A 109477-nucleotide genomic window follows, 5' to 3' on the forward strand; every position below is an offset into this window, starting at 1 on the left:
CCAATGATCATAAGATACTGTGTTCAAGTGACCTAAAAATGCAAATCACAGACCTGTTCTTAATGCACTTCTTAATAAATAATCTTTGAATCTTACTGAAATAGCACTTAAAGGAAGAGTTAAACACACATGATTCTATCATTCAGCTACAGTAAAACACCGCTCGCTCGAGGTTGCAAGGGGATGAGCAAAATGCTCGAGTTATCCGTGGTTTCAAGGGACCCAAACATTGACCAACATACGAAGAAAATTGAAGTTTGTTTTACCAATTGTCATCGGGACATACTTGTGACTTTTTTCAAAAAGTATTACAAACGTTTTAATATGTTATTTGTAAATGGCACATGTGAAGAAACAACTAAGACTTTTTTATTTTTATTTATCAACAAGTGCATATCAAAATTATCGTCTCAGTTTTATGAAAAGGCTATATTATTTCCTTCATTTGCATGCAAATAACTGCTGATTAAAATACTAAGATCTCATAACTATTGTGAGGCATGATGCCTCACGACCTTGTTTTGATGCAATTGTTTTGCATTGTTTTTACGGCCTATCAGTAGTTTTCATTTTTGATGTTAAAATTGTCAGGCTATCTGTCAGCTACTTTTTAATCATAGTTCATTGTTCTGTAACATTTCCAGACATTGACTGATAACCAGTCGCATTGTTAAATTGTTGTTTACTAAATTACATTTCAAAATGTTAGAACTCTACTTATGTCATGCTTGTGTCAGTTAGTGAAACTGTAATTCTAGCTTTCACAGGGATTTTCTATAAAAGTACGCAATGTCAGCCTGAGTTATTCAACAGTTCAATCAACAATCACCTGCTGTATTAAATCAAATCGATGTTTTCATGTTATGTCCATTGTTGACTTTGTAAAACTTCATAAAAGTTTTTGTCAGTTGAAATTTTGACAGTTGTCAACCATATTGGATTTTTGTATGTATGCACCGGGTGACTAAATCTCGTACAAGCGGACCGAAATCGCTTCATATTTTGCAGAAATAGTTAACTTTTATTGTCAAGTATTTGATATTTAATACTTGGCATGTAGTGTTGATTCGTAGCGTTCTATATTGTTTTATTATTTATTTCTGTCCGACTTTGTTTGTTTACACTAGTTTAGAGGTTAAGCTCCGCCTTATTTGCATATAAGGAAATGTTCGTATCCGGAATGACGTCATGGTCGGCCGAAGTAAGTTCGTAGCATCAACTCGGTTACGGACCTGTCCGGGTATTTCCGACTTTGACCTTATTCAGACTAATTTAGATTCTGGTATTCATCCTCATTTGCATACCATGCATACCACAAAGGTTAATTATTAGAATGCTAGAATCATCGCTTTGCCTCCGTCTCTCGTATAGAAAGGCTGTTTGTCAGTTTGTTCTTAGACATTTTTTTATTTACGCTTCTAAAACCTATACGAATTATTCAAACTTTGAAACTGCACGGTACTTATTATCATTAAATTATACAGATATATTTATTAGCAGTATTTGGCTGTTTTTCTCTTAGAAAACTCTGTAATTTTAGGGTTGGTTCTCGGTCCGCCTGCTACACGACTTTTGCCTGATATTTTCATTACTGATTATTTCATTCAGTTATAATTAATTGTTATTGTTAAGGCTTCTCATAAATAAAAAGTTCTTTGAAGCCGAAAGGAACATTGTCAGTATTTTATTTTAAACTTTGAAATAAATTTGAACTCGGGCGCTACCAGCCTTGTCTTGGGCGCTACCAGCCTATAGGGTCGCGACCAGACCCTAGTTTAGTCAAAATATTGCTTATCCCTGAACAATGAATAACCTTGTAGTATTTTAATTGGTGGACTCAGTCCCCTGACTGTAGTCCCCTTGCCCTTGGTCTGTTTACATTTAACATTCTTTTTACCCTAACCCAAGTAAAGTAAAAGTGACCCAGGGCGGGGGCACTACAGAATTTGGTAAGCAGCGGTGGGATCCGTTCTTCGTTTCGGATCCAGTGATACGAACTCTACACTCCATAAATTTGTTGAAAACGCTACCATGAACAAATGATTATTTAGAAGTTGTTGACAGCGAGCACATAATATTTTCTCAGTCAGAAAGATGCAGCTTAGCAGGATACAGAACCACACATCATCATAACCAATGACCTTATTTAATGCCAGTATCGATCGATAAACGAGTGTGACACTTTGTAAACATTTGTGAACTTGACCTAGATATTTACTACAGTGTATCAATTGTTAAGCCACCCCAGTATACAGAGGAGTCAAGGACTTGATTTAACCGAAGTAGCAGTGCTGATTTAATTGTGGAGACTGCAGCCTTATTATTTTTTTTTTAAATAAAATATTATACATGTTTAATCTAATATAAAAAAAATTAGATTTCAGTCCAGGTTTAATGTAATAGATAGCAACTTAAGGCTGTTTCCAAGCCTTGGTGAGTAAAAAAAAAAAAAAAAAAAAAAAAAAAAAAAAAAAGAAAGTCAGTAGATCAGGAGTAGTTTAGACTTTGTTAAGAAAACATTTAGTACAAATCAAGTATAACCACCACTGACCAGTGACTTGTTTTGTTGTGAAAGTCGCCTCCAGACTAAATTTGTAAGGGTCATTACCAGACCTTGCCTTTGGTAAAGTCGTTACCAGACTTTGGTAAGAATTTTTTTTTGTGTATCTAAAAGTTGTTTTGTTGGCGCGTTGAGCTTGGTGTACGTTGTTCTTGGTACATTTCATAGAGCCGTGCCCTGCCGCTTATTAACTATCTAGACAACCATTCTATTGAATATTGTAGCCGTCTCCAGGCTAGTATTGTAACCGATACCAGGTCAGTGTATAGCGTTAAAGCCGCTTCCAGGCTTAGGTAACAAATATATTTCATTGAATACTAGTAACTGTACCATTCCTGACCTAGATGTGAAACAGCTGTTTCCAGGATGTGGAAAACAGTCCCTTAGAGCCGCCAGTTAAATTGCTGACTGTTACCAAGTTAGCTTTAAAGAACAGTGTTAAACTTGATTAATTCATACAAAACATTTTGTACATATTAATTTTGATATAACCAAGTGCCAAAACCTTGAATATTTAAATTCTGTAAATATTTCCTTTTTACTGGACTAGTAAAAGTAAGAGTGAATACATTTTTTTTGTGTTGTTTAAATAAAACACATTTAGTTACAGTCCATGATGGAGACCATTAGGGAAGTTACCATGGACCCAGGTGATATACCATCCACTGAAGCACAGCATGACATAGACCATGATTACCAACCAAGTACCTACGTTTAAAACCTAAGCAGATACACCTTATCTACCCAGATTTCTACCACCACCAGTACACTGTCAATCGCCGTGAGACGGAGGCAACGTCAAGGTCGAAGTTACAATCAATGGACGGTGGTGATTTGTATGAAAACAACTTGGTACCAGCTGGCAGTCAGCCGGTAGTATTTGGCACGCCTTCCGGTGAGGTGACCTGGCGCAGGCGCTCAGGGGAGGACCGAGTTTCAGAAGACCAGGGTTTTATCCATCCTGGCAAGTACTGCATCATATCCAGTGGAGAAGCCAGGGCCCCGGGGGTCAGGAACAAAGCCTTGCAAGGTGGAACTGATATGGTATTGGGGGGATGGGGGGAAAACAGGGATTTTTGTACTTATGCTTATTATTGTGGATCAGTTCCTTTATACGCGGACAGGACCTTGGCCGACGGTATTATAGACCAGTGTCAGGTACCTGGGGGATATACTGGTAGGGGATTGGAACAAGGGATTTTTTTTTTTCACTCTGATGAGCAGTCAGAGGCTGGCCTGCTGGATGAACCTTTGACGGGATATCAGGGTGTGAGATGTCGAGTTGCTGTAGGGGCCAGTACAGAACGGCTCCTTGGTCCCCGTGATACTCGTGTTGATGCAGACTTCAATGCTTTTTTACCTAGGAAGAGAGATGTTGGAAGGGAATTGTCAGCATACATAGCACCTATACCTAGACCACAGAACTAAGGATCAAGTGATAAGACCAAGGGAGATAATTCCATCGACCTTAAACCCTACAAATTTTATAAATGGACTAAGGGAGGCAAATCCTACAATCTTAAACACTTTAATTGCAAGTCAAAGATGATAATGATAGAGACAGAACTAGAATCAAATGAATGCATTGGATTGTCGGTCAACCTTACCTTAAATGTATTCAGAGTTTGCATGAGAGAGAACGGAATGGTTATACAGGAAAGAATAAGAGTGAAGTTACAGATGACCAACCAAGAGCTCTGGAAGGTGATCTGTTGATAATTGTTACCGAGATGCTTTTTCTAAGGTTCCAATAAGAATTCTGACCCCCTGAGGAATACTGAAAGACCGCTTGAGGATACACCAGAGGTGGATTGGCCGTCAACACCGCAGGAAGATCCAAACACAGGCCCCCTTTTCATGAGGAAATTTCACATTTTATAATGATTTAATAATACTGTCTGTTAGAAAATTTTAAGTGTATTTTTTTAGTCTGGGCTACTTTGTGACATTTTAATAGGGTTTTAAGCTTTAAATAGTAAACTAGTCGTTTTCGTAAAATGCTATTATTACCACACTTTCTTTTCTTGTAATATTTTTGGTATCCGTACAGTAACAGTTGATTAAAGGTAGAGTGTTTTGTAATGTTTACCTCTGATATAATAAGTCATAAGTATATCTTTGGTATTTTAACTTTTATAAGTGAAAGTAGATTTTCAACTTTGTCAAGCTTTTAGCACTGTTGCCAGTCAGTGGTTATAAGTAATCATTTGATAAATTTTCAACATTCTGTTTAAAGTATTTGGTACATTTCAAGTTTAACTATTGAATATTACTGAGCCCTGGAATAAACAACTGTTACAATTGTTATTTATTGTTAAGAAGGTCATTATTAATATTGTTATACATTGTATTACTTAAAGGACACAATTGCTTAATTGTTGCTCAGGCAAACTCTTATGTACTTGTCCGAAATGTTGTTTTTATTAAGTATAGTATTGCCTAAAATCCGGATGCAGTGTTGGTTATAGGTCCGAATTCAGGTGTCTGTATAAATTATTTCAGTATTTATAAATGTTGTTCATGGTACATGTGAAATTTTTTAAATGCATAGCATAAATGTTGCATCTATGAAATTTATTAAATTGATGACATATTTGAGAATTAATTATTTGGAAATATGTAAATGCAATCTGTGCATGTGTGTTCTACCTTCTGTCTAAAAGTAATTATAGTGCAAATGTATTAAAGTTATTGAAACAGTACTTTGTAATGGCAGTACAAAGATTAGAACCATATTGTTCAATGTAAATGATTATATTGCTATGTCTGTAGATTACCGGGTGCATACACATGTTAACTGTATTTAATGCATGTTGTTAACTATTATGATTCTCATCATTGTTGTTGTAAAGTAATTATTATTGTTGTATTTTGTGTAACAGGCTGTATTATTTTTTTTTCAATTTCGAGGACGAAATTTTGTCAGTAGGGAGGGTAATGTGAGGCATGATGCCTCACGACCTTGTTTTGATGCAATTGTTTTGCATTGTTTTTACGGCCTATCAGTAGTTTTCATTTTTGATGTTAAAATTGTCAGGCTATCTGTCAGCTACTTTTTAATCATAGTTCATTGTTCTGTAACATTTCCAGACATTGACTGATAACCAGTCGCATTGTTAAATTGTTGTTTACTAAATTACATTTCAAAATGTTAGAACTCTACTTATGTCATGCTTGTGTCAGTTAGTGAAACTGTAATTCTAGCTTTCACAGGGATTTTCTATAAAAGTACGCAATGTCAGCCTGAGTTATTCAACAGTTCAATCAACAATCACCTGCTGTATTACATCAAATCGATATTTTCATGTTATGTCCATTGTTGACTTTGTAAAACTTCATAAAAGTTTTTGTCAGTTGAAATTTTGACAGTTGTCAACCATATTGGATTTTTGTATGTATGCACCGGGTGACTAAATCTCGTACAAGCGGACCGAAATCGCTTCATATTTTGCAGAAATAGTTAACTTTTATTGTCAAGTATTTGATATTTAATACTTGACATGTAGTGTTGATTCGTAGCGTTCTATATTGTTTTATTATTTATTTCTGTTCGACTTTGTTTGTTTACACTAGTTTAGAGGTTAAGCTCCGCCTTATTTGCATATAAGGAAATGTTCGTATCCGGAATGACGTCATGGTCGGCCGAAGTAAGTTCGTAGCATCAACTCGGTTACGGACCTGTCCGGGTATTTCCGACTTGACCTTATTCAGACTAATTTAGATTCTGGTATTCATCCTCATTTGCATACCATGCATACCACAAAGGTTAATTATTAGAACGCTAGAATCATCACTTTGCCTCCGTCTCTCGTATAGAAGGCTGTTTGTCAGTTTGTTCTTAGACATTTTTTTATTTACGCTTCTAAAAACCTATACGAATTATTCAAACTTTGAAACTGCACGGTACTTATTATCATTAAATTATACAGATATATTTATTAGCAGTATTTGGCTGTTTTTCTCTTAGAAAACTCTGTAATTTTAGGGTTGGTTCTCGGTCCGCCTGCTACACGACTTTTGCCTGATATTTTCATTACTGATTATTTCATTCAGTTATAATTAATTGTTATTGTTAAGGCTTCTCATAAATAAAAAGTTCTTTGAAGCCGAAAGGAACATTGTCAGTATTTTATTTTAAACTTTGAAATAAATTTGAACTCGGGCGCTACCAGCCTTTTAACTTGGGCGCTACCAGCCTTGTCTTGGGCGCTACCAGCCTATAGGGTCGCGACCAGACCCTAGTTTAGTCAAAATATTGCTTATCCCTGAACAATGAATAACCTTGTAGTATTTTAATTGGTGGACTCAGTCCCCTGACTGTAGTCCCCTTGCCCTTGGTCTGTTTACATTTAACATTCTTTTTACCCTAACCCAAGTAAAGTACAGTGACCAGGGTGGGGGCACTACACTATCTTCTCGATCCCGTAGAAAAGATGTTTTAAGTAATCAGTAATTGATCAATATTTGATCAATAAAACTTTCCTTCAACCTTTTATCAATAATTAATCACATTATCAGATCAAATATACCGACAAACAAACACTTAAGATAGTCGGGGCAATATACTACGCAATTCTCACGGTTTGTGAAATTTTTAATTTACTGATACGTTCTGACCGCCGAAGGAGTGAAAAATTTTAACACCTCGAGTTTGCAAGAAGAAACAAAGAAAAAACTAGAGTTGCTTTTGAGAAAAGCGCATGTCTCCCACAACTGCCTAATCATCTAAATAGCGAGTCAGTCCTTATATACTGTTTACTCACTACAAATATACCTTTGAAGAGTAAAAAGGGCGATTTGGGTAATTCAAGGGCCATAATTCTGGAGTGCCTCAGGCGATTTGGCTAGTTGATGAACCTGGCCAAGGAGTTATGGTCAAAAACATTTGGTTCAAGTTTGGTGATGATTGGATGAGAAATGTTCGACTTAGAGCACGAATAAGAGTAAAAAGGCCGATTTTCGGTAATTCAAGGGCAATAACTTCGAAGTGCCTGGACCGATTTGGCTCATTATCGAACTTGCCCTACTAGAGCGCATGCACATTCATCAAGCCAAAAGGACTCCTATACTACTCAGATTGCATGCACATTCCTGGAGCCAAAATAGGGGTCCTTTTGGCTCCAGGAATGCGCCTAAAATCTGAGTGTTTTTCGGTAATTCAAGGGCCATAATTATGAAGTGCCTGGGCCGATTTGGCTAGTTATCAAACTTGGCCGAGGACTTGCTGGCACACACATTTTGTTCAAGTTTGGTGAAGACTGGATGAGAAATGTTCGACTTAAAGGTCCATTACTAAAATCCGAACGGGTATTATATGAAAACCAGTTTGTAGCTGAGACTTCCTATTTACTGAAAATATGGCCCACTGCATCAGATCTGACCAAATAGTCATGAATATGTTCAAGAATAACTAACAAATAAACAAAAAATGTTGCCTATGTCAAACCGAAAGTATGTTTTCCGACTGCTTACGAACCCGTCGAACATCTTCGGATTTTTTCGGAAGAATCCTCCGAAACGAGGCTATAATTATTTATGAATTGATGCAAAATATATTATATACCCAAACGATAACGTGATTTTTACAAACTTAGCACATGGAATTCAACAATTTTGTAACTCACAAAACCTTCATGAAAATCATTCTTATAATACAGGTAATAAACAGCTATACTACAAGTTTGCGGGAGGACAATTCAGGCCCTTCCCGAATAAAAGTGTTTTTACAACTTCGTCTGCAAACTTTTTCAGTTAATCTCTTTTCAGTATAGTTTTAAGAATATAAATGAATAACTGTCTTACACTGCCGAAACAAAATGTGATTGAAATTTACCTAAATACACTGATTTATGTACATATGGCTACATTAATTTAATAAGAATTTAGACATTAAACACATTGTCTAGGTCTAATATATGTCACTGTCAATTTTAAACATAAATGTTGCACATTTCATATTTTTCGTGCAAGTCGTGTATAATTACCATCATGGAAATACAGGTATTTTGTCGCGCGTCTTAAACGGATATTCGTTTGAAACAATTTTAAAATCACGTGATCCCGAAGAATGTCCGACCGATTACGGAAAAACGATAAACATGAAAGTAGGACAAAATGACCCCCATGTCAGTCTAAGAAAATACAGAAACAATCATTTGTTTCTCTGTTCTTGTGTTGATTTAGCGGACACGAAATGAAAGGCTCAAACCTTTGACCTTCAGTTGTGACCTTGACCTTGAGCCGACATGACTGACTCATAAGTTCTGCACATCGCCTTGATCAGGTGATCGTTTGACCCAAGTTTGATGAAAATCCTTCAAGGGGTTTAGGAGATATAGAGCGGACACAAAATGGAAGGCTCAAATCTTTGACCCTAAGTTGTGACCTTGACCTTGAGCCGGCATGACTGACTCATGGGTTCTGCACATCGTCTTGATGAGGTGATCATTTGACCAAAGTTTTATAAAATTCCTTCAAGGGGTTTAAGAGATAAAGCACGGACACAAAATGGAAGGCTCAAACCTTTGACCCAGAGTTGTGACCTTGACCTTGACCTGGCATGGCTGACTCATGGCTTCTGCACATCGTCTTGATGAGGTGATCATTTGACCCAAGTTTTATAAAATTCCTTCAAGGGGTTTACGAGATATAGAGCGGACAGAAAATGGCAGGCTCAAACCTTTGACCTCGAGTTGTGACCTTGACCTTGAACCGACAAGGCTGACTCATGGGTTCTGCACATCGTCTTGATGAGGTGATCATTTGACCCAAGTTTGATGAAAATCCTTCAAGGAGTTTAGGAGATATGGAGCGGACACAAAAGTGTTACGGAAGGACGGACGCAGACCATTCCTATAATCCCTCCGCCATGGCGGGGGATTAAAAATAGGAAATCGGCCAGGACAACATGAATTGCTCGAGCAAGTCCGGGTGCTCGAGTCATCGATGCTCGAGCAAGCAATGCTTCACTGTACTGACAATTAAGCTGTATCATTTTGAAAAAGACAAGACAGGAGACAGTTGAATATTTTATTATCAATTTCATCTTTATGAAAAATACATATTATCTAATAAATCATTATTGATATGTAAATAGGAAACAAGTTGACAATAGTCAACTTTTACATTTAAATAATCTGTACAAGTTAGACATGTTTTCTTTTAAAAACTTGCATGCCAGAAAATCACACACAATTTTTTAAGTAGGAACTCAAACATCTAAGTATAAAAGCTAACATCACCAAATTGTTTAAAATCATCAACCATAACAGAAAACCTGAATCATCTAAAGAACAGGTAATATACTGGCCAAAAAGTCAATAGCATGATCATGGTTCTAAAGGCATCTTTGGTCAGATATAATTTCTCGTAAAATAGATCCTGAAGACACTGACATTAATTTGAGCTACTTTCAACTACGTAGAATACTGGTTTTAATTGGATTTCCTAACAGCAACTGGCTTGATACCTACACCTAAGTTCATGTAGAAAATGGAATCAAATTGCAAATTCTAGCCAGCTGGTTATAAAACCGAGTTTGGAGACCTGTTTTCAAAACACAACTTTGCCACTGGTCAACTGAAAAATGTGCACAGAAACTAGTTTGAAAGACTGTGTCTCCAAACTCACTTCCATATAACCTTGGTTCCCTGTTATTACAATGTACACACATACTGACAAGATACAATATTTATCATACAGTATGATACTTTCCATCAAATATCACCACAGACTAGTTAGCTTATTCATTTGACAATACAAGTTGGATATATATGATAGCTTTCTGTAACAGTTATGGTTTTTATGAACGGTCAACACTGAAGTGAAAATGAGACAGCTGATAGGTTTAAACAACCTAAGTAAAACAGCCTGAATTATTGATATGTTTTGAATGTATCTAGTTCACTCACCTGAATAACCAGATCACTTGAACAATTTGGGTAGGTTATGTAAGAAAAATGTCTGAAATAATTTTGAAATAGAGCCCGTATTTTCAAACTTTTCTATAATATAATGAAAACTAGCCCTGCCCCCTTGCTTTGCCAGTTATTGAATGAATTTGGTAAAGGGCTACCTAAGGAACATTGCTGTCATTCTTTTGAAATTAAGCCAGCAGGTTCACAGAAGAGGGCATATTATTTAATGAAACATAATGTCACACAAGGAACCTTTCTGTGAAATTATTTCTTAATCGGGCCAACAGTTTCTGAGAAAAAGAGTTTTAAAGCTTTTCCTTTTGGTTGCCATGGCAACCAGAATCTTGCATGAATAACACAGACTTGAAGAGGTCTGAAAGGGGATCATCCAAGGAACATTCCTGTGAAGTTTGGATGAAATCAGCATAGACATTTCTGAGGAAATTCTATCTGAAGAAACTGTGGATGACAGACGGATGACATACGGACATCCAATATTCCTTAAAGCTCACCATGGGCACTTTGTGCTCCAGACAGATAAAAATACTATCAGAACCTTGATTCAAAAGTTAATCCACAACATGAGACTTCACATATTAATTTGTTATTATCAGATCTGTTTCCTGTCACAGTGTAGCCAATTTTAAAGATTCATAGCAGCAGTGTTAAAGGTCAAATAAACAGAGATGACAATTTTAGATAATTTAAGAGTTAAAGCTATTTAACAAAATGTAGAGACAGTTCTTATGCATATGGGATCAGTAGTTTGTACATCAAAGCATTAAACTGATTAATTATAATGGACATACTACATGTATTTAATGTGTTATTAATTCAAGTGCAAATAGCTAGACAGTGAAATCTGTGTAGCTTACAGAACTATCATGTGAGGTTCAATAACTTATGAACATTTATTGTGAAGTGGGTGACTAAAGAATTTACAAATGTTTATCACTTACTTTCAATTTTATGAGGTATTTCAAAGAGTTTATAAAATCTACTTAATTTATGACATTTTCTCATTTTTTTTAACAAAATGTATATAAAAAGTTGATTGTTCTGATACAGTAAATACACATCTTTCTTCTGTTAAAATACCTGTAAGAAGCAAATAACTCCTTACAAAGGCATCTTTTCTTTCCTATCAGGTAACTAGGTAGAATTCTAACCTCTGCAGTGATGCAATTGCTGTAAAACATTACAATTTTATTTCCAGAAGATGCAGTGAAAGTGTAGACTTAACTGTAGGCCGAGGATTATCACTTCAACATCTTACAACATTTTATGTATATGCATGTATAGCTGAAACTAGATATATCAAACTCCCTTATCTCAGAATTCTGGTTATCTTGAAACATTTCAAGTCCCTTCCAAGAAAACACATGCACAAAATATCATTTTAAGTCAAATTTTGGATATCTCAAAGTAAAATGCTCAATCCCTTGGAGTTTGAGATACCGAGTCTCAAATGGAATGCATCAAAATCAACTTGAGAAAAAAACTGTCTGTTTAATATTCAGGATATAAATCCAAGAAATATTTTCAGAAAATGACTGAATCCTTAAAACACTCAAAAATTGCATAAATCTTAACAGAATGAAAATATGAAAATTAAAAAAAAGAATATATATAAAATGTAGCACTGATGGTTTAAATTACTAAACTGTAAATTACAGAACATTTTACCAATTAAGTAAACTGATCATCAGTGACATTTCACATGTAAAACCAATTAAACTAGCCTAGAAAATACATAAAATCTACAAAATATCTGCATAACCAAACAATTATTTACAAATATATATAAAAATATTTTATCACCATTGTTTATCAATATTTGGTATACAGATTTCATTACAATTATGCATAATTTGTTCCCTTGGCAACACAGTGGGATACTCCTTAACACTTTGTGCAAAACACTACATCAGAAATCTCATAGCACAGACAGAAATTTATGTAAATAAGGTGACATCAATTCATTTCAATGGCATAAAATTTCATGGTTTCAGACAATAAGGCAATGCATGAGGGCATGAATTAGTGAATTTCATATTTGAAAGATGAAATTAAATGAAATTTTGTTTGTTCATTTGTTCATAAACATAACTTCCAAGTTATTGAAAATTTGTCAATAACAATGATTTTGCAGTGTTCTCTACGTAAAAGCCAACTTGTGTTTTAATTTCAATTGATTACAATATCCTGTTTAACACTGCACTGAAATTTATAAAAATCTGTTTAAACATCACAATGTCATGGGAGATGTGTTGTAGTACAGGTTAAGTAGCCTACTGTATTCAATCAATGCAAAGAAATTTTAACCACTGTGACAAACTTTTAAGATAGTTCCAAAACAGACCATTTTCAGTACTTAAATATTTCCTGATTTTTTTCAACGTAAAATTTGTTAATATACCAGCTGAATCCTATGGAAACATTGTACAGAACCCACAAAAAATTCAATTTTGTGTTAGATGTCTAGCCACAACTTTTTGTTATGAGATTGCTGATACAGTTTCACAACTTCACAACCATCAACAGTATAAATTACAGTCATTTACTGTTTCCATAAATAAGAGATCTACTGTAATCACAAATAACTTAATTCTAGACAAGGTTAATCCTCAACCTTTAGGAAACAATAAAATGCTGTACTGGTACTTCTGTAATAATCAATAATGCATGTTAATTATAATCCAAAATATATCTATTCCATATTTACAAGATTTTTTGGGGGTGGCTTGGAATTCATTGCTCCAATGTTTAATTTTCTTATTCCTTTTGCAAACTGTTTCAATATGAGAAACTTCATCTATGTCAATTATTTAATTAGTGCCAATTTAGCTGGCTGTTTAATTTAAAGATATAGGGCAATGCTATGTCTTTTATTGGCAAAGCATGAATTATCAAAAACTTCAAAAACTAGATATTTTTCTCCCAAGCACTGAATAAGAGTTAACTTTTAATAAAGTTTATTTCTACAAATAATCACTTTCTTCCATAAGGCCTAAATCTATTAGTGCTTCTTTCAGCATCAGACTTCATCTGTAAAAAAACAGTAAGGAATGTTGATTCTTATCACTCTTATTGAATGCCCTGTCTAACAGGCCTCAGACACACTGGTCCCAAGAACCAAACACTGATCGTTCCGACTCCATTCTCTATTTCTTTCCAGTAAGAATTTTAAGGCTCAATACAACCATCAGGTCAATGTATAAAATGTTTGTGAGGCACAGTTTTATGGATACACATATTAATTAAGGCCCCTGAACAAGATCAAGGCAAAAATTGGATGAGGGAAGTCCAGAAAGATTTGAGACTGTTTTTTATTGTCAGATTGGTGAATTATATTCAAAAAGAAATTAATTTTTGTGTAGCAATAATAAGTATCAGACTAATTAATGCATTACCAAATTTCAATATTCCTATATGAAGATGGTCTTCTATAAAACGCTAAATAGTAATCCATTTAAGACTCTATGGAGCAGTTTAAAAATTAGACAATTTATAACAGTCCAATTTAATTTAACTAAACATTCTTTTTGTAAACAGCTAGTATATGTTGTGCTATTTTCTATACAGACCTGCCATATAGTTCTGGTATCATCTTTTGATAATACAAGACTGAAATGTAATGGTGAAAAACCAAAGGGTCTTGAACACACATTAAGCACTGTTTTGTTTCCAAAAATAGCATGATAGACTTACTTTGCTTCATTCTGAATGTATGTCTGAATACAGGCTTAATAGATCATACATATCAAATGGTAAAATAACTTTCAGACAACGAAGTTTGCACACATATTAAAAGTTGGAGTGAAAGTCAATAGGCTGAACTAGGAAATGTCATTGTGGCTAATGAAAAGATGGAAACTAAACTTATGTCAGAACACAAAGAAAATTTGTTAATTTTTCAGTTACCTTTGTGCATGAAATAGTCTGTAAGCACCATAAAAATGAATAAAGCTGGTGCAATGGATGCAAGTGGAAAAAGCTAGATCACACTACTAACTGAGCCTATGAGGTCATATCAAGTCACCCTAAAATACCTGTATAATGTGGGAATGTGTATAATTAAACCCCATGAAACTTCATTGTACATTCTTGCATTCTAAAAATTCCATGTATGGTACAAAATGATTTTACATAAAGTACACTTTTAACTGTATCACAGTTGGTACACAATGTATATATAATGTAAAAGGCCTCAAAACTTTCTGGACGGCCATTGTAAATTCACAAATGATATGTATTGCAGAGTACATGGATGGCCTCACAATAAGTCCACCATCACGGAAGAACACAGCTCCCTGTTGTTTCACAACCCTGAGTTCATATTCCTCCTAGATATTATGTTTATTGTATAAACTATCACAATGAACACTTTCAGAACGTATCTGTCAAAACTTCTACAAGGCTCCTGTTCAAGTCCAGCTTCAGAAAAAATCTGCATGGAAATAATCCAAGTCACAAAACAGAAGTATTTTATACCGATATAAAATGCTGAAAAATGCATGACAATGTCATCTCTGTTCTCCATGGCATAACAAAGTTTTCAAAAGTTTGAGCCTCCACTTTCATGAAAACATCTTATGAACATCCTTCATCAAACAAATGATGAAAATCCTGGCAGGGGCGCCCGCGACCCAGCTGTATTATTTAGCATAATTTGTCCTCCGTTCAAACTGAATGCATAGTGACTGCTTTCAGCCTCACTGTCTGTATACTGATAGGCATTAAATGAAGAGTTATTTTGGTTTTGCCAGGAGCTATTATTAGGAACTCCACGATCTGGTAGATCAGGCGCTCCTCGACTTGTGTAGGAATGACTTGGAATAGGTGGTGGAGCTGCTGTGGCACCGCCGGAGGGGTATGGATTTCTGACGGCATGTGAGAATGGAGGGGGAGGTGGGGAGGCAGGAGGAGGGGGTGGTGGAAGATCTAGGCTGTCATCATCACTGGCCTCATCACTTGCCTGAAACAAAGGAAAAGGTATAAATAGGTAAATAGAAACAGGTATTTGAGTACCAGAAGCTTTAATACAAACTATATACATTTGTTCTTTCATACATTTAAAAGAGAAAGTATTCAAGTTTATGAACTTTTTTAGGGAACAACAAACATTTAATCTGATGTCACAAATGATACAAGATTTACACTTATGTATACAAAAATACTAACATTTAACATTCTATTGTATTTTTACAGAATATAAAAATAGGTATGAAACAAGATTGGCAAACTGCTGCAATAAACGCCCATCACAGCAAATTACTGTTGACTTTTAAAATACTTTTACTGAGCATATTACTTGTATTTCTACCATTTTGACTAATTCAAGGGCCATAGCTATAAAGCAACAAAGACTAACCACCTGGTTATCAGCCTCGGCAACATAATATGCCCTTAAACAATCTGACTAAGTTTGGTGCACATTGTCTAAGAATTGCTTAATCTAATAAGTCAACACTGTCAATTTTTGCAATTTCAAGAGCCATAATTCTTGAGTGTCTAGGCGGATCCAGCAAATTTATCACCCTTCTGCAAGATATGAACTATTGAAATTAGCAGACACTATTCATTTGGGCAACTTTTAGCAATTCAAGGGCAATAACTCCAGAGCTTCTGGGGAAATCCAGCTAGTTATCAAATTTGGCTGAGATTTTATGCAGACACTGACAGTTTTAAAATTATTAGTAATTTAACAGCCACAACTCCATAGTCTATAAGACAATCCAGCTGGATATCAAACCTGGCTGAGATATTATGCCCATGAATATTATGACCAAGTCTGGTGTATATTCAAGAAGAACTGCCCAAGCTAGGGAGTGGGCAACATTCGTGGACACCATCACCCGCAGGTGAACACATAATACATTACTTTTCGGATGGCATATAAGGAAAACATTATAGCAGAGTAAATGAAATGTTACCTCAGATGAATCTCCTATATCTGATGGTTTCTCTGTACAACTGCTGACTGTATCATCATCATCAGGTAGTGGTGGTTTTGCTGCTGATGCTGAGTCATCATCACTATAAGCCACACTGGCTGGGCTAGGTCTCGGAGGTGACCTACACACAACAGATTCAACAGTAAATTATTTTAGACTGTGTGTTACTTTCCGAACTTAAAAAGACGTACAAATATGTTCAAATCTACAATAATGTTAACTGGTGGACACCCTGTTTCCTTGTGGCTATGTTATTTCAAGTTAATGTACTCCGAACAAATATCTTCAAAATAGTTTGTTAGACTTAAGACACATCCACATCATTAAGGTCATATCATGACTTTTCAAGCTCTTCATGGTGGAACAAGATCTCAGTTACCTCTCCAGGCATTATTTCTGGTACCTGGTTAGAACCATTCTGCAAGCCAGCTGGATGGCTTCCTCACATTATAACACAAGTAGTGTCAAACTTTTTGGGGCAAGTGAATTTGGGTTAGCAACTCAAACCTTTCGGCCCCCATATATTTACCTTTTATAAACTAAAACCCAGCAGAATTCCAGAAAAATATGTTTATTTCCTACCTTGCATAAATATTATTGGCAGCTCCATTTCTGATTCCAGCAAACTTGTGCCTTCTACTATGAGTGGACTGTCTCCCTTGAGTCATCTCGAAATTACTGAACCCTCCATCCTCTGGTTCCATCACTGACGGTGTTAGATTAGATGTAGAGGATAGAACAGTACCTTTCCTTTGTTCTATAAATAGAAAAATTGTATCAAAGTATGGTCATAGGAAGTCTGTCTTTTAAGGGGGCATATAACACTACTGACTTTTTTCATAAAAATCTTTAAAGGTTTATATCTATCTTCATCATATTCAGAGAGTATATAATTTAAATCCAGTATGTTTTTGGCAAGAACATCTAAACCTCTAAACAGATGAAAATGCAACTCACAATAGAGCTTATGCTACAAAAAGATTCTCGCCACTAAACTAGATAAAATATCTTTAAGTGACTAATAGTATCAAATTTTTTACCACACTTACAGCTGGGTTAACCCTATTTACAAGAAAGTCTTACTACATTTTATACAATATACCCTGCTTGACAGAACCATGAAACAGATTTCTAGTATCTGTCCTCAAATAAATGTTATGATCTTTCTTGTCTTATTAAATGGGTATACCCTGTTACTGCACATATATTGGACTATACACAACTCTTCAGTATCATGATGAAATTACCACAACCAGGTTCCATATATCTTGACTCGCATATTATAAAATCATCCTCCTTTTTAACAAAACTATTCATAAGTAGAAAATTAGGTCAAGCATGTATTGCATGCTGTGGGATGTGGAAATATTTTCAACTAGTTGCAGGAGTTGTCATTAACCTTTAGCGTGCTGGCAGCAAGTGATTCTGCCTTAGTTTGCAACCAGTACAAACCAAGATCAGCCTGCACATCCGTACAAGCTGATCTTGGTCTGCACTGTTCGCTTTTCTGTCAGAAAATTTTCAGCAAACACCCCTTTGAGTAATAAGTGGCACTGCTCAAACTGAATGATGGACCAATCAATTTTAGAAATTTAGCAGGTAAAGGTTAAACAGCTCTTGTTAGCCATATGACTGGACGAATTAAAAATGCCCAATAATTAATTTCTGTGTTCTGAAACTCAGTTTTTTAACAATACTTACTACTTTTGTTTCTTCGACTGACAAGACATAACAAAGAGATAACCACCAGAATAACAATAACTCCTGTAAGAGCGACTATCACCAGGAACCATGCCTGGTAATGGAAAGCCTTTTCTTTGGTAATATCTACAATGAAACAAATTAATAATATCTGTCATGTGTTTACGAATCAGATAGAAATATTCGTCCTCTGGGCAGGTAGTAGGCTTGCCGAGGTACCGCCCATGCACAGGTGGCTGAGGAGAGGGTTTTTTTTCTTCAAATTTACCTTTTTATGCAATATTGTCTATTGTTTACATTTGTTTTGTTTTCTTGTTTATATTTTCATTGTTGTTGTTGTTGTTTACATTTTAACGCTGCCAGAAATAACAATTCATTGGATTTTTTAAAGATATGAACTTGATTCATTTAGCTAAAACACTATACAAAATATTTTATTACAAAAATTAAGAACAATGTAACACTCTCTATTTTATTAAATGATTCAGAAGCAAGCAGGAAACAATGGTATTTCTGGTAATAGTGAAAGTAGTCCCGAAAGAAGCTAGATGTTAGAGGACGTTAATGAAGCGCATGCTCCTCTGGCATGGTCTGGTGCCAGATGGGTTTTGCTGGCATGGGTAAAATCGGTAGGAACGCCAGTCTGATATGCAAGAAAAAATCTTCAATTCATTCTACGACTTGGTAAAATTACATAATGGGACAAAACTGTATCAAACTTTCAATGAAACATTTTATCATTTGCACTTTACTTATAGCTTTTGTTTATACTTTAAAGAGCAGAATAAACTTTAACGTGAAACAGAAAATTACCAGTTCTCAAACTGACAAAAATCATTCACTCCATAAAATTTGTTTGAGACATCATTGTGTATTAAATAATCAAAAATAATATCATGTGTACTTTAAAATGTCTCCGATGAAACATATTCTTAATACAACTATTATAGCCAGGACATCTCGAGGGCTGAGCGCGAAACTATTGTATCTTGTTCTTTATTTATATACAGTTACAATAGTTTCGCGCTCAGCCCAAGATCTGTATTAAAACCAGCTGATGAATATGGAACACATATTCTTTAAATTTTAAGATAAGACACATTTAAACTTACCAGGAGAAGCTGTAGCCGGTGTCCTGAAAGCCTGTGATGGGACACTGTAAGGGCTCATACCATATGGGTTCAATGCAATCACTCGTAACATGTACTCAGTATTTGGGTTAAACTGTAACAAGTTGATTTCTGCCCTCGTTTCATAACCCATCTGTTTTACAGGTGTCCACTGACTGGAATCTATAAAATAAAGTTTCATAAAAACAGTGATTTTAAAGTGCAACATTATCAAAATAATATGGCGTAAACTCTAATCAACTTAAGTTAATGGCTCCAGAAATGTTCATATAATTACCATCACTATAATGAATCAGCATTTCTTAGAAATGTTACAACTGAATATTTTCAGTTATTTCTTCGAAACAAAAAATTTAAATCTGTTAAAAAAATGTGGTACACTTAAAGTCAAGAAATTCTATTTAAATTACTTTAAAATGATGTCTTGCCAAAATTTTGAAACTAAATAATTATAGTAGTAAGTCCTGAAGAGGTGCTTTATATTTCGAGGAACTAGAATAGAACGGTTGTGTCTGTTTTTTCTACAAAAACAGAGTTTTAACTATTTAATGAAAACCCTTATTTACATCTTCAAATTTCATTACCCTTGCAATTATACTATAATAAATCATTAACTCTTACGGCCTTTATTCTGCAATGCTTTAACAAACCCTGAAAATATGTCATACATATCTACCCTTCGTGGCAGTCAGGCGTATGAAGTTTCATCATAATCTATTCTCAAGTTGCAAAAAGTTTGTGTCAAAACTTATTTGCAACAGACTGGCCATAATAATTATAATTCATTTGAGGGGGTAAATGAATGTGCTACCTGACATATAAAAGTTATGAGATTTGAGCCGGGCCATGAGAAAACCAACATAGTGTGTTTGTGACCAGCATGGATCCAGACCGCATCCACACAGTCTGGTCAGGATCCATGCTGTTCGCTAACGGTTTCTCTAATTGCAACAGGCTTTGAAAGTGAACAGCATGGATTCTGACCAGACTGCGTGAATGCTGGATCCATGCTGGTCAGAAAGCCACTATGTTGGTTTTCTCATGGCGTGGCTCATTTCATATTAGTAGAGAGTAATATTTTCTACTCTGTACTTTGATGTGCAGGTTATAGCATGAAAATATGTCTGTATAATCAAGCATAACTGAAGCTCTCTGATAATGAAAATCAATTAATCTCTGAAATATATAGAATTCATAGAAAATATGATGATAATATACAGCAACAGAACAAAAAAGCAAAGTGTTGACCAATTTTTCCTTTAATAGACAAAGAACAGGGCTTATGAAATTTCTAGTTTCTCTGTTTTAGACCATTTTTTATTTTTTCATACCACAGCTGTAGGTAAAACATGAATGTCCCCCAAAATGGTCCGTCTCATTTTCTGTATCTAACTCACTGTGACCATTATCTTTGACCTACTAATCTCTAAAACATTGACCTACTAATCTCCAAAACAATAGGGGTCATCTACTGATCATTGGCAGTAGCTTGAAGGCAGTAGGCCAAAGTGTTCTAGACTTACTGGGCAGAAACCATTTTCTGACTTGAGGCCACTGTGACCTTGACCTTTGACCTATAAGACTCAAAAACAACAGGTGTAATCTAGTGGCCAAAGGCAATCATCTTATGAAGTTTGACAAATGTTGACCAAATCATTCTTTAGTTACTTAGTAGACCTGTATAGAGGTCAGTGTGACCTCAACATTAGACCTAATAACCCGATAAAACAATAGGGATCATCTGCTGGCATCAGACAATTATTCTATGAAGTTTGACAAATGTCTGAGAGTGGCAGGTCAGCTGTTAGTTTTACAAGATTATTCCTTATACAATAAACTACAAGATGCTTTATACAGAATGGAAAGTATTTGAGGGGAAAAGCAAATAAATACATGACAATGAAATGAAATACAACTGTCTATTATGGTCATGAATAGTGACAGATGCTCCAGACAGTGAATGTTTCTTCTGATCTATGTGTGTATGACAATGTCTTTAAAGCAAAACATGTAGTATATACATGCATGTGTGGCTGATTAATGATCTACAACTAGATGTGTATCCATAAGACACTGGTGCCCCCACTCCTGTCACTGTATGCATATTCTTGACTAATAAAAAGCCATAACTGTGATCTGGCTGCGTAAAACCCCAAGGTGAACAACTTCACATGCTGAATAACAATCATGTAAAATTTGATGACTCTTGGTCAAATACTTTTTGACATATGCACGACACAAATTCGGACGGACAGACAAAGGGCAAATCTATGTGACCAAAAGCCAAATATAGCTACATGATCTGTCAAATGCACTATGACGATCTATGACTGCAACTATGTGACCAAAAAACAAAATGCTAAACAAGCTGAATATGGCAGACTTCAGAATCATCTGGGCTACTTACACCTGAAACCATTACGAGTGTATCCATCTAGAAATAATTAGTACTTCTAAAATATGCAATTCCTTTCATCAACAAGAGGGCCATGATGGCCCTATATCACTCACCTGTTATCATTGCACTTGAGGACAAGAAGGTCCTCAGAAAAAATATCTAAATCCAAAGGACAGGAACAACAAAGGGAAGACTTTAAACAAAAAGAAAAAAAATTCTTACAAGGTATAGATGTGTCAAAATACACCTAAAAATTGGTGGTACCATCCATGTTGTACCACAGAAAAGTGGTGTCGGTTTTTCCCTACGGTCGATAATAAAAAAGTTACTAAAAATAAGCTATTTATAGTAACGAAAAAGGGAAGTAATTAAAAAAAAATATTGTAAGTGAACAAAAGACAGACCTGCCAAATAAATCTGTTGACATAAATGAAATTTCAGATCAGTATCTTCATCAGTTACGGAGATATACCCATTTTAATTTGAAATAAAGGGAGGTAATATGACATAAAATCAGTCCATAGTTATCTACCCTGATTGTCTCACTCCAACTAATAACAATAATGAAATTTCAAATACGTCCTATAAGTACTTACTGATATAAATCCATTTTGATTACAATCATGGGAGTTAATCAGATATGAAATAACTCTGGAACCTACGATTGGATCTGATTTGTAATGGAATCCAAGATTTATTGTTGTTGAAGACATTTTGGACGTTTGTATCAAATAAAACCATAAAAGAAGTCTCTATATGGCTGCAAAAGCCAAAACAGCCAATTTTGGACCTTTAAGGGGCCATAACTCCGGAACCCATGATGGAATCTGGCCAGTTGAAGAAAGGAAGCAAGTTCTTGTGGTGATACAAGTTGTGTGCAAGTTTGGTTAAAAACAAATCATAAATGAAGCTGCTATTGTGCAGACAAGGTCAAGATAGCTAATTTTGGTCCTTTCAGGGGCCATAACTCTGGAACCCATTACAGGATCTGGACAGTTCAAGAAAGGAATCGAGATCTTATGGTGACACAAGTTTTGTGCAAGTTTGATTAAATTCAGATCATAAATGAAGCTGCTATTGTGCAGACAAGGTCAATATAGCTAATTCTGGCCCTTTCAGGGGCCATAACTCTGGAACCCATGATGGAATCTCGCCAGTTCAAGAAAGGAACCAAGATCTTATGGTGATACAAGTTGTGTGCCAGTTTGGTAAAAATCAAATCATAAATAAAGCTGCTATTGTGCAGACAAGGTCAAAATAGCTAATTTTGGCCTTTTCAGGGGCCATAACTCTGGAAACCATAATGGGATCTGGCCAGTTCAAGAAAGGAACCGTGATCTTATGGTGATACAAGTTGTGTGCAAGTTTGGTTAAAATAATATCATAAATGAAACCACTATTGTGCAGACAAGAAATTGTTGACGCATGGACGAAGGGTGATCACTAAAGCTCACCTTGTCACTATGAGACAGGTGAGCTAATAAAAATGCAATTCAATCATTTAAGTACTTTTATGGTTGATATTTTCATTGAAATCAACTCTATGTGCCTGAATTTACAACAGCTTCTCAGTAATCTTGTTACTTTCAACCTAACATAACAAGCAGTGTGACTACCAAATATCACTAATTATTGTAGAACCCTCCTTTACTGAAAAACAGCCATACTTTAAGCTGTTTTTAGTCTTGCCACAACCTCTACTATGTCTGACAGTAGTACTCTTAACATCTGCTCTAACCTATTTGTTGTGAAATCATCAACATTCGTGAGAGACTAACTTATGTCAATTTCTTGGTTATGTCAATCTATAAAATTCCCTCCTAACATAGAAATAAAAATTCCAGTTGTTTTATATCCAAAAGTGGAAATCCATGAAATCATACCCCTGCAAAATAGTCACTAAAGCCCAAAACCATGAAATTTCATGCCCTAAAAGTTAAAATGATTCCACAGTTATTTAGATACATAGAATTCTATTAATATGTGTCAGCCTGCATGAAGTCATTGAAATGTCCAACAAGAAACACGGACAAACAATTGTCTTCAGTTTATGGAAGAAACCACAATATCATATAATGCACTTACCAGCTTGTTTAGCTTGAATAAGATGACCATATATGGGCATTAGTCCTTGTTTACCAGAAACCCATTCAAGCATAAGCTTTTGTCCATTTGATTCCATACTGATTCTTAGTTGGTAAGGCGCCTCTGGGGAACCTAAATGAACAAATCACAACATAGTTAAACCTGTTTAAGCAGTCACTTCTAATTAGTATCTGTCTCTACTTGACTTAAAAGTAACTTTTTGAATATGAAATACCACCTCTTTAGAAAACCTGACCATTAACAAGCAACTACCTTGCTTAAAAGGCAAATATTTGTCAATCATTCTAGAAGCTGCTTAATGTACTTCTACATGTTTAATTCAAATTTTTCTACCAGATAGAATTTGATTAAACCATGATTTGCAAAAAACATCACGATATACTAAGTAAATTCTACAAATAAAATGTGCTAATTTTTTTTTCTCTAGACTGATTATGGACCTTAACATTTTAATTTTTCACAATGAAAGTTTGATGGAAATCAGTTTTTCATGACAATTTTGTACAAAGAAAATTTCTACACTGTAGATTTAAATGAAACTCCCAGCTGTAAATGTACATATTGTTGTTTATTTGTGTGTTGTGTGCTTTGGCCAATGATAAAGGAGATCTGCAAATTTCAAGTTGATTTAAGAAATAATTTGGATTTGACAAAAATGGAACTACCAGAGTAAATACATTTTAACAATTTTCTGAAGTAAATGACCAAGGTGCTCCTGACAGATGTACAAATAAATTTAAACCCCCCCTGCCCCATACACACACACCAACAAGTGATAATTCTGTCACAATACATTGTAGCTATATTGTGCAGCATTATTCTAATCAGATGCACTGTGGGCCTTTAAGGAAGTTAATGTTTACCTGGTTGAGGACCAACTTTTACACTCTGATCTGTTCTCTCTCCCTGTCCTATAGCTGTACGTGCTGATACACTAAATAAGTAGGTCACATTCTCTTGCAAGTCCTTGATATTGAGCTGATGCAAGTTGCCCGAAACATTGAACTTTACCAACTTACTGCCACCTATTGTTGAATAAATTGCATATTATTAATATGTATAATTTTAGATGAGAACAAGCAACATAACATTAAACAAGAGCTGTCTGTAAGACAGCGCACTCGACTTTTCTCAGTGCTTGACTCTGAATTAGAGCTTTGGCAGTAAAAAAAAAACCAAGTTAAAAAGGGACATAAAAGGGACAGAGTTATGGGAATTGTGTCTCTTGGTATAGACTTTGATAGTAAATAACTATTTTGAGTTTCAAGTCAAAAGCTTTAATAGTAACAGAGATATTTGACTTTATCAAAAATTTTAACATAAAATTCTAAGTTAAAAAGGGGCATAATCCTGTTAAAATTCAAATAAGAGTTATGGGGATTGTTTCTCCTGGTGTAGACTTTGATGGTAAATAACCATTTCAAGTTTCAAGTCAATAGCTTTTTATCAAAAACTTTAACTAACGGCGACAGCAACGCCGACACCGGGGCGAGTGCAATAGCTCTACTTTTTCTTTGAAAAGTCAAGCTAAAAAAACAGGCTTGCAATGAATTTTGACTGAATGTCAACAAATTAAATCATTCTTCAACGTAACCCAGACAGTCAATAGCTACACTGAATTACAGTTGCATTTTCTACAAAGTCTATTTCGATTTCTTCTGCTGCTGTGTTACATTTTTTGTTGTTGTTTTTTTTTTTTGATTGTTTTGGGTTTGGTAACTTTGGTGCCACTTTTCAGCATTATTTCAGTTATGCAACAGCGGGAAATTAACATAACCCATGTTCCTGGATCATCTACCTTTTCTCCACAAGCATCTGCCAACTTTTCTACATGCATCAGATGTGGAAACTGAATTCAGGCCCAAATGTCTATAATCAAATCATCACAGAGAACTAGATCTCAACATTTCTACACATGAATCAGATATGGAAGACAAAATGCCTTCAACACAATGTCTTCTATCAAAGTGTAACATAGAACATATGCCTCACCTGGAGCTCGAACACACAAACCCATAGTCTACAGATCTGCACTTTCCCTAAGGAGATGAGCAGGTGAGCTGTTTTATAGTTAAGTTCCCTAATACCAATTTTACATGTAGGCTATTTAATTTTGACTAAAATTAAGGTAGGTTTATCAAATGATATATTTGCAATAACTCTATTTCACTAGCTAGTTAAGTTGTTAAAGATATTTCAAAGATACAACCATATAACATCAACATATGTACATACTGGCAGAATTTTGTTCCAGATAGGAGAGTTCATAGTTGACAATTTTTCCATTAGGTTTGACAGGCGCCTCCCAGTGGACATCAAGTGAAATATACGTCACATTCCAAAATTTGAGAGAGGCAGGTTTTCCTGGTACTGAAATAAAGAGGCAAATTGTGACATTGTTTCACTACACGATAGCACCTCCGAGTTTCTTAAATACAGTATGCAACAGGCACAAATAATTATCACATTTCTGCCATTTTTACCTTTTTCTACTCTATGTCAATATTCAGTTTTGTTACAAGCAAACTGTATAATATACTCAGAACATAAAATATCAGGTAAGAATTGGCAACATCATTTAAATACATGTATAAGCTTCATAAAAATGCTTCCTAATTACTGAAGAACACTAAATTTTTACATGTTATCTGATATATAACTTGATTTTGAACCAATACAAAAATGTAGTCCTGTCTCGTCCAGATTCCTACATACAGCTAGCATCAGGAAAAAAGTAAACCATGTATATATAATGTAAATTTTAGAATATTAAAATTAAGACTTAACAGAATAATACATTTAATTAAAAGCATAAATAGAGGAGTTAAAGTGATAGAAACCTTCCTTAGATAACTTACATCCTTCCAAAGTTTTCTCATATTTGACAGCACTCTTGGGTCCCTCCCCAGCCAAGTTTATAGCCTGTACACTGATGGCATACTCTGTATAGATATCAAGGCCGACAAGGATCACGGACTGTTCACGCTTTGTGACCTGTTTTGCAGTGCTCTCTGGGTCTGTTCTACGCCAGTAAGATATCTGAAATTTAAAGCAGAAACCGTTCACTATATGGATATAATACTGACAGCTAAATCTTTTACTTTTGCCAAGGGTCCAAGGTGATAAAATTTGAGTTTGTAGACCAGTCCCTGAATCAAGCCTTGTCATTGGTCAATTCCATATCTGTGATATAAAACAACCAATCACATTCTGGACAAGTGAGACTGGTTTCCAGTATCATTTTTATCACTTTGAATCCCCTACATGTACTGGTTTTCTTAGGATTTGGAGGCATCACATCATTAGCATAAACCTACTTATGTTAAGGATATACACTGTAATTGCAGTCAAGGAAATTAGTTGTCCATGTTTTCCTGTACATTCAGTGTAACAGCAAATACTGTTATAACCTGACTAAAATACAAACTGAGTTGCACAATAGAAAAAAAACAAACATGCAAAAAAATATGTTCACCCTCTTGACAACTTCAAAAAGTTTCACCTTATACCAAATATTTAACACAAGCTCAAAGTAACAGTCTGAAAATGCTGAAAGAGAATAAAAACAAGACAGTTATGCAATCAACATATGTAAACATGTAAACAACCCACCCTGTAACCAGATAGGTCTCCATTCTGTGTTTCTGGTGGTGGTGGCAGCCAGGTGACTTGTATTTCTGTGGAATTCAAGGCTACTGGTGTAACATTCACTGGAGCAGCAGTTGGTGCTAAAACAGTACAGAAATATAAGGGTCAGCTACTGCTACATGATATATTTCAAACAAAAAGTTACAACATGAATTCATAATTTATTCCAGCCCCACCCCCTACCCATGTAGAAATATAAATTCTAGCACAGAAATGTTGTTTTTACACTAACTAAACCTCCTAAACTAAATCATGAAGAAGAACATACCTGCTTCCCCTACAAACACAGTAACTGGGGTACTAGCAGGACCTTTCCCTATTGCGTTAAAAGCTTTCACAAGGAACTCATAGTTCACAAACTTGACCAGGTTGGGCAGTACTTTCTCTGTGCTTATTACTGGAATCTCCACCTCCATATAGTTGGTGTTCTCTGCCTGTCTATACATCAACACGTAACCCAGCAAATCTCCATTCCATGTGTTTGGCAAAGGTTGCTAGAACAGATATATAGCAGGAGATATTACAATGAAAATTTCAATGACTCAAAATTTTCTTACCTTAAAATGCAAGCCCAGAAATATTTCACTTCTACTCAATGTTGAGTTTAAGTGAAATTGCATTCCACACATTCTTTAACAATTGTGTTAAAATTCATTACTCTGAACTTAAGACTTTATCAAAATTACTGACTGCTATGTCCTGTTTATCATTTGTGTATTATTATCACCATCATGGTAACTGTACTTGCAAATATCTACCTCCCAAGTGACCTTGACTGATGTTGTTGTGAGGCGTTCCACTTTAACGTGTCTGGGAGCTCCTTCGGGATCTATAAAGCACAATTACAAAAATTCACTACAGTTCATTTTAGAAAGAAATGGCTAAAAAAAACTCAGACAAGAGAAAAAGGCATTATAAACTTACAAAACAATGCATTGAAAAAGAATAAACTGCGAAATCATTAATATTCCTAAGGGACTAATTTTCATGGATTTCACGGATCAGTCAATCCACGAAAATTTAATCCAAACGAACAAGTAAATTTCCCATTCATTTTATGTTCAAAAGTTGAAATCCACAAATTAATATCCCCACGAAATTGCCGTTTTGACCAAAACCACGAAATTTCATGCCCATGAAATTAAATGATTTTACAGTATATTACCATTCTTCAATCTATCATTTAAATTTGAAAATATTTACTTTTTGTTTGTCTTAACTAAATATCTGCAACATGGGTGAAACAAGAGCGCCGCCTAGCGGGTGCTGACGCTCATCTGATTTTTTTTGTGTAATAGAAATATTGTCCTACCCATGATTTTCTAAGTCTAAAAAGGGCCATCATTCTTGCAAAAAGCAGAATAGAGTTATGTTTCTTGATGTACAGTGTCCACTTATGATGGTGAAAAACTGTTGCAAGTTTTAAAGCAATAGCTTTGATAGTTTATGAGAAAAGTTGACTTAAACATAATACTCAACCAAGAACATGATTTTCTAAGTCCAAAAGGGGCAATAATTATTGCAAAAAGCAGGATGGAGTTATGTTGCTTGCTGTACAGAGTCAGCTTATGATGGTGAACAAGTGTTGCAAGTTTTAAAGCAATAGCTTTGATAGTTTAGGATAAAAGCTGACCTAAACATAAAACTTAACCAAGAAAACTGATTTTCTAAGTCCAAAAGGGGCAATAAATCTTGCAAAAAGCAAGATGGAGTTAAGTTTCTTGATGTACAGGGTCTGCTTATGATGGTGAACAAGTATTCCAAGTTTCAAAGCAATAGCTTTGATAGTTTAGGAGAAAAGCTGACCTAAACATAAAACTTAACCAAGAAATCTGATATTTTCTAAGTACAAAAGGGGCCATAAATCTTGCAAAAAGCAAGATGGAGTTATGTTTCTTGCTATACAGGGTCAGCTTATGGTGGTGAACAAGTATTCCAAGTTTCAAAGCAATAGCTTTGATAGTTTAGGAGAAAAGCTGACCTAAACATAAAACTTAACCAGGCAACGCCGACGCAGACGCCGACGCAGACAACCGCTCAAGTGATGACAATAACTCATCATTTTTTTTCAAAAAATCAGATGAGCTAAAAAAGGATTCTGTTCAACACAATTACTGGACACTAAATACAGACTATTAATAAATTAACTTACAATCTTCCAGAGTACGGACACTTTCTGACTGGACACTGAATGGACTGGTTCCAATATCATTTGTTGCAGCCACTCTAAACACATATTCTGTATTTGGACGCAGTCTGTGAAAATGACAAAAATATATTAGTTTAAATTTCTGAAAACATGGAATTCTAAACATTTAAGCAGCTCAGACAAGTTTCTGGATTTCAAGTTATATCTTATGAAGTTAATACATTATATTCAAAATAATACAGAAGCACAACCCTTCAAACAAGAGCTGTCCGTAAGACAGCCAAGCTCAACTATTCGAAATACTGTCACAGAAGCAGGAAATTATTACCCAAAATGTTAAATATCAAAAGAGTTTTAAGTTCGAAAGGGGACATAATTTGACCAAAATACATATCAGAGTTATGGGACTTGGTGCTATCAACAAGTTTTATAACCCCGAAGAAACATGTTAAGTTTCAATTCAATATCTGCATTAGTTTTGGGGATAGTAAGTTGCATGTAAAACTTTAACCAGAATTTTCTAAGTCCAAAAGGGGGCATAATTTGCTCAAAATACATGTTAAGAGTTATGGAACTTGACCCAGTGAGGTTGGTAATTGACCTAGAAAAAGAATAAATAAGTTTCAAAGCTATATGCCTTTTGGTAATAGCTGTATGTACTTGCACGCAAAACTTTAACCAGGATTTTCTAAGTCCAAAAGGGGGCATAATTTGCCCAAAATACATGTCAGAGTTATAGGACTTGGTGCTATCAACTAGTTTTATAACCCCGAAGACACATGTGATGTTTCAATTTAATATCTGTAGTAGTTTTGGAGATAGTAACTTGCATGTAAAACTTTAACCAGGATTTTCTAAGTCCAAAAGGGGGCATAATTCGACCAAAATACATGTCAGAGTTATGGGACTTGACCCAGTGAGGTAGGTAATTGATCTAGAAAAAGAAAAAATAAGTTTCAAATCTATATGCCTTTTAGTAATAGCTGTATGTACTTGCATGCAAAACTTTAACCAGAATTTTCTAAGTCAAAAAGGGGGCATAATTTGGCCAAAATAAAGGTCAGAGTTATGGGACTTGGTGCTATCAACTAGTTTTATAACCCCGAAGACACATGTGAAGTTTCAATTCAATATCTGCAATAGTTTTGGAGATAGTAACTTGCATGTAAAACTTTAACCAGAATTTTCTAAGTCCAAAAGGGGGCATAATTTGCTCAAAATACATGTTAGAGTTATGGAACTAGACCCAGTGAGGTTGGTAATTGACCTAGAAAAAGAATAAATAAGTTTCAAAGCTATATGCCTTTAAATGATAGCTGTATGTACTTGCATGCAAAAACTTAACCAAGGTGTGACGCCGACACCGACGCCAGGGTGAGTAGAATAGCTAGACTATTCTTTGAATAGTCGAGCTAAAAAATGAACAAAATTGCTTTAACACACATAAGACTCTCCATTAACATCGGAGGATACCAAAATCATTACTACGGGGAAATTTAAATTTGCAGACTGTCAATACAGGTCCAATACCTTAAGAATACAGAAGCCATACCTTAACTTTCATCTGTAGAAATACTATTTATATTTTGCATAATATAATCAAGGTTTTTGAAAACAAACGTCAATAACATACCATCAGCATTGGTCTGTACTACAATTTCAGGGGAACTTGGCACACCATCTCCCATTCTAGTGTAAGCTAGTACCCGGATCTCATATGTTACAAACTTGCGAAGGTTTTCCAACAAAACATGGGTTGTTGTATTACCAGACACGTCCTTTGACTGTGTAGGAATATTCCGTTCTGAAGATCTGTACTCAACCTGCAGTTGAACATGTGTCATTAAAGAATGATCTCTCAGGGAAGTTTTTGCTTCTTCTAAAACAACTTTTTATGTACACAGTCTTTTAACTTGAACAACAAAATAGTAAGCACGAGCCTGACCATAAAATTTTGAAAAGAAGCTTTGAAATACATACATACTGAAAAATTATATATTAGACATTACCTTAAATCCAAGAATCATTCCATTCTGTTCTAGGGTTGGAACATCACCCCAGGATACATTTACACTGGTAGATGATATAGGCACTGCATGTACATTCTGTGGTCCCTCACTGGGCACTGAAATACACAAGTTCATTCACTAGAAATGTCTGGCAGAATGTTCAAATAAAATATGATCAAAGAAAATTAGAATTTTTCTGAAAGCTACCTATATACCAAGTTTAATTTAGTTATTGAGAAGAAACTATTTTTTTCCATTTTTAATAATTGTGATCTTGACATTGACTCCACTGGACAAAATACAATCCCAGCCTTGGTCATACTAAAGCCACCTATAGCAAGTTTCATTTCACTATCTCTACCCAAACCAAAGTTATTGAATGGAAACTAAATCTTGACTTTGCTCATTCCATCTCATCCCATCCCATCCGCCAAACAACATCGCCAATCTAATAACCAGGTTTTCAGCTTCGAAAAGCCTGGTTAAAGATCTATGTCAAAAATTTGTGTACAATTTTAGAATACAACAATACAAAACAGATGTGATCTTTTTTGAGAATGAAGATCTCATGTATTCAGGAGCATTATTTTGCACGAGTGAGTCTGGGTAGTAACACCCGCTTATTGCAAGCATTTTCAAACTTTTTCTTGAAAAATCTTTCAAAGCAGGTTTCCTTTATGTGGGCTTCCTATTAATAAGCACTGTGTACCTTGGAAGTTGTATTTTTATGCATACAAGGTTCAATCAGCTGTAACGAGTGTTACTTTTTTTGTTCCACTGGAAAAACAAGCTTCGTTCTTGACAATATTTCACTCAGTTAATAAAATTTCAATGTTCTAGTCTTAAGGAATCCAATGCCAAGCTGTTAAAAGAAGAAACTGTCTACAATTATGTTGTCATATATAGCACATGTATACTAAAGGCTACTTACCAGATTCTCTAGTTCTTTCTACAGTTATTGAACTGTTACTGCTGGCACCAACATCATTGTAAGCTATCATCTTTACTTCATATTGCATCCACTCCTGTAGTCTACCAAGTATAGCACTATCCAGATTCATACCATTGTCCAAATCTACAATCTGTACATAAAAGATTGTGGGAAATATACACATATTGGTAGGTAATATCCAGAATTTATCAAAATGAGCCAACCTAGATTGCTGAGTGTGAAAATTATTCCTTTTTGTATGTCTAGCATCCTACATGTATATTCAAAACTATAAGACCTTAATTCTAAAGCAATAATAAATTGGTAAACCCTTCCTGAATGTCTAGTTTCTTATGTTCAGAACTATGGGACCTTGGTATACAGCTGCAAGCCTCCAGATTTATGTCAAACTTTTCTAAAATTTAGAAAAATTAAATTCTGATGTAATTACTTAAAAAAAATATTGTAGAAAACTCTCAAAAGCATTAATCCAGCTACTGAAATCTGATATGACGCGGAAGCAATATAGTTGCATTTAAACCATACTCATCTAAATGCCTGCCACAGCAATACTGGCAACTAGTATCAAATGCTATTGTTTTACACATTTGGTTAGAGGCCTGTAATCTTTTTAAGACCTTTCTTATTTCATTTTGTGATTAGACTAAAAAGTCATTTTTTGAATTTTAATAAATCAAGAGCAAATTTACAACACAAAATGCAGCATAATGCAATGTCAGTCAGTCTCTGCATTCAAATACCTGAAAATCACCAGCAGCATCTTTCAATCTGTAGTATATTTTGTAACCTCTTGGTTCTCCATTCCAATCACCCTTAGACAACGGCTGAAAAAATCAAAATGTAGCTCTAAATGTGAACAAATTCTATGAAGAATATGCAAATGAGCTTTTACATCTTTCTAGCATCCAAACATTTCTTTTCACAATATTTATCTAATATTTTTTGCATTATTTCAATTAAATAAAGTAGAGTCTATAAAGTAGAGTCTAGTTAAGTATTTAATTGTAGATTTTTGATCAGTTGAGCATGTTATTTACATTGTCTCAGAAAGTGGAGGACAGTTTCCTACCATGATGAATGATTTTATGTATCTGAAACATGCTCTGTAAAAAGGTCTTGTAGGGAATCAAACATATCACCCTTGAAAGTGTGCACACGTAACCAACTAAGCTAGACAAGTTATCTATACATACTGTCCAGCTAACTCTAAGAGCCGTGGCATTGAGTGCCCTGACTGTCACGTTGCCTGGCGGAGCTCCTGGTGCGTCCTGTAAAGTCTGGAACAACCGAGTTGGTTCACTGGCTCCACTCTGTCCAACTATGTTCTCCGCTGTGATACGGAGCTTGTAGTGTGTGTATGGCTTTAAGTTTTCCACCTGTAGAGATCTGGCAGAGGGATTGTACTTCTGTATAATACATAAAGACATTTTAGAGAAATATTCTTAATAAATAACAAAAAGGAAAACAGAGGATTATGTAGAAACAGTCTATGAAGTATATGACTGGTTCCATTTCTTTAAAATCATGTAATGCCATCATTTGCAATCTTGATTTTTGATTTTATATACCCATATCACTGTATATGCCCTCTCCCTCTTAAATAAAGGCCCTCTCCATAAAAAAATGTTCCCAACACACAAAACCTACATTAACTAATTAGTAACTGAAGACGCATTAAGAAATATTCAGAAAATATCTTCAGATAATAACTAAGAAAACTCTTCCTCAAGGCTCTTATTTGGGAAATAATCTGCATTTTAGGTACAATTTATTACCGTGTATATAGTTTTCCATTGTGTTGCATGCATGTCTTCCAGGGCCTCGACAATCCATAAAGTTATAGAAGTTTTGCCATCAAATCCAGGCAGGAACTGCAGTAATACAGATCTAGCACCAATATTGGACACTGCCAGATTGTACGGTGGGGCTGGCAACTCTGTAATGTAAAGAAAACCCAGAAGCTATATAATAATAACTGAAACCTTCGTAACGTCAAACAGAGATGGACAAGTAGATGAAAAAGCCAACATCATTAGTTGTATTTATTCAGTGTCTATAGACTGTGGTAGGAAAGTAATTTTCAGAAATTACAAATTGCTCAGGAATCTGCTTATACCCCAGTCACACATACGGTGCGGATAGCTACGTCTAGCTATGGACAGAAACGTAGTAATCCGTATCGATCCGTACCTGAGCCGTACCTCAGAGTAGTCATTCGTATTAATCCATACCAAAACGTGGTCAAAACGTATTCAAAACTTATTCCAAACTTACAAGTTTCTCCAACTTTTGAACATGCACAAAAGTTTGAGCGAACCGTAGCCTTTTGAGCGTGACTTAAGTCCAACTTGGCTGAAACTTATTCATCCGTAGTTAAACGTAGTTATCCGTGCTGTTACGTACATCGCCATAGCCGAACATAGTTATCCGAGGCTGCTCGTACTTAAGCATAGTTCAACGTAGTTTACCGCAAACCTGTCCGTGTGCTGGGCAAGTTGCAAAGCGCAGTAAAACGTAATTCAACATAGTACCTCGTACCTATCCGTACTTATTCGTGTCCTGTATTGTTTTGTTTGTTTCCTGTTTCTCACCATTTTTCCCGTACTAAGATGTACTGCTCCGTAGTTATATACCCACAGACTAATCCTATCCGCACCGTACCTCAACGCATGGACATATCCGTATGTGTGACTGTAGCTTTACATGCGAAACATTTACAAAAAGTTTAGAGGAGTATTTTTGACAAGACATATGCTTCCAATTTTGCAACCAGCTCTGTATGGCAATCTCATCCTGTTTAAACTGTTTAAACGATAGAAGAGGTAGAACAAATTATACAAAAATCTCCAAACAAATCCTGCGAACTTGACCCTTTACCAACATGGCTTCTGAAGAAATGTCTCGATGAGCTCTTGCCGCTGATAACAAACATCATAAATACATCAATGGAATTAGGTTATGTACCAAAAGAGTTTAAAAGTGCTAGGATAAGACCCCTGCTTAAGAAACCAGGTCTTGAACCAAACATTCTCAAAAACTACAGGCCTGTATCTAACCTCCCTTTCATTTCAAAAATCTTAGAAAAGGTAGTAGATGCGCGTCTTGAGCGGCACTTGAGTGAAAATGAGCTACATGAGGGACTGCAGTCTGCTTACAGAAAGTTTCATTCAACTGAGTCGGCTTTGATAAAGGTACAGAATGACATCCTCACATCTCTCGATCAAAATTCTGTAACAGTCCTCGTGCTACTCGATCTTTCTGCGGCTTTCGACACGATTGATCACCAAACACTGTTACACCGGCTCGAACATCATTTTGGAGTCACACACAAAGCACTTGCATGGATGTCATCATATCTTAGTGACCGCTATCAAACTGTATGCGTTGATGGTGAGTTGTCGACGCCTACGTTGATGAAATACAGTGTGCCCCAGGGATCAGTGCTTGGTCCAAAGAACTATATCATGTACACTAAACCCGTGGGTGCCATATGCAGACGTCATGGACTTCTTCATCATTTCTACGCTGATGACTCTCAGTTATACCTATCTTTTAAGCCGATAGAGGCTGTGGCCAGAAGTGAAGCTTTGCGCCGCATTGAGAGCTGTCTGACTGAAATTGTCTCGTGGATGAATTCCAACATGCTGAAGCTCAATGCTGACAAAACTGAGGTAATGCTATTGACATCAAAGCGTAACTCCAAGTACATTGATGACGTTTCTGTGAAGGTCGGTGATTCTGTGATAAAATCCACGAAATGTGTTAGGAATCTTGGAGCAGTATTTGACAGCGGTATGGATATGGAACAACAAGTCAACTCGGTGTGCCGGGCTGGATATGCACAACTTCGCAGAATAGGTCACATCAGACGGTATCTTACCAGTGATGCCACAAAAACCCTTATAAACAGCCTGGTTACTTCACGGTTAGACTACTGTAATGCCTTGTTAAGTGGTATACCAAACAGCACACTTAACAAGTTGCAACATGTCCAGAACACTGCAGCTCGCGTAATCACTAAGACGCCCCGTCGCAATCATATAACACCGGTTCTGAAGGAGCTTCACTGGTTGCCAGTGAAATACAGGGTGCAGTACAAGGTTCTGACCCACACCTTTAAGGCGTTACACAATCAGTCCCCTGCCTATATTAGGGATATGCTAGAAGTGTATAAACCGGTCAGGACCCTAAGATCGCAAGACACGCTGTCACTGGTTATGCCAAAATCTAATACCATGATGTATGGCAATCGCAGCTTTTCGTGCACTGCTCCAAAGCTTTGGAACTCTCTTCCTGTCAAAATCAGGGAAGCTGACACGCTAGCTGCTTTCAAAAGCCTGCTCAAAACCCACTTTTTTGTACAATATTTTGTTAACTGACCGATACATTTATTTTTTTTATCTTGTTTTTTTTTAAATTATACTTGTTTTCATTCATGATTTTTGTTAATGTGGAATGCATTATCTTTGTATACGTATTTGTTTGTATTTTTGCAATTTATTCTGTAAAGCACTTTTGAACGTGTACAAGTGCATGAAAAGAGTGCTATATAAATGTGGTATAATAATAATAATAAACTTGTATGGAGTTGGCTGTTATTTGCAGAATCTAAGACCAGCATTTTATGTATAAAACCAACTTACCAGGTGGTACCCCAGACTCAATATCAGCAGATCTTGATGGCCCTGCTCCGACACCAGTTGAAGCATACACAGAAATGGTGTACTTAGTCATCGGAGTCAGACTGAACACGGTGAAGGTAAGGTTACTGGGTGGAAGGTCAACTCTCTGCCGTGTACTGCTGTCATTCTTCTTCTCATATAGCAATGTGTAACCTGCAAAAACGTTAATGTACATGTAATTCGTTTTCATATGAAAATGTAATAAAAACATTTTATGGTTCTGATATAAAAAATTCTATCAACTATCATCCTACTTTGTTGAGTGTCCTTTTAATGCAGTTTATCAAGATTCCATATGTCCGCGTTTCATTTTTATCTCGGCTGATCTATGTTAATGTCTGTATGGGGGTTTTTGATAGCGGGCGTATGAGAGTATGAGAAACAATATGAGATATTAGTAAGTGTGAAGAATGTACAATTTTTTATTTCATTTTGTGGGGACAACAGATGGGGGATTGTGTTTACACAGGGTATAACTGGTGGGAAGGCTGGGGGATGGGTGGAAGTGCAGGTTGGGTTTTGAAGTGGGGATAAGCGAGATAAAGATACAATGAAATATTACGAGATATAAGTGAAACTGAGAAGTCTGTCATAATACTTTAACAAACACCATTATAATCTGACCCTGTAACTTCTGAGGTATCTGGCCCTAAACAAAAAGACGTCTGCTCCCTGCCCCTTACTGAGAATTCAATCCCTATAATATGTTGTTTGCTGATAATAAGAAAAAGTCTAGTGAAACAAAGCCTCTTACAATAAAACTTAAAACCTAAATGCAACAGCAATGCCTACTGTTCCTTCTATCCAAGGTTTCCATATGTGTGTAAGTTCTATATTTCGAAGTTAAGGTAGTTCTGCATGTTTGGATCGAAATTTTTTCTACAATGTAGATTAAACTCTGATTTTTCAAAACTTCAGAATATACCTAGAAAATTCAGCAAATAAAAAGAATAGGGTTGTGTGCTTGATTTTTTGCTAGACTGATTTGAAAATTTTGGACCTAACGCAATTTTTCATAATGGAAGTCTATGGGAAAATAGCAACTTTTATAACATTTTCGCGAATAGAAAATTTTCCACAATGTAGATTTTAATGAAACTTCCCACAATCGTAAATAAACATAGGGCGTGAAATAAAATGTATAAGTCCAATAAGCTTTATTCTACGTTTTCTGGATAAATGACGTTATACCATCACTTCCGGTTTCTCAAACGTGCAGAACTACCTTAAACAATCTCATCTGTGATTTCTTTTTGCAAGTCTAAAGAAATTTGATCACAGATTTCTAAAGGTAACTGTATCTCTCGCTATATGAATACTTCAATTTAACCCTTACCCTGCTAAATGTCAATAATGAACTTATCTGTCATCTAAATACACAGTACCATTAACTGCTAAAAGGGGTGCTTACCAAAAAGATACAGACTGAATGGCAAACAGTGGAGATCATGATCAGACTGCATGGATGTGCAGGTTGATCATAATATACACTGGTCGCAAAGGCAGAATCAATAGTGTCCAGCATGATAAGGATTAATACATTACCAGTAAGGACGCCGTTTATTTCTGTTGGTGGGTCCCAGTTCACTTTTAATGATGTTGATCTGATGTCACTGAATGTCAGACTTCCTACTTGTGACGGTACTGAAACAGAAATATTGAACATGCAGAGAACAGTAACAAACATATATTATAAAACTGAAAGAAATCTTTTTTTTAAAAGATTCTTTTTAAACATACCACTTCATTTAAAGATACTAATACTGACTTTTAATACACACCTATACTGAATTACAATACTTAAACATTTATGATCCTTTAATAGTAATGGCCTACAACTTCATAACTTTGCATTATCTAGTAGCTCAATATCCCATCTTATTATTCTAGGATCCAAAATGACACATGATTTTCTGTACTTGTTTACAATGAATATAAAATTACAACAAAAAAACACAACAAAAACACTGCATCATCTCAGCACAGTATGCTTGTAGCAAATTTATGAATTTAAAATTTCTTAATCTCAGGACATATAATATATTTGGGAGTATCAAAATTATACGTACCGTCTTCCAGTGTTCTAACTGTTTTAGGCAGAGCTTTGGGACCATCACCCATTTTTGTGTAACACAATACTGTGATATTGTACTCTGTGTATTTCTGCAAACTGTTAAAAAAAAACAATAATATAATTGAAATCATACAAATTGTTAGCAGTATTACCTTTTTTTACAAAATACTGTAAAGCAGCTTAATTTCGTGGTCGCAGAATGTCATAGACTTAACCCTTAACATGCCTGATTCTGCCTTTGTGACCAGTGCAGATCATGATATGCAGGGTCAATTAAAATGGCTATATATGGATATCATCAATGGGATTTTTTTTCCTGTTTGTTGGGAATTAAGGACTGACTAAACAATAAAATCCAAAAAATATTAGTCTCCTGAAAAGAATTAATGATTTTATAATACAGTACAACCTCTCCAGAGCGGCCCTTTCTTAAGCAAAAACCTCTATACCAAAATCATCAAAATTTCCCTAACCTGAAATATACTATCAAATTCACCTCTTCAGAACAACAACCTCTACATAACAGTCAATATTTGTTTCTCCCAAAGGGTGTTGCTCTACAGAGGTTGCACTATATATTGATAAGGGAAATAATATAACTACTCTGTACTCCTTTTTCTATTTGGTAAAAGAGGTTTCTATTTTTATTCCAAATGTAAAGCAGAAAACTGTTATTATCACGGGTAATGTAGTGGAATTTTACCTACCAGAGAAATGTCCTTAAATTTAGTTTAAATTGGTAAAACTTGTTTGTAAAACATCAGCAGTGAATTTCTAAACCTACCTATGAAGAATTGTTTGCTGCGTTCCTGTAGGATTGGTTGTATCATGTGGCACAACATTCACAAACTCTGAAAATACCCCTTCCAGTCTCTTGCCAAGCACCTTGTAACCTAGGTTAATGCCATTTATAAACTGCTGATTCGGAGGGGTCCATCTAACATTTACAGCTGTTGAATTCAATGGAATTACCTCCAGACCTTCAGGTGGAGCAGTCGGGTGACCTTCCTCTGTCTTAACCTAGTTAATGAGAAAGATTCCATCTTTATTTGGTTTAAGACAGCTTGCATTTACAATCTCTTTGATCAAAAGATATGTTACTTATTATATTTTAAGATGCAAAATAAACAAGAGCTGTAAGACAGCACGCTCGACTTTTCTCAGTGCTTGACTATGAATTAGAGCTTTGCCAGTATAAACTTTATAATACTTTAACCAAAATATTCTAAGTTAAAAAGGGACACAATTCTTGTCAAAATTCAAATCAGAGGTATGGGGATTGTTTCTCCTGGTTTAGACTCTGATAGTAAATGATTATTTTAAGTTTCAAGTCAAAACCTTGAAAGTAACAGAGATATTTGACTTTATCAAAAACTTTAACCAAGAAGTTTTTAGTTAAAAGGTGGCATAACTCTGTCAAAATTCAAATCAGAGTTATGGTGATTGTTCCTTCTGGTGTAGACATCGATAGTAAATGATTATTTTAAGTTTCAAATCAAAAGCTATAATAGCAACAGAGATATTTGACTTTATCCAAATCTTTAACCAAATAATTTCAAGTTAAAAAGGGACCTAACCCTCTCAGATTTCAAATCAGAGTTATGGGGATTGTTTATCTTGGTGTAGACTTTGATAGTAAATAACTATTTTAAGTTCTTAGTCAAAAGCTTTGATGGTAACAGAGATATTTGACTTTATCAAAAACTTTAACCAAAAAATTCTAAGTTAAAAAGGGACCTAACCCTGTCAAATTTCATATCAGAGTCATGGGGATTGTTTCTCCTGGTGTAGACTTTGATAGTTAATAACTATTTTAAGTTTCAAGTCAAAAGCTTTGATGGTAACAGAGATATTTGACTTTATAAAAAACTTCAACCAAAAAATTCAAAGTTAAAAGGCAGCATAATACTGACAAAATTCAAATCAGAGTTATGAGGATTGTTCCTCCTGGTGTAGCCTTTCATAGTAAATAAGTATTTTAAGTTTCAAGTCAATAACTTTGATAGTAATAGAGATATCTGATTTATCAAAAACTTCAACCAACAACAACGCTGACGCTGGGGCAAGTGCAATAGCTCTATTTTTTCTTCATAAAGTCGAGCTAGAAATACAGAATGTATGTCATGCCATATCGCTTTACAGAACTCAAAAAACTGCATTCAAGTCTTAATCTGACTTTAACCTAGTATTCGCATTCATTGCAAATAGATACTACCAGGAAAATCAATAACTTTTCCTAGATTTTGTTTCTATTTGATTTAATGTCACACTGACACAATTAAAGGTTATATGGAGACATCCTAGCTTTTTTATGACTTAAGAAGACTTCAGATGCCTCTCCAGGCATTATTTCTTCATGAGCTGGCACCTGGGTAGAATTATGTTCCTCATATGAAAGAATCTTACACCCCAAGCAAGGTCTGGAACTCCAGCAGTGAGGAGCAAGTTATTCAAAGACAACAACATTGACCACTCGATCAGAGGCCCCCAAACTACCTAGTAACTAGAGCTATAAACATGAGCATCACCTGCAAGTGCCATCGCTTGTGTGAAAATGCTGAACAATATGTAAGAAAAGAATTATAGTTCAGATTTTCTAAGTACAAAAAGGGACATATTTCTGACAAAATGCAGGTTAGAGTTCTTGTTCTTGGTCTACTTACTTATTTAATGATGATAAACAAGCTATAGCTCTTACAGTGTTTGGGAAAAAGTAGACCTAAACAAAAAATTTTAAGCTTAAAGTACAGAAAGGGCCATATTTCTGACAAAATGTATCAGAATTATGGTTCTTGGTCTACAGTTACCTAATGACGATAAACAAGTGTACAAATTTCGAAGCTGTAGCTCTTAATGTTTTTGAGAAAAGGTGGATCTAAACAAAATTTAACCAACTCTGACGATCAAGTGACCACAATACCTTACGGATTTTTTTCAGAATTAAATTTGAGTATTTCCATCAAATTAAAGCACACAAGTAAATCTATGTACCATCAGGTACATTAGCAGAAATCAGCTAGAACCTCTAGAGAGAGAACTTACACGTATAAGATTGCTAAACACTCCAACACCTTCAATATTGTAAGCAGCTATCTGGATCTCATACGCTTCGTTGTATGCCAATCCTGTCAACTGGTATCGGGGACTCACGCTTAACTGGTTGACAGTTGTTCTCTGGAAGGTACTGTTTGGGTACCCAGCTAACTTATACTGTATAGTGTAGCCTTGAAGAGGCCCATTCCATGTATCCTCATCTGGAGGCTGCCAAACTAACATCACAGAGGTGTTGGTGTGCGGCATGCCGGTAAATCCTTTTGGTGGACTACTTGGGGCTGCAAGAGAAGCGACAAGCATTCATATAACAATTACAAAGTAACATCTCTGGTAGAACCAATCATGCATTTAGAGATGAGTATATGTGTCAAGTATAGTTTTTCATGAATTAATCACTAAATGCAATTACATGTATATTTATTGAAAGGCAGAATAGTGATAATTTTATGGGCACCACATAAAAGAACATTGAACAGTTAAATATTTACAATGCTGTAGTTTTAATTGTGTTGAACAAACAGGGTGGTTATAAGAGCAAGGGTTTGCTTTTTGAAGCTCTTGTCAGTACAGATACTGTGCTGGTAATCTGGTACTTGATTTGCAGTTTTGCTAAATATAACATTTCAAGAGCCCCCGTGGCTGAGTGTCAAATTATTTTCGAATCTCTTGATAAATGGCACAGTTATTGACTCGACAAGAAACACCTTTGAGTTCTAAGTGTGAGCTAGGGGTCTATGTCTTGCACAAGACACATCCTCTCAATATAAGGAACATTTATGCCAAGTAATTTTAAAATCTCTTCATCAATGGCAGAGTTATGGACTTGACAAGAAACCGACCATAATCTTTAACCTCTAAGTGTGACCTTGACCTTAAAGTTAGGGGTCTGGATCTTGCGCATGACATATTGTCTCATTGTTGGCAACATTTATGCCAAGTAATTTCAAAATCCCTTCATCAATGGCAGAGTTATGGACCAGACACAAAACATACCTTGTTAATCTTTGACTTCTAAGTGTGACCTTGACCTTGGGAGCTAGGGGTCTGGGTCTTGCACACGACATGTTGTCTAATAATGGTACATATTTATGCCAAGTCATTTCAAAATCCCTTCATGGATGGCAAATATATGGACCAGACACGAAACAGACCCTGTTAACCTTTAACCTCTAAGTGTGACCTTGACCTTGGAGATAGGGGTCTGGGTCTTGCGCATGACAAGTCGTCTCATTATGGTGAATACTTATGCCAAGTTATTTCAAAATCCCTTTATGGATAGCAGAGTTACAGCCCAGACAAGAATTTACATGGATGGACAGAAGCACGCACACACACACACGCACACACACAAACAAGGACGGACAGTGCGATTTTAATATGCCAACCTTCGGGGCATAAAAAAAGTTATTGGACATAATAAGAGCAATTCACTAGGTTTAAAATCATTTAACTTCAGAGCTGATGAATTGTTAAAAGTTAATTTTGTCAGGTGTAACATTTAAAACAATCTAATTTAATCAATTATAACTTACGTTGTTGTGGCATCTCTATAGCAGGATCAGGTTTGGGGTCACTAGGAAGACCTTCACCTACTTCATTAGAAGCAAACACTCTGAACTTGTAATGTCGTGCAGGTCGAAGACCAGTCACTGTAGCTTCCCGAACATCTGGCTGTATTTCAGCATCAGAAGTTAACCAACCTAGATCATTATTTCCTAAAACAAATAAAAAAAACAATCCATGATTTTGAAAAACAAAAACATAGCAACATGGTCCCTGACCCTTGACCCTAAAGCACTCACATGTGTACATGGCTTCAAGTGTGTTTGTATAACGTAATGGTACAAGTATAGAATTAGGTTTCTTCTATGTTAGCTTATATTATATACATGTCACACATATTTTTGAACCTAGGGCAATAATTTGAACAATTACAGTAGACAGTACTACTCTGATATCACGCACCAAATATTAAGGCTTTAGCTATTATTGGTTCAGAGAAGATTTCAGTGTTTCTTAAATATAAGCCTACAATAAGTACATGTCACACACAGGGAGTGGCAATTTTTGACCTTAGAGCAATAACTTGGACAATTATGGTAATGAGTCGAACCCTTATATCACATGCCAAATATCAAAGCTGTGGAGAAAAAGATTTTTAACGCTTCTATTTCTAGCTCCATTTTTGGCTACAATGTGCAACTAAGCAGAACCCTTTGATCAGCTTTGGTAGAGGACAATCTAAGAAACATCCACACCAAACTTCATTAAAGTCCAATCAGCGGTTGTTGGGCAGACACACTTGACAGACAGATGCACAATGTATACACCATGAGCAATTTGTGCTCAGGTAAGCTAAAAACAGAAACTACCATGTGTCACTAATTGTTATTATATTAGTGTGTTGCATTGGACAATTTCTAATGCCTTTAATGAATACAAGCTAAATCTTTCTTTGGTAAAATGAACCATTCCAGTATGTCCAATTAGGAAGAACAAAGACAATTTCATTTATACCATACTTAAACAAGAGCTGTCACTAATGGTGACAAATGCCCTCGCAGCGCCTTGACCTTTGACCTGGTGACCTTGACCTTTGACCCCAAAGTCAGTGGGGGTTGTGTACTCAATAAGTACTATCAGCATGTGAAGTCTGAAGGTCCTGGGTGCAGTGGTTCGCGAGTAAAGTGCCTTCATGCAAAAAGTTAACGGTGCCTTCATGCAAAAAGTTAACGCTGTGATGAACGGATGGACAGTTGAAAACTAATATGCCTCCCTTTGGGGGCATAAAAAAAGTTCAAGAATACTTAAAGAAAATGTGTTACTTTAATAAATTAAGAAAACTGAAAAAGAACATTATCATATACATGATCTAAGAAAGAAATATAACCTTCAGCTCTGACATAAACAAGGGTACAAACCTTCATTTGCATACAGGACCTCCTTGTACTGTACACTAAACTTGGTAATTGGGGTATTACCATCATAGCCTGGATTCCATTTCACAATGACAGCTCGTACATCAGTAGGATGTAGTGTTACTGACGTAATAACAGGTGCCTGAGGTAACTCTGAAAAAATACCATTCGGAATGAAGCTGTAAGAAATTGGCAAGCAAAGATTCTACATTATATTGGATACAATTCTTTAACAGATAATGTAAAGTTTGTATTTATGTACTGGGCACTCTGGGCACTGTTTTTACTTAGAGATCATATATTTCCTGAATATTCTTTCAGTAGGAATGAAAATGATTATATAAGCCTTAAAAAAAATCTAAGTTAATCAGAATGGTTACCTCTATATATAATCTGTATCTAGGTATATGTAAAATTCATTCTCCAGATGGATAAACATAGAGTAAAACAAGCGTAAAAACACTGCAGCTACAGAGGTGAATTACATCAACATTTGTATTTCATGAAATCATAATTATTTACGTGGGACAAATTTTCTTGTATTTTGTAAAATCATTTAATGTTTAAAATTAACCTTTTCCATTGAAAAAGTCACAGTATTGAGAAATCAGAATTTTGTGGGTATGAAATTCCCTGCCTTTGGCTGAAACAGCTTTTTCATTGGGATTTCTGTTTTCGAAATAGAATGAAAGCGAATCTTACATGTTCATTGGGATATGATTCCGTGGATTAAACAAACCAAAAAAAATCCATAAAAATTAAGTCCCCCAATAATATTGACTACACAAGTATTCACTTGAACTTGAAAATTTCTTTATCATTTCTTTTCAAAACAGCAACCTAAGAAGCAAATGCATCAGAAGAAAACATACCAATTACTGTGAGCGACACAGTTTTTGTGTCATTTCCTCCTGTTGACGTCACATGACACGTATAATCTCCGATGTCTATATTATTGATACCGGTGATGGTTAATGTACCGTCAGTGGCGATGGAACGTCTCACGTCAGAGTTGATCACCAAATCTGAATCAGTGTGTAGCATACGGTGCGTCCACTTCCAAGTCACCTGAATATTTTGGTCATGTGAAACACCACAATAGAATGTTGCAGTTGAGCCCTTGATAATTCTCTGGTCCTGTGGAGGTCTGATAATCTGTGTTCTTACTGTAATAACAATTTATGTCTTATTGGGCACAAAAAAAGGATAACACATGATAAATTAAGAAAATAATCTCAGCATTTCAATGTTCCAAGTATTTCATTTCATTGCATTTTTACAACATCAAATATAAGAGAAATGACCAAAGCATCATAACATTTGATAAATCAAAGGCTGTAACTCCACTGACAATCATCAAACAGGAAAATGCTGATGATATGCACAACTAGGCTTGATAATGATCACGCTTGTAAAGTTTGCTGTAGATCAATCCAATATAGTCGAAAGAGTTGCGTGGAAAAACTTTGTGATGGACAGGCAGAAAAACAGAAAGATGGACAGCACTTAATATGTCTTCCCCACTAATCAGTTAGTGGTCTCTGCTATTTCTAGCAGATTCAAAGCAAAGCAAATTGAATGTGGACTATTACTCAATACTAGTTTGTGATTACATAGAACAACATACCATATACAGAAAGTGAGGCAGATGCTGCGATGTGACCCTGGCTGTTAGAAGAGTTGCATGTATATATCCCAGAATCATCCCTCTCAACAGACACAATCAGGAGACTGCCACCTTCCAGTATCTGGAATCTGCCAGAATCTGTGATTTCTACACTCCCTCCACCTGCAGTTTCTGTAAATTACATTCAGTATGTCATTTATATAAATAAATAAAATTTGACTAAAATGAATGTTTTTAAAAGTTAAGAGGATACCTGTACTTCCATTTCTATGTTGAGACTACTCAGTGCTACTTTACAAGGGACCACTTTAAACACTGACCATATCTGGTCATACATTTGTACACTAAATCTATTTACTTTATAACTTACAGAACTAAAAGGTACATGCAAGAGATGAAGTGTAGCACCCTACGACATGCTGGTAACTAGGGCCGATTCCAGCCAAGCTATAGTATTTCGTGTAAGGATTATATTTCTACTTAAATGTGAAAAATTTCAACTAATCTGAGCTCTTTGCCATATTGAGAAACAACTGTAGTGTAGACTAGTTATATTCACAATGATCTATATAGCTGACATTAATCTCATGAAAATATGTAAACCAGTCAATATAACGGACAATAAATAGAACACATCAAATGGTTACCTTTACCCCACCGAACAACTGGTTTCGGTGCACCTTTAGTCTCACATGTAAACCGAGCATTTCCCCCTTCCAGTATAGTTATATTGGACGGAGCTTCTATCATTCGAGGAGGGGAACTATTCACTGTAATATGATAAAAAACACTAACTTCTCAAAGAAAAGTGAAATATGAAATTTACCAAAACACACACAAAAAGTAGAAGTATTCATTATAACAAAACTAACTTAAAAAGAATTGATGATGTACAGAAAATGTCATTTACTCAATAAGGCTGCAATACATAACAATCTAAAACAATTATTTCCCATTCACTCTTCACAAGTTTTCAATATACTTGTTTTGTTCATTTTTTAACCCTTATCATGCGGGAAATGACTGATTCTGCCTTTGTGACCAACGTAGATCACTATCCGTGCTTTTTGATCATGATCTGTACTGTTCACTTTTCAGTCAGTATCTATTAGGTAAGCACTCCTTTTAAGAGTTAATGGTAGTACTGCCCATATTGAAAGATGGACAAGTTTATTATAAAAATTTAGCAGGGTAAATGTTAAGTCACACTGATGTAACTTATTAGACATGCAGCAACTTTCCTGCTTTCCATGGTGGAAGAATATTCCCGATTCCTACCCCCATCTCCTACCCCTGGAATTATATCAGGCACAATTAGGCACCTTGGAAGAACCACTAACTTTCCATAGGCCGGCTGGATGACTTCCTCACAACAAACACCTTTCCTGTATGCAAAAGCCAGATTGAAAGGCAAGTGATTCAAAGTCAGGGAACTTAAAAGGCTCAACCACTTAGACCCATCATCTTTCACTGACTGACTTTAAAAGCATTATCTTCCCTCAATATCTGTTTAAACATTTACCTTTAAGCCAGGTGGCTTTGGCGGTTTCTCCAGCAGCATTGCGTAGAAAACACTGGTAAACTCCATCATGTTCCAGGTCTAATTGACTTACTGCCAGTGAACCATTCGGATGTAATGTGTAACTGCTATAAAACAAAAAGTAAAATCTAATTGTATGTATGTGTCATAATTCCATAACAGAGGCAAGTGTAGTATCTTATTTCAAAATACATTTGTCAACTCTGTTCATTCTTTCTGTTTTGTAAGCTAGACATTTTAAAATCAGATGAGGCACAAAGTGAGTTTGATTAACTCAGACCTGAAAAAGCAAAAGTAGTAAACATTCTTACATTTGATAAAAAATGGCAGCCATTTTGTTTCCATGGCAACATAATTACTTTAATTTTAGAACAGAATTTTCCTACTATTATGCTTTCTTTCTTTAAGCAATGTTTGTTTGTTTTGGTTTTAGAGCTGTTTTTCAACAGTATTTCAGTTACTTAAGGACAGGCAGTTACTAGTAACTTATCCAGTATTCCTGGATTCTGCACCAGTATTAATCTGTTCTACACAAATAACCTCCAACTTCTCCACATAAATCAGAAGCCGAAGACGGATGATTTCAGACACAATGTGTTTTATCAAACTGTCATGGATAAAACACCCACTTGGGAATAAAACTCACAAGCCACTAAATGGACAGGCTTCCTTAATTCAAAATGTAATATTAAGATTCTATAACACAAACCCTGTTGATATAATAGGAAACATAAATCAACTGAAAAAAACTTAAAACTTCTAGACTGAAAAAGGGCCATAAATTAGCAGTTCCTATGTAACTATATAATTAGTAGCAATAAAAACAACTTACATGCAAAATTTAAACCAAAATTTCTAATTCAAATAACAGTATATCTTGAATAACGTTCAACCAAGATTTCTTTAACTTTGGTAATCAAGTATGTTTGATGAGAAGAGTATCTCGTGTGAAGTGTCAATCATTACTAAGGTACAGCTTCTTAGTTATGTGCAAAATTTTTACTTAATTTTCAAAGTAGAAAAGAGCAATACTTTAGAACAAATGCAACCAAAAGTAATCCTACTTTATTTCAGCAGGTCTGATGACTGGAAAGCATTGTATGGTTACAACCAAAAACATATCTACAGTTGTTCCTGAATTTGTGTTACATTCAAAAAAAGAGTTATCTAACTTGGTACATTAATTCCAGAAGGTTTGATGACTACAAAGCCTTGGGAGAAGTTTCAGTCAATACATGCAGTGGATACCGAGGTATAAACTTGCATGCAAAGCTTTAACTTTAAGATGTGACACCAATGGCAATGCAAATACCCAGTGGAATAGAATAGTTTTGCTACTCTCTGAACAGTCCAGGTAAAATCCTAGCAATAGACTGACCTGACACATTCCTTATCTGAATTTACCTGGAATTAAAATCTTTTCCTATTTCCTTGCCATTAAAGTACCAGTGTACTGTAGGTGTTGGAAAGCCACTTGCTGTACAGTTGATAGTCACAGTTTGTCCAAAATCTCTCGGAATTTCGTTTGAAATCTGATTGGTCATTGTTGGGCTCACTGAAAAATATATATATAATTGTGATGCTGTTCTCCAGAAATCCTAGAAGGAATAATATCATTTTTTCCACAGGCACTATTAATCCTTACCCTGCTAACTTTCTGAAATGGACTGGTCCACCATTCAATTTGGGCAGTACCATTTATTATTTGAAGCGGTGATCACTGAAAGTTTACTACCTGAATTGCAAACAGTGCAGACCATAATCAGCCTCCATGGATGTGCAGGCTGATCTTGGTCTGCACTCGTCGCAAAGGCAGAATCACTTGATGCCAGCAGACTAATGGTTAAGAAGCACAATGGAAATATGTAAACAGTGATGGTAGGTCAAAGCCTTTTTTGTTCTTGTTGGGCAGTCTGGTAAGAACCACTGACCTTCCAGCCTACAAGCAAGTTGATGGCTGCTTCACATGAAAGCCAGAGCAGGGTAAGTGGCAAGGGTTTCAACAATCAGTCACAGGAGCCTCACATGTGCTAAAGCAATTGGAATCAATCTACACTGCATAAATCAAACTAATGTTTTATCGTTTATATTCAAGTTAAAAAATTATATTATATATTATATTATTCTTCATTTTTGAAAAGTTAAGCTTGACTTTTCAATGCAATGCTTCCCTCTTTTTTTCCAAAGTATTAAATATTTATACAACTTTTAAACAAGTTTCACTAAAACACATCAAAACTAAACACTACATAATTATGGCATATTAAAATCATCCCTAATATGAGCCATACCATGAGAAAACCAACATAGTGGGTTTGCGACCAGCATGGATCCAGACCAGCCTGCGCATCTGCGCAGTCTGGTCAGGCTCCATGCTGTTCGCTTTTAAAGCCTATTGGAATTGGAGAAACTGTTAGCGAACAGGATGGATCCTGACCAGACTGCGCGGATGCGCAGACTGGTCTGGATCCATGCTGGTCGCACACCCACTATGTTGGTTTTCCCATGGCACGGCTCATACAACATTAATTATAAAGACCATATTTACCATAAACTGTAAGATTTGCGCTCGCCGACACTCTGTCGAATCCCGACAGGGATGCCTCACATTCATATAATCCATTGTCTGATGGATTTGGAGTTACTATCGTCAACCTTCTCTGGCCAATTGTTGTTATCAAATATTTGTTGCTGGGCAGAATTTGATTTCTGACATCTGTTACTTTGTACCAAGATATTTGTAATTCCTCCACAGGACTATACAGATAAATATAAATTAATTGTAGAATGAACCAAAGGGGTCTGACTGGATATATAACTGTAATTTCCCTGGCCACAGTTATATATCCAATGACACATGTTTTTGTCCCCAGTGGCTTGGGACTGTTTTAGTATGTCATATTAAGGTGACCCACACGTACCAGGCCCCTTTAGAATGAACCAGCACCATAAGAGTTTTTCACCTCCAACCCTACATACAATAATACCTGTATAATACTGAACTGAAAATAATTTTCTGGTAATTTATTCAAGAAATAGCTCCATGATTTACTTTTCTATTTTACACTGATGACTAAAGTGAACAGAAAGTGTATGTTTTATTGAATTAAATCTTGCTACAAATCTACAAAAAGTTAATAATTACTAGTATTCCAGCCTTAAACATTTCGCTGAAATCTGGTAGAATCCCCTGTTATAAAAGCTAGGATTAAAACATATTGACTTGCCTTGCATTAAAAATACACTCAAAATCCACTGTAGTGTCTTGATCTTTGTTTACTATCTTATCTTGAGGTCCAATAACAATAACTGGTCCCTGACGTGCAGCTCCTTGAGAATTAGCTGGAAAAAGAAAAACAGAACTGTAAAATAAAATTGTTTCGTAATTTACAGAAGCTGAGGACATAGATATACCAATCACGAAAATGGATCATGTCTATCTATCTATTATCTGTGTTAAATAACGATTTGTTTGAACCTAATGCTTTTATAAAAAATGCAACTTTATGTTTAAGTTTCTCAGTTTGTCATTAAAATAATCCCATCTTCTTAGTAAAATATTACAAATTGTGTATGTCTCATTTTGTCTAATGAACAACTTGAAATTCAATTTGTTCCATACTTTCTCATGGTCCTTGAATATACAACCATAAAGTCTTGCTAGATATGAGCAATGCTATAGAGTCATTGTCAGCTCAGAAGCACCTCCATAGTATTTAAGTGACAGTTTCTTTTTTCTCCCCAAATAGTGAGCAACATTCTAGTTGTCACTTTGTCCGTCCATATATTCATATATATCACTGTCTACAGTCTTTGTCAGAGCATAACTACAAAAGTACTGAAGAGATTTAAATGAAACTTGAAATATAGATACATACAAATGAGAGTGCTTGCAGTGCACAAGAACAATAACTCTATCTTGAATATTCTTCAAATTACCTCCCTTTTTATACACAATTTTCCCTTGTTCATTGCTTTTACTTATTTCATTTTTTTACTGTAAGACATACACTTTATATCCAATTCTACATAAATGAACAAATTCAATTTTTCCACCTGAACTTTCAATAAGCAGCATTGTTTTACCTGTGACAGTAACGTAGAAGACTGGTCCCTCTTTGAATGGATTATCAGTAGGATTAATATACCCATTTAATGCGTCAATTTTGTAGTAATTTGCACTGTCGTCAATTTTTCTATCTAATAGCACCAGAGATCCATTCATAGTCACTTGATAACGAGACCCCTCTACATTCATTGGCTGGTTATTTTTATTCCATGTAAAAATTGGTGTTGGGTGACTGTCTATTTTTGGCACTTCTATCACAATTGCTTTGCTAACATTTGTTGTCACAGTATACTGTAAACCTTCCCCAACAAATGGACTCATATCTGAAACAACAAGTTAAAATTAAATACAAATATAATAGAAGCCAAGGTAAATATTCAAATATTCAATGAAAAAAAAAACTGTAGCAGTCTGGTATCTGTAGAATCAATGGTAAGGACAACTATAAGCCTAAAGCAAATCTGAACCATCCAAGTAATAACAGAGATAAAGTGAAAGTGCATCAAAACTTTAGCTAAGCTATATACATGGATGTCAATGCTGGAATGGATAGGATAGCTCTCCATATAACTAAATGCAGTATAACTGAAGGGTCAAGAGGAAGGGGGTATAGTAAGCAGCACATCATCTTGTACACAGGCCACACGCTGTGTTAAACAAACAGAAGCTAATGATGGCCTTTGACAATATTAACATGCCTGGATGAACAAATGAGCTTAGACATAAAGAGCTGGATCAATTTCACTCTGCCTGTTGTCTTAATGCAGTGCTGAAACCTCATGTACATTGAATCTGAGAATATCTAATATTTGTTAAAGTTAAACAGGTTTCTGACAAAGGTTTGTCTGTTATGGCTTTAAAATACATGTATCTAGAAAAGACCAGAGTCCTTAAAAAGATTTCATGACGACACCCTATACTTCTGGCATTGGTGTCTATAGGCATGTCAACCTTCACCTTGAAATGTCATCAAAGTTAACACAATCAAATTATTTAAGGAGTTCATTTCAATTAGTTACACTGTGCAAATCATTTAAGCGAAATCATTTATTGTTCTTTCTGACCTTGTGAATGTTTGGTCAGTGACTCATGCCATGTATATCAGTGAAGGTATTTAACCACATCTAAAAACCTTTAATCAGTCATATATATCAAATTTGAATTTTTTTTACTTAGATGCATTTGAAGCTGCAAACATAGTTTTACCATTTAATGAAAGTAATTTAATTGGCAAAAACAAGTACACAGTCTACATGTGACTTGTATGTCTTACTTTAACATCTAATTTAGTAATTTATAACAGTTAAAGAAATCTTTCGTTTTGTATTAATACATCAAGCGTTATATTTTTTATAACCTTATATGAATTTCTATGAATAGAAAAAAAGAAAAAATATTAGAAATCAAGCATATACATGTAAAATGCCTTACTATCTTAACAGAAACTAACCTGGAATATTTTAAAATATCATTTATATATTTTATTGTTTGAAATTACCAGTTAAGCTTACAAGATTAGCTTTGTTAAAATGCACATTAAAATGATGATTAACACTTTCACTAGACAATGAATACCATATTCTTAATACATGTACTTACATGCAACTTCAACATCTGCGGGAGTGCTAAGTATAGCTCCGAATGAATTGCTTGCCTCACATCTGTAACGTCCAGCATCAAACCGAGCCACGTTGTCAATCCTGTGTGTATATATGGCACTCGCGTTTGAGATATATATACCATCTTTGGACCAGCGGTACAGTGGGGTAGGGTTGCTGTTTGTTCTACACAAGAGAAGCTTTGCACTGCCTAGTGGTATTGGGTTGCCGGCTGTAGGTGACTGTCTGAAAGACGTTGGTGGATACTCTGCAATGTAAATATAGGTAATATATAAAACCTGCATTAAATTTTGCACCTCTCTTGATTTCTTATGTAGGCGATAGGAGTTCTGTAAGTAAATTCCGGAGTCAGTTTGCCACATTCACTACAATCTTATTAAAGTAGCTCAAATATTTTCATATGGCTCTCAAAATACGGCTATTTTCTTGTGCAAAGTTCTAATTACATTATATATATACTTTGAAGTTGCTAAAAATAGTTTGAGACACCCCCAAACCCACGTCAATATTTGTCTGCCATTCTTATTCTATAAATTTGTTGAACAACTATGACTTGACATGTATTATATAATGTGCCTAATATTATTATGGAATAAATATATTTATGACCAGTTATGGGAGAAATCAACAAACATAGAATGTGGTTTAATGGTCATGAAATGACCTTGTTTATTTTTACAGAGGATAAATATATTTAAAATTTGGGTACTTGATTATGAGAAACATTCAAACTCTGAAAAAGTGTGCATGTCTGACACACAAAGTTGCAAATATCAAACCAGAAACCAGTTTTTGTGTGTAACAGTTGCTTTTTGTGTGTGTGAAGTGGAGTGGGGGTGGGGGGGGGGGGGGGGGTGTCTGTCACTGATCATTCCATTCAAACCCAGTTGCTAGCTAAATATGGACAGACAGTTTTGAACATGAAAACAGACTATATAAATTCATGAATAGGACATTTAAAAACCAACTAAAATGCAATTCAATTATCACTTCATGACATCTTATCTAAGATCAAAGGTGAAATTGGTATTGTTGTGCACATATTTAACAAAACTGGTGTAAATTAATGTACATTGTCCTAGACCTACCTTAAAGCTATAGTATACAGTGAAGGTTAAGTCATACTAACAATGGTGTATGAGTCATAATTTAGACGAAATAACAAATGTTTAAACTATCATTTCAAAACAAACATCTATATTTACTAGCATTTAGGAGTGACCTGTCGCTTTTATAAATAGATTTGAAAGGTTACTGGAATAAATCATTTCAGTAAAGGGGTACCCTACCTTTTTTAACTTATTTTTATAAAAATATTCAATGACTGCCTCCCCGACAATTAGACACCGTGGTGCAGTGGTAAGCCTGACGGTTTTGAAATCTAACTTTTGTGAGTTCGAATTCCAACGGAGATCAATATATTTATTTTTCTTTTTATATTGTGTGTGTTTTTTTTTTTTTTTTCATCTTATATTTTGGTAACATATATTTAAAATGATAATCATGTTAAAGATGTATTTGAATTGCATTACTTGTCTCATTTTGCTATTTTCGCATATAACATAGGTTTTTCAAATATCTTTTTGATTGTGAATTATTCAACATGGCTGACTTAGTTCTTGACAATTTGGTCATTCAACTAGCTGATGGCACTTATTCGAAGGAAACCGACGCCGCCAGCGAGTGTGAGGATGCTCCTTTGGGCGCGTGTGTTTGAAATGTATTGAATGTATTGAAATTGTATGAATGAAATTGAAATGATGAAATAAAATGAAAAAAAAAAAAAAAAAAAAAAAAAAAAAAAACATGAAAATATAAATAAAACAAATTGCGCTGTGTGGGATTCGAACCTACAGCCTCCTAATCGCAAAAGTTAAATCACTAGCAAGATTCCTCAATTCTACGAACTGAGCTATCAATGCAATTTCAGACTGTTCAGTATTTTAAATATATTTATAGTTTTAAATAAATCAAATATCTTTCAAACCCTTATTTAACAAATGGAACAGTCTGGAAAATCCAAATCTAAAAATAAAAGCGACAGGTCACTCCTAATTGCTAATAATGTTATATCGTGTCAACTGTAAACAAATGAAATAGGTAATGACAACTTGCAAAACATAGCCTACATTAAATTTTGCAGACTTGAGTAAACTTTGATAACAATGTCAGATAAATACTTGGAGGTACATGTACCTTGCTGACTAGAAAATAATTATGCTGTTTAAAAGTTTCATTATTTTCTTCTTTAATTTTTGCATTATACATTATTTTTTTTAATCAAGTCCCTGTTCCCTGTATTAGGGAATTAATTACCTGAGCACTGAATGGCATCAATGCAACAATCATTTAAGCACAATTCTTATTAGAATAAATAAGCAATTCTTTACATAATAATTGTGTTGAAGTGAAAAATTGTTTCACTTGCACAATGTATTGTGTACATTAGACCATCATTATACATTCTGTCAATGAAATATGTATATGTACCATAAAACTGACATTCTTACAACAGGCTGGTAACATTGCCTGATCGGCTTATGACGCAAGAAGTAATATTTATTGAAAAATAATGAAGATATTTCTTTCAAACTCGGTCCATTTATTAAGCATAAGAAATGATACAAATTAGAATAAAAATAACTTGGTTGCCTTCAGCTTTGGTAGAATTATTTCCCCTTTTCAGATTTTAATGACACATAATCTTTGAAGTCCAAAAAAATAATGTTCTAATGCTAAGTTTAAAACAAAAAAGGGTTAAATGGCTTTCTAATGCTCTAAATTATTGCGCTAGTACATGAATGTATATATTTTACTCTGCTTTCAATTACAACTTTATAGAGAAATGTAGTCCTAAAAAAATTGCTCATACATCTGCACTAGAAACAAAGTATTTACCCTAAATATGTAGAATAAAGGTATTGGCGCACAAGTTGGAGCAATAGAAAGCCATTGAACCCTTTTATGTTTTAAACATAGCATTAAAACATAATTTTTTTGTACTTCAAAAATTATGAATCATAAAAATCTAAAAAAGGGAATTAATTCTAACTAAACTGAAGGCAACAAAGTTATTTCAATCTTGATAAGCATTATATGTAATGCTTAATAAATGGACCAAGTTTGAAAGAAATATCTTCATTATTTGTCAAGAAATATTACTTTTTGTGTTGTAAGCCCGATCGGGCAATGTTACCAGCCTGTTACAAAGGTGTCATACAACAAGTATCAGCCCTACAATTATCTGTAACTGAGAAAGAAACCTTCAATAACTAGCAATTTTCACACAGGCAAATAAAAAGGCCTTTGGTAGATTTAATCCTTAAGAATTTGGTAAGTACCAAAGTGGAGAGATAAATCAATTTACAGTATTATTCAATTATCAGTAAACAAACAAACTCAAGATTAATAGAGCCTTTAGGACCATCAATGAGACATTTTTCTTTCATCTCTGGACTGACTTGAAAATGAAACACTTCATATGATTATGTACTGAAAACTGAGTTTTCAAATAAATCAAATTTTGCATCTTTGTACAATTTATAAAATTTATAATCATTTTAACAGCATATTAAGGACCAAAACAAGAGATATTATTAAGACTAAGTAGGAAGCAGTACCCTAATCAAATCTAAGTACAATAATTATGTGCAAAGGATCTGAAACAAATAAACTAATCAAGATCAAGGTTATTTCTTAATTGATATCAAGAAAACATACTTGTCACTTGAACTTAACTAATATAAAACAGAATAGAAGGACACTGACTACTGAGTGCTAAATTTCTAAAATGAACTGGTCCATCATTCAATCTGGGCAGTACTACATATTATTCAAAGGGGTGTTTACAGAAAATTTACTGACTGAATAGCGAACAGTGCAGACCAGACTGATCTTGGTCTGCACTGGTCGCAAAGACAAAATCATTTGCTGCCAGCAGGCTAAAGGATAAAATTCTCAGAAGTTTATATAATTATGCTTAAATGCATACAACTACATTAAAAGATATACAATTAAGTTGTCCTTGTGTAATGGAAATATGGGTTCAGTGATTTATAACTTATTTCTGCTGTAAGTTTGCTAGAATAACAAATATTTAAAGTTTTCACAATTTATCTCCACTTCTAGATATTCAGTATATTACTGATTTTTCAGAAGTTGTCTCCAGTTTTGCTGAATTTTCTCTAACAATGATGTACAAGGATTTGTTTGCATACCAGACTGAAAGTTTACACCACACAAATACAATAATCTTTGAAACAATATCACACAATTACCATAGAACACACCTGTATTTCACCCTATACATTGCCCAGACACAACCAGAAGCCTTTTATTGCTACCTGGTATCAGATAACTTACTCTTAAGGTAAATGCTCCCAATCATGCAATACTAACTTGATTCAGGAAAACTACTGAATTTTTACGTATGCAGAATGATATGCACACTGAAGTATTTTAATATGAATAACGCAACGCTTAAAATAATTCTGATGTATAACTACAAATTAAACTGTATTAAATATATAAAATACAACAATTATTTAATTAAGAACTAAGAAATTTAGGTTTTATTCCCTTGTGATATTTTTTAATTGCAATTTTCCACAAAGTGTCAACATGGTCAAAGAAAGATAAAATCTTCATTTATGTTATAGTTAACTGTCCTTACAAGTACATGCAAGATTTTAGATCTGTGTCAGGCCCACTATACACAATATATTTATCGAGTATTATAGAGTCAGCAATCCTCAGGGACGACATTCTCATAATGACCAAAAGGTGACAATTACAAAACAATAAATATACCACACACTGGCTGAGGTAAAAATACCAGGATATAAGAAATTTAACCAGTGGAAATAGATGTAATTTTTGTTCGCCAACCGGTCTTTTGGGTCTAAAAAATTTCCAAATTGGCAAAGCTAGTTGCTGCAAGTGCAAGACATAAACAAGAGTACAGCAAACAGCAATGCAGAACAAAATATGCCCGAAGGTATGACCTTTGACACTTAAGTAGGACCTTGACCTTGAAGCAAGCCATCTGAAACATGCACTCTGCACATCGTCTCGATGTGGTGAACAATTGTGTCAAGTTTCTTCAAAATCCTTCAAGCAGTTAAAGAGTTCCAAAGCGGACACAAAACAATGTCATATGACATTTGACCCCTATGTGTGACCTTGAACTTGAAACGAGCCATCCAAAACATGTGCTCTGCATATCGTCTCGATGTAGTTAACATCTGTGCTAAGATTTTTCTAAATCCTTCGAGAGGTTCAAGAGTTACAGAGCAAACATGAAATTATGGACGGACAGACAGATGGACATCGGCATCATAACATAATATGTCCCTACAAATCACTCTGATGTGACGTCATAGGGTGCATACAGAATAATGCTGCTAAAAAGTCAGCATCAGCAGCTGGAAGTGCCTATAAAGTTAAGGAATAACAGTACATAATAATAATTATAAATAGGGCAATATCCAGTAAGTCACTTCTCCTTATTGAATGAATAAATACACAGAGATTACACAAGAGCTGTCAGGAGACAGTGCACTTTTCAATGTCAAAGCTGGACAGAGAAATAGAGCAATCTGAGGAAGCTGGAGCTATTACTGGAGTGTGTAATGACTCCAATGTGGATTACAATACTCATTACTGGACAACAGTTTGTCAAAGTCAAATGTAATGAAAGAGATGGAGTGAAAGGGTATCAAAATATTAACATTTTTAACAAAGCATATATAAGTTTGAATCAAATCCATTTGGTAATAACTAAGACAGAGCAAAAGTTCACAACAAGTTAATTGAAAGTCTAAGTAAAATGGGACATATATCTGATGAAATATTTGTGCCAGATAGGGCTGTCATCGATAGAAACGATATCGATGTATCAACGATATTTTTTGGTCGATCGATTATCGATTCCCATTTTCAAAAATCGATATTTTACAGAGAGAAAAAAACAACTGTCTAGATAAACACTCAGACCCTCTAAAACAACTTTTTCTGCCTGCAAAAATGTGCCGTAAGTAACGGAAGTTGTCAAAAAAGGTCATGTCTAAACTTGTACCGTAGCAGTCTTTTCCCACTAGCCGGCACTACCTATATGGGTAGAAGTAAAAAGGGCTCAACTTCAGAATCTATTTGCAAAAAGTTAAGTTGTCCTGTCTTGAAAGGTCGCTTCGTTGTTTGTGCATGTAAAAACATAGTGTATATACTGTTTCTACGTCAATCTCGGCTTTTTACTTGTTCGCGTATAGCTGATCACTCAGTAAAAAGGTACAGAATTTAGCTAGTGTCCGTAACAATAACAATCAAAGATGGCCGAAGAGGAAGCCGTTGCTGGCTTAATAGTGGAAAAAGAGTCGAAAGACGGAAAGAAAAGCTTTGTTTGGGTTCGTAGAAACACAAGGTGTTACTTAAACATGTCTTTCAGTACAACAAACAAACAGTCAACGCTACACATTTGAGGCCCATCGAAAACTTGGGCAAAAGTTAAAAAAGAAAAAAAAAAAAAAAAAAAAAAAAAAAAAAAAAAAAAACAAAAACACGCGATGCCAGTACCGAATGTAAGTGCAAGGTAAAAATTAGACAGGGTATGAAACAGGCTAAAAATAAATAAAAACATGGTAAATAAATAAATTAATTAATTTAATAAATAAATAGATATCTGTGGAAGAGAAATGCAGAATTTTAGCTGTTTGAAACCCGACTCCAGTGCCTGGTATTTTAGTTCACTAGGTTGTAAAGTAGGATAAATGCAAAAGAGGAATGAAGGCACAGTGAAGATCTATAAAAGATTTCATTAATTTTCATTTATTTTATTTATTTCACAGATACAAATACAACACAATCAAACAGTAATATAAAAAGTAGGCAATAAAACTAAACATAATATTAACAAGAAGGTATATAGCATGCCCATGAACAAACAGGTTTTTAATCTAACTTAATAATCGATATATCGATGTATCGTCGATATTTGTCTTCCGATATATCGGTATCGTCGATATGCCAAAGACCCAATCAATGACAGCCCTAGTGCCAGAGTTATGCCATGGCCTTGTAAATTTAAGCCTTGTGTGACATTATGAGGACGATGATGTGGAAGAACTGTTCTAAGTTTGAATGATATCTATTGTATAATAAAAAAAAAAGATGAAAGTGCATCTAAATGGACCTGAAATTGCAATTAAAAAGGGGCATAGGGTATTCATGAAATATTGTGCCATTATACAGAAGTGATGAAGTGGATCAAATCCAGTAAGTATAAACGGAGAACAGAGACAGAATGAAAGAGCATCTAAACCTGAAATTTTAAGTAAAGGCAGATAATTTATGAAATACTGATGTAATAGCAGTGGTGTAATGTTTTTTTTCAATAAAATGTGACATGTTGAACTGAAAAAATGGTCACAAATGCATTATTTAGTTAGCATACTGCTATGCGTTTCAAAGGTTTATAAATGGTTTCATAGGTACAGTCAAAAGCATGGATGGATATCAAACACAAATGAATGAGCTATATGGTGAGATTGGCGACTGTTACTGGATATTGCCCATACTTAAAACATAAAGGTAAAGGTACGTATATAGTACGTGTCGGATATATAATCAACATACAACCCAAGCTACCAAGCTCTTGTGCGACAAACTAGGTTTCCAGTAACAGATACATACCCGTGCTTATTTTACCTACTGGTACTAACAGCCAAGCAAGGGAGCTACCAGTACCATTTTTCATGTATTTGGCATGCCGCGGCCAGGCATCGAATCCCAGACCTCAAAGCAGACACTACTACTGAGCTATTGAGGCAGTACGAGTTACGAGCAACTATGCACATGTCAATTTACATGTAAAAAGTTACAAAAACTTGGGTCTTTTGCCCAACACCTGTAATTACAGGTAGATATGCTTACCTTGAGCATGACAACCTATGTTTTGTTGATTCTGGACCAATATTAGCACTAGTAATACATGTATTGCGTGAAACGTCCAGTGTGATTTTAACCTATGATTTGAACTCATTCTAACGACTTATACGTGACCGTTAGTTCAATGCTTCATATTTTGTTAAAAGTTTCCCAGGTAAGATAAGAAAATGAAAATCCAAACACAAATGATCCACAGGGTATATGTATCTAAGTGCACTTATATTTGACAGTATTATGTCTCGTTGTGTGAACGAAACATCTATCGATTATACATGTTTAAAACCGTAATTAGATAACAATAAAGGTGTCAGGGAAGGGTTTTCGGATGTGTCACCAAATTACGTGGTCCGCCATCTTGGATGTCATTTATCTAGTTTTATCTCAAATTTACTATGAACTTCGGCGAAACGATGGCGAAAAATTAAAGAGCTCGCTAATTAAATTCCTTCAATCCCTCGTGAATACACTATTATGCAATAAACTCGCGAAATTCCATTGATCTTTCAGTACACCTTTTGTGTTTCCGTTACAACTAATAATAGTACGCACGTGACGTCTTTACGATAGTTGATTGGATAGAACGAATGAGCAATCACTGAGGTGCGTCGCTTTGACAGGTAAATTCACGCTGGTCATTCTAACAATAAATATAGTGTGGGTGTACTAGCCGGTCAACATGAAGTATATACCTATCTATTTAAAATACTCTGATGTATTTAGAACTTAATGAGAGGCTAGTTGACAAACAAGTCAAGTTGGGCCTCTGTGGTTAATTTTTAGTTGCCAGAAAAGGTATTTAGATAGTTTCTTGTTTAATTAACGCGTGTAGTCACCTGGAATGGAACTGCAACTTATTTTCAGCCGAGCCCGAGACGCCGTGTCATATTTACCTCCCCAGCATCCAGTCTAGACAGATCCCTACTGCTGAAAACAAATTTATATAAGTAAATCACCCAGCACTGAACACTATAGTCAGGATATCAACCGTGACCGGGAATCGAACCCGGACCATTGACGTTGTAGTCCATTACCTGCTAACCACTGCCCTGACTCCCTTTTGCTCCCTCTTTCTGAAATCATGCAATAAGCCTACACATGCTACAGGTAGCCTACATATAATTATGTCAAATTATTTCATCAGCTGCATGATTTGCAGACAGTTTGTGGTTCAAACCTATCTGTGCCTCAAGCAATGCCCGTTGGTATTTGGTTTGGATCAGTCAGTTTTCAATACAATGCTCCGATGAACTTATCAGCGATTATTGCCTCGCGATTCGGCACACACTGGAAATAACGTCACACCAGCCAACATCAACATGCGGGAGATCCTGAAACGCTTCCCGAGCTATTGATACGTATTTAAAGTAATGGAAAAAGTTGGAATCTTAAAGGGTTTCATCTTTGCTAAAACAGACGTGTTCCTCCAAATTTGCATTGAACAAAAAAATAAGCTAATATCCTCAGTGAACAGTTTCAGTCTGTGTACACATGAGAGGACGCAGACGACATACCAGACATGGGATCATCCAATGCTCACCTCCCATCCAAGATATTGACATTCAGCCTGAACGTGTTGTCAAGCTAATGACAAAAGGCTTTAGAACCATATATCGGAATTTCCCAAACATCAACTGATACTGAAGTAGTTATCCCACAGTAACTCAGAGAAGTCAGTAGGCCCTAAGCTATACTCTCAGGAAAAGACCAAATTGATGTGGTGTTTCTCGTTTTTTTACAAATGCGCTCATCAGTACCACCAGCAGCTTTAGAATGTACAATTAATACTTATTTCAAGATCATGTACTAGATAATTTCGATTGTGCCAGGTAAGAAAAAACTCCTAAAGGAAACATGTAGATGGTATTACCTGACTATAGCTTCTACGGTTCTTATGGGGCATTATATAACCTGTGCACTAATGAAAGGAAAGTCAGACAGGTCGCCTGTTTTGTACTTACGATTCGAAATTCCTCTGCTGCCACCTCAAAGCTAGAATGTATCCAGCGTGCTGAGGTAGACAGCACTGGTTCACTCTGTTATACAAGTACGACCTGGTTAACTTCTGCACTAGAATTCACCAGTATTGCAGAAGGACCAGAGGAGGAAAAGTCCTCTTATAGCACTGCATGCAAGTTCTCCTCCCGTACAGAACCATCCAACACTGTAATAAACTGCCGTTTAAAATTACTGCTTCTAAACCCTCATGACCCTACAGGGCTTCTCATTTACCACTAGATTATCGACTTTGCCTGAAAGTACTTGCCACAACCTAAACATGTGATGCTCATAGCATTAAAAATTAACTGGTTTTAAAGTTTTCGCACCTAAGGAAGATGCGGCTGTTTAATCTTTAAAAATCCTAAAGCTCGATAGGACTCACAACCTGCTAGCCTACTAAGCTGCCGAAGGAAGAAGAACCAGTATTCAATGTCATGAGCACTGTGGGTCTGAAATCTTAAAACAAGATACATACACAGCTTTATATATCTGTATTTTAAAAGTCAACGGCGACGATCTTTCTCTCTATCTTTTGATTTAGCCAAACTATGAAACATGAAGTTTTATAAAAAAAGTAATATGAATTTTAAAAAGTGCGTTATACGGGTAAATGCTTAGTGTATTCTTTTCCAACCTGTATCAGTTAAGCAGGAAACTGAAGCTCTGTACAGTAAGACAGACAGTCACAAAATACAGAAAGAATACGTTTATCTACTTGAAATGTACTGCGCTTTAAAGCAGAAGTACTCGACTGCACCTGCACAATAGTTTGTGATAGTTGCTTCCCTTTATCAATGTTTGATCTATTCTTAGCAATTGTTCACGATCTGGGTATATTATATCTTTAAACTTCTTCGCAACCTTAAATAACTACATGTACCCCTTATCATAGTATGTAAATGTCACAACTACACTTATAGGACGGGGAGAAAGTGTGTAGGCAGCCGGTAGCTCAATCGGTAGAGCATCGCAACAGTATTCCGATACCCCGGGTTCGAGTCTTTAAACCGTGACATAAAGAAAAAAAAACGGCAATCGCAAGTTACCATAATTATGCACATTTGAGCATTGGAATAAGCTAACCAACTTGCGGTCCATAGCGGCACTAAGCTTTAGGTCTCTCCATATATACTTTTTGTAACCCACATGTCTATCCTTTTCAACAATCAATAAGTAGACACGTTCTAATCGATGACATCAACGATATTAACAATATCAGGGAACGATATGATTTTCAAAAGTGAGAATCTTCCCCAGAGGTTTAGCATAACAATCTCAAAGGACGAGTAGTGTCTCTCACGTGAATCTCGTGCTCCATGAGAACTGCCCAGTCTGAGTAGTTATATTGTTGCATTGTATGACTGCGAGAGTTTGTTTGTTTTGGGTTTAACGCCGTTTTTCAACAGTATTTCAGTCATGTAACGGCGGGCAGTTAACCTAACCAGTATTCCTGGATTCTGTACCAGTACAAACCTGTTCTCCGCAAGTAACTGCCAACTTCCCCACATGAATCAGAGGTGGAGGACTAATGATTTCAGACACAATGTCGTTTATCAAATAGTCACGGAGAACATACGCCCCGCCCGAGGATCGAACTCGCGACCCCGAGATCCGTAGACGGTCTATGACTGCGAGAGGTTTGGTTTCCTATTTGAATTTAATAATTTAAAACCAATCTTATTCTTTCGAATATCTTCAAACAAGAAAAAATCAATGACATATAAATAGAATACGGCCACCTATACATCACTTGACTTATATTGAGAATCTTGTATCCTCCTTTCTTATTGTTTAAAATGTGGCTGTCACATTTTCCGTTATGAACATAATAAAACATTAATTTCTTGTTAAATCCTATTTCTGATAATTATTTTCTTTAACATTTGTCAAAGGTTTGAATATTGCTGAATATACTAGAATGTGTTATTGAATCTTCTGTTTTTTATTACATCCCCTTTTGGCTCTAACTGCTTGTATAACTGTTCATGTGCAATAATGTTAGTACGCATAACATCTGTCTGGAAAGCTGTTTCATCTTTTTTTATGATGAAAATTTATTTAAAGGCCGCTGTGTGCTGGACCTGCATTATCAACGTTTAACCTTTAGCCTGCAGGCGGTAAGTGGTTTTGCCTTTGCGACCAGTGCAGACCAAGATCAGCCAGCACGTTCGTGCAGGCTTATCATGATCTGCACTGGTCACTATTTAGTCAGTAAATTTTCAGTGAACACCCCTTCGATAAACAAGTGGTGCTACCCAAATTGAATGATAGAGGAGTCCATTTTAGAAAACTACATCTTAGTTTGCCGTAATTTAGCATGCAGCAGATTTATATAATTCATACTGCAATTTATTTGGGAAAGAAAGTAAGATTTCAGATTGTTGAAAAAAGTTATGTTTTAATATTACCTGCCAAATTCAAATATTATTTTCGAAGTGCATGGTTTGGTATCACTGAAATTCAATGTTACAAATGAAAAACGCCAATGAGATAACAGTATTGATTATTTTCCAAGACAATTATGTGAAATTCCATGTATTTTCCTTATTTAAAGGCGTACGTTAGAGTCTCTGTATATGAGATGGGCGAATTTTTCCCAATAATAGAATTTCTTCAATCTTTGGATATAGTATTGAAGGACAATCATCTAAGAAACAAAGCTATGGAATTAAAGTCATAGGTCACCAGTATTGAAAAAGAGTTATCTGTCCTTTTAGAAAACGGCATTTTTGGCCTTCAATATCCAAAGTTGGAATGACTTCTATTATTGGGAAAAAATTCACCCATCTCATATGAGACCTTTAAAGGTAATATTTCTTTTATATGTTGAATTGATGAACACTTTTTGAAATCGATTACGTAAAGTTCCATTTCCCTCCTAAAGTTAGGAAATTGTTTTTGGTAGGTACAATTTGCCCTTGACAAGAGACAAACGACGTAGAGGTAATAATGGTTTGCGCATGACAAATTCAGAATTAAAGGAAAAGATTTGGATATGCATATACGAACACATTATATATTTGCAAATATAACTAAGTCCTACGTAGGTGATACTAAGTCATATACATGTAGGAGATAGTAACTCCTACGTAGGAAATACTTGAAAGTGAATAACGCCCCCTATAAAAACAATTTTGAAAAACCATGGAGTTTAGTAGCATGTTGAGGCATCAACATAAATTTCCCTGACATTCAATGAAAACGTGTCTCACATACCTACAGTTGCTTGTGTCGGATTCTGGTGAAAATCTGGTGAATTTGTAGTAATAATGCCATTCAGTAAGAAACCCCCTGTTAAAAGAAATTTTTAAATCAATATAACAATTAACTAACACATAAAAAGAAATATAGCACCATAACTGAATCATGTTTTCTAACACTAGTCGTTACACCTTTAAACCTATAACTCGCATATATCATGTTACCAACAACATTACCTGAATCAATGATTAGAATAAATTAAAAAAACAAAAACAATAACATTGTTAATGGTTTTCTCGAAAAGGTTGAAATTAATTACCTTTACACATATGGTACTTACGTGCAAACAATGGTAGAAATACCACTGCTACAATGACTTTATCTGAAACAGAATTATATTTCATTGAGGAGTTTGAATGTTAAACTGAAATATTAATATAATTTGTACATAAAAATGGAATAATTCTTTCAAACTATTGAGAGCCTTACATACCTAAAGTCATAGTTCAGACAGCAATAGTACGTTTTAAATATATAGAGAACATTGAGTGCGGAGTAGAGATATCGCTGCCTTTGTTGAAAACTTTATTTATATGAGGTTACAATAGTTTGGCACTGAGGCAAACATATGACCGGCGATAAGAACACACCTGATAAACGTTTGAATGAAATTATTTCATTTTTAGTCACCGCAAACTAAGAGAACATTGATACACTTTAATTGAGAACACTTTATATAACGAATTGTAGCTTTAAATTTTGTGCATCGTTACCGCTAGAAACAAGCATGACACATCGGCCCCTTTTTCATTTTCTGTAACGTGAGATTATTTACTTGTTTCCAACCCATTTATTTGTTATTCTACTTTACTCATGTCCTTCCATTTTATATAAATTTTACGTGCATGTAACACACTATCAACTTCTATTGATTAAACTGTCACTCAAGATGTTACAATTTTTTTTTATTTCAAGTCCACTGTTCATGTATGAACGGTGATCAACAGTTTTTGATATTTTAAGAAAAAGATATTTTGTAGATAAAAACAATCGTTTCTTTTATTGTATAATTGTAAGTATTTTCCGAAAAAAGAATTCTAAATCAACCTGATGGAGCAATCCAAAACTATAATTCAAAAAGAGGAAACAGTATCTTTTTGACATCCACTAGTTTGAACAACCATGAGAATGAATCAAAAATGAATACCCAGGGAATACTCAGGCTTACAGTACGACATTGCAGTCTGATTGACTATGCCTAATAGAGTAAGAACCGATTTGTTTGTTTCTTTGTTTGTTTTGGGTTTAACGCCGTTTTTCAGCAGTATTTCAGTTATGTAACGGTGGCCTGGCAGTTAACCTAACCAGTGTTCCTGGATTCTATACCAGTACTAACCTGTTCTCCGCAAGTAACTGCCAACTTCCCCACATGAATCAGAGGTGGAGGACGAATGCTTTCAGACACAATGTATTTTATCAAGTCGTCACGGAGAACATATGCCACGCCCGGGGATCGAACTCACGACCCCGCGACCCTAAGATCGGCGCTATGCCTTATGAGCTAAGCGGGCGGGCACAGAGTAAGAACCGAAGTTGTTTGATAGTTTACCAAAGGAGTAATGACCAATAATGTATTTTTTTTTCTGCGAAACAATTCTACTCTTCTGATAGCAAACTATAATTTCAGAATCTGTTTAAAATCTATCGGTATTCCATACGGAGTTGTAAACTTTAACCAATCAACGTCATCCTGTTAATTTATATTCAAGGACTTCGTCAGAAATTACTTCAAGGTATAAACAACTCTTGGTAATCCATTATTATTGATATTTCAATTCCATTGATTACTGGTCTGTTATCTATAAAGTATATTGTATATATACTGTTCATAGATTCCCGAGAGATCAACCAATATACAAATTTATTTGAAAAACAAAGATCTGAATTGACTGGTATTACGAGATTAAATTCATTGCATTTATTCTTTTTTGATAGTCTAATAATATTGACTATTGTATCCGGTTGTCCACAATTATCATAGTATATAAGGGAAGAAAATATGCATTTTACAAATTTGAATGAAGATCCAACGTGCAAACAGTTATTCTTGGTAGTACATGTATTGATTTAATTTGAATACAATACACAAGACGAGTGAAAAGTTTTATACTGAACTACTACCGGTAAAATGGCGGACCCTTTGTTGGCTGAACAAGATGAAGAAATATTGATAGAAGACCAACAGGACAGTATTTTGAAAACATTACGGAAATATTTAGGTCCAGACAGAAAGACATTCGGAAAAGAAGACATTGTAACTAATCATCAGAATACACAAAGCTACTCTAACCGCGGAAGCTCTGCTCGAAGGGAGACTGATGGAGAGATAGAATCAATTGCACCAGCAGATCATTATAAAGGTTTTGATATCACTTTAAGTGAACAAAATGAAATGGTGTTCACAAATACTTCCAACATGTTCACTTATTCGTCAGAGACAAACATACTCGAAAAGGGACCTGCGACGAAAGCGGTGAACATTGCAGAACAACAAACAACGGCACAAGAACACATGGACATCTCAGACATTGACAACCAATACCAATTTAACCATAAGAGAAGAGGACACATGGTCCTTTTTGTAAATAACCAAATTTTAAATGATGACGACCACAGAAAAGGAGCAGATGAAGATTTTCGCAAAATGGAGGAAATTAGAACTAAGTTTGGTTTTGAGCTATTAAATTCAGACATGACAACAAATCTCTCCAAGCTAGCCATGCAAATGGTACTCAGGAAAGCACAACAAATTGACCATTCTGATTGTGATTGCTTCGCCATAATGGTTAGTACCCATGGACAAAAACTTTCATCTCCGAGAAACAGAACTGGAGATATTTATGGGCTCTCGTGTGCAGATGGACAGATAATGGAATTAAGTGAAATAGTTAAAATGTTTGATGATGCCCACTGTCCGACACTGGAAGGCAAACCGAAACTGTTCTTTATTCAAGCATGTAGGGGTATGTATAAAAACTTATAGTACATGATTTTCTGCCAACGTTTCTCTCAAATTGTACAGAGTAATTAGAAGTAATATTATTTAACAGTAAACAGACCTGCATTAATGTTTAGGTAGCAAACACTTCCAAAGCTTTTGTGTTCATTTTTCTTTTATTGACACAGTCATGTTCTATTACAGTATGCACATTCTGTTAAAATTGTCTTCTATCAGCTTGCCAGTCTACTTGAACCATATCTATGGAACGCCCTGACTATCTGATGTGATCAGCTATAGTTTCATTATGTTAACATACAGTATTAACTTGTTTAAAGCTGTGTTATTTTGTCAGTTTGCTGCACTGACTTGTCTACTGACCATATTTTGTTGTCAAACAGACATGCCATTATGTTAGTATACAGTATTAACTTGTTTAAAGCTGTGTTATTTTGTCCATTTGCTATACTGTCTTGTCTACTTACCATATTATCTTGTCAAACAGACATGCCATTATGTTAATTAACTTGTTTAAATCAGTATTGATTTTGTCCGTTTGCTATACTGTCTTGTCTAATTGTGTTATTTTGTATGTTTTGCTATACTTTATTCTGTATGTTAACACAATGACATGTTTGTTTGACAAGATAATATGGTCAGTTGACAAGACAGTATAGCAAACTGACAAAATAGCACAGGGTTAAACAAGTTAATTCTGTATGTTAACAAAATGAAACTATAGCTGATCACATCAGACTATCCCGGCGTTCCATACATATCACTACAGTTTGTTTTTACTTTTAGTGGAAATATGTACATGCACTTTATCATGTTCCTAGATCATTGTCCTTCCTTATACTTTTTCTTAAAGCGATTAATATACAGTGTAACTTTATGTACATGTAATGTTTATTTCTCCCCTTATCTAAACTGAGATAAGTTAACAATAAACTTCCCCATACCTGTACAACTATTCATGAATTAAAACATGTGTAAGATAAATGAAAACAATATATGAACTATAATCATTATGTAGGACAAAATATGGACGATGGCAGCAAGATCAGTGTGTCCGGTCCGCGCAGGACTGCAGAAAGTGGTAACGTTACATTTACCACATACTTATTTTTTACAGACATTAATACATAATGTCTAAGACACAGACATGATGCACACATTTCTGAAAAGTATTCGGTACTTTTATCATGGAAAACAAATATTAGTAATTATTCGAATCGCATTTGTTTCCTTTCTGATAAGAGAAGTTATTGTTTAAAAGTAATTGAATGCGACATGTTTGGCATGTTAACAAGTATAACACTAATACGCCCGCCTTCTGACTTTATTCAGTTTGTATTTTGTCTCAAATAGGAAATATAAGTTGGTCAACGACTGCGGTTACCTTTTCATTTCAGGGAATGATTCAGGGGGAAAATCGGACACAGCTGACACAAAAGCAAGATATGAATCTCAATCAAGAACATCAGTATATGAATCTCCTTCAAGAACACCAAGATATGAATCTCCATCGAGAACACCAAGATATGAATCTTTATCGAGAACGCCAAGATATGAATCTCCTTCAAGAATACCAAGATATGAATCTCCTTCAAGAACAACAAGATATGAATCTCATTTGAAAACAGGAAGATGTGAATCTCCATCGAGAAAAGTTAAATATGAATCTACTTCGAAAGCAACAAGATTTGAATCTCCATCGAGAACAGCAAGATTTAAATCTCCTTCTTCAAGTATTGTTGCAACACTATCAGATGACGACACACCATATTTAAATTGTTGTGATAACGATATGCTCGTTATGTTCGCAGCACCACCAGGGATGGTAGCATGGAGGAGCGAAGCTAATGGGTCCTGGATGATTCATCATTTACATGCAGTTTTGATGGAATATGATTTTAGGAAGCCCAAAAATTTGGTGATTGTGTTAACAAAAGTGTGTCGTTTGATTTCACAGTGTGAAACACATGTCCAGGATCCAAAATTTCACAAGAAAAAAGTTGTTTCTGTTATCGAAAGTAAGCTTACGAAAGACATTTTATTTTAGAAACCATGTCCATTGCTACAGTATAGTAGGAGATGATTCAGTTGGAAAACAAAATATTGACTCGCATATTGTTTATATTACGAATTGCATTGTACAAAAAAGTCATAGTGCCGAAACGTCGCTAGAATTAACTGTAAAACTATTGTTAAAATGATCTTTCTAGTATCATTTAAGTTAGACCAAAATTAGCCAAATTCAGATATAAGTGCATGTTAACCATTAATGTTCAAAGAACTTTGTTGAATTTGATTATTTATATGATTTTGGTTACACCATAACTGTCATTATTGTTACAATCGTGTTATTATTTGCTGTAAATGTTTTCAGTAATTTAAATGTTTGGTTATCGACATTTTACTTACCATCACAAATATAATATATTTATCTTTTTTCTGTCATATGTGTACAGCATACAACGATACAACAGAAAACACCATTATAAAAAGTACATAGTCATTCTAGAAGATTTGCGAACTGGCAAAAATAAAAGTTACATATCTACGTCAGAAAACAGATGCCGTTATTGTGTTATGTCTTCGTTATCACAACTTAATAAACTATCGTCATTAGCAATCATCTGTAATCACTTGGTTTGACAAATCATCGTCATCAGTTTCAGTTGTCTGTAAAGTGATCAGAACATTAACATCAAAATTAAAAGTTGTTCTGTGATAACCAATTTTGACAGATCGATCATGAAGGTCATTCCGTGTTCATATGCCATAACATGTGTTAATTTTCTATGTACATTTCATATAGTATTACCTGATCCATTTGTATCTATATCAACAATTTATTAATGTTCAAGTTATACGGAACGGTAGATTGTTTGGACCAAACAAATGGTATATATTTTGTCTCACAGCTGTTGCTGGAACATCCGCCTGTCATCTCCAGTTCTTTATATCAGTTTTGAGAAGGGGCACCTTTGACTTTATGCGATTTTCGTCCATATATAGCGACATGTCATTATATGTAAATAAAGTGTTATTTTTTCTGCTCTAATAATTTATTAAAAATACCAGTTGTGAACTCATTGACTTATGGTAGAACTTCAAAGTTTGCCGATAATCATAGTTATATTACATGTTTCTACATCTAAGAATAGGGAATTAACCTCTGTCAATATCTATCTATAAATAGACATTTTCTATGCAAGAAATCGTTTCAAGAGAGAGCTTATATTCGTATGACAAATTCATTATATTTACACTTTGCCCACATACTGTTAGATCTATAGAAAAATCCATACATACGTGCATTGAGTCATAAAGGACACCCAACCTGTACCCAAACAAAACAGGGTGGTTTTATAAACGCTGTATGTCGAAGTTTATATCGGGCTATTGTAATTTTCTTGCTATAATATCATAACTACAGAATTATGATCAAGCATATATGTGTCAAAAATTGTGCGTATGATAAGCATGTGCACTATAAACCGGAACACAATCTAGATAAATAATTTGAAGTGCTGTGTAATGCAGATGGACAGATTAATTGTTATTATTAATGAAGGTTAACGTGTTTATGGCATTCTTATACTGAAGTTACATGTATACATTGATTTGTCAGTCATTGTTATGCTTAAGCCAGTTGAACGAATTTAAATTTTTCATAAAAGCGGTGTATTTTATATGGACATAATAGAAAACGTAGAAACAGGTTAGTGAATATTTGAATATCATGTTACAAATTGTGTGTTTGAAATGTTTGAAATGTTATACATTAGCTATTGAAATATTAAGTAGGACATATTACTGATGATAATGCGGGTCATAACATTTGCTAGGTCGAGCATGTATATATTAGACCATGTTTAGTGTTTATAGATCAATTGCAAGCGTATGCCGGTATATAAGAACTGCATACGAAAAATATCATTAACTACATATATTTTAGATGTCTTAAATGTATTATTATTAGATTTTTGAAAAGTTCTAAACTCTTTATGGTCCTGATTGCATTATTATTTTAGATATTTCCGTGAAATTTCGATTGTTTACCGAAAATAAAAGAAATATCACGAATAAGTTAATTATCATCATCAATTGTTTTGGAATTTTCGTTTAATTATCTAGCTAAGTACTTAAGCACTTGATTGTTTATATAGCTATTACTAGTATAGAAATCCCAATTTTCTTAAACTTCTACTTTCATTTTTTATATTTTACCATATTTAGTAATCTTTTCAAATGGCCTTAAACAGTCCTTGAATGAAAGATAACATAACTCTCACTAATTGAAGATAAAATTAGCAATAACCTCACTCTGCACAAAATAATCATTGCATGATAAAAGTGCCTCCCAATCTTTTTCAAGTTAACAATGCCGACAGGTATCGCTAAATCTTACGACAATTGTCAATAAGTACGTGTAGACCTAGGGTCAACTTACTTAAGCGAACATATTTAACAAAAAGCAGAATAAATATTTGAATTGTTTAGTAAAAAGGTTTAACAAGCTACGACATAACACTGTTTTTCCCTGTGTGTTTCAGGTTTAAACCATATATAATCATTCACGAATGAACATATAGAAAATAGAAAGAAGATACCATATAGACCACAACATCGAGGTATATATTGTTCATCTAAAATGACGGATATCTCATCTTTGGGAAATACCGATCCGTAACCATAGAAGATAATACTTATAAACATAAAGGAGGATGTAAAATAAAAATGGAAATTGGTACAGTAAAAGTTCAAACAGAATTATCGGAAGTCACGCGACCGGTCCCAAACCAAGAGGATGGTACAAATTCAAATTTTCCGATTACAAATACGCACACCGTTATTGATTATAAAAAGAAACTCGACGGAATAGAGGTCGATCAGTTTACAACAAAAATGACGATAGAGAGTGAAAACACGGGAAGTTCTGAATCTGGATTAATTAATGTTGAAGAAAATATGAAATACGAACCATTACATGAAAGTGAAGAATCAAAAGGTGTTAAAGTCATGAGAGACGTAAAAGACGCACCATTGACTCTCGTAGATGAAGATGATGGTTTAATGAAATTTCTTGGGAAAGCGTGCGGAGTGGGAAAAGAAAGACTTATAGACGAGGATTTTGAACCGTACACGAAGCTTGCTAATAGTGGAAAGCAGAAAAATGAAGGGCGACAAAAAGCAAGTGATGCGGGGTTCAGTGAAAAGAAATTGAAAAATATGAATATGAACTATGACGCGCGTGTTGGTGAAAGGTTAGCGCACCAGGGTAATGATACTGTAGTGATATCCTCTGCGAAACAGACTGATAAATCAAGTACAGAGGATGAGGTAGCAAGTAAGGACATAAAACGTGTTCACAATGATTCACAATCTGAACATATCCATAAAAGTAGTGAACAAGAAACACAGGACGAAAAACAGCGTATGTATATAAAACGGTCAGAAACCCGAACTCCCGGTGCTAGGAAAGGGTCTTATCCAAATCAGACAAATGTACAGGTATTTCCGCCAAGCGGTCAAAATAATCCTCGTACTACTAATGCAATAAGCAGTGACACATATAATTTCAACCATTTTCAAAGAGGGTATATGTTCACGATAGTCAACGACCAATTTGCCCGCCAGTCTCCTAGGGATGGGGCCCACTGGGATTTATTAAAAATGAGAGAAATTGCCAGAAAGTTTGGTTTTCTATCTTTGAATTATAACCAGGAACGGAATCTTACAAAATCAGAAACTATGCACTTGCTAAGCAGAGCCAGGAATACGGACCATTCTGATTGTGACTGTTTCATGTTTATGATCAGTACTCATGGTTTGGAGCAAAGAAACTCCCTGAAGGGTGGTAAGGTTGACCACGCCCTTGTTTGTGCTGACGACCAGCTCATCTTTACAAGTACCATTATGGACATGTTCAACGATACCAACTGCCCTACATTGAAGGGAAAACCGAAAATATTCTACATACAAGCATGTAGAGGTAACAATATTTTCCATATAAATCTTTATTACACACACTCGTGTAAAAAATACATTACCAGTGATGTTTGATTCACAATTTATATATGTTGATGTTATATGTCATTTTTACTTGCTGTTTAGTTTAAAATGTCATTTTTATGTAACTCACCATATGGATTTCATTTTCATAGCAAGTTTTGATATTTAAGCTGTTAAATGACATAGTTCTTTATTCAGATGTTCATAGTATCAAGGTTCATTAAATGGCAAACATCAACTTTATTTACAATCATATGTATGGTTTGAAATCATGCGAAGAAGTCAAGCCTAACTTTCAAATATGACTACAGATGCATGTCGAGGGAATCTAATACTTCCTATTGACACTTTAGAAGGCATTTATTATCATATAAAACTGTTTCATTTTCATTACAATATCAAAAGAAAAAAGCTACATGTGGGAGACATAATGATGTAAAGAATCTCATAAGATTACTATCAAATAACATATGGTAATAAATGTAAAGTATTTCATTGCTCAGTTTCATAAATTTGAGTGATTCGTACATGATTTACATGTCGTATTATTTTATACTATATAGGTGAGAAGTTGGACCATGGTGGTGATGTTTTTGTTGCCTATCCGAGGAGTGAGGATAAAACATGTAGCGCATCTAATGGTAATATTACATAATGAGTACAATGCTTTATAACAAATGCTACCATATGAAGGCAAAATATACTATCTATGATATTTACATAAACTAAATAAACCTTAATATCGTATATGATAAAAGCTTTTATACATATAAGTGTTGTTTATTCTGCATTCTAGAATTAAATAATTACGTACTATACAGACACACCGTGATTTCGTTTTATGTCTTCTTTACAGATGAGACAACTCGGCGGATGAGAGAGTCATTTGATGTATCAGACACGAACTGGGGGCAGGATTCGTGGGCCTCTGATCAGACTGCAGCTGGTCAGACTACTTTCACAAGTTCATTCCAAATACCTGCTGCAGGTCAGCATCATGCTACAGGTCAAACCGCTTCTGCAAGATCGTACCATGCACAGCCATCAAGCAGCCACACACCGTCTTTCATGGTCCCAAAAGTCCCTCGAGAGCAACATAGAAGTCCACAATACAGACACCAAACATTACATGCACCGAGTCGCCTTGTTAATAAAATTTACGCCCCTACTCCGTATGCTATTGTTGAAACACCTTCGCTCAAATGTGATAATGACATGCTTGTAATGTTCGCTATTCCTCCAGGTATGTTCGCATGGAGGAACACTAGCGAAGGTTCATGGATGATAGATTATCTTCACCAAGTGTTGATGGCGTACGATATGAGGCGACCAAAGAACTTCCTGAATCTTATGACAAAGGTGTCCTCGCTGATGAGTCGGCGTACGACGAATACCCCGTCGGCTCCGAGTATGCACGCAAAGAAAGCAGTTTCTGTAATTGAACATAAGCTTGACAAGGATATTTTCTTTCAGCAAAAGGTACCAGTCTCGGAATGGGTTAAGAAATCCAAAACATTTGCATTGTAAACCACATCATGAAAACGACTTTAAATGACCACCGCTTATATGATCTCTTCTTAGTGTTTTTGATTTGATCTAAAAATAAATTCACTGCAATGTTTTTATTTGTTTCAAACTAATGTACAATAAACGTGTACATTTCTTTTAATAACTCACTGTCTAAGTCTCAACAACATACGCTGATATTGGCTTTATCCGTTGTTGTCTCAAGTACTATTATGGAATGGAACACTTGCATTAATCGCCCAGCCTAGTGTGTTCATTTTAAAGTGTTTAGAAGGGTATTTTATTTTTGACTTGGTTCTGTTTCGGAGCCTTACATTTGCAATTCATGTTAGAAGAAGAAAACTTAAGTGAATGGAAAGGCGCCTGCAACACGTGAAGCTTCATTCTGAGTAATTGTATATTTGTTTTGTAAAAATTCAAGCTACCTTATATGGGATACAGAATTCAGTGTATCATGTCATACTTAGTACTAGGCAGGTCGTAATGTAAAGTTAACAGTACGAACTTTGTTGCGTATTTTAACAAAACAGTTAGTGAAATGTCGTATTTCAGATTTTCCGAAAATATGTTCTATCAGTTCAATGTCGTAATACGATCGAAAAAAAGTTCGGCTAGAAAAAAAGGGTCGGCTAGAAAAAATAGGGTCGACTAGAAAAAAGGATTGATCAGGTTTCATAAACAGTACCATATCGGTTCTGATATATCAATTATGTCCTATAGATACGCCGTGGAGGCTTCGGTTGCAATTGTTTTAGTTTGTTTTAGTACACTCATTTTACATTTTGCATTTGTATGCCTTTATTCAATTATCTTATTTTACTGAAGTTGCTATCATATTTTAGACTGACTAATATGTTGCATTATTTGTTTCCATGACAATCATTAGAAAAAGACACTTTATTTTACATATACATTTTTTCCTCGTGATATTATTTCTTCAGCATTCGTGACTCACTTCTTTCATAAATGTCTTTTTATGAATGTTCATCCAGACGGTTGTCAATAAAATGAAGTAAGGTAGAGCAAAATTGCGTTGTCATTTGCTAATTTGAATACAATGTTTATTGAATGTACGTCTCCATTTGCCAAGAATAGGATAAAGGCAGCACAATAAATAATATTGCATTACAAATGTTACAATGTTTACATGGTACAAGATTTAGCTTACCAAAAGGTTCCTTCTAGCGTATATTAAATATTCATTTAACGGGTCCTGTTACAGATGTTTAATAAAACAATTATGAAAAAAAGTGTTTTGGTAGTTTACGTGCATTGTTATCTTTTTTTTCAAAAGTATTTAGCAGAAAGTTATTTCACACAAACATTTATTTAACTTATAATAATATTCACTCACCTTTTGATAAGCCATTCTACCTAAATATTATCCACGGGCAATAGATAACGAAGATCATCATTCTATCAAAATTTCGGGATATATGGCCGTCTGGGCCCTTAAAATTAAGTTAGAAGAACAACGGCCTATATATAAGTAGGAAACTTAGTGGGTTAGAAAAAAAATGCGTACAAAAAGTTCACAGCTTGAATCTTACAAAACAACAGATCGAAAGGCATTAAATTAAGTTCGAAACATTTTATAGCTCAATAAAAGTGAAAAAAAAATGCATTAAACAATTCTGGATAAAAACAATGAAAGTAATTGAAATGACGGTGCGTAGCGCGCAAATAGCATTGACAGACAAGCGAAAAACTCTCGAATTACTTTATAAGTACAGTATATTTTGATGGTAATACTTAACGTCAAAATAATATTCAGTTGATATGAAATAAAAACTGTAAAATATCCTTTGAAATCAAAGAATTGCAAACAAGAAGAATAACATCAGACGATAATTTTGGCCGGGAGTCTATTTTTAGATGATGCATATTCATTTAATTAATCTCTATTCTACATTTTGACATGTTAGATTTAGAAGTTATATGATTCAAATTATACTACATGTATTGTTTTTTGTATGTCTGTTATTACGTAGTTGTATTTCACTTGACTTAAAGATGCGTAAACACACATTGTCAAAAAGGCTATTTGTAATGAATATGCATGAGTCCAAGATGGCGGCGCCCTACTGGAATTCGGATGCCTTTGATGATACCGTTGTAACTATTGCCTGCTCAGTCAAGTGTGACATGTTCACCATAAGGTTATAACACACTAAATAGTTGTTGTTCTTTATTCTATATAAAATTGACCTATTTCCAATGACCGCAGCACACATCAGGACCCATTTTACATGTCTGTAACTTACATTTTCTTGAAGAATATTGTCAGTGCTAACTAAAAATCAAAAGAAAAGTGGGGGTCATGTTTGATGCAAGAAAAATAATTTCAGTCAAACACACAAACTGCAAAATCAGCTAAAAAATGAGACCCCAAATTATACTGGTGGTGTATGATCTAAGTTTCCATGAAAAATTTTGTCATTTGTTATTTCATTATGAAAATGCTACCTACATGTCAAGCATAGATCTGTCATGTGATTTTAGCAAAAGAATTGCAAAGAAAATAAGGAAAATAGCTCTACAGAGCAAAAAAGCTGAGGACTATTTGTATCCGCCATTATGCGACTACCATTTTTTTCGCGCCATTTTTCTATTTAGTGTCTGTATGCCTATAAGTGTTCTTCTCAAGAGAAGGAACAATAATATTTCGTTTAAGGCCAAACATAGTATCACATTTATAACAGTCACGGGATGGATTAGTTCAAATGTAATTAAATATGTTACAATTCTATTTTCTATTACATTTTTATCAAATTTTTACTTCGTTACTTATCTTTTTCCTCTTCGTCGTTCGCCCACACCTTTACTTATGCTGTATACAGCTTTTATATTTAATATACAGACTAGAAGAGTAAAGTTATAAATACATACTACTAATCCCACGTTCATAATGAAATGCTTTTTATGACGTAATGCAACTAATATATTAAATTGCTTGCCAATTTAAACAAGAGCACCGCCTTGCGGGTGCTGACGCTCATCTGATTTTTTTTGTGTAATAGAAATATTGTCCTACCCATGATTTTCTAAGTCTAAAAAGGGCCATCATTCTTGCAAAAAGCAGGATAGAGTTATGTTTCTTGATGTACAGTGTCCACTTATAATGGTGAAAAACTGTTGCAAGTTTTAAAGCAATAGCTTTGATAGTTTATGAGAAAAGTTGACTTAAACATAATACTCAACCAAGAAAATGATTTTCTAAGTCCAAAAGGGGCCATAAATCTTGCAAAAAGCAGGACGGAATTATGTTTCTTGCTGTACAGGGTCAACTTATGATGGTGAACAAGTGTTGCAAGTTTTAAAGCAATAGCTTTGATAGTTTAGGATAAAAGCTGACCTAAACATAAATGTTAACCAAGAAAATTGATTTTCTAAGTCCAAAAGGGGCAATAAATCTTGCAAAAAGCAAGATGGAGTTATGTTTCTTGATGTACAGGGTCTGCTTATGATGGTGAACAAGTATTCCAAGTTTCAAAGCAATAGCTTTGATAGTTTAGGAGAAAAGTTGACCTAAATATAAAACTTAACCAAGAAATCTGATATTTTCTAAGTACAAAAGGGGCCATAAATCTTGCAAAAAGCAAGATGGAGTTATGTTTCTTGCTATACAGGGTCAGCTTATGATGGTGAACAAGTAATCCAAGTTTCAAAGCAATAGCTTTGATAGTTTAGGAGAAAAGCTGACCTAAACATAAAACTTAACCAGGCAACGCCGACGCCGACAACCGCTCAAGTGATGACAATAACTCATCATTTTTTTTCAAAAAATCAGATGAGCTAAAAAGATACTATTAGATCTGAACGGTTGTCACCACCAGCAGGCGCGTGTTTGTTATTTAAACCGTAAAGACAATGACATTATAGTGACATTCATACATTCAAATTGAATAATAAAACTTTAGAATTAAAATGACGAATATAATTTTGTCATGTTTATTGCGTCTTGTTTTATGTATTGAAAGCAGAGCTTCCAATGAATGTCTTCATGATTTTAGAATCTTCATCCCTTGAGCGTCACGTGTAAATTGAAATATTTAAACGGTTGAAAATATGAAATAAGCTCACCTAATACTGAAACATTATATAAATATTGCATTCCTGAGAGGGTGATATGAAAAATGTTCACCGCGAGATATATGGTCTATATTCATATTTCGAGGGGTGGACATTTTTCATATCAACCTAAACAGGAATGCAATATTTATTTTATTATACCGAAAGATTATAATGGTCAGAGCATTTACTTGAAAATCAACATAAATTATTTAACAATAAAAGTAATTAATAACCAAATAATGAAGACAGGATTAAAGAGTCTTTACTTGTTAGCATTCATAATTTGTGGCGACTTTGCTGTGCAATAAGACTTTTTTGATAGATTTAGTCGAGACGTTTACTATCGCTGGCCCCTATATTTACTCTAATACTTCAATATTGCGTCAATCAGTAGCATTCGAAAAACGGCAAAAACTTTCTTTTTTCTAAACGAAACATATAATTCAGAGCACACATTTTCTTAGTTAGATCATTTCCAAACTTATAGTGGTAGTTTCGATTCAATATTTTGCACTTAGCATAAAAAAGAAAATTCGGCCCTGTTCGCACATGCAAGAGCACCAGAAAAGGGCAATTCAATCCTAAAGTATAATTATGTAAGCGCCTCGTCTGAAAACTTATCGACTCAGTCTTTTTATGGAAATACAGATCATCTTTCCAATACATGCCAAACTGCAGTAAGGACACATTTCTTGTGTACTTGCCAAAATCTCTATCTTTCCTTAAAGATCACTGAGGTTTGTTGACACTAGCCTTTTCAAAATTCGATACTAGTACTTACGAAAATGGGCCACAAACGTTAAAACTAGTGAGCTTTGGTAATGTGAAAGTGTAACAACTGGATTTTTCTTTAGTGGTTTTAGAAAGTTGACTTTTGTGCATAATATTGAGTCGGATTTCCTTTGTATAGGACGACTGTAAAGATGAGAATAAATTAGCAGTTACATCTTGTCTGTTAGCTAGGTATATCAAACCGAAATAAATATGATCTTGCAGACATTTCAATAAGGAACAAATACTGAATGTAGTTTCCTAACCTAATACATGCGTATGTACTGACAAAATCACACAAAGGAGGTATGAATGATCAAGTATCGGAACTCCTATGGATTGCATGACAGATAAAGGTAGACTAGACTCAAAGTTCATATTTGAAAATATGCACGTTAATCACATATACATAATGTAAACATAAAATTAACAACTTTATGTGTATTAACAGTAATATGAATTGGCTTGAAACAGCACACATTTAATGCTTGTATGTATAGCTTGATGTGAAGTACCAATAAAAACTGGAAGCTTCTTAACAATCGCCTGTTACTGTATGTCATTTAATTAAGAATGTAGCTTTACATAACACAATTAATTTACAGATTCATTAAAGATTTCTTCATTTTAAGTAAATCTACGGGTAAAATGCACTTTAGTAGTCCCCGGAAGATTACAATGCGCATACACAGCAAGTTGAGCTGTGGGGAAAAAGTTGGGGTGTGGGGGCAGCAGGCCCGCAACATACTAGTATTCATCTAAAAAGAAAATTACCGCTTATAACTTTTAATTTTTAAGACATTTTAAAACTACTATTATTGTATGGACGGCTAAAATGCAAGTTCTTAATATATTTGTATGTGAGATATGAACATTGGATATCGTTAAAACATACAAATATTCCAATGCTTTAAAAATACCAGGGAATAAAGTTGTATAGCCAGACTAATGACAAGTAAATTGGATTAGTCAATATTTTTGCGTTTTTCCTTATTCATATTTCGTCTATTATCTCAATGACCGAGATGACATAATATTTCGATAACATTGTAAGATATGATTGTATAGTTGTATACTAATCTTCTATCAAGATATTATCAGCCAATTTGGATATCGCATTTCTGCGTGTGCGTATATGGTGTAATAGTTTTAAATGGAATAAGCGTCAACTACAGAAATAAATGAAATATATCTCATTACGGAATTGGACAGCTACAAACAGTTCAGGAAATTAATCATTACAAAAACAACAACAAAGGATTGTTCATTATAAAAAAGAAATAAAGTTGATACAGATATAAATTCGCTTAAAGAACATGTCGATGTCACTGAATTCAGGCGGTCGTGAAAATCATGAAGATGTAGTGGAAACATCTGGTCTAGAAATAACTGATAAGGAAGCAGATTTAAATATTCCGGTAAATGAGATGAAAGGATTGTCTTTGACTGTAAACGATGATATAGAAGAGCAAACTGATGAAGGTGATGGTTTATTGAAGAAACTTGGTACTTTAGCTTGTGTTGTTGGTAAGAAAAAGGTTAAGGGCAAAGAAGAAATAGAACCGTTCTCAACAAACCAAGAGTCTTGGATTTACAGTAACTTGGCCTCTGATATTGCCGAGGCAGAAGCGGAAAATGTCAGTTCAAATATAACAGGCACTCATATCAAACATTCTCCCAGGCAGAAACAAAATATTGATTCAACAGAAAGTGATTGCTACAAGTTTACATATCCAAAAAGAGGATATTTACTTCTTGTAATAAATGAAAAATTCTATAATCAGGCTTCAAGGAAAGGTGCAGATTTAGATTTACTGAAAATGAAAAAAGTTGCCAAAAAGATTGGCTTCCAGACCTTAAATAAAGGAGCTGAAACAAACCTTACAAAGGCTGAAACAATGAACTGGCTTCTGAAAGCACAAGATACAGACCATTCTACTTCTGACTGTTTTATGTTCATGATAAGCACCCACGGTCTGGAACAGCAGAATCCAAGAAAAGGTGGTCTTGTTGACCACGCCCTTGTATGTGCAGATGACCAGCTGATTTTCACTAGCACTATTATTGAAATGTTCAGCGAAACCAATTGTCCAAGTTTGAAGGGGAAACCGAAAATATTTATCATTCAAGCATGCAGAGGTAAGTTATACACAGTCGAATTTAATTTGTTAGCAAGAATTCTAAATCATACCATATATACAAGTTGTGATAGCCTTTATTGAAGACTAGAAACGAAGTGTATGAATCTGTAATACTGTAAATATCTGTTGGGAAAAATATAAAAACGCTTAACAAATTATAATCCCCCATTCTTTTTCGCAGATATTCTATCTGACGATTCTAGCCACAAGAATGTTTGCTTATGTGTTTTGCTTTTTGTTCATACAGCCCTGTTATATTTCGAAATAAGTTTCGTCACATATCATTTTGTAAGCAGGGTTTAAGTAACATTTAACTTTAAATGAATTATTTCTAAGTTGTTTTCAGTTTGTAAATATACTTCTAAAGTTAGTCTGCATTGAGGCCGGTCAGCAATGCTTATTTTTGATGACAATTTCATAACGAATATCCAACGTTACGCTCTTGAATTAATAGGTAAACTAAGTTTTAAATTACAGGCCCATATTCTTTAATATTGTCAACGTTGATTGATTCTATTTCATTTCACATATAATAATGATTGATTCACAACCCTTCTTATTTATTTTTGCAACTGAAAAATGATATTTGATACTGTCGGTACATTCTTGATTATGTTTGCGTAATACATACTTCACAGTTCATGAGCCGTTGTGGCGTTCAGATCAGTTAATTAAAGGTATACTTTACTCAAATTTCATATTTGAAAATATGAACAAGTGCTACATATAGTTTATGTAAACATAAAAGTAAAACGTTTTCTTGTATAAACAGCACAATCCATTAGGTTTGAAATAACACACTTAATACATGTGCACAAATCACAGTATAAATGTGTATTTTTAAGGTATGACCCATGTAATAGTGTACCTCCTTTTGAAGAGTATTCAATTCCTACAATAAACCTACTTTGACTTAAATTTTTCAGAGGGCATAGGTTCAAGCCCCACTGGGACCTATTTTTCCTCTTTAAATCCTGTTTATCCAGTACGTTTTACTTTTTTCAAGATTATTATTGATTAATTGTACAAAAGTGAAAATGTTTCAGTTGATAAGTGATTTCTTGCTGTTCAAAATGAATTTACCTCTGATATAGAAGGGGGCAGAGTTAGACATCTTTAAAAGTACTGAGTTACATGCGGTAAAAGTTTACTCTTTAGATTACATATTGTGGAAGAAATGTATGTAGATTTTACCACTGCCAAAAGGTTACTTTTGAATGAAATTTAAAACAGTCCTAAAGGACTTGATCTTAATTTTTCAATATTGGAGTTAGAATTCTGTCTCATTAAATCCTTTAACTTGAGGCACCGTAGAAAGAAATGATACTGACAGTTTTGTTTTGTGTTTTATAACTGTTTACCAATAGTTTAATGTTTCTTCTATCAAAATTAATGGTATGATGAATTCTCAGCAAACGTTTTGGACAGTGGCCATCACTTTGAAATTTGTCTCTACTTGAGCTTGAGGACAATCATGAATTATACAAAGTTTATTTTAAAAAGCCTGGTTAAAGTTGTTTAAATACAAGTCTCTCACTGGACACAGTATATTGCTGTAAAATTGTTTTGAACATTTGAAATATTCCCCATTAGGTGGGTCATACCTTAACGATAGACTGTAACAGCATGCCGTGAGTGTATCTCGAAATACACAATTAATTTATAGTTTGTAGAATTAATTGCATTTGATGAAGGTTTTATACATTTGAAGTAAATATCTAAAGAAAATGTTTTTCTACTTTTGTACTGAAATTAATTTACGGTACCATGGTGACGCATGATAATTCTTTTAAAACATAGTTATTGTTACATTACGTTTATTTAAGACTTCTTTAATTTGAGACGTGTTTGCCGAGAAAATTTAAGTAATTCTGATATGTGTATTTTTGTATAAATGTTAAATTATAAATTGACTTTATGATTGTGTGTATGTGTGAATGTATATCTGTTGAAGGCCATACTGGAAATAAGTTGTAAAATATCTGTATTTGTACACTTAGTATGTCACCTTCAGAAAATAAAGTTATTATTATTATTATTATTATTATTATTATTATTATACTTTCCTCTGATCAACTCAATTTTCAGGACGTTTCAACTTATCGCTATATATATCAGGTTCAATTCACTGGCACCAGATCAGAAAGAAAATGCCTCCGTACGTGTTATACCCTACCCCTAGGTATTCTATAAGAACCATGGTCATGGACGGGAAAATATAGTAACCCGTTTCAATCGTACATTTCATACCTAAAACCTAGTGCGGTAAATGTGTACTATGGATATCAAACGTGGTAATTTACCTTCCATTGTGTACCGGTCACATTTTTTCAATACATCTTATCTTAGAAAAACAACGCGTAGTTTATAGTTATTTCAACGTTACACAAAAAACTTGCTTGAACTTCCCTGGTGAAGTTCCGTTCTAGATTACAAAACCATTCTGATTGGCTGTTGTAAAAATGTATGTCAATCGTCATTTTACTACCCGTGTCCGCTAAAATGTGAAAATGCAGCTTAAATGTGCAAAATGAATAAAATAAACAGAACAGATACAGACCGATGTACGATTTCAAAGTAAAGATCATATACAAAATGAATTTCATTCATCATTTCGAGTTTTAGTGTAAAATTGTGATTTTTTTTAAAATTCTGTTTTTGTTTGTTTACGTTTCGCCAAACATGTGCACACTGTCGTGACCTCTAGACCGGATGTTCATTAGGGAAGGTCAAGCAAGTGTTTTTCAGTAACGTTGACGAAAGCATAAAATATGTTGATAATCTCAGCAATATGGAATATTGAGACAATGTGACTGGTGGACGATGGAAGATAAATTATCGCTTGTTATACTAGGTACCCATTCACCGAACTGCGCGTTTAAGTTGAGAAATGTACGACTGAAACGGGTTAGTGCACTTTCCCGTTCATGACCATAGTTCTTATAGAATACCTAAGGGTAGGGTATAACACGTACGGAGGCATTTTCTTTCTGATCTGGTGCCAGTGGTTCAATTGAGCAAATATTTAACGCACTAAATCAATTTAACACCAACATTTCAAGTAAAATCATGGAGGTAGACAAATTGTAAAATCTATAATTGACAATAAAATAAAACACCTTTGGTGTATCAATGAATTAGACAAAAAAATACATGCCTACACTATCTGAAAACAGTATCGTGATTATTACAAAAAGGTGATAACTACTTTTATTTTGTTTCACTTTTGTAGATATAAGCAATTTTCAGTACAGTGAAATTTCAAATTTCTGCTTTTAGAAAATAGCAGTGGTATATATTTTATTTTGAAAATGTTACGCGTGTGTGTAGGGGAGGGAGTGAGGGCGTGTCACTGAGTTAACGCGGCTGAGTGCATTGTATTTCTTTCTTTCATTTAACATCAGGAACAAGTGTGGACCATGGGAGTGATATGACTATTTCGAATCACAAGGGCAAACCGGACAGTACTGTAAGAGACAGAAAAGGTATGCTCTAAACTTCCGCTTTACAAGTCGCAAAACATGTTCTCTTTAAATATTGAAAATCATTTCACTTTATCCGATAGTATTGAATATATATTTAAAAATTATTTAATCATATTTCCAATACCGATAACGATCGAAATACTTGAACTTCCTTCTTGCAGCTAAACATGATAATCCAATGCACTTACAATCAGACGTGTCTGACACAAAAGGCGGACAGGATTCTTGGGTTATGAACACACCACGTGACATAGATACGCCATGTCTGAAATGTGACGCTGATATGCTGGTAATGTACGCAATACCCCCCGGGATGCTGGCCTGGAGAAACACGGCTGACGGATCATGGATGATACATTACCTCTACGAAATACTTATGGCTTATGATTTGAAAGCTCCAAAAAGCTTTTTGAACATTTTGACTAAAGTTTCGGCAAGAATGGCACTTCGCTCTACAGATACACCATCAATTCCAGAAATACATGAAAAGAAGGCAATTCCAGTTATTGAACACATGCTTACACGGGACATTCTGTTTTCACTAAAGCTCTAAATATAACAAACATACGAATTCAAGGTGAAATGACTGTGTAAGAACATGCTAGTCAAATGATAGATATCTTCTAATTACCGCGGCCTAGTTTGGGACATTTTGGATGGAAACCTGATGAGGTCTTTTACATTGTAGTTTATTTTAAAAGCTACTTTTGTTTTGCGTTGAAACTATGAATAGTCCTATATAAAAAAAGAGTTATTTGGTAAATGAGGTAAATTATATGACTCCCTGTTTATATCACTGGCATGGTTGGAGAAAAGTGTCCAATGAAACGTTTCTCAATATACATCAAGTGTAGCAAATATTGTCAAAATATATAACGCTGGAAATTGTTTTAAAATCTTTTTTGGTTTGTTTACATAACTGACCAGTTTAAACAGACTACGCTTTATCTAATTGCCAGTATATATTTACCGTATTCCCAGTAAGTTACTTGTGCATTTTTTGAATTTGTGGTCTATGATCATATGTACATGAATTGAGTTGAAAATTCCTTAGTCCAAGAAAAGTTTAAACTGGTTTGAACGAGCTGTTGTATAGTATTAGAGAAAAACATATCTCAGTAAGCAATTTTAAGATGTCTATATTTTTCAAATATGTCTTTAACTGTGAATTACCAGTAAGCAAATATTTCTTCTTTTTTTTTTGGGGGGGGGGGGGGGTCAAATTCATCAACAGGAGAAGGGATGTACTATATTTCATGATCTACATTATTAAAAATCTAGCAAAATTTAAAAAAAAAATAAAATCAATCCGATAATGCCTTCTCATGCCTGTCTGGAAGTGGCAGTTGTAAGACCGTTGTAAGATGTAAATGAGAACTACTTTTGTGAAGGAGAATTTAATCTTAAGGCCTCAACAGACGGTAGGTTTTAGTTGTACAACACTAATTATCTCAAAGATGTACAATTTTAAAATTGTACATTTTTCACATTCAGACAGTATTCCACTCCCATATAAATCACAGAGATTTACCTAGTCAGCATAGTGCAGCAGGTACTGAAAAGAATGTAACCATTAATATTAAAAAAATAATTTTCACCTTTTTATGTCCCATGAATTTGATTACGCATGACACAAATGAGCCACGCCATGGAAAACCAACATAGTGGCTTTTGCGACCAGCATGGATCCAGACCAGCCTGTGCATCCGCGCAGTCTGGTCAGGATCCATGATGTTTGCTTTCAAAGTCTATTGCAATTAGAGAAACCGTAAGCAAACAGCATGGACCAGACTGCGCGGATGCTGGTCGGAAACGTATTATGTTGGTTTTCTCATGGCGTGGCTCAAATCATTTAACTTTTCAGTCTCATTCTTTTTCCATTATACATTGGAAGTCATTTTATTTTCAGATTTGTGTTAACTTTTTGGGCAATTGGGTATCAAGAGTGATAACAAACAGGAGGTACAAACACACCAAATTAATAAACTTCCTAACGTACAATAAAAGTCACAGATTAAAGGTCATTTCAGTTATGAAGCGCTTGAGCTTAAATTCATTCTTTAGATATTTAGTATGGCGGTCGGAAGTTCATGACGTCATTTATAGGCGGTGGTTTGACGTTTGACGGCATTTTATGACGTTTTACGGTATCAAGACATTTTGGAAGTGATGACGTTTGGCAGTGCCACATGGGTAACGTAGATCACATGTGCATGTAAGTTTAGTGAACATTGTGCAAATCAGCTATGATTATATTTTTATTTGATATAAATTAAATATCACTCATAAATTATTTAGACAAACTAGTTTGGCTTCCAAAAATACAAGTGATTTTTGGCTACTTTCATTTTCAATGTTTACATATTTTAACTATTCTTTTTTTTTAAGTTCGCGAGTGTTATTTTGATCACGTCATAGCTTCGGTTGTTTAAAGATATGTAACAGTGAAGATATAGATTAGCTTTGAGATAGCAAAGATAAACCTAGGGCTGTCATGTTATCTGACATCAATATACATTGTACAAAGTATTTATTTCAGGTACGTTTTTCCTTGTTCATATTTCTTTTCTATCCGCCTCTCGATTCAGAATGTTGCAAAGTATGTTTTATCTTCTATCACAGTAAGATCAGTCCTTTTAGCTATTGCACATTTTTGTGCATAGGTTTAGAAGTAGTCAGTTGCTGATAATTCAAACCAGGAAGTTTATCATTACATCAAATTCATAGAAATAAGTTTACTACGAAACACTAAATACCTCCCGTTGGTTAACAAACATGCCTTTCAAAAGGAAAGATGAGGTAAAATGTGAAAGTGAACGGAAGAGAGCCATGACTGAAAAACATACTGATGAAGTAGATACTGGTTTTGGTGCGAGTGGAACACCTCCTGACCAAAAGGAGATAGAAACTTCAAATGTAGGTGTACAAAATTTCTACAATCCCATGCAGGCGAAGAGAGGATATATGCTTCTAATTGTCAATGAGAAATTTTCAAAGGAGCCACAAAGGAATGGCGCCAGGAAGGATTTAGAAAATATGAAAGCCATTGCTGAAACATTTGGTTTTCAGTTTTTTAGATGCTGAAAACACTAGGGATCTAAATAAGTCAGAGACGTTGAGTTTGCTTGAGAAAGCGAAAAATACCGATTATTCTACATGTGATTGTTTTCTGTTCGCGATTAGTACACACGGACTGGAGCAGAAGAACGCTACGAAAGGTGGTCTTGTTGAACACGCCCTAGTATGTGCAGATGACGAGCTTATTTTCACCAGCACAATAATTGAAACGTTTAATGACAAAAATTGTCCGGGTTTGAAAGGGAAGCCGAAAATATTCATTATCCAGGCCTGCAGAGGTACGAGTGTTTGTAATTTTATATAATCATATATTTTGTACGGATGATACTATAACATTACATGTATATGTTTGAATCTATTTATCAAGGTTATACTTAACTGTTAAACACATAACTTTGGTGTGATATTGTTACACATTGTAACGTATTTGGTTACAGACTGTCTTATTTATTCATATTTAGTAGTACAGCAGTTGAATTACCAAAACATGTTTTACTTAGCACTGCCAATGCTATTAGGAGTACATAATTATGTTTGTACTCAAAAGAAATTTGAAAAATGGTTCTGGTGTATACTGCAGCCCGTGGAGGTTTTTTCGTAGAATGGCTGCTATATAGCGTGACTGGATTAGAAAAATGAATCTTCGTTTTCATGGCATCTTGATAGTTTGTTTACTAAGCTGTTTATGGTGACACCGCTTTTCTATTTAAAACGATTCATTCGCATATTCTTCACAGACGATAAAATTTGTTTTGTTTTAAGGGAAAAATGTAGACCCCGGATTCGACATCAGTGTTTCCATGGACAATGGCGGATCAAGTATCACAGTGAAAGACAAGAAAGATAAACTAAAAATACATTCATTATTTCACTCATCTAAAACAAAATCACCTTTCAAATTTAAAAACGATCACTTTGGTCATCATTCAACCAGTATTGAAATGTCTAAATCAATAAATCACATCTGATATAAATAGAAGATATTACACGCGTGTCTTTTCATACTGAATTTATTAAACGAGTTGAATAAAATAATAAAACGCCAGGCTCTGCCGAGCATTTTATCTTTTTATTTTCAACGAGTTATATAAATTCAATGTGGAAAGACACACGTGTAATATTCTTTTTATCACATGTAAGCTTTCCCAGTTGAAACATCAAAATTTCTTCTTCCTTTCCATAGTATGAACTAAGTTAACTCGACAAATGTCTCCTATAAATAAACGACGTCAACGGCAAAGCTTTATTACACTAGTGTACAAAATGTATTATCAAATTTATATAATGCCTTTATTTCACTCCCACGACGCCAAACGTGATAAAGAATTTATTATTAAATCTATATTTATAGTCCTTTCCATTTGTCTAGATGTAGTCACACGATCAATGATAAAAAGTCATATTGACTCGAAGGCGGAGCCAAAACAGGTATTGACCTCCAGCTGTGACGTCATCACGGTTTGACGTCAAAACAATGCGACGTCGTACACAATTTACCACGAAAAATGAACAAAGGCTGCAGATATTTGTATTTAATATTTATACTTATGAGTAGGCTGAATTTAATAATAAAACAATTGTTGCCTTTTATGTTTGCTCGATATGTGGATTTGTCGACCTGATAAAAACTATATCAACCTCAGGCTGCGCCCTCGGTCGATATCGCTTTTATCAGGTCGATAAATCCACATATGCGCCCTCGGTTGATATCGTTTTATCAGGTCGATAAATCCACATATCGACCTCACCAAATAGCAATAATTGTATAATATCACAATATGCTTTACCCTCTGCAGATAATTTTACTCCCGTACCATCTGACATGTCTGACACAAAAGCTGAACAGGATACTTGGATTACAACAGCGTCATCTTTGAAATGTTACGTGGATATGCTGGTGATGTATGCAATACCACCTGGCATGTTTGCATGGAGAAATACGGACGAGGGTTCCTGGATGATACACTATCTACACGAGGTACTTTTGGATGAATACAAGGGATCAAAATCTCCAATAAGCTTTCTTGCCGTTCTGACTGGGGTTTCTGCAAGAATGTCACGCCGAACAACAAACACGTCAAAGCCAGAATGGAATGAAAAGAAAGCAGTTCCTGTGATTGAACACATGCTGACAAGGAAAATTTTGTTTTCAAAGAAGATTTAACTTTTATCAGATCGTCATAGAGAAAATACGCAAACTTTAGAACTCCTTACTTTAAGATTATAACAATCTGGACTATTTTCGGAACAACCATTATTGAAGCAAATATTGAAGAAAACATAGAGGCAAATGTGCTCTTGTTATAAAGAATTCAAATATATCAATAATCAAGTTCAAAATCAATAACAAGGAACCCCATGAAAAAATAGATATTAATTAGGTGACTTGTCCCAGTTGTGTGGATGGAAATATATTAGCAAGGGACATAAGCCCTTGCCACGAATTTTCTATATCTTGCCAAAGAAGATCATCTTAAGCTGCGTGTGGTTCAAAAATATACTTGAAACAAATATTATTTTGGAGAAGCTATATTTAAATTTATTTTGATTTTATTAATGTAACTGGAATTTGATCAAATCATATTCATAACATTTATGTACATTTTCTTTTCTTAGCCCGCCCGCTTAGCTCAATAGGGAGAGCGCTGATCTACAGATCGTGGAGCCATGAGTTTGATCCCCGGACGGGGCGTATTTTCCCCGCGACGATTTGATAAAAGACATTGTATCCATTCGTCCTCTACCTTTGATTCATATGGGGAAGTCGGCAACAAGTTTGTACTGACACAGAATCTATTAACACTTGTTAAGTTAACTGCCCGTTGTTAAATAACTGACATACTGTTGAAAAACGGCGTTAAACCAAACACAAACTAACAAACAAATAAAAAAAAAAAAAACAAAAAACAATAACATTTTCTTTTCCATGTAACACATGTAATCGCAACATAAGATAATGTCATTTATATGGGTATGGACACATCAAGGATATAATTAATTTTTGTTTAATAGCTACTCTAAATAAATAAGAATATGAACAAACATTTGATTGTCTTGTAGGATCTAACAACAGTACGAACAGGCATGCAGCCATTAACATATGAAAGTAATATACACAAAAAAAAAATGTTTATTTATGTAATTTCATTAGTTTGTAATGTACCACATTGTGAATATAACGAACGTTTTTTTTCATGCGGTCTTGGAAAAACAGACATGTCATTAGAAGGATTTAACGACAAAGAAACGATTCAATATGACAAGGAAACAGAAGTTTGTGAAAGCCTTATTTCTTTAACCTTCAGCCTGCTAGCTGCAAGTGATTTTTCCCTTTGCGACTAGTACAGACCAAGATTAGCCTACACGGACAGGCTGATCATGGTCTGCACTGTTTGCTATGGAATCAGTAAATTTTCAGTGAACACCCCTTTGAATAAGAAGTGGTACTGCCCAAACAGAATGATGGACTAGTCCATTTTTAGAAATATAGCAGAGTAAAGGTTAATTAGACTACTTAAGTGTTTTGCATGTTGTCCGACTGACAAAATCTTTTTAATACAAAAAAGTTTGTTAATGTACTTCTGTTTAGTTTCCATAGCAACCTATAATTATCCATTTTGTTTTCCTAATTTTTATAGAGTCAAAAGAATTTGTATCAGTTGCTTTAGATAAAATATACTTATGAACCTTTGTCAGTCAACGGATAAAGACTGATTACAATAGCTTTGTAGTTAAGGCGAGCTTAAATAGAAACAAGAACTGCTTGAAAACCGCCTATGCCCCGCCCACTCATTATAGTCTGTCGGAGGTAATATGGTACGTGAAGGTCCTCCGTGACCCAGTGGTTAAGGCTTCAAATCACTTATACCTCACCGATGTGGGTTCGAGTCCTGCTCAGGGTGTAGAATTTTTCGACCAGCAAAGATCCAGATCAGCCTGTGCATCCGCGCAGTCTGCATGGTCAGGATCCATGCTGTTCGCTTTCAAAGCCTGTTACAATTAGAGAAAACGTTAGCGAACAGCATGGATGCTGACCAGACTGCGCGGATGCGCAGGCTGGTCTGGATCCATGCTGGTTGCAAATGCACTATGTTGGTTTTCTCATGGTGCGACTCAAATACTTTCAGTAACAACTATCTCTGACATTTGTTAGTAGTATTTCAAATTTGCGTCTTTAATCAATATTAAATGTCAATTTACATTTGCTTTTGTCTGTAATTCTATTAATTCACTGTTCCGGAAAGACAAACCAATAAAAAAGAAAAGACTTTTAAAACACTGAATTTGTAATGTTTTTTTATTATATTGTATTAACTGTAAAAGGTGAAAATCATTCTTTCTTATGTCACGAATTTAAAGCTTTAAGATGTTGTTCTTACGTCACACACATATAAATGATAAGGAAGTAAAAAATATGTTTTAGATTAAACATAATTTTTAAACAATGTGAAAGAATAAATATTTGAAATTAACAGAAAAACGAGTATTACGACAAATATGTGAAATATAAACGTAATGAAATCTATTGAAAGACACACTGCTGAGCTAAGAAAGGAGAGATTGTCACATAAACAGCAGGCGCCTTCAAGGAGAGATTTTTCTTCATATGGGACGGATCCTATGCGTCTAAAAGCCCACTTTGATACAGAGACGTCACATCTGACGTCCCATCTGACGTCCGCATTGTCCGATATGGACAACGTTATAAATATGGCGAAGATGCGCGGCGCAGGGAGCAGCATGGGTCTTCCTCAAGGTGGATGGAGGGTAACTGCGAGAGCACCAGTAAAACCTTACCAGCCAATCCTGCGGGACGTTTATCCAAGAAATGAATATACAATGATGCCAGCGCACAACGCGCCGAAATATTACACCGGGCATTTCATGAAATATGACTATAAAGACACACCACAACAGCCTAGCGGGGATTATAACGAGGGACGGCCAGTAGTATTTAAGAAACAAGACATTGAAACTGTTCAAACTAAGAAAAAGTATGGCTATAATCCAAAAGGACAAAGTTCTGTGCCTTTACACTTGTGTAATGACACTAATTCTCTGTTATATCAACGGAGTTTACAGCCATCTACCCTGGACAAGATATATCTTCCTTCGAGGGGGTCATCAGAACGCTCATCGTCCACGTTAACTTACCCGTACGCGCTTCATAAACACGTGAAAAACGAACAAAGTGCTCTACATCCACTTAAATATAACGACCCAACTCAAAATTGGGTAAATACAAAATACCACACGGGCGGGCGGAATAGAGGACCGCTTAGCACAGCCGGAAGTTCGAGCAGTGTGTTTGGGCTAGCAGACCGACTAGCGAATACTGAGAGGTCAGCTCTCAGGGACGGTAGGGCTCGGAGTGAACCTGAGTGGTTTTCGGAATTTTTTCCTCGACAGAAAGTTGCTGACGCCATGAAATTCATGGGTTCAGCTAAACAATCGATTCAATCAAATAAAAGCCAAGAATATGATGTGAATTTTGACGGGAAAAGGTAACTCTTACAAGAAATACTATTATGAACTTCGGGCATGAATACTGACAATTTGACATGCATGCCACTTATTTTGATGCGTACAAATCAAACTACAAGTGGAATATAATGTTACTGTATATATTAGAATGTCGATCGCTTTCTGCCCTTATAATCAATGTAGTTTCTCAATTATTTATTATTGTTGTTGTTGTTATTAACTAACTACTGAATCTCATTCAAAATTTCAAATATTTAAATTGACGTGAATTGAGTGTGAAAATCATTGTCTATAGTGAATTCGTTGTGTATTTTACATACGATTCGTCCTGATTTAAACCGGATTGTTAAAGTGACCGTTTGATATTGCTTGCTGAATATATCATGATTTTAGAGAATCAGGTTTCAAGTTTTTTTTAATGTTTTAAAATATTCTATATACCATGGAGCCAAAAAATCACTGTTGTGTAAATCATTGTCGTGTTTACCCAGTTTTGTTTGGTCAGTTTGATAAAGTTATTCTCTTACAGCGTAACATTACCAAATAATACGTATGTTGTCATCCAAATTTGAATGAGGGAGGAGTAATAATATGGTGTCTCTTTCCCTCTATTCACACACATTTTACAACTGTCAAACTTTCAATAATGTTGAACCCCAATCCCTACGGGTCCATCGTACTGTCGCGCTTCGCCATCGTACTGTCGCGCTTCACCATTGTAGAGTCACCATCGTACTGTCATGCTTCGCCATCGTACTGTCGCGCTTCACCTTCGTAGTGACACCATCGTAAATTCGTAATGTCATCATCCTTCGCCATCGTACTGTCACCTTCGTAGTGTCACCATCGTACTGTCATACTTCACCATTGTACCTTCGTAGTGTCACCATCGTACTATCATGCTTCACTATTGTAGTGTCACCAACGTACTGTCATGCTTCGCCATCGTACTGTCGTGCTTCACCTTCGTTGTGACACCATCGAAATGTCGCACTTCACCTTCGTAGTGACACCATCGTACTGTCATCCTTCGCTATCGTACTGTCGGGTTTCTCCTTCGTAGTGTCACCATTCACTATTCACAAAGCTATTCACTTTAACGGCATGACGTGAGACGGAGGTTCTTACGTTGGATTAACTTATTATAATCTTGTTTAGCGTAGATATACAAAAAAAAAAAAAAAAAGAAAAAATCCATTTTTTCAATAACTGAACTTTAGGGTTGGTAGTATTAAGATAGGGTCAGTTGGGTTAGCGAAAATTACATACATACTTACCACTTTTGACTTTGTATACAATTTACCGGAAAGCTTTGATATAAGCAACATTTAAACAAGATTGTATTGTTCTATCATTTTAAGCTGACGATGAATATTTTAATGTTTCGTGGCTTGAAATACAAGAGTTGATTAAACACTATTTTCTCACAAAACAGTTACATTCATGTAAATACATTATTTTCCATTTATTTTTTTAATACAATGATATTTTGTTTATTAATAACATTCTGCCGGTTGATATTCAATTTTATTATAATTCAAGTAAACAATGTAAAATAGCCTTAGACTAACGGAGATTATTTTTGAATACTACAATTTCAAACAATATTAAGGTAGATCTATTTTATTTTTGAATATCATCCTGCCAGATGATATTCATTTGAGTGACACTCTGTCGGGTGATTTTCATTTGAATAACAAACGGGTGATAATCGTTTGAATAACAGCTGCCGGGTGATATTCATTTCAATAATACCCGTGCCGAAAAGCGTTCAACTGATTTAATCATTGGTCAGAGTAGACATAACTATACAATAAAGTTTTACTTAAAGTCGGTTCATATGTAAAAAGAGAAAAGATGTTAAGCGCGAAAGTGCTATGACGATGCGAGACAGTACGATTGTGACAGTACCATAGTGGAGCACGACAGTACGATGGCGAAGCACAAAAGTACGATGGTGTATCATGACAGTACGACAAAGATTCGTCATCTTATTGTCGTGTTATCAACATCGTCCTGTCGCGGTTCACCATCGTACCGTCTTTGCGTTCATAGGGAGCAGGCGCTGGCCGTAACGGAATAGTCGGCCCGCTTAGCTCAATAAGGAGAGCCCAGATATACGGATTGCGGGGTCGTGAGTTCGATCCCCGGGCGGGACGTATGTTCTCCGTGACAATTTGATAAAAGACATTGTGTCTGAAATCATTCGTCCTCCACCTCTGATTCATGTGTTGGCAGTTACTTGCGGAGAACAGGTTTGTACTGGTACAGAATCCAGGAACACTGGTAAGGTTAACTGCCCACCGTTACATATCTGAAATACTGTTGAAAAACGGCGTTAAACCAAAAACAAACAAACGTAACGGAATACTACGTACATCCCAGATACAAGGCATTTTGTGCCACAAAATTACTGTCGCTTTCTATGTTTCGGTTAGTCGCGTTGCTACTTTCGTATTGTTGCGTTGGGGCGTACTAGGATGACAAGACAAAATGATCTACATAAACTGCACGCATGTTCATCAAGGCGACATAATGAAAAATAACGAAATCTGAAATCAGCTACCAAACTTTCGACTCAAATGGTAGACCATAGAGCGCACTTCACGTGTCGTGTTATACCACATTTTAGACAACTCTGAAACACTTATTGATTGCTTTTTTCTCGGTGTAATTCCCCTTGACCACATCTGCAGAAATAAGATCCAACCGTACACATGATACATATATTCTATTCCTATCAGCATGACAAATAAAAAATATGGCAGATACACGAGTGTAATCAGTTTTTTTTTAATTTCCTTATTTTTTTTATTTATTAGATCTATGAGTACAGTGCTCTTTTTTGAAAAAGTTTTGTAAAACAAAAACATAACCTGCATGTGAGAAGTAACTGTCCTTTATTGCAGTGGGAAAAGGACCTTGGATACATAGGAAAAAAAATATTATTCTCACAGATGATTATATAAACAATAAAATTCAGCATTGGGCAAAATGCACGATATTATTGCTGTTTTCTCTTGTACCGTCATACATACACCATACAATTAACTTATGTTTATTGAATTATTTGATCAATTCTTGTAACGTGAAAAAAGGCAAACGATAAGAAAATAAATAGGTCAAATGCCTTGTAAGTAGATCAAATGCTTGAAAGCATTGGGAAACAAATTATATATTGTTTACACTTTTGTTAAGAAATCCTGATGATTAAGTTCTACAATTTGCATGTTTATCATCATACTCGCTAGAAATACAAGTCTTCAAGTCTTTCAACAGTTATTGCAGTCAACAAGATGGTTAATAAAAACTATAAAACCATTCATAATTCTTGAAAAATTATACTTTAATTTGTGATTAACATACATTTCAAAATGCGTATTTATAGCTTTTAGTACATCAAAGGAGGTTCCACATAAAAAAATAAGCTCGGACTGTCATGATTATTTTTCATCTCAGAATAAATTCTAAGTACATTATGTGAGCCTATCCATCTACAGTGGTCAGAAATTCTACTGCCGTGGCCAGTGTCTTGGTTCAGCCCGAACAGTGTCAGCTCCTCTTCCTTAGACAGTTTTTTATAAGTTCCCTAAGCAAAGCCACTCAGAATGCACTCCCCTCCTCCAACTCCCCACTTAGGGAGGAGAGGAACGTTCATCAATGACACGGACCAAGTCTCCCAAAGGGTGACAGCCCGTGCCCGCTTCGCGCTCAGAAGGGAGTGCTATTTCTCGTCCTCGTGGTTTTGGGTCCCGTCAGTTTTACCTGACGTCCTGGCGACACTTACTATAGAAATGATCCCTAAGAGTAAGGTCTTAATCATATATTAAAATGTTTGGTTCATATAGTTAGACTTTCTCATTTTACCAGATATTTTTAGATTTGCATGTACTGCATTATAAATTTCAGCATTATCTTTAATTCTATACTTTCAGCAATCATGTAGATCTTTTATAAAATAAACACAAAGTATTTATGCAAACAGATTTTTAACTAATAAGTGGTAAATACTTATTTCATGTCTTAAAAAGCTTAAATTTTATACACGGTAGTAATTATATTTATAGAATATCACTTGGAGATAACTTTGATAAACTAGGTAGTGTGGCGTTTACCGCATTATCTCCCATGAATTCTACATTACTATTTAAATGATCCGGTATGCGAACATTACCATACCATCGCTTCTGAAATGACATTTTGGGAGATATCTTTTTATCATCTGGATACTTTTAATATTTGAGATCAATAGATAAAAAAATGCTGTGGAGAAAAAAAACCGTATCGATCAGGCTTACGAAAATTAAAATCAAATCAGGTTAAGTAGAGATGGTACCTACCCAAATAAATTAAAGGGGGACAACCCTGAATTGACCAATAAGCTGAAGCCAACATTAAACATTGATCAAAAGTGAAAGAAAAATCAGATAGGTCCCTTTTCAAACAACTTATCAGACAGACAAAATATGACCTACATTTGTTTAAATCCCTTTGTATTCAATATACAATATGCACACTTTTCTCATGACTTACACTGACAGTTATTTAGTAAGTTGTAGTAAGGCCCTGATAGAAAGTTTAGTAATGCATGAAGATTATATAGAATTATGCATACATTCCTTTGAAGAAAATTAACGACATAAAGAAACGTTATTAAGTTTTGATCTTTTAGCCAAAGTTTTTATTTATTGTTCTCAATGGTGATACATTGGTTTACACAACATTTATATATCAAAATGTAAAATGTATATATTCAACAATGAGAAATAACAACAAGAGCACCGCCTTGCGGGTGCTGACGCTCATCTGATTTTTTTTGTGCAATAGAAATATTGTCCTACCCATGATTTTCTAAGTCTAAAAAGGGCCATCATTCTTGCAAAAAGCAGGATAGAATTATGTTTCTTGATGTACAGTGTCCACTTATGATGGTGAAAAACTGTTGCAAGTTTTAAAGCAATAGCTTTGATAGTTTATGAGAAAAAGTTGACTTAAACATAATACTCAACCAAGAAAATGATTTTCTAAGTCCAAAAGGGGCAATAATTATTGCAAAAAGCAGGATGGAGTTATGTTGCTTGCTGTACAGGGTCAGCTTATGATGGTGAACAAGTGTTGCAAGTTTCAAAGCAATAGCTTTGATAGTTTAAGAGAAAAAGTTGACCTAAACATAAAACTTAACCAAGAAATCTGATATTTTCTAAGTCCAAAGGGGCCATAAATCTTGCAAAAAGCAGGACGGAGTTATGTTTCTTGCTGTACAGGGTCAACTTATGATGGTGAACAAGTGTTGCAAGTTTTAAAGCAATAGCTTTGATAGTTTAGGATAAAAGCTGACCTAAACATAAAACTTAACCAAGAAAACTGATTTTCTAAGTCCAAAAGGGGCAATAATCTTGCAAAAAGCAAGATGGAGTTATATTTCTTGATGTACAGGGTCTGCTTATGATGGTGAACAAGTATTCCAAGTTTCAAAGCAATAGCTTTGATAGTTTAGGAGAAAAGTTGACCTAAACATAAAACTTAACCAAGAAATCTGATATTTTCTAAGTACAAAAGGGGCCAAAAATCTTGCAAAAAGCAAGATGGAGTTATGTTTCTTGCTATACAGGGTCAGCTTATGATGGTGAACAAGTATTCCAAGTTTCAAAGCAATAGCTTTGATAGTTTAGGAGAAAAGCTGACCTAAACATAAAACTTAACCAGGCAACGCCGACGCAGACGCCGACGCCGACGCCGACGCCGACAACCGCTCAAGTGATGACAATAACTCATCATTTTTTTTCAAAAAATCAGATGAGCTAAAAACTGGTAACACAAAAATTTCATTGTCGTCAAATATAATTACAATAGTTTAAGGTAGTGGTTGTAATTACTACATGTTAAGGTAGCTGATAGGTAATGACTCTTTGTAATGCATTCTAAGCAATTCTCAATTTAAACATTCTCTGGAGGGAACTAGCACGATCATTTGCTTTCCTTGAAAAATGAATAAATGCTGAAAAAGCATATTGAGATTACTCTATTTGATGATTTTCGTACAGGTCAACTACCCTAAACAAACTAAAAGGTGTTTTATTTATTGTTGAAAACAAAGTAATCGAATAATTTCAGATATCAACATTAATTTAAAACTTATACTGTTTACAAAACTTGAAAAAAAAGTTTTTGTTGGGGCCTCTCATTTACAAATATATCAACAATTATCACCTGAACTGAGTGCATTCATGAGTGGAAGATATTGATGGTAAAATAGTGTAGGGGTTTGTTTACAATATAAAATCTTTAATAACTTCTTTAAGGTACATTTTTGGTATGGTTTTGTTAGGCATGTCATTCTCTCTCACTCAGAATTTTTTCAAGCGTTTTAGACACTTGGCTAGTCTTGGAATTCGACTTTATTAAGAGACAAAAGGAAGTTCAGTATAGGCTCTTTCAAAATGTTGAAAGTAGAGTAAACTTATATTATACTCATTGAATTTATTTAGCTGTGGGAGCTTTTGATATAGACTATAATTGGAGAAGTCCTAAAATCTTTGAAAAACGGTCAATACAAGAGTTGTCCATTTTGCTTCAGATATTTTGAGAAAGTCATTTTTTAGATATCAAATATTTTTATTTTTGACATGGAGAAGAGGAAAACCATAAAATATTTAGAAAATTGGTGCACTTAGCTATCATTTCACTCTGAAAAAACCTGTAAAGATGAATTTGAATTTTTTAGGTACCATCTCTAGGTTAAGGGTTAAATAAGCTTGCAAACCGAAAGTAGTCCGTATTAAAGACACTGATTCTGGTATGCCTGGTATGTGGCCTATGGTGATGATAAGGTCTGCTTATTGGCGATAAGGGCCAATACACAAGTCAGGACCATTGGTAGACTTGCTTCTGTTTATCATAATAAGCTACTGTATAGCTACTGTGCAGTAAATAAATTGCAGGTGATATTTTTCACCTTTATAGCAAATCAGTTCTCACCCTTATAACGAGTTTAGAAAGCTTGATTGAATTAGGGCTAAATAAACAAAGTGATAAGATACAACAGTGTTTTATCATATATTTAATAAAGTAAGTTTTTTAACAATTACATCTCATTATTGCTGTTTTTTATTATGTTTTTTATTATCAAAAATATAAAAAATGCAATCAGGCACATAGCTTTTAGGAGTAATAAATTATTGTGTATTTTGAACAATGATATATCTTTATTGCTGGATTTTATTATACATAAAAGAAAGTTAACATTATTTAGACAACACAAAAGGAAATTAAGCATTTTTAACATCCTTCTGTCCATAAACCTTCTTTATCTATTAAAAATGCAACTGAACGCTTCTTCTAATAAAATCCAGCAATTATCTTTTTTTTTTTTGTTTTTATTTTGTTACTTTTGATAAAAAGATCATAATCATTGAATAAACAAACTTTAATTTCTCTTATTAAGTTTTGAATAATTATTTTATAGTGAGAATTGCTTTGCTATAAGAGTTATAATTTAATTGGCCAGGATATTACTCAACATGACTGAGCAATCAAAATCTTATCAATTAAAATAATTTTGTGTACATGCTGAAAAAAGACTAAAAAAAAACAACAGCATTTCAATTAATAAAATGCAAAACACAGGAAATGACCAATTTACCTGTAGGCAATAAAATTTATGATTCTCTGACAATAATTAGGCTACATGTCAAGTCTACAGGTCTACAGGGGTTTTATGGACCCTTATCAGACTTGACCAGACAGGATCTTGTATATTGGGGATTAAAAAGTCTGGTATTTGGGGGGGGGGGGGGGGGGGGGGGGGGTCACTTATATAGGAGATTTTCTTTGCCTCTAACTGAACTTTTAACTGTTCATGTAAGTTTCCTGTAATGTTATTAACAATTTTTAAGCAGAAATATTCGCCCCTGTTCATATCTATAATATAGACAGTGCCGTAGCCAGACACACATTTTAAACCGAGGCATTCAAAGGGGGTGCGGGGGCATGTCACCAGGATTTTCCCCCTAGAACGTCTCTGGCGAGTTCTGTAGAACTCTCATACTGTGTTATATCTTATCACAGTTACTTTCATCTTAAAGTTATACTGATAACAAGGATAATAGCCTAATATGGTCTGATACAGTCATTTTTGTATTTGAAAAACAATAAAATCAGAAAACCATCAGCAAAGACATGTACAACAAAACAACATGCTATTTATCACTTTACAAGTAGTTTATTAGTGTAGGTACGGATGGGAGCTCTGTACATGTTGGGTGGGGGGGGGGGGGGCTCCCCCTAGAAATATTTGAAATACAGGTATGAAATGGTGGCCTCTGGTGTTGTTTTTTTTTAATTTTCAGGTACGGACTGGGGTAACCCCTTCATTTTAAGGGTGTCAACGGGCTCTATTCCTGGGAAATATTGAGATACAAATACAAAATGATGGCCTATGGTGCATTTTTTGTTCTTAATTTTGAGGTATTGTTTGGGAACCCCTTATTTTTAGTGGGATCAGTGGTCTCTCTTCCTGGAAAATTTTGAAATACAGATACTAAATGGTGACCTTTGGGTCATAATTGTGAGTACTGTAGAGGGAACCCCCTCATTTTAGGGGGATGTGAGGGGGCTCTCTCCCTGGAAAAAATTGCAATACAGGTATAAAATGGTGGCCTATGGTGCATTTTTTGGTCTAAAATTTGAAGTATGGGAGGGGGTTCCCCCCTCATTTAAGTGGTGTCAGGGGGCTCTCCCCCTGGGTATTTTTGAAATACAGATACGAAATGGTGGTCTATGGTGCATTTTTAGTCTTAATTATAAGGTACGTGAGGGGGTCCCCCTTCATTTTAGTGGGGTCAGTGGACTCTTTCCTTGGAAAATTTTAAAATATCGGTATAAAATAGTGGCCTCTGGTGCGTTTTGGGGCTTAAATTTAATAATAATAACAAAAAAAAGGGTGCAACTTTGAAGAGTGTAGGTCATTTCTCAGCAAACTTTTTGGTGGGGGTGTGGGGGCGTGGGGGGAGGGACCAGACCTGGATCCGGGCCTGTCAAGGCTATCAATATGACTGTTAGGATTTCTGCCTCACCATGTCACAGTGATGCCGTGAGGCAAAATATATTCTGATATATTCTACTGATATTAGTATACTTTTTTTGGAACTTTTCATCAATGTGATAGGCCTACTTTTTACTTTTTTTTGGCTCCTCAAATTTTAACCGAGGTAACTGCCTCGGTTTGCCTCAGTGTGGCTACGGCGCTGATAGATACATATTAAAAAGTTTAAATTGTCATAATTATTAGTGACTTGACAAGTCGTGTACGGCACGAGTATTAAAGCTTAGGCTTTAACACTAAACTCGGGTGTTGCACGAAATTCTAATACATATGTAAGTTGTCCATTCACATTTCTACTTTCGTAAACTTTTGATAATTTTGATCCAGATAATAAAATTATTTTACTGTATTTATACATATAAACTAATATCATTTTAGATCTATAACGATTTAAATAAATTTTTAAAAATACATATTTAGAAAGAAATTAAAGAACTATCAAATAAGTATGTATAGGTAGTCTACAAATTATCTGATTCATACAGATATCATCACATTTCTAAGTTGAAAGCCGCTAACATACATATGACGTACCATTTGGGTCAAAAGTCTGAAATCGTTCGAGCGGTACCATAATACACGGTAAGCGTGTAAATTTACACGCTCACCGTGTAAATTTATACGTTAAGCGTGTATTTTACACGGTTAGCGTATAAAATACACGCTAAGCGCGTAAATGTACACGCTTATCGTGTAAATTTACACGCTCAACGTGTATTTCCGTTGACCCGATTCCTAATTTAGAATTCGAGCGAATAGACCAATCAAAATTTAGTTTAGAACTGCAAAAATGACTGCATTCACCGCGGACCAGTAGTATGTCGTTTTCTGTACCCATATGGAAAAAATGCAGACAGCAGTAGTTTCTTAAACGAGTGTATATTATTAAAAGTGGGAAATAATTCACAACTAAAAGAAAATGAAGAATAATTTCATTGAAGAAGTTGTTAATGTTTATTTCCGGGTAGCCAACGACCGGCTTCGCGAAGTCCCAGTTATGTATATGATGCGTACCTGTAACTAACAAACTTACACTGAAATGGATAATAATTTATAACTACAGCAAAATGGAGAATTATTTCATTGGCGAAATGGATAATATTTATTTCTGGGTAGTCAACGACTGGCTACGCGAACTCCCGGTTATTTATTTGATGCGTAATTGTTACTAACAAACTTAAATAAAATTGATAATAATTTATGACTACAACGAAATGGAGAATAATTTCATTGATGAAATGAATAATATTTATTTCTGGGTAGCCGTCGACCGGCCGCGCGAACATCCTGTAATATTTATCATGCGTACGTGTAACTAACAAAGTTATTACTGAAATGAATAATAATTTATAATATAAATATATTAAAACGAAATAGAGAATAACTTCATTCACGAAGTGGATGATATTTATTTCTGTGTAGCCGGCAACCGGCCGCGCGAAGCCTAGAAAATGTATATTATGCGTTTAGTTGTTGTTGGTTTTTTTTTGTTCGAGTTAAATATCATATTTTATTGCTTATTACTGTTTACATTTCTACTAACAAACATCAAAAATGTACATGTAAAGCCAAGAAAATAAACAAATAGGACGGGCCACAAGTACATGTAACTAACAAACTTATTACTAAAATGGATCTTAAATACAACGAAATAGAGAATATTATTTCATAGCCGAAATGGCTAAAATTTGTATTACCTAAATGGAAAATAATTATATATGGAATATTTAAAGATCAATTATTTATACAAAAGTATTTGTCTTATTTTCTTGCTCGACCTCGCAGAACTTACAACCTGCCGCAATAAGCTTGCATGATACTTGAATATTAATTAAAAAGTTGAAAATGAAATATTCAATTAAGTCCAGCCTTTCATATTGTATCCACTAAAGTGAGGATGAATTCATTCCGTATTCAAAAATAGTAATCGTCTTAAAATTGTTATCATTTCTATTGATTCTTCGAATTGGAAGTTTTTATTTGAAAATATGAAATGGCAGCGTTCAGATTTAAGATAGAGAGAGAGAGAGAGAGAGAGTGTGTGTGTCTATTTTTTGCGGAGTTCCGCTTTATCGTAATTTTTCTATTAAATTACGGATAATGACTTTGCGCACAATACAGGTTCAATATGAAAATGATCCAGCATGTAAATTAAAAAATAGAAAATTATAGATTTAGAGCTCTATATTAGCAGGAAGGTCTAATGCGTATCAGTTGTTCCAGATAGGTATTTCTCATCACTCGATCAGTAGTAGTTTAAGTCCTTGATTCATATCTAACGAATTTACATTTTTAGCTCGACTATTCATAGAATAGTAGAGCTATTGGACTCGCCCATGCGTCGGCGTCCGCGTCGGCGTCGGCGTCGGCGTCCGCGTCCGCGTCCCGAATTGGTTAAGTTTTGTATGTAAGCTGGTATCTCAGCAACCACATGTGGGAATGGATTGAAACTTCACACACTTATTCACTGTGATAAACTGACTTACATTGCACAGGTCCCATAACTCTATTCTGCTTTTTTACAAAATTATGCCCCTTTTTCGACTTAGAAATTTTTGGTTAAGGTTTTGTATGTAAGCTGGTATCTCAGTAACCACTTGTGGGAATGGATTGAAACTTCACACACTTATTCACTGTGATAAACTGACTTACACTGCACAGGTCCCATAACTCTATTTTGCTTTTTTACAAAATTATGCCCCTTTTTCGACTTAGAAATTTTTGGTTAAGGTTTTGTATGTAAGCTGGTATCTCAGTAACCACTTGTGGGAATGGATTGAAACTTCACACACTTATTCACTGTGATAAACTGACTTACATTGCACAGGTCCATAACTCTATTTTGCTTTTTTACAAAATTATGCCCCTTTTTCGACTTTCGTATTCATTCAGTCGACAAGGCTGTTGAATAGTCGAGCGTTGCTGTCCTCTGACAGCTCTTGTTTTTTTGTTACTACACGTTCATCGTTTTTAAAATAAATGTCAATTAAATTTCAAAATATATTCTTACAGATTTTAGAATACTAGATATCCTGTGAAATTTTTATTTTCGTTTTACAAGACAGCTCCACCACGTGATATATTGTTTTGTTTTTGTTTTATTCATTTTTATTTGTTTACGCTGCGCTGCGTAGTTATGACTGTTTCCAATCAAACTAATCAATCGTAGGCCCAGCGAAATTTGAATTTTGAGACCCGTTGCCAGATACAGGTCGGCGCCTGGATTGATTCCAAAGAATTAGATTCATATTATATAATTAAAAGGGGCCTTAATTCAAAGCCCGGGTGTTAATTTGGAACATGTCTGGATTTTGGCTGGAGTATTTATTGTTATTGTAATGTTTGAAATGTTATACCCCCTAAATTATGTCTAAATTGCCAAAATAATAAATAGATTATGAGATTTATATTTAAATTTATTAAATTCAGTCATCCAGTGTAATACTTACACTCCTGAAGCGCCTAAGGAAAACTGTCACAGTCAATGAACTTCATCTACACTTACTTCTTTATTTTATTAATAGAATTTTTTTTAAAACTTTA

General features: G+C 34.9%; 5 protein-coding genes and 1 non-coding gene across 7 annotated transcripts; 4 read left to right on the top strand and 2 right to left on the bottom strand.

The window, feature by feature from the left end:
• Nucleotides 1-9575: 9575 nt before the first annotated feature.
• On the bottom strand, nt 9576-62612 carry LOC123563301 (protein sidekick-2-like). Its single transcript, XM_053524598.1, has 37 exons — nt 62036-62612; nt 54090-54356; nt 52508-52813; nt 51649-51763; nt 50970-51178; nt 49826-49976; nt 48404-48528; nt 47529-47651; nt 46882-47052; nt 46127-46420; nt 45258-45407; nt 43869-44051; nt 42325-42614; nt 40067-40302; nt 39278-39378; nt 38754-38852; nt 37170-37361; nt 34302-34462; nt 33720-33932; nt 33267-33350; nt 32506-32656; nt 31575-31690; nt 31186-31388; nt 29569-29672; nt 28175-28245; nt 27685-27910; nt 27381-27496; nt 26627-26807; nt 26004-26138; nt 24632-24793; nt 23748-23879; nt 21672-21698; nt 19247-19426; nt 18135-18260; nt 17016-17190; nt 16413-16554; nt 9576-15454 (listed from the first exon to the last, which is right to left on the bottom strand). Exons 1-37 carry the CDS (start codon nt 62142-62144, stop codon nt 15086-15088), a joined length of 6195 nt encoding a protein of 2064 aa, XP_053380573.1. The 5' UTR covers nt 62145-62612; the 3' UTR covers nt 9576-15085.
• Nucleotides 62613-69181: 6569 nt separating this feature from the next.
• Nucleotides 69182-72701, top strand: LOC123563302 (caspase-7-like). Of its 2 annotated transcripts, XM_045356022.2 has the most exons (3): nt 69182-70272; nt 71284-71346; nt 71663-72701. In XM_045356022.2, the coding sequence occupies exons 1-3, from the start codon at nt 69438-69440 to the stop codon at nt 72310-72312; spliced, it is 1548 nt and encodes a 515-aa protein (XP_045211957.2). In that variant the 5' UTR covers nt 69182-69437; the 3' UTR covers nt 72313-72701. The 2 variants fall into 2 exon arrangements, with proteins under 2 accessions (XP_045211957.2, XP_045211958.2); XM_045356023.2 differs by lacking the exon at nt 71284-71346.
• An 877-nt stretch (nt 72702-73578) lies between these two features.
• On the top strand, nt 73579-77892 carry LOC123563303 (uncharacterized). Its single transcript, XM_045356024.2, has 4 exons — nt 73579-73977; nt 74813-76251; nt 76835-76912; nt 77128-77892. Exons 2-4 carry the CDS (start codon nt 74997-74999, stop codon nt 77796-77798), a joined length of 2004 nt encoding a protein of 667 aa, XP_045211959.2. The 5' UTR covers nt 73579-73977; nt 74813-74996; the 3' UTR covers nt 77799-77892.
• A 4655-nt stretch (nt 77893-82547) lies between these two features.
• LOC128550873 (caspase-3-like) lies at nt 82548-89158 on the top strand. Its single transcript, XM_053530819.1, has 3 exons — nt 82548-84782; nt 88189-88269; nt 88431-89158. Exons 1-3 carry the CDS (start codon nt 83960-83962, stop codon nt 88820-88822), a joined length of 1296 nt encoding a protein of 431 aa, XP_053386794.1. The 5' UTR covers nt 82548-83959; the 3' UTR covers nt 88823-89158.
• Nucleotides 89159-91044: 1886 nt separating this feature from the next.
• On the top strand, nt 91045-94254 carry LOC123561986 (caspase-like). The gene is made up of 4 exons (XM_053524601.1): nt 91045-91185; nt 91313-91625; nt 92110-92188; nt 93142-94254. Exons 1-4 carry the CDS (start codon nt 91045-91047, stop codon nt 93509-93511), a joined length of 903 nt encoding a protein of 300 aa, XP_053380576.1. The 3' UTR covers nt 93512-94254.
• Nucleotides 94255-100429: 6175 nt separating this feature from the next.
• On the bottom strand, nt 100430-100648 carry LOC123565112 (small nucleolar RNA U3). Its single transcript, XR_006689102.2, has one exon. It is a non-coding gene; the product is annotated as a small nucleolar RNA U3 (small nucleolar RNA).
• Nucleotides 100649-109477: the final 8829 nt, after the last annotated feature.

The sequence above is a fragment of the Mercenaria mercenaria genome, chromosome 2, assembly GCF_021730395.1.
Source record: "Mercenaria mercenaria strain notata chromosome 2, MADL_Memer_1, whole genome shotgun sequence".
In the NCBI taxonomy this organism is placed as follows: Eukaryota; Metazoa; Mollusca; class Bivalvia; order Venerida; family Veneridae; genus Mercenaria; species Mercenaria mercenaria.

Bases quoted from the DNA above. Each gene is read 5' to 3' on its own strand.
- LOC123563302 (XM_045356022.2), top strand. From the start codon at position 69,438: ATGGCGGACCCTTTGTTGGCTGAACAAGATGAAGAAATATTGATAGAA. The intron at 70,273-71,283 runs GTATGTATAAAA...ATCATTATGTAG, and splicing joins CTTTATTCAAGCATGTAGGG to GACAAAATATGGACGATGGC. The intron at 71,347-71,662 runs GTAACGTTACAT...TTTTCATTTCAG, and splicing joins GCGCAGGACTGCAGAAAGTG to GGAATGATTCAGGGGGAAAA.
- LOC123561986 (XM_053524601.1), top strand. From the start codon at position 91,045: ATGCCTTTCAAAAGGAAAGATGAGGTAAAATGTGAAAGTGAACGGAAG. The intron at 91,186-91,312 runs GTAGGTGTACAA...AAAATATGAAAG, and splicing joins AGGAGATAGAAACTTCAAAT to CCATTGCTGAAACATTTGGT. The intron at 92,189-93,141 runs AGATAAACTAAA...TTTACCCTCTGC, and splicing joins ATCACAGTGAAAGACAAGAA to AGATAATTTTACTCCCGTAC.
- LOC123563301 (XM_053524598.1), bottom strand. From the start codon at position 62,144: ATGAGTTCAAATCATAGGTTAAAATCACACTGGACGTTTCACGCAATA. The intron at 46,421-46,881 runs GTATGTTGTTCT...TTGTTATTACAG, and splicing joins TGCCTCACTTTCTGTATATG to TAAGAACACAGATTATCAGA. The intron at 27,911-28,174 runs GTAGATATTTGC...TATCTGTTCTAG, and splicing joins CAGTCAAGGTCACTTGGGAG to CAACCTTTGCCAAACACATG.
- LOC123563303 (XM_045356024.2), top strand. From the start codon at position 74,997: ATGGAAATTGGTACAGTAAAAGTTCAAACAGAATTATCGGAAGTCACG. The intron at 76,252-76,834 runs GTAACAATATTT...TATACTATATAG, and splicing joins CTACATACAAGCATGTAGAG to GTGAGAAGTTGGACCATGGT. The intron at 76,913-77,127 runs GTAATATTACAT...TCTTCTTTACAG, and splicing joins AACATGTAGCGCATCTAATG to ATGAGACAACTCGGCGGATG.
- LOC128550873 (XM_053530819.1), top strand. From the start codon at position 83,960: ATGTCGATGTCACTGAATTCAGGCGGTCGTGAAAATCATGAAGATGTA. The intron at 84,783-88,188 runs GTAAGTTATACA...ATTTAACATCAG, and splicing joins TATCATTCAAGCATGCAGAG to GAACAAGTGTGGACCATGGG. The intron at 88,270-88,430 runs GTATGCTCTAAA...TCCTTCTTGCAG, and splicing joins TACTGTAAGAGACAGAAAAG to CTAAACATGATAATCCAATG.